The sequence below is a fragment of the Nicotiana sylvestris genome, chromosome 3 (assembly GCF_000393655.2).
Source record: "Nicotiana sylvestris chromosome 3, ASM39365v2, whole genome shotgun sequence".
In the NCBI taxonomy this organism is placed as follows: Eukaryota; Viridiplantae; Streptophyta; class Magnoliopsida; order Solanales; family Solanaceae; genus Nicotiana; species Nicotiana sylvestris.
In genome coordinates this window covers 151,735,119-151,879,297 of record NC_091059.1, presented here as the reverse complement: position 1 = coordinate 151,879,297, position 144,179 = coordinate 151,735,119, and the positions used below count along the sequence as shown (strand labels likewise).

General features: G+C 38.2%; 8 protein-coding genes across 10 annotated transcripts; 3 read left to right on the top strand and 5 right to left on the bottom strand.

Moving 5' to 3' along the window:
• The first annotated feature begins 15,711 nt into the window (after positions 1-15,711).
• On the top strand, positions 15,712-22,507 carry LOC138888184 (uncharacterized). Its single transcript, XM_070170001.1, has 3 exons — positions 15,712-15,883; positions 16,251-16,714; positions 22,418-22,507. The coding sequence occupies exons 1-3, from the start codon at positions 15,712-15,714 to the stop codon at positions 22,505-22,507; spliced, it is 726 nt and encodes a 241-aa protein (XP_070026102.1).
• Positions 22,508-60,963: 38,456 nt separating this feature from the next.
• LOC104220743 (uncharacterized) lies at positions 60,964-66,603 on the top strand. The gene is made up of 6 exons (XM_009771676.2): positions 60,964-61,094; positions 61,234-61,887; positions 62,470-64,022; positions 64,902-65,081; positions 65,204-65,381; positions 65,506-66,603. Exons 2-6 carry the CDS (start codon positions 61,257-61,259, stop codon positions 66,447-66,449), a joined length of 3,486 nt encoding a protein of 1,161 aa, XP_009769978.1. The 5' UTR covers positions 60,964-61,094; positions 61,234-61,256; the 3' UTR covers positions 66,450-66,603.
• A 574-nt stretch (positions 66,604-67,177) lies between these two features.
• On the bottom strand, positions 67,178-67,657 carry LOC138888183 (uncharacterized). The gene has a single exon (XM_070170000.1). It carries the CDS (start codon positions 67,655-67,657, stop codon positions 67,178-67,180), a length of 480 nt encoding a protein of 159 aa, XP_070026101.1.
• Positions 67,658-75,537: 7,880 nt separating this feature from the next.
• On the top strand, positions 75,538-78,154 carry LOC104220736 (peroxidase 5-like). Its single transcript, XM_009771669.2, has 4 exons — positions 75,538-75,964; positions 76,923-77,114; positions 77,207-77,369; positions 77,581-78,154. The coding sequence occupies exons 1-4, from the start codon at positions 75,743-75,745 to the stop codon at positions 77,991-77,993; spliced, it is 990 nt and encodes a 329-aa protein (XP_009769971.1). The 5' UTR covers positions 75,538-75,742; the 3' UTR covers positions 77,994-78,154.
• Positions 78,155-78,357: 203 nt separating this feature from the next.
• LOC104220730 (nascent polypeptide-associated complex subunit alpha-like protein 2) lies at positions 78,358-80,150 on the bottom strand. The gene is made up of 3 exons (XM_009771657.2): positions 79,879-80,150; positions 78,974-79,092; positions 78,358-78,874 (listed from the first exon to the last, which is right to left on the bottom strand). The coding sequence occupies exons 1-3, from the start codon at positions 80,030-80,032 to the stop codon at positions 78,524-78,526; spliced, it is 624 nt and encodes a 207-aa protein (XP_009769959.1). The 5' UTR covers positions 80,033-80,150; the 3' UTR covers positions 78,358-78,523.
• Positions 80,151-89,013: 8,863 nt separating this feature from the next.
• Positions 89,014-90,817, bottom strand: LOC104220725 (uncharacterized). The gene is made up of 3 exons (XM_009771645.2): positions 90,626-90,817; positions 90,125-90,280; positions 89,014-89,732 (listed from the first exon to the last, which is right to left on the bottom strand). Exons 1-3 carry the CDS (start codon positions 90,765-90,767, stop codon positions 89,257-89,259), a joined length of 774 nt encoding a protein of 257 aa, XP_009769947.1. The 5' UTR covers positions 90,768-90,817; the 3' UTR covers positions 89,014-89,256.
• Positions 90,818-96,466: 5,649 nt separating this feature from the next.
• Positions 96,467-100,035, bottom strand: LOC104220718 (uncharacterized). Of its 2 annotated transcripts, none has more exons than XM_070168608.1 (2): positions 99,728-100,035; positions 96,467-96,766 (listed from the first exon to the last, which is right to left on the bottom strand). In XM_070168608.1, exons 1-2 carry the CDS (start codon positions 99,918-99,920, stop codon positions 96,705-96,707), a joined length of 255 nt encoding a protein of 84 aa, XP_070024709.1. In that variant the 5' UTR covers positions 99,921-100,035; the 3' UTR covers positions 96,467-96,704. The 2 variants fall into 2 exon arrangements, with proteins under 2 accessions (XP_070024709.1, XP_009769938.1); XM_009771636.2 differs by lacking the exon at positions 96,467-96,766 and adding an exon at positions 99,264-99,378 and having other exon boundaries at positions 99,728-100,012.
• A 1,408-nt stretch (positions 100,036-101,443) lies between these two features.
• On the bottom strand, positions 101,444-102,596 carry LOC104220704 (RPM1 interacting protein 13). Of its 2 annotated transcripts, XM_009771630.2 has the most exons (4): positions 102,490-102,596; positions 102,185-102,364; positions 101,969-102,055; positions 101,444-101,879 (listed from the first exon to the last, which is right to left on the bottom strand). In XM_009771630.2, the coding sequence occupies exons 1-4, from the start codon at positions 102,490-102,492 to the stop codon at positions 101,748-101,750; spliced, it is 402 nt and encodes a 133-aa protein (XP_009769932.1). In that variant the 5' UTR covers positions 102,493-102,596; the 3' UTR covers positions 101,444-101,747. The 2 variants fall into 2 exon arrangements, with proteins under 2 accessions (XP_009769932.1, XP_009769925.1); XM_009771623.2 differs by having other exon boundaries at positions 102,185-102,593.
• Positions 102,597-144,179: the final 41,583 nt, after the last annotated feature.

The window sequence follows — 144,179 nt, the reverse complement described above, 5'->3', positions numbered from 1 at the left end:
GGGCGTAACCCCACGAGAAATGAAAAGATAAACGATCAAGGCTACAGTAGTCGGGGGCTCATGAGCAAAAATAGTTTCGACAGGCCACTCGGGGACAGGGAGGCACCAAGGTTGTCGGAATACAACTTCAATGTCGATGCTACCAGCATCGTATCTGCCATCGGGCACATCAAAGATATAAATTGGCCTTAACCATTGCAATCTGACCCTAACCAGAGAGACCCTAACATAATGTGTAAGTATCATGGCACTCATGGCCATATAACCGAGGACTGTCGATAGTTAAGAGAAGAGGTGGCCCGGCTATTCAATAACGGGCATCTCCAAGAATTTTTGAGTGATCGAGCCAAAAATCACTTTAGGAATAGGGACTCCAACAAATAGACTGAATAAGAGGAACCTCAGCACGTCATTAACATGATCATTGGTGGAGTCGATATCCCTAAGGGACTAATGCTAAAGCGCACTAAGTGTCCATCACAAGAGAAAAACGAAACCGAGATTATATCTCGAATGGAAACATTTCGTTCAACGATGACGATGCTGAAGGCATCATGCAACCGTATAATGATTCCATGGTAATATCTGTACTTATAAATAAATCCTGAGTTAAGCGTATGTTGATTGATCCAATTAGCTTGGCAAATATCATCAGATCGAGGGGTGTAGAGCAGTTAGGTCTATAAGACCAAATAGTGCCGACAGTCCAAGTTTTAAACAGATTCAACATGGCATGTGAAACTACTAAAGGGGATATAACTTTACAGGTGAACACCACCGGGACCATCCAGGAAATAAAATTCTATGTGATCGAGGGGGATATGAGATATAATGCTCTATTCGGAAGATCATGGATTCATAACATGAGGGCAGTACCCTCGACACTATACTAGGCACTGAAGTTCCCCACACCGGGAGGAATCAAGATAGTTTACGAAGAGCAGCCGGCCCCAAAAGAAATGTTCGTGATCGATGAGGTGATCCCGATGTTTGCACTCTCGACATCAAAGAACATGGAGCCGGTTAGGAAAGAAGAAACTAAATAGCAATCACCGATACTGGCCTCGGCCGAACCGGAGAAGCAAGAAATAGGCGAGTATGTTAATTACAGAGTCCCTAGGTCGTTCATCACCATTGATGATTCTGATGCCACCAAATCAATGGTCGAGGAGCTTGAGCAAGTCATATTGATCGAGCACTTGCTCGATCGGAAGGTATACCTGGGCACAGGATTAACTCCCGAGCTCCGAAAAAAACTCATTAAATTCCATATAGCTAACATAGATTATGTCGCTTGGTCCCATTTTGATATGACAGTGATCCCGCCGAAAATAACCACTCATAAGCTGAGCTTGGATCCGAAGTTCCACCCGGTTAAAAAGAAGAAGAGGCCTCAGTTCGAATTCAAGCACATATTCATCAAAGATGAGGTATCCAAACTCCTTAAAATAGGTTCCATTAGGGAAGTTAAGTACCTAGACTAGCTAGCTAACGTAGTGGTAGTGCCTAAAGTTAAGAATGTGCATAGATTACAAAGACTTGAACAAGGAGTGCCCTATGGACTCTTTTCCTTCGCATAACATCGATTGCATGATCGATGTGATGGCTGGGCACGAGATACTTAGCTTTCTCGATTCCTATTCCGGTACAACCAAATCCGAATAGACCAGGGCGATCAAGAAAAAACTTCCTTTATCACTAAATTCGACACCTATTGTTATAACATAATGTCGTTCGGACTAAAGAACGTCGGTGCCACTTATCAACGCCTAGTAAATTGGATGTTCAAGGAACAAATAGGAAAATCATTAGTTAAGTCCCTACAAGCCTGCGAGCAGAGGACCATTTGAAATATTTGTAGGAAACCTTTGACATACTGAAGAGATATAATATGAAGCTGAATATGGAGAAATGCGCATGGGGACGGATCCGAGAAATTCCTTGGATTCATGGTGTCCAACCAAGGGATTGAGATCAATCCTGATAAAATTAAAGCTATAGAAGACATCACCGTGGTGGACAGTGTCAAGGTATTTCAGAGGCAAACCAGGCGCATAGCCGCCCTAGGCAGGTTCAAATCGAGGTATTCTGATAAAAGCCATCGGTTCTTCTCATTATTAAAAAAGAAGAATAACTTTTCTTGGACCTCGTAATGCCAGCAAGATTTGGAAGAACTCAAATGGTACCTTTCGAGTCCACCCTTACTCCACACTCCGAAGGCGGGTGAATATTTGTACCTGTACTTGGTGGTATCAGAGGTAGCAGTAAGTGGAGTCCTAGTCCAGGAAGAGGAAGGTACACAATTTCTTATTTACTATGTTAGTAGAACTATAGGTGAGGCCGAAACAAGGTACCCTTACCTGGAAAAATTGGCGCTCGCTTTCTTAAGCACCTCCAGAAAGTTAAAATCATATTTTCAATGCCACCACGTATGTGTCGTAACTTCTAACCTACTATGGAACATAATGCACAAACCCGAGCTCTTAGGCCGGTTGGCCAAATGGGCCCTAGAGATTAGCGGGTGTAATATCAAATATTGACCCTGAACCTCCATCAAATCACAAATTTTGGCAGGCTTTGTGGCCGACTTTACATTGGCCTTAACACTCAGAGTCAAATAAGAAATTGTTGTTAACCTTAGGGACTTCCTCGGAAATCTGGACCCTCTTTATGGACGGTGCCTCAAACACAAAGGGGTCCGAACTCAGCATCGTGTTGAAGTCGCTTATAGGTAACGTAGTTAGACAGCCTATTAGAGCTGTGAAATTGTCTAACAACGTGGCCAAGTATGAGGCCGTGATTACAGGTCTCGAATAGGCTAAGAGCCTTGGGGCCGAGGTGGTCAAAGCTAAGTTCAACTCCCTCCTTATGGTAAATCAAGTCAATGGGACGTTCAAAGTAAAGGAGGAACGAACGCGAAGGTATTTAGATAAATTGTAGGTAATGCTACATCAATTCAAGGAGTGGACCCTACATCATGTACCCCGAGATCAAAATAACGAGGCTAATGCTTTGGCTAATTTGGAGTCATCGGTTGATGATGATCTTTAGCTCAGGAACAGTCGTACAGCTCATAAAATCAGTAGTGGAAGAAGGCCATGCCAAAATAAACTCAACAAGTTTCACTTGGTATTGGAGAAACAAACACATAGAATATTTGAAGACTAGGAATTTGCCCTCGGATCCTAAAGAATCGAGGGCTCTATGCACGAAGGCGACCAGGTTTAGCCTGTCCGAATGGACTCTATTTAGAAGAAAATTTGACGGCCCGCTCCCCATATGCTTGGGGCCGGGAGATACCAAGTTTGTTCTTAGAGAAGTTCACGTAGGCATATGCGGAAGCCATTCGGGGGCAGAATCTTTGGTTCGAAAGATAATCAGGGCCGACTATTACTGGATTGACATAGAGAAATATGCAAAGGACTTTGTACAAAGACACGCACCGATGATCCATCAACCCGGAAAGTTACTCCATTCGGTCTTGTCCCTATGGCCGTTCATGAAATGGGGAATGGACATCGTCGGTCCCCTGCCGTGGGCACCTAGTAAGGCTCAATTCATACTGTTTATGATCGATTATTTCTCTAAATGTGTTGAAGATCAAGTGTTCGAGAAATTCCGGGAAAAAGAAGTCATTGACTTCATTTGGGACCACATAAATGTCGGTTCGAGATACCGGCGGAGATGGTGAGTGATAATGGGAAGAAATTCATCGGCAGCAAGGTAAACAAGTTTTTCGAAGTCCACAAGATTAAAAATATACTCTTCACACCCTATCACCCTAGTGGGAATGGACAAGCGGAATCTATAAACAAGACCATACTCCAAAACTTGAAAAAGAGGTTTACCGATGCGAAAGGGAAGTGGAAGGAAATTTTGTCGAAGTCTTGTGGGCGTACCGTATGAAATTTAGTACGGGGGCCACCGCATTTTCATTGGTCTACAGTGTCGAAACATTAATACCGGTCGAAGTGGGAGAACCGCCCAAGTTTCGATATGCAACCGAAAAATCAAATGGTGGGGCCATGAGTACGAACTTGGAACTATTGGATGAAAGACGAGAGTCCGCCCTAGTCCGGTTGGCCGCCCAGAAACAACAGATAGAAAGATATTACAACTAAATAGCCAACCTTCGACACTTCAAGATCGGGGACTTGGTGTTAAGAAAAGCAACGCTGCATACGTGAAACCCGAACGAGGGAAAGTTGGGACTAAATTGGGAAGGACCAAATCGAGTCGTCGGAATTACCGGCAAGGGTTCGTACAAACTTGAAGTAGGAAATGGTGAACCGCTATTGAACAACTGGAATGTGATGCACTTAAAGCGATACTACTGGTAAGGTTCAATCTCATTTACTTTTTTATAATGTTATGAATCTGGCTAAGACTTGCAAGCAACATCTAAAGGAGAATGTGACTATTAGGTCTAAAAGCACGCGTTGCATTCTTTTTCCCTTGAACCGATTTTGTCCCAATTGGATTTTCCAGCAAGGTTTTTAATGAGGCAACAGTAAATCGTGCTAACTTAGGTTCAAAAATTGACTTTAAATCAGAGTCAATGGGCACATCAACAATATTAGAGACCTCCCAAGATCGACCTTGAATACTGGCGACTATCACCTTCGGGTTAAGGTTCTTAACAAGGAATGAAGGAAACTTTGTACTTGAACAGCTTAGGCTCAGTGGTTAGGATTTATTTCAAGGGTCTAACGGTCAAATAAATTGTGCCCGTATAGGCTACCTTAGCAATAATACAAGCTTTTACATGCTTACAATCATGTACTTTACACACAGAAATAAAAGAAAGTTTCCACCTTGCTATTACACATTTTTTGTCTTTTCAAACATAGAGCTAAGAGTCATCCCTATTCGGGTATTATCGAGTCTAAGGTCCATCCCTATTTGGGGACTATCGAGTCTAAAGGCCATCTCTATTCGGGGACTATCGATCCCAAGAGGCCATCCCTATTCGGGAACTATCGAGCCCAAGGGCCACCCCTACTCGGGAACTGTCGTCCGAAATAAGTTCGGCCAAACCAGGCTACCAAATCCCGGAGGCACAAAACCTATTAGGTAGTGCTTATACACGAAAGACTATAGCCACCCCACAAAACTACTTGGAGACGTTTGAAGCTCGTAATAAGAACATAAGGCCTTTATAAAAATTCAAAACCTGCTAAAAGGTTACCCTCAGAAAAAGCATCGTCTCAAATCATTTAAGCATCTTGGAAAACCTTTCGGTCACTCTAAGTTTTCAAAGCCTCAAGCAAATAAAGTTGCATCGAAGTCAGGGTCTATTCGGACCTCCAAAAAACAAATGACTTATTACTGCATTTGTTTCTATGTTAAGGCATTAGAAATATTTACAAAAGTAGAAATTATGAAAAGATGCGCAAAAAAAAAGTAGAGACTTGAAAATTGCCAAAAAGGGAAATTTTATATATTCCAGAATGTATTTACAAAGACCCAACAAAAACAACCTCAAAATAAACAAAAACTGTACAATACAAAAACCAAAAAAAGTTCTAAGGCATTCATGCCTGATTTTCGTCGGGGCCTGATTTGTTGCGAGAACCGTCGAAGCCTTCGGATCCCTCGGAATCGAAGACATATACAGCTTCAGGCTCGGTAGCCTCAAGATTTATTGCGTCCTCGATCTCTTCCAATAGGTCGAAGACTCAGGCATGAATTTCTTTGAGGGTCTCCCTTCGAGACAGTCACTTCACATATTCGGCATTGGTATTCAGGCGGGCCTCGACTGCTTCGACATCGGCCTTGTATTGGGCCACCATCTCCTCGGCATCGACAGAGGTTGTCTCTAGCTTGGAGTTTGTTGCTTCAAGCTCTTTACTGAGGGTGTGCCATTCTGCGACAACCGAGCTCAGTTGTGCTCAGAGATTATCATTTAGCTGAGCTCATTTGTCAGTTTTCTCCTTCGCCACCCAAAGTTCGACCTCTACCGAAGACATCTTTGCTTGTGTGGTTTCCTTATCTAAAGCCAGCTGATCCATCTTGCTCTTCCACCCATCGGCCATGGCCTGGATCTTGTTCATCTCCTTTCGGAATTGGTCGAACTTTTGTTCATCTCCTTTCGGAGTTGGTCGAACTTTTGTCGTTAGCCACTATGACTAGTTCCTCATTTCTAAATTCAAATACCTTACCTTTTTAACCAAGTTGTCATGCTCCCGCCTCAGGACCGATGCTTTCTTCTAGTACCTATCTAGCTTGTCCTGAAGGTCCTTAATGACCCCGTCTTGTTGCTCGGTGAGGAGCTTGTACATATCCATTTTCTTAGCCTGCTCCTTGAGCTCAAGCTCGAGCTGGTTGACCTCGACACGGTACCGGAGGAAGCTTTCATGATGAAGTACTGAGGCCTGCAAAATAATAAATCATGAGAAATATCAAAATCTAAGTAAAATTTAAAAAAAAATGTAATGATTCCTTACCCGATTCAGTGCCTACTGCTCCTTATTGAAAAGACATGGCATGTCTACCTTATTCATTTTTGCCTGGTCCTCTTCGATCACCAGGCATCAAAGGTAGCTAGCTACTCCCACGGGAGCAGATAGAACTCGGGCATCCTCTAGGACAGTAAGGATAATCGATCTCTTGCGACCGGGGTCCACACTCAGAGCGGGAAACTGATTAATCAGTTTTGGGCTCGAACTCGACCCACCAGCATCCGAATATGTATCCTTCTTCGGGACCTTAAGGTCGCCCAGCCAAGAGAAATCTTCCAAACTAGACGAGTCCATGCCATCAAAGAAAGAATGAAGGGGATCTTCTATGCCATGAACCCCTTCATTAGATGTCTCTTTCCTTGCTTGGGCCTACTCAAGCATGGACTCGGTGTAGGAGGGAATCCCTATAATTTCTATTACCCTGGGCACTTCTTTTAGAGCAGAGCCGGTGTCCCGGGGGAAGGAGGGGTCACACCCCCGATCTCTATATCGACCTCTCGAATCTGAAAAGAGATCGGTCTCACGATCCTCCCCCTCGGCTGTGAGCACGTGATTTTTGCCTCACACGAACCACTCCTAAAAATTCAAAATCAAATAAATCTTTCTTTTTGTGTGCAATTTTATGAATTTTCGTGATATTTTCTGTAATTGTTTGCATTTGTGTGTGCATGTTCGTTGGTTAAATTAATGAAAAATACAAAAAATATGTTGCATATGAATTTAGGATTTAATTTGACATTCTTTTTAATTAATCAATAATTAGGTGTTTTTGCAAAAGTAAAAAAATTAAATATATATATATATATATATTCTTTGCATTTTAGTAATTAATGTCGAATTTTATGTTTTCTTTTAATTTGGGGTTTAGTTATTTTGTGATAATTACTACTTAGATTTAATTAATATTTTTAAGATAAGTTGGTCAAAATTAAATTTGGGTTTGTATTTTATTAGGAAGAAAATTGAAAACAAAATAAAAGAGAATGAAATAGGAGTTGGACCAGTTTTAATTAAATTCCCAGGCCCAAAACCAGTCCAAACCCGGTCCACCACCAGCTTAGCCAACGATGTCGTTTCAGAGCTGATAAGTCTCAATCGTCGATCTCATTAGATCGAACGGTTCAGTCCATCTCCAGCATCGACTAAACGATGTCATTTCATGTTTGTTGATCTGAACCGTTCGTTTCATTCGATCGAACGGTCCAGTATTTTCCTCACTAACCGACCCAATCCCCTAACCGGCCAAAACGACCCTATTTTACATAAGTGAACTAATCCACGTCGTTGATCTCAATTGATCCAACGATTTGGATTCAATTCCACAACATGTATATATATGTGTAACACACACCCCCCCCCCTAAAGCCCCTACCCAATCTCCTCCGTCTCTTCAAAGACGGCCTAAATCCAAACCATAGCAGCAACAGCCCCTCTCCACCGCTCTAAACCCGGCGGCGCCGGTTCCAATGACCTCATTCTTCACAGCACGGAGCCCTCTCAACCTCCCCATTCCAAATATCCAAACACCTTTCTTCGAATCATAGCCAAGCGCCTCGAATCTTCAATCAAAGTTCAATAAAAAAAACCTAGCTTACCCAATCAACCCCAAAAAATCACACCCCTAAACCACCAGGCTTCCCATGTCCCAAATCCCATGATAGTTTTCCTCGAATCACCGTAGAGCCTTTTGAATTTCAGATCGAAAAGTTGAACCTTGAGTCCCCAAAAACACTGCTTAGTAAAGATTTCGAGATTTTTAGGTTGAAATAGGTTGTAATCGTGTGTTTTCAATCGAACAAAAACATACGATTAGAGCTCGTCTCAACCAAAAGAGTAGGAAGATCTTTTGAGCGGAATAAATGGTTCGATTCTGGTAAGTGTTTCGGTGTTTTTCAATGTTTTCTTTTATGTATCTTCCTCCTCATCCCTTTCCCACAGGCTGAAATTCACGGTCTTATCATTTTCTTGTCCTTTTATTATATGAAGTTTCAGTCTGTTTGTGTCTTAATTTGCTGAGAACAACAAATGTGAACATTGCATGTCCAATTACTGCTTAGTTAAACACGATAATTTGTTTGCAATTTCTGTTTGAATTTTGGTTTACATGATTCTATAAATGTGTGTATGTTTGACTCAGGTTCAGTTCATTTTCAAAATCTCTACATCTCTTTTGGATCTATTTTGAAACCTTAACATGTAAATAGTCCTCATAAGGGTAATGTGGTTAGTTGGAGTTAATTAAGAAACAAAGGGATTGGTAGTGGACATGACAGTTTGTCAACACCTTTAGAGGTTTAATTAAAAATTGAAAAGAAGGATCAGTAGTGGAAAGTAACATCATTTAAGTACCTTTAGAGGTGAGAATTCAGAGAAGAACATAGGGTAGGTTTAAAAAATTGAAGATGACAGTAAGGCTGACACCCTTTTAAAAAACCTTTAGAGGTGGGGAAATCAGAAACAACATGGGATAATAATAAAAGTTTAAAGGGGCGCACATGGGAGGGAATAAACAGGCTGAAAAGTGAAAAAATTTGAATAAAAAGGGTTTAACATTGGGCTTTAAAGGGAACAGACCTAAGAGAAGAGTGGGGAGGAGAGGAGGAGATTAGGAAGAAAACATTCTGAGAGAGATACCAACCTAAGAGAAGGCAGACAGAAAGAGAGCTGAAGAGATAGAGTCCAGAAAAATACAAAAAAAAAGCTAGATATCCTCTGCTATTCCATTGCTTCAGTAATTCATGATTCGTTTAAGTTCTGCAAATAATAGTGTTCAGTAAAGGGATTTGAATTGGTTTTATATTAGTTTTTTGGAAGGTTTTTTTTTTTATCAAGCTGTGTTGTAGACCATTGTTCCATTGGATTTTGAATCAATTTTCTGGTTTCGTTTACAAAATATGGGTTGTGTTGTTGCTGCTTTTGCTACGGATTACTGCTTCCTCATCTCTTTTGTTTCTCCTTACTCCAGGTACACTGTAGAAACTTGTCATGGAATTGAGTATTTACTAGCATGTATGAAGATTTAGAAGTTCAAGTCGAAATTTGAATAAGACATCTTAAATTTCTTATGTAGTTACTGTTAATCTTTACCATTATGTACGATTAGGTGTTTCATTTCGTTTGGTATAATTTCTGGTTTGTGTCGAGTACTGGTTCATTTTGTTTGCTTAGATTCAATGTATAATTTCAGAATACTGGGTGTTACAATATTTTTTGGACTCTAGTTGCATGAATGGACTGTTTAAAACATGTTGTAAGGATAGATTGTTTGAGTATATTGATTGGTTTTTCTTTAACCTAAAATTAGGAGTTGCTACGGTGAAGCACTGTCTATTATACAGTTAGGATTTGTACTGTGATAATTAATCAGAAGTTACCATCTAGATGGTCTGTATGAGCATGAATTCTTCAGGCTTGCTTGTGATTTTAGTTGTTTGTTGGCAAATAAAAATGTAAGTGTCAATATTTTCCTCGATTCGGGATTCTAACCGGTGACTTGGGACACCATAAATTATCCCAAGTGGCGAATCTGAATTTAATGTAAATAATCCCGCTTCGATTGTCCTTTAATTGGAAATACTCCACTTATACCCCTTCTCGGGGGTGTAGTAAAAAAGGAGGTGTGACAGTTCTGGCGACTCTGCTGGGGAAAGAACCCCGAATTTCTGGTTCAGGGTTCAAGAATTTGAGCTTAGAATAATTATTATATTTGGCTTTATTTATTATCTGGTTTATTCACATGTTTGGGCTTAATGTGCTAAATGTTGCTTTTTACCGCTTTGATATTATCTGAACTGTATATATAAACTGTTACGAAACCCTTCTTCTTTCTGAGTCTTCTGAATTTATGGTGCACACGTGCGCGTGGCCCACTTTTATGTTAGAAGTCATACCAAGTAGAACGAGGTTGGGCCAAGTAACTAGGCCGGGTAGACTTTCGTGCTCCCGGTACGTTGCCCCCACTTTGGCTCAAGATGTCCGCTTGGGTAAGCCAGGTCTAGAACAGTATACCCCAGGTTTTACACTTAGAATAACTCAGCTTCATGCCGGATCCCTAGTAGGAACGTTTGTTTGCATCACGTGCATTTGACTTCGGAGACTCAACACAGGGGTTGGGTCTGTCTAGGACATGTGTACCCGAAATGAAAAGACCATCTTGATGCATCTTACTTGCTACTTGTGCATTCATTTGTTTCGGATTTGCGTGTTGACCAGCTTATAGGAAAAAGTTAGAAAAGAAAAATCAATGTGAGAACCGAGAAAGAAATTGGAAATTTTCAAAAAATAATTTCCAAAATATTTTGAAATTCTGTCGAAATTTTAAAAAGAAAAGGAAATGTTGTAAAATAGTTTTATTATTACGAACTACGTAAGTTTGATTCTCGCCGGATGTGAGATACGTAGGCAACCCACATCGGGCCCCACTATTTTTAAAAAAAATATAAAAAAAAATAGATAATAAATAATTAAAAATGTGGGTACATAAATGTCATTGTGTTGTCATAAGTAAGGCGATGTCATTCTTGTCCAAAATATGCCAAATGTCCCCAAAAGGGCGCCGGAAGGCTGTTTTTGCAAGAACAACCGTCTTTGGTCGTTTTCTTCTTTTTCAAAAAAAAAAAATTGTCGGTTAGCAAACACAGCCTTTAAACATTCTTCATCGAAGTGTTTTTTATATATATGAATTTTTTAGAAATATTAATGATTTTTTTCAAAATGAGTCTTGATTTTGGGTTTTTAAAATTAACATCGCTCCAGGTACAAAATGAGCACCATCCAAAACCCATCATTCACAGATGCAGATGAGTTTCTCTTTCAGCTTCAGATGTGGTGGCATGAGTTAGGAGGAGATGGTCAGAAATGGGTCATTAAGTATTTGGGAGCTCTCACAGATATTATGAAAGTTAAACCGCGCAATGATTTGATTACGGCACTAGTGACTTTTTGTGACCCTGTTCACAATGTCTTTTGCTTCTCTGATTTCGAGCTTACTCCCACATTAGAAGAAATAGCTGGATATTCCAGTTTTGATGGAGATTTGAGAAACCAGAATCTTATATTCCCAAAGGCTCCTTCTGTACACCGATTTTTTGGTCTTCTGAATATCAGTAATCAAATCAGAAAAAACAACGTTGTCAAAGGGTGTTGTTCTTTCAACTTCCTATATTCAAGGTTCGGAAAGCCGGATGGGTTTGAAATTCATGAAAAAGGTCTTACTAACAAACAAAACAAGGACACCTGGCAGTTTCACCATCGTTTCGCTTTCATGGTGGCCTTTCTAGGAATCATGGTCTTCCCAAACAAAGAGCGGACGATTGATATTTGCATAGTTAGAGTCGTACAAGTCCTCACCACCAAAGAGCATCACACTCTTGCCCCGATCATTCTCTCAGACATTTATCGGGCATTGACTTTATGTAAGTCCGGGGCAAAATTCTTCGAAGGGTGCAATATTTTGTTGCAAATGTGGTTGACTGAACATCTCCGACATCACCCCAAATTCATGCGATATGGTCCAAGCGAGGACAATTTCATTGAAAGTTATGAATAAATAATAAAAGATTATAAATCTCCAGAAGGGGTGGAAGCCTAGGTATCCCATTTAAGATCTTTAATAGAAAATCAAATCGAGTGGGCTTTGGGATGGCTCCTGGTAAAAGAGGTGATACGCATGTCAACCTTAAAGAGTTATTTGATGTTGTTGGGTTTAAGAAGTGTCCAGCCGTACGTGCCACAGAGAGTTCTAAGACAGCTAGGGAGATACCAAATGGTGCCTGATGATGAAGATTTGAGTGTGCAAGTGATTGAGCTACACCCTGAAGCCACACTCCCTGAGGCTTTAATCCAGCGGATTTGGAATGGTTGTCGATACTTGAAAGATGATACCCAAGTTCCAGATCCTACGAAGGATGAGATAGATCCACGATATGCTAGATGGTTTGAGAAAAAATCTCGTGTGGATGATGTATCAGAACCCGATCCCAGAAGGCCCATAAAAAGGCCGCATGTTCAAGCCTTTGAGGATAAAATCCAAGAACGGCTGGCTTGGGGTGAAAAAGAAAAGGGGTACAAAGCGACTATTCATGCCTTAGAAAAAAGCCAGAGGAACCTCAATTTTGAGAAAGACTTACAAGCACAGGAAGCAGAAGGTGAAAAGAAGATTCTGATTTGCGAGAATAAAACTCTCCATGCGCAGCTTCAACAGATGAAGAAAGCCTCTGAAGCACTAGTAAGAAGTTGGAAAGATCAGAGAATCATTGCCAATCTGATAGAAAAAATGCAAGATTATGACTCCATCTTGACAAAGACTGAAAAGGCGTTAGACAAAGCTAAAGAAAAAACCATACAGTTAAATGAGGAGGCCAGATCTAGTAAGGAATGCCAAGTAATGAGATTTGAAGAAGAAATAGCTCAATTCGAGAGAGAGAAGGACCATTGGATGCATTCAGAAGCTCAACTCCATGCACAGTTGGAAGAAATGAGAAGGTATAATAGAGAACATCAACATGCAGATATTGACAAGGAGAGAGCACAGGCAAGAATCGATCAGGCGAGACTTCGGGCTCAATTGGAATCGGATTTAGATCGTGAGGGCCGCATAAGAGACATAGCCACCACTCGTCAATAGCAGTTACAAAACCAAGACCAGAATCTCCAGGACTTTAGAGCACAAATCCATGATTTGGCTGTTTACACCTCTCAAAGTTATGTGAACTGTCAAGGGATGGATTATGAGAGGTTTTTAGAGCATGCACCTACTTTTGCCCATCATCTTGTAATGGAATTAGAGAGGATGTACCGTACACTAGGGGGTCAGCCGGGTCAAGCCCCACCGTGAGCAGATGTTCCAGTGATTGAAAGCAAAAGATTGTGGAGTGAAGCATAGTCATAGTTGTTGCAACTTTTCATATAATAGTCATGTTTTAGCTTGAGTCCATGTTGAGTCTTTTAAACCATTTTCTTAAAGTGTTGTCCAAATGTAATGTCATTTCTGTCATTGTACTGTTTTGTTTGTTAAAATAAATAAAATAATAATTGTTTCCGCCAGAACTACGTACGATCTGATTCATGGGGGGACATGATACGTAGGCAATCTCTATAGGATTCGACCACCACTAAAAGGAAAAAGGGAAATAAAGAAGGATAGAATAAAGGAAGCTTAAAAGAAGGGGCACAATTATGAAAGTCCAGAATGACACACACAACCGAAGCAAATGCATGATAGAAAATAGTTAATTGCCTAGGTGTATTGCATCCCAACGTGTGATAGCATATGTGTTAAATTCTAAAAAAACTAACAAGTTTGTTGTTTTCCAGAGAATTCAAGCAGTTAGTTTATCTAGAGGATACTAGCACATTATCATTACCAACCCAGATCAAAAGGACCAATACCAAAAATCATGTCTATCCCGGACGTCAACACTAATGTTGAGGTGGAGGAGTTAGACGTCAATAAAATGAAGGAAGAGATGCTCAAACTTAAGCAACAGATGGCCGAAATATACCAGGCCTGGTCCAAAGGGCAATCACTGTCGTCTTACCCAACTAACCCAGCTTTTACCCCACCATTAGCTCAGTCTCAGGATCATCCCGCCACCGATCCAGGTTTTCCCATTTATCAACACTACCATGGCACTACTTCTCATATTCCACAAGCTCCACCACCAAAATAAATTCCATACCCTCATCCGCCAGTCACCCCTGTATTTGTGGCATCTCCGCCAGCTGCGCTCTATAGATCCTCGAGTGAACCGGTGTTCCAAGCTCAGGACAACCAGTACTACCCCCCGGATCCCACCTTCAAAGCTCCCGAAACCTACCCCTATGATCCACTTTCTGATCTCCCGAGAGAAGCCGAGAGACCAGCCAAAGATCCCGAACATGAAGAGATGTTTAGAAAAATGAAAAGCATTGAACAATCCTTCAGGGATATGAGAGGGCTAGGAGGTCAGGTAAGTGTAGCTTACAAAGACCTGTGTTTATTCCCAAATGTACAACTACCGGCAGGGTTCAAAATGCCCAAATTCGACTTGTACAACGGACACGGTGATTCAGTGGCTCATTTGAGAGGTTTTTGCAGTAAGATGAGAGGAGACGGAGGAAAAGATGAACTGCTAATGGCTTATTTTAGTCAAAGTTTGAGCGGATCAGCATTGGAATGGTACACCCGCCAAGATCACGGAAGATGGTACACATAGGATGATTTGGCACAAGCATTCGCTTGTCACTTCCAGTATAATCTTGAGATCATTCCAGACCGACTGTCCTTGACTAAACTAGAGAAGAAGCATAGTCAAAGCTTTAGAGAATACGGTTTTCGATGGAGGGAGCAAGCAGCAAGGGTACATCCCCCAATGAAAGAGAGCGAGATGGTTGATTACTTTTTGCAGGCTTTGGAGCCGATTTACTTTGGTCATTTGGTGTCCGCAATTGGCAAGTCTTTTAATGAGGCTGTAAAAATGGGAGGCATGGTCGAGGAGGGGCTTAAGTCCAACAAGATCATGAGTTATTCAGCAATCAAGACAACCACCCAGGCCATTCAAAATGGCACTGGGGTGTACTTGGAAAAAAGAAGAAAGAAGATGTTGCGACAGTTGAGTCCGGAGCCTGGTTCAGATCTAGAAGCCCATCACCCTACTATAACCAGGCCCGACCCTACCACCAAAATTACCCCCACACTCTATATAGCCCTCCACAGCACTACTACCCACCGCCAGATCCCCATTTTTCCGTTCATCATGCACAAACCTATACATAAACCCCGGCACACACACAATGGTGTGCGCTGCCTCCACAAAATCCATACCCAGCTTCACAAAACACATATCCACCCCCAAGAGCCTACAGAAATCCCCCCAGGACGGGTTTCCGACCAAACCAAGCCTTCAAGAATGAGAGGTTACAGAAGCAGAAGACTTTCACTCCACTGAGGGAATCATATACCAGTCTTTTCCACAGGTTGAGGCAGTTGGGCATGCTGAATCCAATTGAGCCTAAAATGCCAAATCCCCCTCCTAGAAATCTTGACCACTCGGTGAGTTGTAAGTACTGTTCAGGGGCCCCGGGGCATGATATAGAGAAGTGTTGGAAACTGAAAACAGCTGTGCAAGAGCTTATTGATACTCATAGGATCGAGGTTCAGGCCCCAGAAGCACCAAATATCAATCAGAATCCACTGCCAGCTCATCATGAGACCCGTATGATTGAGTTGATACACAAAGGAGGGGAGCCCAGGAATCCCTCGCAGACGGTAATGATGATCCGTTCCAGCGAAACTAGCTCAAAGGAAGAGGTAACTAGTGGGAAATCAGTGGTCCAGTTAAAAGGGGTAGACAATAAGCCAGCTGTGGTAGCCGAGAAAGGGTCGTCAAGCATTGTTGTAGTGAAACCAGAGAAAGCTAAAGTAGTAGTGACAGGGGTTGCAAGTAAACCTGTTGTGGTCGTGAAGGGTGCTCGCACAGAGCCTGTTATTATAAAACCAGTAACTCAGCTTCCAGGATCAATAGCAAGGCTGTTCCTTGGAATTATGAACGGGTAACAGTGATTTACAAAGGGAAAGAAATCAAAAAAGAAGTTTGTGAAGCACAAGGTTTGACTCGCTCAAGAAGGTGTTTCACTCCCCGAGGAGTTAAGAAGAGCTAAAGATAATCCAACGCCGGTAAAGAAAGCTGTAACTAAAGAAGAGGCAGAGGAATTTTTGAGGAAAATAAAAAGTGCATGACTATTCTGTTGTAGAGCAGTTGAGGAAAACGCCCGCTCAGATCTCATTGCTCTCATTGCTAATCCATTCAGATGAGCACCGTCAGTCGTTGATGAAAATCTTGACTGAGGCCCATATCCCCGACAAGATCTCGGTAAACCATCTGGAAAAGATAGCCAGCAAGATTTTTGAAATAAACGGAGTCACTTTTTCCGATGATGAATTGCCCGTAGAGGGTACTGAGCATAGCAAAGCCCTTTACCTTACAGTAAAATGTGAGGATTCCGTGGTTATTCGGGTATTGATTGACAATGGTTCAAGTGCGAACATTTGTCCTCTCTCCACTCTAAGCAAACTTAAAGTAGAAGATGAGGGGATCCATAAGAACAGTATCTGTGTACGGGGATTTGACGGCGGGGGCAAAGACTCCGTCGGGGACATAATGTTGGAGCTGACTATAGGTCCAATAGAATTCACAATAGAATTCCAAGTGCTAGATATAGCTGTTTCCTACAATTTGCTATTAGGGCGACCGTGGATTCACGCCGCTAAAGCAGTACCATCAACACTCCATCAGATGGTCAAGTTTGAATGGGACAGACATGAAATAGTTGTGCACGGCAAAGATAATTTGTGCGCTCATAGCAACACCATTGTGCCATTCATTGAAGTGGAAGATGACAAGGGACCATGGGTCTACCAAGTTTCTGACGCAATGTCAGTCGAGAAAGTTCCAGAAGGGAAATATATCCCAAATCCGAAGATAACTGCCGCATCAGTCATGGTAGCGTATGAAATGCTGAAGAATGGTTTTGTACCAGGAAAGGGTTTGGGATCAGCTCTGCAAGGCATCATACAGCCCGTGTCTCTTCCTGAAAACATGGGAACATTTGGTCTGGCATTCAACCCCACAGCCGCAGACATAAAAAGAGCCAGGAAATTGAAACAGAGGACATAGGTCCTTCTAAAGTCGGTCCCACGTCTTTCCAGATCATTTGTCAAGTCCGGTATGAGGAGTCGCCCAGTAACAGCAATTCCCAGTTCTGTGATTGATCCTGACAAGGAGTTAATTGAAATATTTGAGAAGTTGTTCGATAGTGTGAACATGGTGGAAATTGGAGAAGGTTCTAGCAACGCGGAAGTGCAATTTGTTGGGCCAAAAACAAAGCTTAATAATTGGAAGGCTACTCCTCTCCTTACTCGGAAGGAGTCTTAGTAGTTTGCTTTGATTTTCCTTTAAGTTTATATGGATTATTCCAGGGTTGTAATCCAGATTTCATTTTTTTTCAGTCTGTTAGATTGTGCAAACCTTGTTATCTTTTATCATTCAATGAAATACAATTTCCCTTTCTTCATCATTCCTGATGGTTTTCCTTTTTGTTTTCTTTTCTTTTCTATACAGTTCTTTTTACGTTGGTTCTAATGACATGGCATGCATAAGGAATCCTCAGCTTAGTCTTAAAAATCAATCTGATTCTGAAATATTAGTTCAAGAAGTAGATTGTGATTATGAATCAGAATACGATGATGAGGATGAAGCCTTCGAAGAGATTAGTAAGGAGTTAATTCACTTCGAAGAAAAACCCAAACCCAACCTGAATGATACGGAAGTCGTCAATTTAGGGGACATAGACAATGTCTGAGAGACTAAAATAAGTGTCCACCTCGAGCCAGAGATCCGGGAAGAGTTAATCAAAGCACTCATTGAGTACAAAGATGTTTTTGCATGGTCATATGACGACATGCCGGGTTTGAGCACTGATTTAATGGTCCACAAATTGCCTACTGATCCAGCATTCCCTCCCGTCAAGCAAAAGTTAAGGAAATTCAAAACTGATATGAGTGTGAAGATTAAAGAAGAAATTACCAAGCAGTTAGATGCAAAGGTTATTCGGGTCACTCGACATCCTGTTTGGTTGGCTAATGTCGTGCCTGTACCGAAAAAGGATGGCAAGATCAGAGTATGCATCGATTACCGCAATATCAACAAAGCAATTCCGAAGGATAACTTCCCACTACCCAATGTCCACATTTTGATCGATAATTGTGCCAAGCGTGAGATAGGATCTTTTGTGGATTGCTATGCCAGGTATCATCAGATTCTAATGGATGAAGAAGATGCAGAAAAGACGGCTTTCATCACGCCATGGGGGACTTATTGCTACAGGGTAATGCCATTTGGTTTGAAGAACGCTGGGGCAACTTACATGAGAGCCATGACTACCGTGTTTCATGATATGATACACAAGGAGATTGAGGTATACGTAGATGATGTGATCATAAAATCAAAGCGTCAGGCCAACCACGTTGGGGATTTGAGGAAATTCTTTCAGAGGCTTCGTAGGTACAACCTCAAACTTAACCCTGCCAAGTGTGCATTTGGTGTTCCATCCGGAAAGCTGTTGGGATTCATAGTCAGCCGGCGAGGCATCGAATTGGACCCATCAAAGATCAAAGCCATACAAGAATTGCCACCTACGAGGAACAAGACTGAAGTGATGAGTCTGTTAGGAAGGTTGAACTACATCAGCAGGTTTATTGCTCAGCTCACGACAACTTGTGAGCCTATTTTCAAGTTGCTGAAAAAGGACACTGCAATCAAGTGGACTGATGAGTGTCAAGAAGCATTCGACGAGATAAAGGGATACTTGTCTAACCCGCCTGTGTTGGTACCATCAGAACCAGGGAGACCTTTGATTCTTTACTTGACTGTCCTGGAAAATTTATTTGGTTGTGTACTAGGGCAGCATGACGTCACTGGCAGGAAAGAACAGGCCATCTACTATCTTAGCAAGAAGTTCATGGCTTATGAGGTTAAGTACACTCACCTGGAAAGGACATGTTGCGCCCTAACTTGGGTGGCACAGAAATTGAAACATTATTTGTCATCCTACACTACTTACCTCATTTCACGCTTGGATTCATTGAAGTATATCTTTCAAAAGCCTATGCCGACAGGAAGACTTGCGAAGTGGCAGATTTTGCTCACAGAGTTTGACATAATCTATGTGACTCGGACTGCGATGAAAGCCCAAGCATTGGCCGATCATTTGGCCGAGAACTCGGTCGATGAAGAGTATGAGTCATTGAGGACTTATTTTCCCGATGAAGAGGTAATGCATATTGATGAGCTAGAACAGGCCGAAAAACCAGGTTGGAAACTTTTCTTTGATGGGGCTGCTAACATGAAAGGAGTGGGAATAAGAGCCGTGCTTATTTCTGAAACAGGGCATCACTATCCTGTTATAGCTCAACTTCATTTTTATTGTACCAACAATATGGCTGAGTACGAAGCATGCATTTTGGGTTTAAGGCTATCTGCAGACATGGGTGTCCAGGAAGTCTTGGTCTTGGGAGACTCGGATCTTCTGGTACACCAAATTCAAGGAGAATGGGAAACACGAGATTTGAAGCTCATACCATGCCGACAATGTTTGCATGATCTTTGTCAACAATTTTGATCAGTGGAGTTTAGGCATATTCCTAGGGTCCATAATGAGGTCGCCGATGCTTCGGCTACCCTAGTTCAATGTTACACCATCCGGACAAAGCATATGTCGATCATTTACACATTCAAGTACGAGATCACCATGCTTATTGCAACATGATTAAAGAAGAACTTGATGGCGAACCATGGTTCCATAATATCAAGGAGTACATCAGAATGGGGATATATCCAATACAAGCCACGGGGGATCAGAAGAGAACAATTCGACGGTTGGCAAGTGGATTCTTTTTAAGTGGAGGAGTTTTGTATAAAAGAACACCAGACCTTGGATTGTTAAGATGCATAGATGCTAGACAAGCTACGGTTGTCATGTCCGAAGTACATTCAGGAGTTTGCGGACCACATATGAGCGGGTATGTGCTGGAAAAGAAAATTCTCCGGGCAGGTTATTATTGGCTCACCATGGAGCGAGATTGTATTAGCTTTGTGCGCAAATGTCATCAGTGCCATATACACGGAGATTTGATTCATTCCCCACCATCGGAGTTGCATACGATGTCGGCGCCATGGCCCTTCGTTGCTTGGGGCATGGATATCATTGGACCAATCGAGCCAGCAGCGTCCAATGGGCGTGGATTCATTCTGGTAGACATTGATTATTTCACCAAGTGGGTTGAGGCCAAAACTTTCAAGTCTGTAACCAAGAAAGCAGTGGTCGATTTTGTTCATTCAAATATCATATGTAAATTTGGAATCCCAAAGGTGATCATCACGGATAATGGTGCGAATCTTAACAGCAATTTGATGAAAGAAGTATGTCAATAATTTAAGATTGCACACCGCAATTCCACCCCATATCGTCCCAAGGTGAATGGAGCAGTTGAGGCAGCCAACAAAAACATAAAGAAGATACTTCGGAAAATGGTAGAAGGTTCCAGGCAATGGCATGAAAAATTACCATTTGCGTTGCTAGGTTATCGCACTACTATCCGTACTTCAGTAGGTGCAACTCCTTATTTGTTGGTATATGGAACTGAAGCAGTGATACCTGCGGAAGTTGAGATCTCGTCCCTTCAGATTGTCGCTGAGGCTGAAATTGATGATAGTGAGTGGGTCAAAACTCGTTTGGAGCAGTTGAGCTTGATTGATGAAAAAAGATTGGCAGCAGTGTGTCATGGCCAGTTATATCAAAAGAGAATGGCAAGAGCATACAACAAAAAGGTACGTCCCCGGAAGTTTGAAGTGGGCCAGCAGGTGCTGAAACGTGTCCTTCCACATCAGGCTGAGGCAAAAGGCAAGTTCGCCCCGAATTGGCAAGTGTCATTCATTGTAACCAGAGTATTGTCCAATGGTGCTTTATGTTTAACAGATACGAAGGAAAATGCATAGACATGGCTATCAATTCTGATGCAGTAAAAAGATATTATGTATGATTTCTTTGTTATAATTGTTGATTGTTTGTATTTGGCATTATTTCGAAGATTGAAATGACGAAGGCAATTTGTTCTGCTATCTAAACATTCTACCCTTTGTTTCCCCTTTTGAGCCTTATTTATTTCTTTCATACCCCTCTTTTGGAATCAATAACAAAAAAGAGAGAAAAAGAAAGAAAAGAAAAAAAAAAAGGAAATGAAAAAGTATAACAACAAGGAAATTCAGGTGTGAACTATGTTTGACCTGATTCCTGTTAAGGATACATAGGCAGCTTTACGGCTCGGTCATAGTAAAATGAAAGTCAAAAGATCCCCAAGCAAGAAACTGGGGCAGAGGTTGTATTTGTAATAAGAAATGTGATTCCAAAAATTGTAATTTTAAACCCATGTTAAATTGTTTTGAACCTTTGATGCCCTTTCTTTCTAACCCCATCCAAAAGCCCATATTACGATCCAAAGAAAGACCTTCTGATTAGTCTTCAAGGGATGCCAAGTCGAGCAAATAGAGGTGATTCATATCGGGGTAACACTCTGGTCCAAGCAAGAAAAGTAATGAAAATGAGAGAGTCTTATCGGTGAAAACCCTCATGGGCACCATAAGGCGACGAAAGCTGAGAGAAATGAAAATGAGAGAGTCTTATCGGTGAAAACCCTCATGGGCACCATCAGGCGACAAGGAATTGAGGAATCAACAAATGAGAGAGGTTTGTCGGTGAAAGCCCTTCAGGGCACTGCAAGTCGAACAAGATCCGTAAAAGTTGGCGGAAAGTAAATTGGGTTGTGGAACATCTTGGAGCACAAAGTAAAACAATTGGAAGAGAGATTGGATAAATAGACTGGGCTGATTAATCCAAATGCATACCATAATCATTGGTGCCAGTGACTCCACTCAGATAAGTTTTTTTTCCTATCTCCAACCATCATCCAACTTTGGATTTTCTTCTTTATTCTTAACTCCCAAAATTATTGCATTTCATTGCTGTTAATTTTTTCAAGTTTAGCCTTGTTTCAACAAATAAGAAGGAATTTCAAAGCTTGCTACCAGTTTCAAAATTGCACAAAGCAAAATGCGGCTAGGACATGCCGGAGATAATATGATGAAAAGTGGTACATGGGGTGTAAGCAAAGGTTAAATCGGTAGAATGGCCCAGGAATGTCGTAAGAGATATACGAGTTCAGATAGAAAGGTCGGAAGTGGAGAACCACATTTGGGAATCCTGCAGTTAAGGATCAGTCAGAAGGTCAAAACAATCCTTCGACCATGTTCATGACAGTCGGAATGAAGCAAAGCCTAGCAAAGAGAAAACCACCCCTAGCGAGAATGCCATAACTAACCACCACGTTTTAAACTGACCAGATTTTCTTTTATTTGAAACAGGGGCAAAGATGGCATTTGTTTCAGGAAGCGCCCTGTAAAGAAGACAAGTACCATGCAGGTTTGATCGCAGAATTCTCAGGACCCTCCTAGAAAATGGTACTTAGATTAAAATTCAAAATCATCATGAGTAGCGGAATTTGGCATAAATGCACCATAGAGGATTATAAGTGGAGCTCCAAAGTTTGTATGTTTGAGATACACTTTGGACATTACCCCATGAGAGCAAAGATTCTGACTTCTCTTCTTTCCCAGTTTAATGATTATGATTTTCTGCTTCCTCAACTTTTTCCCCAAGCAGAAACACCATCTTTTTTCACCTTTTCCCCAATTTAATCGGAAATTCTCAGGACCCTCCTGGAAAATGGGACCTAGTTTAAAATTTAAAACAGTCATGAGTAGTAAAATCTAGCATAAATGTATCTCAAGGAATAAGATGGTTTAATGTTCGCATGTTTAAGATATGATTCAATCAGGAATTTTTAAGACCCTCCTGAATAATGGGACCTAGCTTTGAGATCTCCATTGGATAACAAAATTTAGCATAAGACAGACCTTCAGTAGATATGATTTAGCTTTAAAATTTTTATTTAATTAAGAGTTGTCAGGACCCCCCCTGAATAAGGGGACCTAGCTTTCAAATTCTTAGTAATATTTGGTAATATGATTCAGTTTAACACTCACAGATGCGCCCAACTACCAAACTGGGGCAGAAAATTTTCTTTTGTTTTGTCTATTTTTGTTGAAGTCAGGTGCCCCTCTGAAGAACAGGGAGAATAACATAGATGTAAAGATAAGAGTGTAACCAAGCACTAGCAGTCAGGCGTCCACCTAGAGAACAAGGAACAACAGTTGAAGTATCAGCAATTAGGCGTCCATCTGGAGAACAAGGAACAACAATTGAAGTATCAACAATCAGGCGTCCACCTGGAGAACAAGGAACAACAGTTGAAGTATCAACAATTAGGCGTCCACCTGGAGAACAAGGAACAACAGTTGAAGTATCAGCAATCAGACGACCACCTGGAGAACAAGGAACAACAGTTGAAGTATTAGCGATCAGGCGTCCACCTGGAGAACAAGGAGAAACAGTTCGAGTTTCAGCAATCAGGAGCCCACCTGGAGAACAAGGGAAAACAAATCAAGTTTCAAAGGAAGATTGGCACAAGTATTGGTAATCAGGCGCCCACCTGGAGGAACGAGGGAGAACAAGTCAAAGAAAAGCAATTTCAAGAAGAAGATGGACCAAGTTTCAGAAATCAGGCGTCCACCTAGAGAACAAGGAAAGACGGTTGAAATTTCAACAGTCAGGAGCCCACCTGGAGAACAAAGGAATACATTCGAGTTTCAGCAGTCAGGAGCCCACATGGAAAACAAGGGAATACAATTCGAGTTCAGCAATCAGGAACCTACCTGGAGAGCAAGGGAATACAATTCGAGTTCAGTAATCAGGAACCTACCTGGAGAACAAGAGAATACATTCGAGTTTCAGCAGTCAGGAGCCCACTTGGAAAACAAGGGAATACAATTCAAGTTCAGCGGTCAGGCACCCAAAGGGAGGACGAAGGGAAGAAGCAATTCAAGTTCGAGTAATCAGGAGCTCGCCTATAGAATAGAGGATAGGCAACAATGGTCAAAGTAAGACGTTTAAAGGTTCAGCAATAAGATGCCCACCTGAAGAAAAAGGAAAGCATTTCAAAAGATACCATGCAAGTCAGCCACAAAGGCACAACTGAACAAAATACAAGTCAACAAGGCAACAACAGTCACGAGACCAAGTTTGAAAATAAATCTTTGTAAAGCATAGATTATAGCTTAGTCTAGCTTCTTTATTTTTGTCATGGTGTAATGAGGAGGTCAGTGAGCAGTATCAGTACCAGCAGTAATAGTGAAACCACAGCTTCATGGTAGTCCCAGCTACCGAAACTTCCTGAACTACATTGACCTGATTCCTTTATAGCCAAGGATATGTAGGAAACTTTTGAAGCAGAGGTTCGGCCAAATTCCTTCAAAAAAATGCTTCCCACAGAGTATTCAAACGGGCAAAAATCGCTCGTATCCGCTCACTTTATCTTTGCACGAAAACTCTTCATGTTTCCGGGCAAAGAGAGGCAGTTGTGAGCACGTGATTTTTGCCTCACACGAACCACTCCTAAGAATTCAAAATCAAATAAATCTTTCTTTTTGTGTGCAATTTTGTGAATTTTCGTGATATTTTCTGTAATTGTTTGCATTTGTGTGTGCATGTTCGTTGGTTAAATTAATGAAAAATACAAAAAATATGTTGCATGTGCATTTAGGATTTAATTTGACATTCTTTTTAATTAATCAATAATTAGGTGTTTTTGCAAAAGTAAAAAAATTCAAAAAAAATAATATATATTCTTTGCATTTTAGTAATTAATGTCGAATTTTATGTTTTCTTTTAATTTGGGGTTTAGTTATTTTGTGATAATTACTACTTAGAGATAATTAATATTTTTAAGATAAGTTGGTCAAAATTAAATTTGGGTTTGTATTTTATTAGGAAGAAAATTCAAAAGAAAATAAAAGAAAATGAAATAGGAGTTGGACCAGTTTTAATTAAATTCCCAGGCCCAAAACCATTCCAAACCCGGTCCACCACCAGCTTAGCCAACGACGTCGTTTCAGAGCTGATAAGTCCCAACCGTCGATCTCATTAGATCGAACGGTTCAGTCCATCTCCAACATCGACTAAACGACGTTGTTTCATGTTTGTTGATCTGAACCATTCGTTTCATTCGATCGAACGGTCCAGTATTTTCCTCACTAACCGACCCAATCCCCCAACCGGCCAAAATGACCCCGTTTTACATAAGTGAAATGATCCACGCTGTTGATATCAATTGATCCAACGGTTTGGATTCAATTCCACAACCTGTATATATATGTGTAACACACCCCGCCCCCTAAAGCCCCTACCCAATCTCCTCCGTCTCTTCAAAGACGGCCTAAATCCAAACCCTAGCAGCAGTAGCCTCTCTCCACCGCCCTAAACCCGGCGGCGCCGGTTCCAATGACCTCATTCTTCACAGCACGGAGCCCCCTCAACCTCCCCATTCCAAATATCCAAACACCTCTCTTCGAATCATAGCCAAGTGCCTCGAATCTTCAATCGAAATTCAGTCAAAACCCCTAGCTTACCCAATCAACCCCAAAAAATCACACCCCTGAACCACCAGCTTAGTAAGATTGCGAGATTTTTAGGTTGAAATAGGTTGTAATCGTGTGTTTTCAATCGAACAAAAACATACGATTAGAGCTCGTCTCAACCAAAAGAGTAGGAAGATCTTTTGAGCGGAATAAAGGGTTCGATTCTGGTAAGTGTTTCGGTGTTTTTCAATGTTTTCTTTTATGTATCTTCCTCCTCATCCCTTTCCCACAGGCTGAAATTCACGGTCTTATCATTTTCTTGTCCTTTTATTATATGAAATTTCAGTCTGTTTGTGTCTTAATTTATTGAGAACAACAAATGTGAACATTGCATGTCAAATTACTGCTTAATTAAACACGATAATTTGTTTGCAATTTCTGTTTGAATTTTGGTTTACATTATTCTATAAATGTGTGTATGTTTGACTCAGGTTCAGTTCATTTTCAAAATCTCTACATCTCTTTTGGATCTATTTTGAAACCTTAACATGTAAATAGTCCTCATAAGGGTAATGTGGTTAGTTGGAGTTAATTAAGATACAAAGGGATTGGTAGTGGACATGACAGTTTTTCAACACCTTTAGAGGTTTAATTAAAAATTGAAAAGAAGGATCAGTAGTGGAAAGTAACAGCCTTTAAGTACCTTTAGAGGTGGGAATTCAGAGAAGAACAAAGGGTAGGTTTAAAAAATTGAAGATGGCAGTAAGCCTGACACCCTTTTAAAAAACCTTTAGATGTGGGGAAATCAGAAACAACATGGGCTAATAATAAAAGTTTAAAGGGGCGCACATGGGAGGGAATAAACAGATTGAAAAGTGAAAAAAAATTGAATAAAAAGGGTTTAACATTAGGCTTTAAAGGGAACAGACCTAAGAGGAGTGCGGAGGAGAGGAGGAGATTAGGAAGAAAACTTTCTGAGAGAGATACCAACCTAAGAGAAGGGAGACAGAAAGAGAGCCGAAGAGATAGAGTCCAGAAAAATACAAAAAAAAAAGCTAGATATCCTCTGCTATTCCATTGCTTAGTAATTCTTGATTCGTTTAAGTTCTGCAAACAATAGTGTTAAATAAAGGGATTTGAATTGGTTTTATATTAGTTTTTTGAAAGGTTTTTTTTTATCAAGCTGTGTTGAAGACCATTGTTCCATTGGATTTTGAATCGATTTTTTGGTTTCGTTTACTGAATCTGGGTTGTGTTGTTGCTGCTTTTGCTACGGATTAATGCTTCCTCATCTCTTTTGTTTCTCCTTACTCCAGGTACACTGTCAAAACTTGTCATGGAATTGAGTATTTACTAGCATGTATGAAGATTTAGAAGTTCAAGTCGAAATTTGAATAAGACATCTTAAATTTCTTATGTAGTTACTGTTAATCTTTACCATTATGTACGATTAGGTGTTTCATTTCGTTTGGTATAATTTCTGATTTGTGTCTAGTGCTGGTTCATTTAGTTTGCTTAGATTCAATGTATAATTTCAGAATACTGGGTGTTACAATATTGTTTGGACTCTAGTTGCATGAATAAACTGTTTAAAACATGCTGTAAGGATAGATTGTTTGAGTATATTGATTGGTTTTTCTTTAACCTAAAATTAGGAGTTGCTACGGTGAAGCACTGTCTATTATACAGTTAGGATTTGTACTGTGATAATTAATCAGAAGTTACCATCTAGATGGTCTATATGAGCATGAATTCTTCAGGCTTGCTTGTGATTTTAGTTGTTTGTTGGAAAATAAAAATGTAAGTGCGATCCCACCTGATTTTAAGGTTAAGGTTCATGGGAAAATATGCAAAAATTGATTTTGAATTTGATAAGTGAAGGACTGGTTGAATCAGAAATCATGTAGGTGTCTAATTATATAAAAAATCAGAATTTCCTCTTGTTGAATCGGTTTCAATACTTCTAGCTTGGTATACAAAATTGAGTTTGCTCTGGGTGGAGTGATGGTTATTTCATAAAACAAATGGTGTGCATATCAGCTAAAGTTTCTCCCAACTTTACACGTAAACCATTTTGCAAGTTTTAAACACATACAATTGGTCTCAAGCATAGGAAGAGAACAAACAACTTATGAATATGGTGATCAAGCTTTAGGCACATAATTAAATCAAGGGTACTGTTTTCGCGGTGTGGTTGTGAGATTTAATTTCAAATTAGTTTTAATTATCTCCTTAATTCTTTGGAAATTGTGGCGCGTCATTTAGCGAATTCCCATGGCCCTCGTATTAATGTAGATATAAAAATAATAAGTATTCGTAGAGAAACCTTTAGGGCCGTTTAAAATATTATCGTGATTGTGGACATGTCCGCGTGACACGGTTATGATTTCTTTAAAAAAAATCAGAGTATACGTTCGCGTAACTTCGGCTAAACTTTCATAATAATAGAGCATCTTTAATCGTGGACAAAATAATTATATAGTATCCTTAAGTCATAAATCGGTTAAATTTTTCTAATCATTCTTGTGAATAGACCATAAACTATAATAAATTTTCTTTATAAGATTATAGTAAGTTTCTTTTACATAAAGAAAAGGTTTTTTTTTTTATTCTCTGAATAAACGTTTATAATTTTTAACTGCCTAGCCATGAAAGTTGGAAATTTCTAAGTGTTAATTTGGTAGGAATATTTTATTTTTAAAAAAAAAGGGAGAAGAAAGATTATGTGCTAGAGAAAGATTATGTGCTTAAGATATATAATTCATAAAGTATTTTAGGCAGCTTGTTTGGAGTTTTGTTTTAATATCAAAAGACTATAAAGTTTCATTTTTTTGTTTTGCTCAGTTTTCTATATTAGCAAAATTTGTTGCTTTGCGTGGTAATATTTTTGTTTTCTGTTAACATAGTTCTTAAGAATGCAAGTAGTTAATTTTTTGAAATTTCAATCCTAAAACGCGAGAATAGGAAAGCTCACTGTTGATCCATGAAAATCTTGCTTTCACATATTTACATCAAAATCAAATTGATAGTATGCTTTTAGGTATGATCTTAATAAATTAATCATCGTGATTGTATACATGTTCGCGTAACATAATTACGATTTTCAAAATAATAAATTAAGGTACGCGTCCGCGCGACTTTGACTAAGTTTTTTTTTTAAAAAAAAACTAAGTGTTGTGAATTGTGTACACGTACGCGTGACATGACTCTTGACACACCAAACCACGCAAAAATACGTATGCGTTAATCGATAATTCTTTAAGTACGAGTAAATCACGTAATTTAAAGCCGTAAAGGTAAAATGCATGTAGTTTCTAAACACGTAATAAAAAAAATTTAAGCCAAGTATCAATTGTTAAGCGACCGTGCTAGAACCACGGAATTCGGGAGTGCCCAATACCTTCTCCCGGGTTAACAGAACTCCTTACCTGGATTTCTGGCTCGCGGACTGTAATACAGAGTCAATATTTTCCTCGATTCGGGATTCTAACCGGTGACTTGGGACACCATAAATTATCCCAAGTGGAGACTCTGAATTTAATGTAAATAATCCCGCTTCGATTGTCCTTTAATTGGAAAAACTCCACTTATACCCCTTCTCAGGGGGTGGAGTAAAAAAAAGAGGTGTGATATCGGCTACCTCCTGCTCCCTGGGAGGGATCGATCCATGGGCGATAAAAATATCGTCTTTTTTCGGCTCATCCTTGAGCCGTAGAAGCGAATCAGAGTCTAGCACCCGGGAGCCGGTGCTCTTCCTGGGCTTGCGAGCCACCCTCTTCTTTAGTTTCACCTCAGGACCTGGGGAGCCCGAAGGTTTTCTTTTCCTTTTATTCTTTTCTCTGCGGCAGCCCCAGGCTGTCCTGTAAAAGAGGGATCAACGGACAAGTCTTTGTCCCCTTCCAAAGGCCTAAGCTTGGTAGTCTTAGGTAAACCTATAAAGGAAAGAAGAAATGTCAGTATGATGTGAACTAAAGACACGATAATAGCTATTTGAAGTAGAACCTTACCATGATAACGGGCCTCCCGTTGGACCTTCGAAAGCTTGCGCCATGAGCGTTCAAAGTATGAAATCTGTTTGCAGATGTCTTCGATCCACTCCTTAAGCCGGGGGACCGCATTTGGAACTCGGGCAACAACTGCTCGACCACAAACACGAATGATGAGAAAGAGAATGAGGAAAAATTGACATTTAAGGAAGGGCTGCACTTACAAGATGCATTCTACTTTTTGGGGAATGATATGAACTCGGGAGGGATCAGATCTTCGGTCTTCACCCGAATGAAGTGCCCTGCCAGCCTCGGTCGCGATCTTCATTGATTCTCGACAAAGGGGCCTTGCTGGCCCGGTGAGTGAGCTTGACCAGTCCCGCTCAAAACTTTTGGGGACTATATAGACGAAGTTGATGGTCGATGGTGAATTATTGGGACTCGATGTTATTTGCAAAATAGCGGAGGAGGATTACTATCCTCCAAAGAGACAGGTGGATTTGCCCAAGGCACACCTCATATCTCTTGTATAAATCCAAAATAATTGGGCCTATCGGGCCCAGTGTGAAGGGATAAGTGTAAACACTTAAATACCTCTCCACGTGGGTAGTAATAGCATCCTCAGGCCTGGGGACTACATCTTTTCCTTCCAAGTTACAGTCTTTTCGAACTGTGGGAAGGACATCTTCAGTAATGGAGCATATATACCTTGATGCTCCTTCACCCCGGTCCTGTTTGGATGAGGGTTTCTCAACCTTGAAGTCGTTCGCAATAGAACAGCCCTCGGGAATAAACATTTTCAAGGGGGCTCGGGAGCCGGTTCGACGGCTGTCGACTCCGTGGCAGCCGCCTCGAGGACAACTATTTCGGGATCAACTGCCTCATTACCAGCGACCGATTGGGAAGATGAAGAGGCAGCTTGTTGGGGAACTAATTTGGAAGTTTTAGCAATTGTTGCCTGGTAAAATTTGAAGATTTGAAGAAGAAGTATAAGGTTTGGAAATAACAAGTTTGAAGGATGAACGACAGGATTTGAAGAATTTAAGAAGATCTGGGCAAGAACCTAAGAACAATTATGAAGATCAAAAGATGAAGGTTTGAAAGAAGTTGATGATAGCTAGGAAGTTCAAAGGTAAAAGCCTGATCGGAAAGTAGAAAAAAACAAAGGATGAAAGCTTTTATAGGGAGGTATGCAATGCTTCACATTCGGAGGCAACCAGTTGATGGTTGACATGTGTTCGAAGTCATAACGACGCGACTGATGGGATGTTTTGGCTTCTTTATCATAACATACAGAAGAAGGAACCGGAGAACATCTATCATTTCTCATTGTTTTGGCAAATCTACTCTCTAAGAAACGAGGGGACTATTTGTATATGGGTAAAACCAAATCTAATGAACATCCTGATTTTTCCGATGAGGCAAATGAAGTGAGGACGTAATTACAAGGGATCAGTCAAAGCCAGAAGCCTCTCGTATCAAGGCCTGAACAAAACACCTGCCCTCGGAGCCATTGAGACCACGCCCCCCAGATCCGGTTCGAGTTCTAAGACCTCGAGAAGTATTATCAAACGGTCGCGCATGATTAATAAAGGGTCGTGATATCCGTGTCCAACCGGATATCACGGCGTGAATCTCGGGTCGTATCGACAGCAGATCAGTGATTAGCGAAAAGGAAGATTTTTACCTTTCTTGGAATGTATTTAGGGTAAAACTCCCCTACTATATAATGGGGAAGCAGATTATTGAATAGACACACTATAACATGCATATCAAGGCAATATACATCTGTTTTCTCTACTTCTAAGGGTTATTCAAAGTTCTCAATTTTGTTCATAGTTCTTTATAAGTGTTTGGCTCCGAACCAAAGGCAGGCTAATTGTTAGGCTCACAACCGAGCCCGGACTCAATATTACTACTAGTTTGGCCATTTACTCTATATTTAATCTACTCATCTAATGCTATTAATTACTTATATTAAATTAGTCTACATATCCTTAAACTCCGTATAAATTTAATTGTTACCCATTTTTTAGGATAAACAACGTTAAAACTTGATTTGTATACCTACGCAAGTTGTTGAATTCTGTGATATAAAAGATGGTTATAGTGTAATACAAAGGTGGACGGAACCCGATATTGATTTCTAATTTAAATGTCACCTCTAATTTTGGGGCGGCCAATGATTCAGCTGCATATTCTATCGTAGGAGTGTACATAGATCGGGTTGGTTCGGATTTTTCAATTATCAAACCAAGCCAATGGTATCAGATTTTTAAATATATAAACCAAATCAAATCAATAAATTAGGGGGTTTTCAATCTCAGTTTTTCTCGGATTTTTTATTTTTTTTCAGGTTGTCGGGTTTTTCTCCGGTAAAGTTTTCATAGCACAAAATATGTAACTTGTTCTCCAAATATTATTTTAGCCCTAGTAGTATACAATTATATAATGTATTTTCCAAAAAAATAATAAAATAAATATTTAATAACAAAGACAATAAAATCGCATAAAGAAAATATACTAATTAATAGGCCATAATAAAAATTAACATAATCTAAAAATACTTTATAGATCATGCTTAAACAAGTATAGCTAATAAGTACTATTAACTACACAACTAAGCGCTAAAGAAAAAGATAAACTAGGTTATGCATTTTCACTATAAACCCATGCAAAACTAAAAAAAATAGATATCCAACACTATTGTCATTAATTCCTAGTGTTGAATTGAATTTCCTTTATTAGCATTAGTATTGATTTGAGCTTTATTTGACTTACTACCTTTATGTGCTATAAAATTTATTGGACCATTCAAGAATGTTAAGTCCAAACTTTAATTAATATGTTTAAAAATAAAACTGTCAATAAGTTTAAGAAATATTTATAAATTATAATACAATAAATATTTATATGTATAAAATATTTTTAAAAATCGTATAAATATAATTTCGGGTTGGTTTGGTTTCGATTTGACCTTTTTTTTTATTAAACAGTCTTTTTATTTCATCAAAAAAATATCTTTACAAAGCCAGGTTGATGCTGACCATCAACCTCCTAATTACAATTACAGAAATAAACTATACTAATTACACTTCTAAGCAAATTTTGAGTCATCATTTTGGCCTACGGGTAATGATTCAAGCTTTGCAATGTTGGCTGCCATTTGCTCTTTGATCTCCCTTGTATGTGCATGTGTATTGCAATTTTCCTACATATCACATCAGCCTCATATCTTCCTTTGTTGAATCTGATGGAATTTCTTTCATGTCAGATACAGTATACTACCATGGCAAAAGCTGAAGTAGTAATTGCTGCCATCCTAGCTTTTCTCTTAGCTAGAGTGCTCACCCATTCTATCTCAGTCTGCTAGCTGCCTATTACCCTGTTATGGCCCAGCCAGTTTAGTATTCTTTTCCATACTATGTTAGTACAGAAGCACTCAAAGAATAGGTGACTAAATATTTCAATGCTCCTTGCACAGAAAGCTCAATCCAATGGTACTTGGATTCCAAACTTCTGTAGTCCATCCACAGTAGCTAACCTTTGATGGATTGTCAGCCATACGTGAAACTTGAATCTTGGATGGATCTGTGAGTGCATATGTATACTCTTCCAGCCAACCTTTGGGAGTTGAGGTAGCAATTGAGTATATGCTTTTTGTATTTGAAATCTGCCCTGAATCTCCATAGTTGTTAGCTTTGCATTAAGGCTGGTTTGCAGTGTGTTCATCTGCATCAAAACTTGTTTTGCATCTATAATCTTCCTGACCACCCAAGCAGTTGTTTTAGGTATAGCCTTAGTGTCAATATCTCTCTGTTTTATGTAGTAACAATGTGCTCATTTGATCCATAGTGTATCCTTTTTCTTTGCCAATGCCCATAGTTGCTTCGGGATTGCTGCCTTGTTCCATAATCTCATGTTGATGATGTTTAAGCCCCCAACAGCTTTTGGTTGGCATACCTTGTCCCATGCTATCAGTACTTTCCTTGATGTAGTACTTGTACCAGTCCATAGGTATATTCTACAGATAGTCTCAATCAATTTCATGATTTTCTTGGGCAATATAAAGATTTGAGCCCAATAAGTCTGCATACTAAAGATCACAGACTATAAGCGGTACTCTTCCTGAATATGATAACATTTTTGCTGACTAGTAACTGACTCTTTCTGTGATCTTCTCCACCAATGTAAACATCGTTGTACGTTCAATTTCTTGGCAGACAAAGTTATTCCTAAGTATTTGAAAGGTATGGATCCCTTTGTATACCCCGTCAGTCTTTTCACTGAGTCTTTAAGATCCTGATGAACACCAGTAATGTATATAGAGCTTTTGTCTGCATTTGCCTGAAGGCCAAATGCATTAGAAAACCTTTGAAAAGTTTCCTGCATTTTGGTCAATGAATTTATATCTGCCCTGCAAAACATGAGTAAGGCGTCAGCAAAACAAATGTGAGTCACTCATAGCTTTTTGTATCTTGGGTGATATTTGAACTTCTTTATCAATGGTAGTTGATTCATATCTCATTGTAAGTATTCCATTGTAATGACAAAGAGGTAGGGAGACATGGGAACTCCTTGACTGATTCCTCTCTTAGCTTGATATGGTTTGGTAAGGCCTCCATTTAGCACCAATGAGTATGATACTGTAGTAACACATTCCATAACCTAGTGGATAAATTTTTGAAGGAATCCAAGGTCTGCTAGCATGCATCTGAGGAACTGCCAATCCAAGGAATCATATGCCTTCCTAATATCCACTTTCAGCACACATCTAGGGGATATGCCTTTTCTATTATAACCCTTGAATAGTTCATGGCTAAATAGGATATTGTCAATAATGTTCCTTATTTCAAAGAATGCTGATTGTGATTTCCCAATAATCACCTCTTTCACTTTCTTGATTCTTTTGGTCAGTATCTTGGCAACAATCTTGTACAGTGTAGTGCAACATGTTATTGGCCTATAATCTTTCACCCGAGTGGGAGATGGAATTTTAGGGATCAATGTAATAGTAGTACAATTCCATGCTGGCATCATTTTCTCTGTATGAAAAAAATATGCCACTGCCTCATAGATATCTTGTTTCACAGTCTCCCATTGCTTAGTGAAGAATTCTATAGAGAATCCATCCACTCCATGAGCTTTGTCGTTTGGCATGTCCCTAATAGATGCATCAATCTCTTCATGCGTTATGTCCATGATCAGCTCCTATTGGTGTTATAAGGTGAAGTAATTTCCTGCTTTTATGACACTTGTGTTTGGGCATGGCATCAATCCATTTGCCTTCCCCATTAGCTTTGTAAAGAAGGCAAGAAATTCTTTTTCCACAGCTTTTCGCTCATTTATATTCATTCACATTTCATTGTATACAGATGTGATTGCATTTTTGTTGGCCCTCATTTTCAGTTGTGCATAGAAGTATTTTGAGTTTGAGTCTCCATAGTCAATCCAGGTTGCTCTAGATTTCTGCCTCAAGATTCTTTATTCTATTATGCTCAATTTCTCCAATTCACTAATACTTTGTTTCTCTTGCTCAATCAGCATTTGATCAAAGGGATTAATGACAAGTGCTGCTTGGACACAGTCTAAATTGTGCCTTGCTTGATTCAACTTTTGTTCATAGCCTGCCATGGATATGTTCAAACCCTTAGCTTCATCTTTTATTCTTTTGAGCTTCTGCCATATAAGTGTCATAGGATCCCTCATTTCCTGCTGCTGCCAAAATCTATTCACTATAGGTGAGAAATCTTGATGATCCATTGTCACCATGTATAGCTTGAATGGCTTGGGATAAGCAGCTCTCCTCTTTCATAATTGAATCACAACTGGGGAATGATCAGATACTCCAAGGTCCAAAAAATCTTCTTCTAGGTGCCCATATATCCGAGTCTAGCCGAAGTTTCCAAATTCCCAATCAATTTTGCTATACACTCTACTAATTGCTTGATGTTTATTACACCAGGTAAAAAAACATCCCTTTATCCTAAGTGGAGTCAGTTGCATGCTGTCATACAATGCTTGAAGTTCTGCACCTCCCCAGATGTAACTGGTTGCCCTATTCTATCATCAGTGCTCAACACATTATTGAAGTCTCCACTAATGAGCCATGGTGTTTGTATCTGACTTCTTAGCAGCTGCATTTTGTGCCATAGAACTTCCCTTTCCTGCATTTTATTCCTAGCATAGACTGCTGTCAATAGAATCTAAAAATTTATTCCTGGATCCTCCACAGAGCAGTGGATGAATTGCTCATGTATTGAGTATCTTGACTATTAGGTGTGTTCTCTATATTAGCCATATACTACTATTAACATCTTGGGTATAATTGCAGCAATAAACCCAATCTCTTGCAACCCTGTTCAATATATTTTTTGCATTTCTTTCTTTTACTCTAGTTTCTAAACATCCAAGGATGTCTATTTTATTCTTGTGCTCCTTCTGTTTATAGGGCTTATTCAACCTTCTAATGTTCCAAGTACATACAATCATGGGGGTTTGAGTACAGGATCAATCCTAGTCTCTGATGGTTGAGAAGTACTTGGCACACACTCTGTCAGAATCTTGAATCTATTTGTATTGGTGCCCTCTTTATTTCGAGACTGTTGTTCTAATTCAACACTCTATCTATGTTGAATCCTACATTCACCATTTCTTCTGAGCAATTATGTTGGAGAGTCCACAACAACTGATTTTTGTTTGTCATTTCCAGCTCCTTCTTGCTGATCTCCCTTTCTTTTATTATCTTCTACATCACCTTGCTCTATTTGTTCTTTTGGCTTCCATTCCTGGACTATCTTTTTTTTTCTTGCTCTATTCCATCTTTTTGGTGCATTAAATTCTGCCTCCTCATTGTTCTGCTTCTTGTTCCTCCAGCACTCAAAGTTGTCATGGCCAAAATGATTGCAATCACTGCAGAACTTTGGTTTCCACTCGTAAATAATTTGTTGTTGAATAGTTCCTGACGGAGTATCAATTTCTATACTCTCCGGCATTATTTTTGTGATATCAACCTTTACTAAGACTCTTGCATATGAGATTTTGTTGAGATCAGCTGTGTATCTATCTGTGTACATAGGGGATCCAATAGCACTAGCTACTTTACAAAGTGCATTTGCAGTCTAATACCCAACATGCAAGCTTGGGAAATTTACCCACAAAGGAATGGTGGTAATGCATTTAGGATCAAAATGAAAATCTCTTTCATAGTTTTGCAAAATAAGTGGCTTATTGTGGTACGAGTATGGACCTGTTTGCATCACTAGATCTATGTCCTCAATTGTTGAGAATCTACACACATAGTATCCATCACTATGATACAGTATTTGTGGCTTCGAAACAAAATCCCAAACTGGTGTAATGAAAGACTTCATAGATTTCTCATATGGAGAATCACCTAGGACATAGCCAATTAAGGCAATAGCCCAGTAGTCATTAATTTTTGAACATCTTCTTCAATAACTTGAACTACAATCTTACCATCTAAAGGACTAGGAGGCACATAATCCAGTCGCATGCCCATTTGAGAACTGCGATTTTGTTGCCTTAGATCTTTTGCATGTTGATTCAGTATATTTTCTCCTTGAACTGTTGGTGCTTGTTGATCTAGGGTTGGGTAAGGTTGCACAGATGATCCTGCCTCTGAGAACTATAATCTTCGAGGTATTGTTGGTATTTGACTCTAGCCCTTCTGAACCTCCTTCTCCGCAATTAGATCTACACTGTTCCATTGAGTTTCACTATTACATTCCTTCTCAGAATTGCTTTTACCTTCCTCTCGAATTGGTTGAAATCGAGCTGGAAGAAAGCTACCAAATGTTAACGGAGTAAATGTTTGTTGTCCTTGGTCGCCGGAGTTACATTTGAGCTTGCCATTGTCGGTTGTTTCCGCCGTCTTTCCATCACCGGTGCAAGTTAGCCCACCTTGGCTAAACGTGCGCCGAGAGAGAAGTCATGCGGAATTCCCTTTGCCTTGAGCACATTTAACTTTTTTTAGTTAAAATCAAACAAACCAATTATGGTCGGGTTTTTTTATCCAACACCAAACCAAATCAAACCAAACTATAATAGGATTTTATTCCTATTTAACTCGGATTATCGATTTGGTGTGGTTTATCGATTTTCTTTATACACCCCTAGTCTATCTGACTATTTCACATTCCCAAAACAAAATTTGAGTTCTTTCATTTTCCTTTCCTACATCTCCTTTTTTACGCTCTTTCATTAAGGAGGAAGCAATAATCTTCTAAATGTATAGAGACCTAATTCCATTAGATACATTTCTAAGCTCTAAAGGATTATTTTGGACGCATGCAATTTAGAATCCTAAGTATGATATTCTTACATTTTTTTAAGTCTCCATATTAGAGTTTCTGTGTCTGGGCCACTGTAGGGCAGAAAGCTCATGATTAAAGAGTAATGTTATGTCATTGGAACTTTGTGTATCAATCTCTCCCTCTGGTTTTTTGTTGACATTATGTGCAACAGCACATTTATTTTGAAGGGCGTCCCTATAATTTAAACAGGGTGTGGACCTCGCAGGCCACCAGCCTGATGTTCAAATCTCATGGCATCACATGTATATATCCTAAATTCCACAGAATATAACGCGATTATTATACAGAAAAATCATTTTAAATGTTTTTGCAATCTTGTGTATGATACATTTGCCCCTTCAGTATTACATATACTTCAATTATGAAAATGATAAAATTTGAAGTTATCAGAATTACATATCAAAAGTATTAAGTAAATGTTCTAAATGGAACTAAAAAGTCTAAGAAATTTAGTCAAACCATTGTACTCTGATCTAAACATCAGGGTTCTTTGTATTGTTTCTAGACATTCTTTATCGTAAGGAATGAAGAACAAATTATTAAGAGTTATAGTGAGATGAATATGTTCTCCTCACCCGATAACTTCGATTCGAGACTTGGGAATGAAAACGTCCTAGCAGAGAACGCTTCTTCTGATCTTACACAACGAGAATCCAAATTAATCAGGACCTTAATGTGGCTACTAAACATCAAATGGAAAACCAAAAAATTAAGAAAATAAAGAAACTAATCCGAAAAATTAGATATTGAAGTTATGGTTTAACAAATTCAATTCTATCTTGTAACACTTAAATGCATTGTTTAATCTCACCAGAAGCCTTTCATTACTAGCTATTTATTGCCCACTATATACCAAGAAATTAAAAGGGAAATCAAGAATATCCTTATTGAGTTATATATGTACGCCCAACACGCTTGTGGCTTTGCGAGTATCTAGTTAGTTGCAGATACATCTTCAGGCCATAGCTAAACTATGAATGGTTCAGAGTACTAATCTTTGACACCAAAAGCTCAGACCAATCCCGGACATTCCCACTGTCCAACACATGGATGATTTGTCGCGATCGGACCCAAAACCGAAATTACTGCTACTAATCAATTTCCAATTAGGGTGAAATTAAATGATGTCCAGAAATGATAATTTGCCACAATGGTTCACTGCATCTAGGTTTGCATATTTCTAACTTTATTAGGAAACATTTTTCCCATGCTAAGATATCTAACCGTAAGTGCTTGATTTCATCGTTTTACTGAACTTGATCAAGCACTTTGCTCCTTTTTCTTATTTATCGACGATTTTTATTATTTAATTCGAAAAAGTTGCTAAATTCAAAAGTCATTTAACATTTTAGGAATACATATTGTGCGAATCAATACCTAGTTTTGTTTATTCAACAGAAGTCGGAAATCCTAGCCTAAGATGTGCGGTGTACCCCTTTTGAAACTTCACAAATCCAGATCAAGTGGAGAGTAGACTTAATTAATCCAGATTTGACTTGCTCATACAATAACGTACACACTTGATATTCTATAATTAACGGGAGAACTGCACGTACTTCCATTTAAATTTCAGCCTGTAGCGCGCTTGTATAAACATTACACAAACATGAAACGTGCATCACTCAGTTTTCTGCAACAAATCTACAAAATAATTTATAAATGCTCAATTATTTTCCTTATGCATGCAGCAAAAAAGATGTTCTTTTGTTTTACTGGACCTTAGCTTGAATCCGATTCAACAATTCTTCCTTCAGTTCTTTGAACATAAAAAAACTAAACCTGATTACTTGTTTTTTACCCTATCAATATATAGTTTAACCTGCTATAATAAGTTGATTACCAATTAATGTTTATCATAAAATTTATATGGTCATCTTATAGGACTTGAATTCTTACAAAATAAGCAAAGACAAGATTAATGCACCTCAAGTGATTAGATAGTGAGAAGAATTTGAACCAACTGAAAATTTAAGGCAGTGCGCAAAGACTTATCGTCAAGGTGTTCATCTAATTAATGAGAAGTTTATCTATATTGATTTTGATTTTTCAAGGATATTAGTCATACTTGGGTACATTCATGCATTTAATTTCAAGTGGAACCTTAGCCCAAATTAAACCTCTATTCAAATAACCATTTTTTTTTAATCCAAATAACTATCTTAGCGTAAGCGATGACTTAGAGAGGAGACTATATATTCTCTGTACTTTTGCGCCTATGGGACCGCATATTCTTGTCTAGTTTCGTAATAAATTAAAAAAAATATCAAGTCAGTCACATTTTGCGTAGTATTTAAATGGGACAAGGCAAACTACATATAAATAAAGCTTGGTTATTTTATTCAATCGAATAATTGCTAGAAAGATGAGGTATGTTGGTGTCTAACCAAACACAAGGAAAGAATATTTCAATGTAAAGTGTGAAGAATGTGAACATTAAAGAAAAAAATAATATGGGAACAACCGGAATAGCTCAAAATGTTAAACAGTAAACTTTTTAAAAATTTATGCGTAAACGACGTGAGACATGTGGTCTAACATAAGGGAGTTGTTTAACCAAAAAATAGAATTTCAGTCAAAACTAGAATTTAGAAGAACACGGATTACTGATAATCAAAAGAATATGCAAAAGAAAGTAATTTGGGGCAATTAGAGTGTAATCAGGAGAAAAAACAAGTAAATCAAAGTATATTCCGATAATGTCTCTTGTCCCTACAATTGATCAGATACCTCCCTTTTATAGGTATCTTGAAGATATGCGTTTTCCCCAAATCATAATGAGACTATTATGAATAATTAAAGACATTGAATGCTATGTTACATAATCATTATAATCAATACAAATTCTCTAACGTATCCAGTATTTATTGCCTGTCAAATTCTGTATTTGCGCTCTTTACTATGGTCAGATCCATTCCTTTTGATTCTTGGATATAAATGACTTAAACAGGTATGGTCACCCGTGCCTCTTCCTTTGTCCTTGCTCGTTTCTATTGCTGCTCGTGCCTCTTGACTAATTGTAATTCTTTGACTATTTGACCAGTCCACGTGTCTCGACACGTCATCTTTATATAAATGTAATTTTTCTCAATACAGATAGTCCCCCCACTTTCCATTTATTCATTAGTTGAATATTTGGGAAGTGGATTTCATTAAAACAAAAAAATTTCTCACCATTAATGCTATGACAAAATTGACGCTTCAATTGTCACTTCCATTTAATACTCCGTACGCGTATTAATTTTTCATTGGTTCTGCAGTTTTGCAGCCTCTTTCAAGGTTTTTACGATTCCACTATTTACGAATTGCTAGTTATTATAATTGTGATCCTTCCTTCACTGCACTTTTACCTTTGGCGGTCGATTATCAATACAAATATAACTTCTTCCTTTGTCTTTTACCTCATAAAGTTTTATTGAACACTTAATTTCTCAATTCTCTATTTACTTCTTCTTTACATCATTCCTCTTCGCTATATCTTCACCAAACCCTCACTCTCGAGAAGTCTCCATTATTGATTCTTTCCCCAATGCTCCTGTTAGGCATAGAAGGGGAAGTAAGCTTCGTAGCTTAGGATCTACTCGAGGTGGTTCGTCTATGCCTTCTTCTAGTTCTGGTCCTTCTTCCAGAACCAGAGGTTCCCTTTCTCACAAATCTTCTTCTAGGAGTAAAGAACCTTCTGAACCATTACGCGAGCTTTTAGTAGAAGAGATAGTCCCTACAGAATTATCTTTTTACCACGATAGGGAATCTCTTAGAAACCAGATTGTCGCTTTAGATCGTGTCGATACTTACCCCACTCAAATTACAGAAGCTTTGACCCATGTGGTTCGTAAGGACTGTCATTGGAGTAACGATTTTCCCATTATTATCCCTAATCCGAATCAGAGAATAACTTCTTATTTAACTGGGTTTTCTTTTGTTTACACATACCCTTTTACTTTAGGGTTCAGACCAGCGATTGACCCAGTCATTCTCGAATTTTGTCATTTCTTCAACGTCTGTTTGGGCCAAATTGGTCCGATCATATGGAGGGCTGTTGCCTGTTTAAGGCATTTAACCACTAAAGCCGAAGTTCATTTTACTTTCCCCCACTTGATTCATCTTTACTCACCTAAGCTTTTTCGCAATGGTTTTTTTACACTAGTAGCCAGGAGTAAGAGGGTTTTGGTGAGTCCCGAAGATGACAAAGACCGCGGCTGGTATGCCCGATTTGTTGTTGCCCCCACCGTTGGTTTAGTGGGTGAGGATAATGTTCCCTTCCCTGAGAAGTGGAATTTTGCACGTAAGTCTTTTAACCTTCTCGTACCTTTTTTTCCTTCAAGTTTGCCAACTTCTCTAATTTTGCTTTTGTTGTTTTTTTTTTAGCTATCATGGGAGTTGTGGGGGATGTTCCCAACTTCCGTGGTTGGGTAGATAAATTGCTGAAGATCGCACCGATGGACGGTAGGTCTTGGAAATACTTTCTAACCGTTTTGGTTGGAGGGTAAAGACTCATGGTAAGAATTTATATTTTGTGTCTTTCGTGTCTATATTCTCTTTTATTGCTCTAATTTCTATCCTTCTGTTTGTCACGATTTGCTATTCGATGAGTTACTACTGAAGCAGTTGTGGCTTCTCGTGTTTCCTCGGGAACCCGTACTCCTTCAGGAACCCGTATCTCTGTAGAAAGAGCCCGAAAAATAGTTTTAGGTTCTTCTTCTGCAAAAAGGAAAGCTGCAGAAGAGGAAGACTCTGAAGAAGAGGGAGATGAGGGCTCCCTGGTGACAAGGCCTCGAGTTAGGAGATGCATCGTCTCTGATGACGAAGTTGAAGTGTCGGTTTCTCTTACCGAACCTGTTGAAACTCTAATAACAATTCCTGACGATGACGTCACTCCCCACGATACTCGTGTGTCTATTGACCATCTTTTCATCAGTGGATTTGGCCGTGAAGATGTAGGACCTGTTTTAGACGAAGTACCCCTATCTTCTTTCCCAACTCCTGTGCTGTTGGTTCCTTCCTTACCGGCCCCAACTATTTCTATTCCTTTTTCTACTACTTTCACCTCTTCTCCGGCTCCTCCTTTGACTATTCCCCCTCCTATCGTTCATCATACAGAAGCGGGCTCTTCAAGTAGAAGTGCCGCTATGAGGCGGATAACTATTGAAGTTCCTGATGAGAGCAGCCTTTTGAGAAAGTCAGGTCAGGCAGATGCATGGTTGGAGCCTTTAATCGGCCCAATTGAAAAAGCCAAGTTGGAGAGTCATAGTTCCCTGACTTTAATGAATGATATCGTACATGCTACTTTGAAGGTACTTCCCTTCTCTTCCTTTTTTGCTTTATAATTCGACTATCTTTGAGGATTCTTACTTCCTTTTCCCCTTTTCAGGCCGACCTTATTGGCACAGAAATGATGAAAAGAATCGCCCCCTTGGAGAAGATAGCACGTGACTCTCAGTCGGAAGAAATCAATTGGAAGGAGCAATTTGAGAGTGCACAGATTAATATAGAAGACTTACAAGAGAGCAAGAGTACCTTAGAGCAGCGAGTGCGGGCTTTAACTTCAGAATTGGTGGTTGCAAAAGCTTCTTCAAGCCAAGCAGAAAAAGATAAAGAACGTCTCGAGTCCTCCTTCTCAGAGAAACTATCTAAAGCTAGTGAAGATATCAGAGAGTTAAAAGCTCTTTTGGACCAAAAGGAATTTTACGTTGGGGAGCTCGTGCAAAACTTGACTCAAGCACAAGAGGACCTCAGAATCTCTGCTAATAAGGTGCGTGCTTTAGAATGCTCCCATGCCTCTCTTCAAGCTTCCCACAACTCCGCCTTGGCTGAAAATAAAGAGCTAAAGAATGAGATCGCTGCTTGGGAAAAGGATTATGAGATCCTTGAAGAAAAATGTGTTGTCGAGACAAGTTGGGCATTTTTGAATTCTCGTCGTGATACCCTACTTGAAGCTGGTCAAGAAAACTTCAACCTGGAGTTGGAGTTAGTTAAGATCAACGAAACCATTGAAAAAGCTCAGCAAACTCAGGACTTCCTTTCTCCTGTGGCTGAAGCTCTCGTGAATGTTGAAGCTGATATGGGTATCCCAATTCTTTCAAGCCCAATCGAATATGTTGCTACCAACCAAATTGAAACCGCATCTATTGATATAGCTACCCAAATTGAACCCACTGTTGCCGATGCTCCTGCTTCGGTTCCTCAAACTTCTCACTGGCTGGTTTTGAACATTCTAGTGATTTTGCTTTTGTTTTGAAAAACTATAATCAGACCCTTAACTTTATTTGAGGGTTGATTTTTGAAGTCGTAAGTCCCCAAGTCTTTTATGGGGCAATCTATATAAACAATCTCGTAGTTTTATGACTAAGTTTGTCCTTAGTCTTAGATTTTTACATATTAAGAAGTTCTTCGTGTTATTATTATAAATTTCCGTTTTCTTTATTCTTGCCTTAATTTTTAAGGACTTACAGAATAATTTGCATTTTTATTCTTCAAAAATGCTTCTGTTATCCTCATGACTAATTAATTTGAATATGAGTTTTATAAAAGAGGGCCCTTTTATATTTCGACACTTAATGAAGTAGACGTCTCAACTTCATAATGGTGTTAACATACGATAAAAGAAATAGGAACACACATGTTTCTTTAAAATAACTTTGACAAGTTGTTATTGAAACTTATAATACTTTACATGTATTTGAAGTACATCTATAACTTTCTCGTAACTATTTTTCTTGTAACAGATTTTTACAAAAGAGGAGTAATAGGTACGGGGTTTTTCCTTATAACCCGTTTTAGTATATGGCCTTTTTCTCTTTAGCCTCAGCTCGTGGCTCCATCTCGTAACTTTTACTCTGCACTTGACTCTTTTAGACTTGATTTTCCCTCAATCCTCTTTGCCTTCTTTATACACATGTCTATGTATATTATGTAGTCCCCCAAGTGTTTGAGTGTTGAAGTATGAAGCCTCGAGCACTTGATAGTTCCTCTCATTTGGCCATTTTCCTGAAAAGGAAAAACATAAGGGACTCGGAGGTGCGATTATAGATGAAGACTGCATACCCCGTATTTATTTCTATCAGAATAATTGTAACTCTAGGCCAGGAATTTTAGGTTACTCTGTGTGCCTTACAGGTCGTGACTCATCATTTAGTACGGGATAGTTTTTTGCCTATCATCTAAAATCGTTAGTAAAATTTTAACAATTCAAAAATGAAATATAAAATGGTTATACCTGACAGTGGGTTTCCCTTAGAAATAGTATCTCTTCAAATGAACAGCATTCCAATGTGAAGGTAGTACCCTGCAATCCATCGTTTCCAGTTCATACGCTCTTTTTCCTGCAACATCACGAACTCTGTTAGGTCATTCCCATGTTGGACTTAATTTTCATGCGTTAGCTGCTTTTGTAGATTGAAAAACATTTTTAAGCACGAAGTCCCAAATTTTGAAGAACCTGAGGCGTGCTTTTCTATTGTAGTATCGTTCTATGACCTGCTTTTGTGCTGCCATTCTTATTAGTGCAGCTTCTCTCCTTGCTTCGAGTAAATCTAGATTGACCCGCATCTCCTCGTCATTAGATTCTTATGTCGCCTGCGTGAATGGGGTACTTGGTTCTCCTATCTCGACTGGAATTAAAGCTTCAGTTCCATAAACCAATGAAAACGATGTTTCTCCCGTACTAGTTTTTGCCGTTGTACGATATGCCCATAAAACACCAGGTAGCACTTCTGGGCAATTCCCGTTTGACTCTTCTAATCGTTTCTTTAAATTATTGATAATGACTTTATTTGTTGATTCTGCTTGCCCATTACCCACCAGATGATAAGGCATAGACGTTATCATTTTAATTTGCCAACTTTGAAGGAATTTCGTGATCTGAGCTCCTATAAATTGAGGGTCGTTATCACATACGATCTCCTTTGGTACGCCGAATCGACATATGATATTCCGCCAAATAAAATCTCTGACTTCCTTTTCTCACATCTGTTTGAATGCACCCGCCTCTACCTATTTAGTAAAATAATCAGTGAGAACAAGCAAAAACTTTACATGTCCTTTTGCTTGTGGTAATAGACCACAATATCCATTCCCCATTTCATAAATGGCCATGGCGCAATGACCGAACGTAATAATTCCGCAGGTCTATGCATATTGTTACCGTACCTTTGGCATTTATCACATTTGGCCACGAAACGTTCTGCCTCTTCTTCCATTTTAGGCCAGTAATAACCTACCCTAATTAAGTTTTTTACCAATGATCTTCCACCTGTGTGATTCCCGCAATGTCCCTCGTGTATTTCTCTCATTACATACTCTATTTGCGAAGGTCCAAGGCATCTTGCTAAGGGACAACCGAACATTTTACGATATAGATTGCCTTGTTTTAAGCAGTACCGAGCAGCCTTTCTTCGAAACGCATAAGCCTTTTTCTTGTCATCAGGGATGGTTCCATACTGCAAAAAGCAATAATTTCGTTCCTCCAATCCTATGTTAAGTTATTAAAATTTACCTCATTCACATCAGAATCAAGAACTAAATGAAATAAATGTATCATTGAGGCATTTGCATCATTTGCCACGTCGGCGGCAGATGCGAGATTAGCTAGGGAGTCTGCTTCAAGATTTTCGTCCCTGGGTATTTATCTAACTTTTCAATTTTGAAATTGTTTTATCAATTCCCGTACCTTTTCCAAGTACTGTTGCATCCTTGCTTCCCTGACTGTATAAGTCCCTAGCATCTGATTAACTACGAGTTATGAATCACTCTTGATTATAATCTGATTTATGCCAAGTTCTCGTGCCAGTTCTAAACCTGCAATCATAGCCTCATATTCTGCCTCATTGTTAGTTATGGAATGACATTTGATAGCTTGCTGAATGGTTTCACCCATAGGTGGTACCAATACGACTCCTAAACCTACGAGCCATCAGTGAATAAAGTCCAAGTTCCTGGGTTAGCTCCATTGAACACCTGCAATTCTTTTTCTGCTTCTAACTGCATTCCCTGGCTAAAATCAGCCATGAAATTAGCTAATACTTGCGATTTTATAGCAGTTCTAGGTTGGTATGCAAATTTCGTATTCACTTAACTCTATTGCCCACTTAGCTAACCTACCTGATAACTCATGCTTATGTAATATGTTACGTAAAGGGAAGACAGTTACTACAACGATAGGATGACATTGAAAGTAAGGTCTTAGCTTTCTAGATGCCAGCATTAACGCAAGTGCAAGATTTTCTAACTGAGGATACCTTGTCTCCGCATCTAACAAAGATTACTTATGTAATAGATAGGGGATTGTTTACCTTGTTCTTCTTGGATCAAAACAGCGCTTACCGCCACTTCCAAAACAACAAGGTAAATGAGTAGTTTTTTCCCAGCCTTTGGTTTTGCCAGCAAAGGTGGATTTGATAAGTACGTTTTCAAATTCCTAAGTGTCTGTTGACATTCCTCATTCCATTTAAAATGATCTTACTTCTTAAGGGCTGAGAAGAATTTAAAACACTTCTCTGATGATCTAGAAATTAATCTTCCCAAGGTTGTAATTCTTCCTGTTAATCTTTGAACTTCTTTCTTGTTTGAAAGTATGTCAAGAATTTCCTCAATGGCTTTAATCTGTGTAGGATTCACTTCAATACCACGGTTAGAAACAAGAAAACCCAAAAACGTACCTGAAGCAACGCCAAATGCATATTTTTCGGGATTTAGTTTCATATTAAATTTGCGCAAAATCGAAAATGTGTCAGATAAATGTGATATGTGATCTTTTGAATACTGAGTTTTAACAAGCATATCATCTATATATACCTTCATGGTCTTTCCTAAATGCTCTTGATACATTTTGGTAACTAACCTCTGATACGTTGCACCTGCATTCTTTAGACCATAGGGCATTACTTTATAACAGTAAGTCCCCCTGTCTGTTATGAATGAAGTTTTTTCTTCATCTCCCGGATCCATTTTAATCTGATTATAACTTGAATATGCATCTAAAAAACTTAACAGCTCGTGACATGCAGTTGCATCAATCAATTGATCTATATGTGGTAGTGGAAAAGAATCTTTAGGGCAGACTTTGTTAAGATCTGTGTAATCTACATAAACCCGCCACTTACCGTTCTTCTTTGGAACCACAACAGTGTTAGCTAACCAGTTAGGATACTTTACCTCTCGAATGGAACCAATTTTTAGCAATTTTTGGACTTCTTCTTGAATCACCTGATTCTTGAAAGCTCCTTGCTTTCTTTTCTTTTGCTTCACAGGGGGTATGATGGATCTTCATTTAGTTTATGAGTCATCACCTCTGGTGGTATTCCTGTCATGTCAGAGTGGGACCAAGCAAAGCAGTCCATGTTAGTTTTCAAAAATTCAATTAACTTACCTTTCATTCCTTGGTCAAGATTGGCTCCTACATAGACTTTTTTATCAGGCCATTGAGCAAATAACACAACAGGCTCTAATTCCTCTATCGTTGTTTTGATATTTTCATTCTCTTCTGGTTCTTGAAGGGTATCAGGCCTTGAGTCTACATCTGTTTTCCCTTGTTCAGTCGAGGTTTGTGTTGTGAAGTCTTCAACTGCCTTCTGTGATTGCTATTTACCTTCACTTCTCATGCTTGTGTTTGCAACGGAGTTCATAGCCCTGGATATATGTTGATCTCTACGAATTTGACAGATTCCCCATGGCGATGGAAATTTAATAACTTGATGCAAGGTCGAAGGAACAACATCCATTTCGTGGATCCAGGGTCTCCCAAGAATCATGTTGTAAGCCATCTCCATGTCTACTACCTGGAACTTTGTATCTTTGACGACCCCTTCAGCAAATGTGGTAAGCATTACCTCTCCTTTCGTGACAACACTGGAATTATCAAATCCAGATAGAGTATGCGCCTTTGGTATTACTCTATCTTCAACTTGCATCTCACGTAATACTCTTAGCAAAATAATGTTGACGGAACTACCTGGATCAATCAAAACTCGTTTCACATTAGTATCATGTACAATTAAAGGTATTATCAGTGCATCGTTATGAGGGGTTAATACGCCATCTGCATCTGCATCATTGAATGTAATACTGTCTTCCTCTAAAATATGCCGCACCCGTTTTCCTTGGGTAATTGTTACTCTGGAAATTTTGTTAGTTGCAGTATATGATATACCATTGACGTCTTCACCCCCACTTATAACGTTAACAGTTCTTTTGGGAGAAGGTGATTTTGGAGGCTCCTACCTGTTCTTCATGTAAGCCTGCTTGCCTTTCTCACTGAACAACTCAGTAAGATATCCTTGTTTTAATAAATGATCAACTTCACTTTGTAAGAATCTGCAATCTGTTGTTTTATGCCAGTGGTCATTATGAAACTCGCACCAATGGTCAGGGTTGCGCCTGTTTGGATTCGATCTCATTTCCTTTGGCCACCGAACCTTATCTTCCATGCTTCTCAAAACAGCCACGAGCTCAGAGGTGCTGACATTGAAGTTATAACCACTGAATCTTGCTTTTTAATTTCTATCATCATCTCGTGACTCTCTGTTGTTTCGCTCGTTCCTGAATTTTGATGAAGAACCTAATTCTCTGTTTCTTGATCTATGATCGTACCTTTGATTATCCTGCTTTGACCGTGAGTCTTTTCCTGAAGGTCCTATATAAGGCTCGTACCTATTTTTACCGGACCTTTTTTTGGTCTCTGCCCGTCTCGAACTTATCTTTTCTTCTTTTTGGAATTGCGGAACAGTATCTTCCTCAATCCTCAACTTCGTGCTATACCTGTTATAAACATCATTCCACGTTGTAGCTGGGAATTCTCGAAGGTTTTCCTTAAGTCTCCTCGTAGCTTCCGAACTCTTTTCATTCAAATTACTTGTGAAAGCTATCGCTGCCCAGTTGTCAGGTACGCGTGGCAATGTCATTCTTTCACGTTGAAATCTGTCCACGAATTCTCTAAGCAGTTCAGAGTCCCCTTGCTTGATTTTAAAAATATCCTCCATTTTTTTCTCTACTTTTTGAGCTCCCGAGTGTGCTTTGATGAAAGAATCTGCAAGCTCAGCAAAAGAATTTATAAAATTTTCGGGTAAAAGAGAATACCATGTTAGCGCTCCTTTGGTGAGTGTTTCACCAAATTTTTTGACTAAAACTGATTCAATCTCCTGCTTAGTCAAATCATTGCCTTTTACACCCATTGTGAACGCAGTCACGTGATCTCGTGGGTCTGTTGTTCCATCATACTTTGAAATATCAGGCATTTTGAACTTTTTTGGTATTGGGAGTGGAGCAGCACTTGGCTTTCAGGGTTGTTGCGAATATCTATCCATATCTACCCTTTTGATTATGGGCGGCACCCCGGGTATCTGCTCTATGCGCTCACTTTGCTCATTGAGCTGTTTCTGCAAGGTTACTACTAAATTTTATAAATCAGAATTAATTACATTACCTGGTTCTTTCTCCTGTGATTTACTGGGAGTTCCACCGCTACCTGAATTAACAAGCCTAGAACGAGGGTTTTCCACAGTGTTATTATTTGGAGTAGGTGTGGGTGTTGCAACAGGTAACTGGTTAACAAGTGCCTCAACAGCTTTGTTGACCTGAGCAGCAATTAATTTCTGCAACGCTTCATCAATGGCTTCAACATTTTCAAATTGAGCATACTCGTTTATTTGAGACCTATTAGGAGAACCCTCACGAGATTGTCGTGGAGAGTCTTGCGGAGTAGGAACTTGAATGTTAATATTCTATGGACCTCCCTGACTTTGTTGGTTCTCTTGGTTTCCTTGGGTGTTGTCATTGTTATTCGACATAATTGATGCAACAAGGAAGGTTAAATGAAAAGAAAATAGATTATCAAATTCCCGGTAACGGAACCATTTGTTTAACCAAAAAATAGAATTTCAGTCAAAGCTAGAATTTAGAAGAACACGGGTTACTGATAATCAAAAGAATATGCAAAAGAAAGTAATTTGGGGCAATTAGAGTGTAATCAGGAGAAAAAATAAGTAAATTAAAGTATATTCCGATAATGTCTTTTGTCCCTACAATTGATCAGATACCTCCCTTTTATAGGTATCTTGAAGATATGCGTTTTCCCCAAATCATAATGAGGCTATTATGAATAATTAAAGACATTGAATGCTACGTTACATAATCATTATAATCAATACAAATTCTCTAACGTATCCAGTATTTAATGTCTGTCAAATTCTGTATCTGCGCTCTTTACTATGGTCAGATCTATTCCTTTTGATTCTTGGATATAAATGGCTTAAACAGGTATGGCCACCCGTGCCTCTTCCTTTGTCCTTGCCCGTTTCTATTACTGCTCGTGCCTCTTGACTAATTGTAATTCTTTGACTATTTGACCAGTCCACGTGTCTCGACACGTCATCTTTATATAAATATAATTTTTCTCAATACAGTGGCCTCCCTGTAATTTTGCCAACTGGGAACCAAGCAAGCCCTGCTATAAAAAGTTCTGGAGTTCGACTGAAGTAGCCTCAGCTTTTGGGAATTTAGATATTGAATACAACTAGAATTATAATGTAGATCTAGCACTATGAAATACACTAACACTATATAGTATAGTAAACAGTCATGATTATTACACGATAATATTGAAATTCTTCAGTTTGTCTTAACATTTAGTAGAAGTAAATCTAGTAAATTAATTTTAGACATATATGGTTTAATTATTTTCTCTACCATTAGACAAGGGTAAAATCAATGTCATTAATTTGTCACCTCTGATAATTGCCAATTTACATTTGCAGTAATGTGACGATATTACATAAAAATTAACTTCTAATGCATTTCTGTTATGCATTTGACGTTGCCACACTTTTTTAAAGAAGAATTATATAAAGTATGACTAAACGTCTTAAACTCACTAAGTCTTAAACTCACTAAGTGTACATATCCATCAAACAGTAAACCACATCCATCAACTAAGACATAAAAACAAAATATCAACAATAAAATAATTTCAAATGAGCAAAACTTTCGGTACAAATGAAGCCTCAAGCGGAAACTGTGGTAAAGTTAATTGGTCGAATCAAATGTTATTACAACTTCGCGGTGGTAAAAGATTAACACAGTAGAATAAAGTAGTCAATAGTATGGTTATTCTTGCATGGAAAAAAAAAAAAAAGGTAATTGTCATTTTTGCGGAATATGTATTTTGTTTGTAAGCACATCTTCTCTCCCTCCCACTATATGTGTCGCTTTATCTTTTCAGGTTATCCTAAAATATTGACACTCTTCTTGTTCCATTAAACTAGTGTTAGAACCCGCGCGATGCGCGGATAATTTAACGGAATATTAATCTTAAAAAATTATAATCTAATATATCATATTATTTTAATGAATATTATTTACTATTTTATTATTTAATATAGTGTACATAAATATAATAAAATCTGTACAAAATCAAAGGATACAAAGCATTATAGTAATTGTATGGGTCAAAATCTGACCACACGTGTATTAGTGCCAAAAGGAATGGTAAGAGGTCGACTAAGTTGTGGTCATACCCACATGGTGTAATAACAACGGGCACCTCGGCCACTGCCGAGATCGAGCCGTCTCAAAGCTTGTATGGCAAATTAAATGTCGTGATACTTGAGGGAGGCGACATGAAGTACAATCAAGGGATGAAGGCGTTCTAATGAAGGACCGTTGGACAAAAGAAATATTGATAATATATATAAGAGGTAAGAAGACAGGAGGGGGAAGGGGGAGGGCTTCTCTCCTAGAGAAGGAGGAGATAGAGAAAATCAAGACACTACTAGAAATTCGGCAAAAATCGACCAAGAAAAACTGACCAACTTTGGTCAGTCAAAACCGACCAAAGTTGGTCGGTTTTTTAAAATTTTTTAATTTTTTAATTTTTTTTTTTTTACGAAACCGACCAACTTTGGTCGGTTTTCTTTGGCGCAAAAATGCGGAAAACTATTTTTGAGTCCCGCGAAATTTATTTTTCAAGAAATCGATCAACTTTGGTCGGTTTTGCAATTAAAATAAATAAAAATTAATATTAAAAAAACCGACCAACTTTGGTCGGTAAATTCGACCGGTCATTTTAAAAAACCGACCAACTTTGGTCAGTAATTTTATTTTTTAATAACCCGACCAACTTTGGTCGGTTATTTTCGTGCGAAAATACAATTAAAGAGTATAAATAAAAAATAAGAAAATCTTAAAACAAAATGAACCAATGGTTTAGTGGTAGAATAGTATCCTGCCACAGTACACAACCCGATTCGATTCCCAGATAGTGAATCTTTTGATTACATAATTAAAATACTGACTAACTTTGGTTGGTTTTTTTTTTTGCGACCAACTTTGGTCCTTTTACCTTTGCAACCAACCTTGGTCGGTAATTAGCGACCAACCTTGGTCGATATACTAAAACGACCACCAAAATAGCGACCAAACACGTTTGGACGCGTTTTGATCGATAATTTGCTAAAATCGACCAACATTGATCGATTTTTGTGGTCGCTAATTACCGAATTTCTAGTAGAGAGAAAAGGCTTAGATAGCAAATATAAATATCTGTAATCGTGATTATTGAATCAAGGAAGATGGATCTCATTATTGCTAATGACATTCCGTTTTTTCCGCCTTTGTCACCGCATTACGGGATAGTATGTCAAAAATGTAAGCTTTTCGTCTGTATATGATATCTTATATGATACCATCAAATTTATAAACTTGATTATTTCTTATTCTCTTATATGACGTGCTTAGATCCAGAGTTAATTATCTTTGGCTAAGATTTATCCTATATTTTCTTCATTAATTGGTTTAACTAAAAGTGTAATACTTTTTGGTCAAACAATTTGGCATCGTCTGTGGGGATTTCTTAGCCAAATTTTTAGTTTCCTCTAGATCTAGAACCAGTTACGTATCACTTCCAAGCATTTACAGCCTCACCATCTTGGTATAAATACCAATTCGAAAAAATAGTAGATAAGATTTTGAGAATACCGGACCAATCTAGGTCAGATCTCTACATAAAATAGAAATTGTGTCCGATGTCTATGCAAAACCCACGCCTCATATGTAGCGATGGGTTTGGCACGTCATATGTGCGTCTAAAGTAGGATCACGGTTACTATATACTTAGCATGACCGCAATCCTATCTGACGTATCCACCTTATGTACCGGCCTGTACTTCCACCTCTTAGGAATGGACGATAACCCACTGTGTGATTCTTTGAAATAACGGGCATATCCTGCCTTATTTTCATACCCACACACACTGCGTGATTTATGAACAAAGTATGACATGTTTCCCTTACTGGTTGCGCATATCGGAGGGGATCAGGCTAAGACTCGGTCTCAATATCCCAACGGACAAGGTAAGTCCAACCCCCGAGAAGCCTAGACACGAATAACGACGAAGCCGAACATGGCTGCCAAATCTGAAATCGTCATTCAAGCACAAGGTGAAGCGAGCGACCCTACAACGTCGTTCTCCCTTTCACCGATTTACCAGGCCAAGGTAACAGGCAATTTTATTTGGGCTTACTTATCACGCTCTCTTGTTGGTTCAGAACAGGAATACAAGCATTCTCACAAGTACGCGGACAAGGAACGAACGCCAACAAAACACACCAGGAAAATATTTTGTACCACACCATCTTGCAAGCAATGACAGAGCGAAGCCTTCTAAGGCGCGTCGTACTACAAATAACGAAAACGGCTCATAACGAGCGGACAATTTTAAGAAATAATCTTCGGAACCAGGGACTCGGAAATGGGCCTATGAAACGTACAGTATTCTCCAAGGAAAGCAAAATTAAGCAAACCGGGACTCACCCCAACGCACGGTGTTCTCCAATGAAAGCAAAAATAAGCAAATTGGGACTCGCCCATGAAACGCACAGTATTCTCCAATAAAAGCAATACAACGGGTTGCAATTTTGACCTCGCTCGAATTAACACCCTATTGCTATCGACCATCGCCAAACAAAAGGAAAGTTCGACCTCACTCGAATTTACAACGGGTTACACTTTCGACCTCGCTCGAATTAACACTTTATGGCCATCGGCCATCGCCAAATGAGAGGAGAGTTCGACCTCGCTCGAATATACAACGGGTTACAATTTCGACCTCACTCAAATTAACACCCTAAAGCTATCGGTCATCGCCAAATGAAAGGAAAGTTCTACCTCGCTCGAATTTACAACAGGTTAAATTTCGACCTCGCTCGAATTAACACCCTACGATTATCAGCCATCGCCAAATGAGAGGAGAGTTCGAACTCGCTCGAATTTATATCGGGTTACAATTTCAACCTTGCTCGAATTAACACCCTACAGACATTGGCCATCGCCAAACGAAAGGAAAGTTCGACCTTGCTTGAATTTACAATGAGTTACAATTTCGACCTCGCTCGAATTAACACCTTACGTCCATCGACAAATGAAAAGAAAGTTCAACCCTGTTTGAACACATAAGTCAAGATTGACTTCGCTCAAGTTGGTAAGTCAATTCGACCTCATTCGAATATACAAATAAAGGTTGATTCCGCCCAAGTTGGCGAATCAGAAGACAATCTCATCTGAACTTGCAGTTCGGAAGTGACTTCATTCGAACTCACATAACGAAAATTCAACTTTGCTCAGATCAAACAAACTAGATCCGTCCTCATTCGAATTCTCAATTAAAGGATCATGGACTCGTTACGAAGAAATCCGAAGATCTTCTCCCCAATAAAAAAACAAAGAAATGGGAGAGAAGGAACAATAAAGTCAAAAGATACACTAGGGCGGAGCAACTATTTTATTCAAATGTACGTGCGCAACAACCGCACCTTACAAAAGGCCAAAACATGCCCTCAAGAAAAAGATGAAAATAAACAACAAAAGAAAAAAAAACTAAAACTAAGCACAAAAGTAGCAACAAAGTTTCACTCGGCGTCATCCTCACCGTTGTTCTCCCCAACGTCATCATCATTAGAAGGAAGCCCATCCTTAACATCAACGCCCTCACCAGCTTCCGGTGTCGCATGGTCGTAACCGCAGGCAATACGAGCTTTACGTGCCTTCGCCCGAGCATCTTTAAAGGCTGCCTCTGGAACACTTCCCGCTTCCCACAAACCCTTGTATATATCATGTTGGGCCTCAGCATGGACCCATAGCTCATACAGGCGGTGGGGAACAGTGGTCGAAGTAGACTCTTGAGGGGGAGCCTTCTCAGATTCAAGAGTCGCAACTCGATCTCCCAAGATCGAAGCATCTCGATCAAGTTCACCAATTCGCTCCTCGAGCTGTGCCTCCCTCAGCGTAGTCGTCGCCCTCTCAGACTCCTACTCGGACTTGAGGACGTGGATAGTATCTTCTAGTATCGTCGCCCTTGCTAAAGCCAACACTAGAGCACCCTCAGCTCTTTCCAACACGACCACTTTCTTTTCCAGCTCGGCCACCTTCTACGCCTATTCTGCACCAAGAGCGTCGACTCTAGCAGCATTTTGCTCAAGCTCAGATTTTAAAGACAGCACATTCGCCTGAAGGTCCTCGCACTCCGCGGCAACCCTTTTGCCCACCTCAAGTTCCTCGTCCTTGGCATGAAGTAGCTCCTTGAGCTCACTGCATCTGTGTATGGAACGCATCAGTTCCTCATCTCTTTTCTCCAACTTCTCCCTGGCAGACTGGGTACTAGCGCCCGCTCTAAGCTGCTCGTGCATCTCATGGAACCTGTTGTGACACCGCCGATACTTCTCGGCCATCTACAGGAAAATCTCGACTTGCGTCTCAGCCCTACGAGCACTCTCGATCTCCAACATGTAAGTCTTAAAAAAACAAAAAACAAAAAGAGGAAAGAAAGGAGTTAGTAAAGGCAAAGGTCACAACACATAGAAAACAAAAGGGATCTCAACCTTAGGCCCATTGCGGCCACACCGCATGACAACTCGGAGTCGCTGACATCCTGAAGAGCTCCGCTTTCAGCAGCAGAGCATAGAAGATCGAATTGTGGCACCAAATCCATAGTACCTGCAGCAGGTTGAAATCTGGCGGAATTTCAAGTATGCGGGAAGGGCCTTCCGCTCTAACCTCAGTCCTGGTAAAGCCCTCCTCGAACATCCTTATGTCCTCAGGGTCAATGTCGGAGTCGGATTCATAATCCTCAGCCATGAAGCCCTTCCCTATCTCATTGGCCGAAGAGGGGGCGTGGTTCTACCGAGATGTCGAAGGGCCGACCCAAACAACAACGACAACCTCGGAACTCCACCTCCCCGCCACATTAGCCCCTTGAACGCTCGCAACGGGTGTCGACTCCATGCCCGGGTTAGAACCACCGCCGATTTTGGGTACCGCCGAGGTAAGGTCGCCCCTCAAAGATGTTTCGGCTGGAGAAGCCTCTTCCAACACTACCCTTCGTCTCTTCGATGGGGCCTCTCTACTACCAATGCAGGAAGATTCGCCCGTTGAACGGACTGCGGGAACCAGAGTCTCTGTTTGAGGAGTAACCTCCAAGAACACGACTTTGGCCACGGGTGCAGGTCGGGCAGTAGCTCTTGGTGCAGGCCGGGCAGCAGCCCTCGCCGTAGGCCAGGCAAAGGGCACCGGTTGACGGAATGCAAGCGGAGGAGCCCTCGTCCTTCTCACTCCTCTCCGACCTGTCAATAAGGAGGAATTCGATCATATAACGACAAAGTTGAAGAAACTACGAAACAAAGAACAAAGCAAAACCGCGACGAGCCAACTCACCAGTAAGAGGCTTGCGCCCAAACTTCTCATGGAAAGGCGCCCACTCATGAATCCCCATCGTGTGGGGAGAATTGCGCTCACCCATTCGCGAATATCGTCAACCAACGGGGGAGGTAGTCTTTCGACTGCAAAAAACAAAGGCAAATCCTCAGTGGTCGTGAATAGGAGACGACCGAGGACCATCTCAAGAAAAATTGCATAAACAGAAAAACTCATGAGTGAAGTTCGACGTCTAAAGAAACCCTGCTGGGTTCGACATAATATGCCCTGTTTGGACATAGAAATAGCTCTCCCAAAAGCGGCGGTTGGCCTTATCGTCCATGTTTACCACCAAATTCTTGGTCCCTCGATGACGCATATGGATCATCGTACCTTGAAGAAAATGTGGGGCGAAGAGGTGGAGTATGTGTCTTTGGGAGATTCCTCGGCCAGCCAACTCTGAGTACTTGATGAGCATGAGAAAGAGCTTGTATGCGTACGAAGAGAGTTGGGCAGGGCACACTTCATAGTAACGGCATAAATCCACTACCAAGTAAGTAAGGGGAAGCGTGTACCCAATAACAAAGGGATACGCGTAAAACGCATAGTAGCCTGGGCGGCTCAAATGCACTATATCCTTATCTGCCGGCACCATTTCAATATGATCAGGAATCCCCCATTTGGATTTAAATGCCTTGATCGCCTCAGCATCCATCGTGGAAGGAATGGGCTTCGGTTCATCTCTGGCGGGGCTGTTGAAATCAGTCCTCGTCTTCCTACTGGCAGGGGGGAGGGAACCACCTCATCCACCGACGGAAATCCCTATCTTCCACCACTTCCACTCCCTCTTCTAGTAGGGATGTGTCATTCCTCGGCACCAGAGCACCCACAACTCTATCAAAATGGGAAGAAGAACTAGTCATTTGTTTTCTTTGATCAAAATAAATGAAGATGATGAAAGAAAAAGACAACGGTCACAGCAAATCCTAGCAGAAGCAGAAATATGAGAGATCAAAGAAAGAGGAAAAGACTTTTGAAGCTCTCTTAATCAATTGAAAGACGTAACATTCAAATGAGAGGCTCCCCCCTATTTATAAGAATAGAATGCCCTGAGCGGGAAAACCAAATGTCGCCAAGAAAATGGAAGGGCACGGAAAACGACACAATACCTAGGAAACGTGCACCATAATAACACATAGGGGATATTGATGACATCCTGAACTGACGTGACGGTCTAATTTTGAACTGACATAACAGTCCTACGCAATTCTCGAAGTGTCACGTCGCCACCTCGCCATGAGGTTCTCGGCCCCCGCATAAAGCATTCAGATTTCTCCCAACTTTTGAATCAACAGAGTGTGCCCATCGAGCTCGTCAAGAGGCGACCCCAATGGGCGGAGGGACTAATTGTATGGGTCAAAATCTGACCACATGTGTATTAGTGCCAAAAGGAATGGTAAGAGGTCGATTAAGCCATGGTCGTACCCACAGGGTGTAATAACAACAAGCACCTCGGCCACTGCCGAGATCGAGCCGTCTCAAAGCTTGTATGGCAAAGTAAATGTTGTGATACTTGAGAGAGGCGACGTGAAATACAATCAAGGGATGAAGGCATTCTGGTTAAGGACCGTTGGACAAAAGGGATACTGATAATATATATAGGAAGTAAGAAGACAGGAAGGGAGGGGGGCTTCTCTCCTAGAGAAGGGGGAGATAGAGAAAATCAAGAAAAGGCTTAGATAGCAAATATAAATTTTTGTAATCGTGATTATTGAATCAAGGAAGATGGATCTCATTATTGCTAATGGCATTCCGTCTTTTCCGCCTTTATCACCACATTACGGGATAGTATGCCAAAAATGTAAGCTTTTCGTCTGTATATGATATCTTATATGATACCATCAAATTTATAAATATGATTATTTCTTATTCTCTTATCTAACGTGCTTGGATCCAGAATTAATTATCCTTGGCTAAGATTTATACTATATTTTCTTCATTAGTTGGTTTAACTAAAAGTTTAATACTTTTTGGTCAAACAGTAATCAAAGAAATTATTCATTCCTTGTTTATTCTTTACTAAATTATCAAGTACTTAGTACTATACATTTACTAATGTGATTTTTTATTAATTTGTCAATTGGCTTAATATTTTGATACTATTTCTCTTCTAGTAGAGCATATGTATTTTTTTTTATTCTGAAAATATATATTTTTACACTTATGTTATACTGTTTAAAATTCTTTAATTATCTAAATTTATCAATAATTTTTTTGAGTGTTATTTATTTATATTTTGTTTATTAATTAATTCAAAATATAAATATTATAAAATTATTTTTATCCACCTCTTTACATACATTCTTTTCTACTATAATATTTGATTAGTTTTCTCATTTTATATTTTACTGAAAATTTAAATAATATAATTTCTTTTACTAATTTATAATTTTGAATTCATCAAAAGTATAAAGAGATAAGCCTTTTATTATTTTTATAAAAAAACGTATTAATATTTTAATAATTAATAAAATGTGTTTTGAATATAATATATTATCTTATGTATAATATTCTAATAGTTTCTTTATATTTTTGTATTTTCATTATAAAATTATGAGTTCTATTTATTAACTAAATTCTCCTACATGAGAAATTTAATTAGTATTTTTATTTTTACGATATCATTTGATTTTTTTTTTTAGTATTCTTCATTTATGACTATTTGTTTATTGTGATTTTACTTATGTGTATATGTACAACTTTTCCCATAAATAATTCTAATTACTTTTATAATTCTTGCACACATACAGACACATTATATATATATATATTCCTTGGTTATCTAATTGTATTATCCAATACTTAATATTGTTAAATTGACATATGAATTATTAATAAATTATCAATTTAGTATAATAACTACTCTCATACACACACACTCTCTCTACTACTACTACAACATTAGGAAGAAATTACTCTCCAATTTGAATTGTCAGTTTTTTATTTTTGTTATTTTTATTTTTTTTAGTGTGAAATAATTTTAAAACTCTAATTTGAATGAGTAGAATATTTTTTTGTATTTTTATTTTTTATTGATAATTATAAGATATTTATATTTATTAATTCAAGTAGTGTAACCAATTAATTTAAAATTTAAAATTCAAAAAAATAAAGTAGTTAGAAAAGTAATTTATTTTGTTTTAATAATGCCATTTGACTTTTTGTGGTTAAGACACTTGTGTTAATGTAGTGTTTTTGCTTCTCCTATTCTATATAGGAAGAATATAGATAGATTTACTATTTTATTAAATACTTATATAAAATTTAGAAGATAGGGTAAAACGTGTCAAGTTACATGAATTTTGGCATCTTCGCCGGGTGAAAGAAGAGAAGTTTAGGGCAACATGGTAATTTACAAAAATAAAACGAAATCAAAGAGAAGAGATAGAATACAGAAACGGAATAATCCAAAATTCCAGCACTGTTAGCTTTGGGAGGAGTAAAGAGCAAGACCGAGAGAAAAGACTCTCCGCTGCCTCTCTCACTCTCCTTCTGCCTCTTACTTTTACTGGGTATGTTCTCTTTTCTCTTTAATTAATCCTTGATTTTTCGATGTGTGAATAATTTTTTTCGTGTTTTTTGATATTGTTGTTTGTTTTTTAGAATTGTTAGACTAATTAAAGTTTTTTCTGGGTTTTGAATTTTGATCAGTGGATTGAAGTATTGTTTTTGAGATGATGGGTTTAGGGTCTTTGGGTAATGGAGGATCTTCATCCTCCTTCTCCAATTTATCACCTTTAGCCCCTCCTTTTACTGTTGATCGCTCCAATTCCAAGCCCACTTCAAACCCACTGTTGAATTCCTCATTTGGACAGTCTTGGCAATATGCTGCTGCTGATCCTTCACCATCTGGATACAATTTTTTCTCAAAGCATGAAATTGTAGCTCCTGATTCTGTGCCCACAACTTGCTTGCCTGAATTTTCCCCTTCTGATTCTGTTATTAACCCACCCAACAGTAACAACCTTTGGTCAACTTCAAACCCTACTGCTAATACTTCGACTGACCCGTATTCTTCGTTTGGCTGTGAGGGATATTATGCCCCTTATGTGCCTAATTCAGTAGTGACCAATGACACCCCCTCGGCGCCATTCAATGATCCTTCGTTCGATGTCTTGCCTAATTCTGGTGGTAATATTCCTGTTAATGTATCCTCTCAAGTTGATTATACCCAGAGCTTGTCTGGTTTGGAATACCCGGTACCCCATTGGAAATCTGTTTGGAGTCAAATGACTGATGGAAAGCAAGATGAGAGGAAAGTTAATGCTAGTGCTTCATTTGGTTACAGGAATTGCATTTCTCAAGGTAATTTCCTTTTGTTTCTTATCTGTACTCTCATTGTTCCACATTGCAATGTAATTCCTTATATGATTTAACAATGATGTGAATGTACAACCGAGGTGTATGAATTCGTCGTACATCTGTGTGAATTTGCTTTCTGAGTAGTTGGCTACTGTGATGATTGAACTTATGTGTATCCAACTTTTGTTTTATTTGCAATTAGGAAGTCAAAATTTACTTTTATGGGTTTAGCCCTATAACGTTTTATCCTTGTTGGCGATCAATAACTTCTTATTTGCTTTTCAGTACCGTAGTACTGTTGTACTTTTTCTTTTTGTAAAAGAAATCTAATGTTATTGATGAGTATTATGCTATTCCTGACTTGATAATTTTCCCTGATTATCAACTCCATTTCAACTCGTTATGTCAATGACAAAATATTCATATGGTGGAGTTAAACTCGTTATGTACTTCTACGTGTCTGATTTATGTGATTTACTAGTTCAAAATTGGAGCTTAAAAGAATCATCTATCATTTGTTCCATTGTCTGAACCCGTTGTGCTGATGCAATCAGATAGAAGCTTTTAATGTCTGTCATTTTGTAGGTAATTCATTTGAAGGTGTGAACATAGCTGGAGAAGATACTCGTGCTCTCTCTGGAAATTTTACTGATGGAATGTACATTGGGCCCCCAAGTATGGGACATATGGATGACAAATCATATCTTGCTCAAGAACCAGTCTACCCATCTTTTAACTCAAAAACAGCTTGTACTGGTTCAATTCCTTCTGCATCTTGCCAAGCGGGACTTTCTTTAGGATCATCTAACAACTACCTGAACTATGAAAACCCTTTTACTCCACATGAGAAATTCTTCCAACCCCTTGATTCTTTTCTCCGTGATACTACATCCACATCAAAATCTTCTCCAGTAGTGGTTATCAGACCAGCACCTTCTGCACCTTCTGGAAGCCGTTTCTTGGCACAGAAGACAGACTTGAACAGAACTGTTGATATTTGCAAAACTGGAGCTAGTAAGAGCGAGAAATCAGATGTCTATGACCTCTTAAAAGGTGAGGAAACTCGCCTACCAATAGGTTTTCCGGTCAAAGGGTTTTCCTCGGAAACAAGCCCGCTGAACTTTGGTAAGGATCTCAAGGATAGTATTGTTTTTGCATCGTCATCAATTAGCAATCTGCATCCTTGTGGTAGCAATACCGTAGAGATTACAGTTAAAGAAAGATCTGGATCTCAAGCTCCTTACGGTAGTGCACCACCTGTGACTTTTACTGAGAAATGTTCAGATGCTTTAGATCTTCATAACTCAAATGAAGATTCACCCTGCTGGAAAGGTGCTCCTGCTTTTCGTATTTCTCTCTGCGACTCTGTTGAAGCTCCAAGTCCATGCCACTTCAAAAGCAAACTAGAATGCTCTGATTTTGGTCAAAGCAATTCTTTGTTCCCTCCAGCGGAACATTCAGGGAGAACTGACGATCTACATAAACATAACGTATGTGCAGCAGGAATTGGTCTGTCAGTTCCTTCACAAGGCACTGGAACTAATAACTACATTACAGAAGAACACAGGAACAATGATGTCACAAAAGAAACATTTGAGCATATGAATCTGTCCAGCGGCAGTAGGGTACTTAAGTTTTCTGAAGACCTGAACAAGCCTAGCAAAGGATATGATCTACCTCAGTACTCTGAAAATGATTCTCAACTACAACCGCACCTTACTGTTGATGAACACAAATATGGACCCACAAATCATAGTTTGACGGAGGGTTTTATTTATTCTGGTCTGAACCTCAATGACGCATTAGAAGGTGGAGTAGTTGCACTTGATGCTGCAGAGAATGTTTTACGTTCACCAGCTTCTCAAGAAGATGCCAAGCAGGCCCAACCATATCAAATGGGGTCAAGTCCAAAATTGGATGTTCAAACACTTGTTCGTGCAATTCATAACCTTTCGGAGCTGCTTAAAACTCAATGTTTAACTAACGAATGTCTACTGGAGGAACAAGACCATGACGCCCTTAAGCATGCAATTACTAATCTTGGTGCATGTACCTCTAAGAAGATTGAAACAAAAGAAACAGTGTTTTCCCAGCATGACACTTTTGAAAAGTCTGGAGAATCTTGCCACTCTTATATGGTATGCCTTCTCAAACTAGCCAGTCTTGTTTTCTGGTGTGATCAATGTGTTCAAATTGTGGAAGCAGATGCAGTATTACCTTATTGGTTTGGAATTCAGACCTAAATTCTATTGTGGTCCTGGACCACCTCTTCTCTGCATTGTGGACAATTTGATATATAGTGGATTCCAAAGATCTAATGGTCCAGATATAATGGACCATAGAAGAGGAGCTAGCAGATGCTCTTTGTCTATGTGGCAATTATTGTATTAACAATGTTTACATAATTTGACTTATTTTGTTTGTTAATCAACCTACTTTACCATGTAAGTGTGCTTGAAATGGATATGCTTCCCTTGCTTGCTTTACTCTATAAGCCTAATAGAGGAAATAATCATAAAGTTGAGATGTGTAACAATGTTATTGTTGCTGTTATTTTAGTACTATTTTAATCTTTGTCGTCTCATTCTTCATATATACTTCAGAATGGATGTCTTATGTCCAAAAAATTTACAGTTGTTAAATAAGATAATATCAATCATTAATGTACCTTTTGGCCATTGACTGGGTCAGTCCAGTTTTTGTTTGACCTTTGAATATTTTTATTATCATGCATGTCTGTTTTGTGTGCAAGAATATGAAACTAAGTTTTAATATTCCTTTTTCTTATCGACTTAATAGGCTTGTTTTTGTCAGCTTGAGACTTTTGATTGTGTTCCTTTGGCCATTGACTGGGTCAGTCCTGTTTATCTTATGAACTTTGGGTATTTTCATGATTGTCATTCTGTTTTGTGTGTGAGCGTATGGATCTAAGTTTTAAGTTCTCCTTTTGCATATCAACTTGATAGGCCGTGTTTGTTAGCATAATTTTTGTAGATAACAGGAATTATCTCATTCAGGGCACTGGGACAGGCCATTCCCAGTTTATGGAAGAAGTTGCTTGGGATGCTTGTGGACTTGGTTATCCGCCTATGCATGAAGATAAGAGCAAGCATGATGGTAAGAAAGTTGTGAGTTCATCCCTTCTAACTCCTTCTGCGGATGAATTATGGGATTCAAAGGAAGAACAAGTAGCCCAGGTATGCTCTATGTGTACTTCGTGAAATTGCTATTTAAATTTTAGTCTTGAAACAAGTATTGAAAATGAATTTTTTAGGGAGTTGTATCCTTTTAGTGGCATGCTAATATGGCAGTCTTGCAGGCTATAAAGAAAGTCCTCAATGAGAACTTTCTCTGTGATGAAGCAATGCCGCCCCTAGCCCTTCTTTTCAAAAATCTATGGCTTGAAGCTGAAGCAAAATTATGTTCCCTAAGCTATAAATCTCGTTTTGACCGTATGAAGATTGAAATGGAGAAGCATAAAGTGAGCCAAGGAAAAGGTAAAAGTTGTTTGTTTTGATACCTGTGCTCCGACTCTGTTACAGTTGTGGTCTGTATTCTGTTTCAGTCATTTTAGTAGATGTGACTGCTGCGACTAAGATTTGTGCTTCAAATTTTCTTCAGACTTAAACCTCAATTCCTCAGTGGTACCTGAAGCTGGAAATGACTTAGCGCCAAAGACTTCCACCCAGAGTCCGTCTACTTCAAGCAAACGTGTCCATATTGACGATTCTGAGGATTCTGTAATGGAGAGATTCAATATCTTAAATAAAAGGGAAGAGGAATTGAGTTCATCATTCATGAAAGAGGAAAATGATTCTGCTGTGGTTGCTGGTGGTGCTGGGGATTCTGTTCCGATGAGACTAAATATCTTGAGGCAACAGGGAAACAACATCAGTTCATCTTTCTTGGAAGAGAATAAAGATCAGGATGTGGTTGCAAATGATGCTGAGGATTCTGTTATGGCGAGACTCAATATCCTAAGACAACGAGGAGACGACTTGAAATCATCTTTTGTGGAAGAGAAAAAAGATCAGGATGTGGTTGCCAATGATGATGAGGATTCTGTTTTGGCAAGACTCAATATTCTAAGACAGAGAGGAGACAACTTAAATTCATCTTTCATGGAAGAGAAAAAGTATCCAGATATGGTCGCCAATGATGCTGAAGATTCTGTTATGGCGAGGTTCAATGTATTAACACACCGGGGAGACAACCTGAATTTACCGTCTATGGAGGTTAAAAAAGATTCGGATATGGTTGCTGCTGGTTCTGCAGGTATGGAGAAGCTTGGGTTGTCAAAAGGAGAAGTATCAGAAGATCAGAGAGCAAATCTGGTCATAGAACCTTACTTTTACTATCACAATGTGAATATGAGCGAAGGTAAATTTGGGTCTTATGTGGATGATTCTGGATATGACTCCATGAAACAATTTCTTCTCTCCGTTGCGGATGATCCAGTTGTCCATTCGAATTGGAAGGCCAGACCAGGAAATCCACACTCTTCTGCATTGTATGATAATTCTTCTTCGGATTGGGAGCATGTAGCGAAGGATGAGTTTGTGTGACAGAGCTGATGAAATGATGGTTCAAAGATACTTTGATGTTATGTTTAATTAACGCATGAAAACACTGTATATATTGTAAAGTGAACTTGGTGGAACTACTTATGCTTGTGTCTATTTTCTGATACTGCAATATGCGTGTTTGGTTGTGCACAAAGATCAATTTCTGGCTTAGTTATGTAGTCATTTGTCACGTCCTTAGTTGTTAACTAAGTATACGTACGACACTTGATAACTCGTTCACGATCTTGCACAACTTGCTCATGTTCTTGCTATGTCAAGTCAGCCTTACTACACTCAAGATCGCTAAGAGAATGGGAAGAAAGAACACAAGAGAATTGTTAAAGGAAGCTTTGTATTAGAGAGAACTTGAATTATTTGCTTGATGAATTATAAATGAATGACCCCCTTTATATACTAGTCTCCTAGGGGCTAGTGTGTAAATATTAATTATTACACAAGTCCTTGATATTTACAAAATAAGGGTTTTTTCTAGAATTCTCTACAAGCCTAGAAAATTCCAAGGACTTTCCTAGCAAATCCATAAGTATCTAGGTTCTTCCTAAGGAAATGTCCATATCTCTCTAGAATCTTTTCACAAATGCTAGCCTTCTTCTTATGTAAGCTTTCACATGGCATTAATATATGCCAAATGGCGCCTATCTGACATGATGACATGACGGGTCATCACATTCTCCCCCACCTAATATTGCGACGATCGCGGCGCAATGCTACTGCATAAACTCTCGGATCTTATCTTTGAATTGCCACAAATCTTCATACCGTTCCCACGTGGCCTCCTCAGGTGATTGCCCTTTCCAATGGACGAGGAACATAGCAGTGGCTTTTTGCCCTTGTTTTCGCCTGGCCTGGTAATCTATGATAGCCTCAATATCCCGATCATGTGAGGCGGTGATAGTCATTGGCGCCCGACTTGATTGGCCCCTACTCGGATCATCCTTATCTTCATGATATGGCTTAAGCATGCTAGCATGGAAGACAGGGTAGATCTTGAGATACGATGGCATGTCAAGCTTGTATGAGATCTTGCCTACCTTGGCGACGATCTTAAATGGACCCTCATACTTGCGAATCAGATTCTGATGCATGCCCCGTAGTGCATTGAACTGTCTTGGGTTAAACTTCACCATGATCATGTCCCCAACTCTATAGTATGTGGGACGCTGCTTACGGTCCGCAAACTTCTTCATCTTCTTAGTTGCCTAATCCAAGTAGGACTTAGCAGTATCGAGCTGCTCCTCCCATCCTTTGGCCATATGATAAGCCCCTAAACTCTTTCCCTCGAACGCGGCTGGTAAGGAATGTGGAGTTTGTGGTTGTTGGCCTGTGGCTAGTTCAAATGGTGTCTGTCCCGTGGACTCACTCCGCTGCAAGTTCTAAGAGAATTAGGCGATGTCTATGAGCCTTGCCCAATCTTTCTGATGCGCGCTTACATAATGCCTCAAGTAGCATTCTAGTAAGGCATTGACTCGTTCCGTTTGTCCATCCGTCTATGGGTGGAAACTAGTAGAAAAGTGTAGCTCCGTACCAAGTATGTCAAACAACTCTCTCCAAAAGTTTCCAGTAAAGCGGGGGTCTCGATCACTGATTATATGCCTTGGTAAGCCCCAATACTTCACCACGTTCTTAAAGAACAGCTTGGCAGCTTCCTTGGCTGTGCAACCTGGTGAGGCGGGCATGAAGGTGGCATATTTGAAAAATCTATCCACGACCACCATAATAGTACCATAACCGTCAGACTTCGGTAGACAAGTAATAAAGTTCATAGTTACGCTCTCCCATGGACGCTCTGCAACTGGTAGTGGCTCCAAAAGTCCTCCGAGTTGTTGTTGTTCAACCTTGTCCTGTTGACAGACAAGACAAGTCTCCACATAGCACTCTATGTCATCACGCATGTGTGGCCAATAGTAGACTGACTCAACCAGGGCCCTAGTGCGACGTTGACCTGGATGACCAGCCCATATTGTGTCATGACTCTCCCTTATGATCCGTCGTCTAGTGTCTCCAAATTTAGGCACGTAGACCGCCGACCTGTGGTAAGTAGTAGGCCGTCTTCTATCCAAAACCGTCTCGTCTTGCCTTTGTTGGCTAACTCGATAAGCTGTTTGGCTGCAAGATCATGCTGCATGCCTTCTTTTATAGCCTCCCTAATGTCCCATCTCGCTGAAGTAATTGCAGCAAGCTCGGCTTTCCAGCTCAAGGCATCGGCTACAACATTACCTTTTCCCGGCTTATACTCCAGCGCATAATCAAACTCGGCCAAGAAATCCTGCCACCTAGCCTGCTTTGGTGTGAGCTTCTTCTTTGTCTGAAAGTAGCTAGTAGCCACATTATCAGTCTTGACCACGAACCTCGACCCGAGCAGATAATGTCTCCATGTACGAAGGCAATGCACAATGGCAGTCATTTCCTTCTCTTGTACCGTGTAACGCCGCTCCGTCTCATTTAACTTGCGGCTCTCAAATGCTATGGGATGCTTATCCTGTATCAGATACCCCCAATGGCGAAGTCTGAGGCATCTGTGTGCACCTCAAATGTCTTGGCAAAGTCAGGTAATGCCAAGACTGGCTCCTCTGTTACAGCTGTCTTAAGGCATTCAAATGCCTTTTGACAAAGCTCTGTCCAAACCCATGGCTTGTTCTTCTTTAACAACTCAGTCAATGGTGCGGCCTTTGCTGAGTATCCACTGATGAACCGACGATAGTAGTTAATAAGGCCAAGGAAGGATCTCAACTCAGTTACATTTATAGGTGCCTCCCACTCCTGGATAGCACGTACCTTAGCCTCGTCCATGCGTAGCTCTCCATTGCTAATGATATGGCCCAAGAAGTGCACATTTGATTGTGCGAACTCACATTTCTCCCTCTTGATGTATAGCTCGTTCTCTCGCAAGACTTGGAAAACCTTCCTTAAGTTCTCCATGTGCTCCTCCAAGGTGTTGTTGTAGATAACTATGTCGTCTAGGTAAACTACCATGAACTGATCAAGGTAGGGATGGAAGATCTTGTTCATAAGGGTGCAAAATGTGGTCGGTGCATTGGTTAAGCCGAAAGGCATCACCAACCATTCAAAGGCTCCATATCTCGTCACACATGATGTCTTTGGCTCATCCCCTTCTGCAATGCAAACCTGGTAGTAGCCCTTTCGAAGATCCACCTTGGTAAAGTACTTGGCTTGCCCAAGTCTATCAAACAAGTCAGCAATGAGCGGGATCGGGTGCTTATTCTTCACGGTGACCTTATTAAGTGCTCAGTAGTCTATGCACAAACGCAACGATCCATCCTTCTTCTTCTAGAACAATACTGGTGCGCCAAAAGGTGCCTTTGACAGACGAATGTGACCAGCATCTAGCAGCTCCTTCAATTGTTTCCTGAGCTCTTCTAGCTCGACAGGTGTCATACGATATGGGGCAAATGCGGGTGGCTTAGCCCCTGGCTCCAACTCAATCTTGTGATCTACCTCTCGCCTGGGCGGCAAGTGCTTAGGCAACTCCTCGGGCACACAACTTCTCTATGCAAAGCGGCACTGTCTCTTGAAAATTTTTGTCTTCCTCTAGACTTGCAATGGTTGCCACGAACGTCGGCTCCCCCTTCTTGATCCCCTTGACAACCTGCATAGCTGAGAGTTGTGCTTGGATCTGTCTGTATGGCATAGTCATTGTAGGTACCATGCAAGCTCCTTCTCGCTCCATAACCAAGAGACGTTGGAGGTAGGGGTCGATTAAAGTATGACAATGTCTAAAGAACTCTTGCTCCAGTATGATGTCAAAGATATCCATAGCGGTTACGGTAAGGTTTGGCATACCTTTCCAAGTTCCCAATTTGACACCAACTCCATTAGCTACCCCACGAGCATTCTATATCTTGGCATTCACGGTCTTGACGCGAGAGTTGGTTGGAGCAAGCTTCAATTCCAGTCTCTTTGCGGCAGCCTCAGTCACGAAATTATGAGTTGCTCCAATATCCACCATTGCATGAGCGGGCTTGTTGTTGATGGTGAGATCCACGTACTGATTGCCATTCTCGGTAGGTTGGATAGCTTGCTTCGTGACAGCACCACATAATCCGATCATACCCAACTGTGCGGTTCCCGGACTCTCTCCTTGTGGCTGCTCCTTCCGCTCACGTACTATGGCACTGAGGCTCTTGAGGTCAGGACAATTCCTGAAGCCATGTGGCCCTCCGCATATATAGCATCCCTTCTTCTCGACCTGCGCCTTCTTCTCGGCGTAGCCCCGACGACCACTCGACTTTTTGAAATCTTGAGTCTTGGAGTATTGTTGTTGTATCTCTTTGACTTTGCCACGGTCTCCCCCACCTTTGACATTGTAACCTTTGACTCCTTGCCATTGCCTTTGTCGTGCTTGTCCTGCCTTAAATCCATCAATGATTCGGCCTCCACTATGGCTTGGTCTATATCAGTGACTTGTCGGCGTTGCAACTCCTGCTTAACCCAATTTTGCAACCCATCAATGAAGTGTAACAACAAGTCATCATTGGTCAGGTTGGGGATTTGAAGCATAAGGGAAGTGAACTCTTTGACATAGTTACGTATGCTTCCTATTTGCTTCAATTCCCTAAGCTTGCGCCTTGCCTCGTACAAGACATTGTTTAGAAAGAACTGTCGCTTGAACTCCGTTTTGAACTGATGCCTTGCCTTGTCACCACAACATTGCTGGTTGCCTCGGTCACGCCAGCATTGACATACTCCTCGAGTGACTCTATCTTTGCCTTTATAGCATCGATAGTACTCAAAGCCTCCATGAGTCTGCACTCTAAGGCAGTGATGGTTTGCTTTAGTTCCATCTCAGTCTGTGTACGTCCCTCCAAGTCATTTCGGATACTCTTAATCTCTTCAAGAGTGTGCCCCTCAAGAACGTTAAGGGTGCCTTCCACCTTCCCCAAGCGTTGGCCAAAGATCTCCACGGCATCCATCCCCGCGTTCATTTTCATCACCCACTCTTTACCGAGCGAGACATCCTCTGGAAGGACCTCCACTTCATCCTCGCTCGCCTCAGTGGCAGATGGTTCTTGGGATGTAAGCCCTTCGTTTGACACAACCTCAGGTGGCACCTCCTGGCTCTTGTTGGTGGCATTCCTCTTTTTGCTACAGCCGCTCTTGCCAGCAGCATCCTGGATGACGTTGTCTTGGGTGTTGGCAACGTTAATTTCTCCGTCGTTCGCCATTCCCTTAGTTGAAACCTTCGCTCTGATACCACGTTGTCACGTCCTTAGTTATTAACTAAGTACACGTGCGGCACTTGACAACTCGCTCACGATCTTGCACAACTTGCTCACGTTCTTGCTATGTCAAATCAGCCTTGCTACACTCAAGATCGCTAAGAGAATGGAAGAAAGAACACAAGAGAATTGTTAAAGGAAGCTTTGTATTAGAGAGAACTTGAATTGTTTGCTTGATGAATTACAAATGAATGACCCCCTTTATATACTAGTCTCCTAGGGGCTAGTGTGTAAATATTAATTATTACACAAGTCCTTGATATTTACAAGATAAGGGCTTTTTCTAGAATTCTCTACAAGCCTAGAAGATTCCAAGGACTTTCCTAGCAAATCCATAAGGACCTAGGTTCTTCCTAAGGAAATGTCCATACCTCTATAGAATCTTCTCACAAATGCTAGCCTTCTTTTTATGTAAGCTTCCACATGGCATTAATATATGCTAAATGACATCTATGTGGCATGATGACATAGATGCAACTTACTATATCTTGGTAAAGCATTAGTTGCAACTTTATTAGAACAACTTTGTTTGGTGAAAAAGGGACGACTTTGTTATCATGTACGGTCAAATAATCAATTACTATTATGCCTCTGATTATGAGGACTTTGATTTTCGGGTGATACATTCAAGTTTCAAAAGAAATCACGGTTCGCTAAGTAGCCGACCTGACTCGATAGTTATAATAAGGATAAGCAGGGATTAACTCTCAGTTTCTATTTTCTACACTATTAACAAACAAAAAAGAAAGTCAAAGAAATTAAAGCAAAGTCAAAAAAAAAAAAAAAAAAAAAAAGGATTTTCAACACATAGATCACAAATTTGAAAAGAAAAACTGTAATAAACTCAGATTTCACCACCTCAAATGCTGCAAAATTCAAGTATTAGCAAAGCCAAACATTAGACTGAAATAAAACAGACTGAGAGAATTTCTAAGGAGATAGAAACCTTTAACTGAAATTCTGTAATAGCTTTGCATGTGACAATTCTTTCCTTAGATCATCAATTAGGAAGTAAAGAAGGACGATGTAGTGAACTATTGTCATAAAAATAGAAGAGAAAAGAGATTGATCTACCATTACTACTGATCACTCAAAAAGAAGACAAATCGTATGGTTGAATAATGACTAGTACAATTTCCTTTTCTTTGTTTCCCACCCGATATTCCGGTACCTGCATTGGGGCTCGATTAAATTCATATTTGCGCCGGAAAATCCAACGTTGGGCTAAAGCAGACTAGTACAGTGATTTTCTTTTCATGATAGAAAATTAATAGTGCTTCTTTAAGAAATTTTTTTCTCAAACAATACTCTTTCCGTCGCAAGTTGATTTCAATATTGTATAATAAAGTTATATTTTTTCGAAGTTTTCTTTACTACGAACTATTACCAACCAATTGTCTTTGAATTGATTAATCATCTATTAAGCTATAAAAAACCTGTATTTTAAAGTGCAAAATGTGTACAAGTTTTCGTAGAGATGTTGAGTTGTACTCCTGTAGTATTTTACTCTTCAATTGAACTTAAAACTTTGAGACTTATTGTCTATTCTAGATATATTGGCACTGTACGTATTGTAATATTTATTGCAATATTCAGCTGGCATGGCCGTACGTATACACAGGGTCCTTTTCTTTGTTTCCCTTTTGCTGCACAACACTTACTCCTTATATTGGAGAATATTTTCTTGTAAAAGGAAATAAAAGAAAAACATTTCTTATTTTTTACAAACTTTAGCTTTCAGTTAATATGAGCATTTTTCAATATATACACGCCTTTTGAAATAAATTTTAATTTGTCTAAGCTTCACAGTTGGATATTGCCTCTTAGGGGCTGAGGGCTAGCTCTGTTACTGAGCTCATCGCCTTCCACAGTTGAGGTGTGCATGATTTAAATCCATTAGTAGGTAGCATTCTCTTCCCCCCCCCCCCACCCCCACCCAACCAGGGACGGATCTATTAAGGCCCGAGGGGGTGGTACGCCACCCGCAAGCTTCGGTAGAAATTATATGTATATATGTATTTATATGCCCGATTTCGGTTAAATAAAAGGGTTGCCACTCGGAGCAACAAAAGTCACTAAGGTGCCAGTGGTAGAAGATCACCATGCCATCCTTAAGGCGAGGGATCGAACTGGCCTTGTGACAATTTTGTGATATTTTGGCTTTCTTGCTTCAGATAGACAACAATTTGACTACAATTACGAAAGTAACCTAAACTACACTTCACTGTTTCCTTTCTTTGTTTAATTTTAATTTGAGTTAATAAGGATTCCTTCATATTTATTAGTCGGAGTATCACGGTAGTTCATGATCGTTATTATCAATTTATATTATATTCTCTTAGAATTAATATAAATATTAGGAAAATTACCATAAAAGGTACTATAATTATGTTACATAGTTTAAATAAGAAAATTATTTATATAAGCTTATTGGAACTTAAAGTTTAGGACTTTCTACTCAAATAAAAAAAAGATTTAATAACTATACTTTTAGTTAATCTTAAAGTTCTAAATATTAAAAAAAATTGATGATAATTTTATCAATATAAAATTTATTTTAAAGGATAAAAAATTCCACCAACATTTTATATATATATATATATATATATAATTCTTCTCCCGAGAATCTTCTCTCCATTAGAACGAAACCCCTTATTGCGTCAAGCTGTCATAATTAGTACATTTTTTTTTGTTTAATCAATTTGTCCGTATAAATTGAAAGACAAATAATTCGAGCAAAAGCACATAACTAATCAAACAGACTAAATATTTACTCTATTTGGACCATATAAATATACTATATTTAGACTGTATAAATAAGAATATGTATATGTTCAAAGTAATTTGGCACCCGCAACATCTAAATCCTAGATCCGCCTCTGCACCCAACCCAACCCACCCCTGATGTAATTTAAAAAAAAAAAAAAAAAAAAAGACTTTGCCTTAGGGTAGCTCTTATGACCTATTCTTGTCTCTTGATTATTAAGTTCGGAAAGAATGACATGCTAATTGACAGATCAAAGAAGGGTATTTAGCTGTGTCGTGAAAAAATGGCAAAAACAATTCGGTTCGGTGATAAAATGATAACGAAATAATAGTAGGGAGGTTAACATACAAAGATTAAATAATATGCATATAATAATTTGTATGTAAATTTTCTCCCTAGTGTCCGATTGCTTGTACGTATTAGAAATATGCTATACAGCTTTTAAGATTGCTTTTACAAACAGTAACCCTTGATAAGGACACCTCACATTATGTGGAAGCTGTCCTAATTGAATTAATCATCTTGCATTGCATGTCATTTATACGATAGAAACCGCAGATAGTTATGCAGTTGTGATATTACTTTGTTTGAAATTTTATTTCAATAAACCATCAATGCCGCGCCAACCTAAACTTAGTCAATAGATCTTGCTAAAATCTACAAAAATCTCCCAAGTCACGGATCCAATAAGATCACAATTACACTTCGTAAAACCATTCCACTCGTTTTCTGTCTTCGGCAAGTCTTTGTTGTTTACGTAACTCAATGATTAAATAATATTTGATGAAAGAAAGAACTAAAAGAAAATACCCACTTGAAGAAATAATCCATCAATTAGCAACAATCTATAGCTAAATCAATGTCTAACCACTACTCTTTGTTTTTGCATGCAAAAAAGTCAACAAAAATGGACTAGATGAGTCAAGCTTGTTTTATTCATATATAAACCCTAAAGACATTGTAGTTAAAATATATATACATGCAATCATAGTCAATCATCTAACCAAATCCAGTTGTCCTTATCCTTCCAAAACATGAGGCATCTTTGCTCACGAATACAAGGTTACAGCTTACTGCCTTCTCACCATGCACTAAAATATATAGTAGATTTTACCAGCGAGATTAATTATAGTGTATTAGTAAGATAAGTTAACATCAAGTCCAGTTGATATCAACGTGTTGTCCCTATATATTGACATCGTGGTTGAAGCTTCTCAAGCTCAGTAGGAAAAAAAAGTTTGTACTCTACAAGGTATTAATTAAGGAAAATGAGTGCAAGAATGTTAATGAACGGTGTGTGGGCAGCACTAATACTCTTGGTTCTATGTGAGTGCATGATGTTAGAAGCACAACTTCAAGTGGGATTTTATAGTAGTTCATGTAGTATGGCTGAGTTTATAGTGAAACAAGAAGTTGCAAAGGCGTTCATTAAAGATATAGGAGTGGCTGCTGGCCTTGTTCGTATGCATTTCCATGATTGTTTCGTTAGGGTAAGTCAGTTTTTCAGCAGCCTCTCCTGTATTAGAAGTGTGTGTGACCTCTCATTATGCTTTTAGTTTAGATAGTTATAATGTTCTTATGGTATCAAAGCACGCTTTTTTTTAATATATTATGTCCTCTACACACCTCTTTACATGCATGCCTGAATCTTTTATTCATAAACTAAACATGTAAAAATTCTATTTGATAATAATTGGCAAACCTCTACCTGCTCTCTGCAACCATACTAGTATGTGATCATCTCATCATGAAGTTTAAATTATAAAATGAGATTACTAATCACACAGTTCTTATCATAAATGCATTATGCAAGGGCGGTCTTTCCCTAAAGCAAGTAAAGCAACTGCTTTAGGTCCCGTATTTGTGGGGCCCCATTTTTTGTTACACCTAATAGGTTATATATAAGAAAAAAAGTGTAAAGTAAAAATAAAACAATATGTGAGAAGTTGCATAAAAAAGGAAAACAATTTGACATAATGATTGAATGTTTAGAATTGAAAGTGTTAAAGGGAAATAGTACAAGTAGAAGATAATAGTTTAATCGATATACTCAATCTAATAAAAAGGCTTGATTCTTTTCAAATGCTTATATTGCTTATAGAATAATATTAACAATTTGTGTGTCTGTTGCTTCAGCGGAAAGACATTTTTCAAAATTAAAATTGATAAAATCTTACCAATGATCAATAATGCCGCAAGAGAAATTAAATGAATTAGCAATATTGTCAATTGAGAAAGACTTAGGTGGAGAAATTGATTATAAAATAATTATTAATAACTTTGCATCTAAAAAAACTAGAAAAATAAATTTCAAATAAAAAAATATTGAAAAAATAAATAAAATTAAGGCCCCTTATCAAAGTTTGGCGTAAGGTAAGACATTATACATCCAGCATATTGACTATTAACGCTGTACTTGGTTAACTTTTCGTTCTGGCATTATAATAGGGTTGTGATGGATCAGTGCTTATCGACTCAACTCCATCAAACACAGCAGAAAAGGACTCACCAGCAAATAATCCGAGCCTTCGAGGTTTTGAAGTCATTGACAGCGCAAAGGCGAGGTTGGAATCTGTGTGTCAAGGAGTTGTTTCTTGTGCTGATATAGTCGCTTTTGCAGCTAGGGATAGTGTAGAGATCGTAAGTACTAAAGCTAATCGCGCAAATTAGCTTTTATTAAACATACATTACCAAGGTGTATTTAATTACTTGCACACTTGAAATTCCTGCAGACTAGAGGATTTGGCTATGCCGTTCCAGCTGGTAGAAGAGATGGCAGAATCTCATTAGCTTCTGAGACAAGAAATTTACCGTCTCCTGCATTCAACGTTGACCAGCTCACCCAAAACTTCAAAAATATGGGACTCACCCAAGAAGAAATGGTAACCCTCTCTGGTAAGTAGCAGTGTAGTATAAAATATCTTTTATACTGTTAATGTATATAAACTCGGGCGGGGAGCTTTGGCGTAACTGGTAAAGCTACTGCCATGTGGCTAGAAAGTCACAGGTTCGAACTGTGAAAACAGCCTCTTACAAAAATGCGGCGTACAATAAGAATTTGAAATTTCTAATCCATAAGAAGAATCTTGGAATCTTTGATTTCTAGGAGCACACACGATTGGTCGGTCTCATTGTGGGTCCTTCAGCAGCAGGCTATACAGCTTCAACTCAACAACAAGCCAAGATCCTAGTCTAGATCCTGGCTATGCAGCCCAGTTGAAGCAGCAATGTCCACAAGGCAGCACGGATACAAGTTTGGGGGTGCCAATGAACCCTGCAAGCCCAGCTATCACTGACGTAGGTTACTACACCGATATTCTGGCTAACAGGGGCTTGTTTACCTCCGATCAAACTCTTCTCACAAATCCAGCTACAGTTATCCAAGTAATACAAAATGCTAGGAGTTCATTACTCTGGAAAAGTAAATTTGCTTTTGCAATGGTGAAGATGGGCCAAATTGGTATTTTGACGAGCACTGCTGGTGAGATCCGAGCTAATTGTAGAGTCATCAATAGCTGAACAAATGATAAAAATCTATGTATCATAAGCGGGGACTGCTCCTTTCAACTGGAGCTTTCACACCGCTGTATCTTCTTCAACATGTTCTATTCCCCTATTGGTTATTATAGTCCTGTGAGAAGCATTTTCCAGGAAATAGATCATGTTTTGCTTTGCTGCCCTATTACTTCACATTATCTTACTTCCAGCACCATTTCCCGGGGAGACTTAAACAGAATTGCATGCATTAAATTCTTATCAACCAAAAGAATGAAATTGCAAACTACCTATATCAATATTAACACATTTATTACCTTTTAATCTTAAGCCACAGAGCTGCTCAGGCAAAATGGAAATGCTAGATAATAACTTCGCACAACCAAAATAAAAAGAAAGCCCTTCATTTCTTGATATAGGCCAATGAGGTTCTACATCGGACTACCTCTCAATAGGTGATTCGCCAATTAACAAGGGCAACAAAAATAGAATGAGAGAGTGACTTTCAAAATTCATCATCAAGCACAAATTGAAAGGTGAATTTATAAGCATACTCAAGTGGTAAGCTCCATAATAGCACTGACTATGTCTCCATTGTGGCACTTCAGAGCCTTGACTGCCTTGCTCCTGGACACTCCTGCTTGTGTCATAACCAAATCAATGTCCCGAGGTTCAACACCAGTCTCATCGACCTCTTCTTCTTCCTCATCTGCCTCAGCAGCAGCAGTAGAGGGGGACACATCTGACTTGGCCATCACAGATCCCATGTCTGGCAACCTAAACTGCTGAGCTGCCTGTGTCTGCAACTGCGAGCTCAAATCCTCAATCTTAGCCTCTCCAAATATGACATAAGTCTCAGAATTTGGGCTTTTGAAGACGTCTGGTTTTGAGATGAAGAATAAAACCTGTAGTATTGTAATTGAACTAATAAGCATAAATCCACATTCTAAAAAGAATATCTAATTGAATACAGATGAAATGAAGAATGAAACAAGGTAATTTACATTTTTGGTCCTCTTGATAGTGACCCTGCTAACCCCTGTAACAGGTTTCATGCCAAGCTTCAACATGGCTTTCCGACTCTTCTTCTCACTCCTGCTCTGCTTAGAACTCTCACTACCTCCTGCATCAGTTTCCATTCAGATTCTTCCAGAAAATGTATTAACAAATATCATACTGTGTGGCCTGATTATCTCAAGCGCGATATAATAATGTAAGAACGTTAAACAGACCGTCTGCAATTTTATGGTAAAGCAAAAGAGAAGAAAATGATAAAATAAGCACAGGAAGATAAGTATCAAATTCAGAAACACCATACTGGTCAGGACTGCGCACCAGGAAACACATTGCATAAGGGATAACTAACACTTAATCTATTGATGTCAGTTCTAATAGGGGCGGAAAATCAGACAGAAATGCACAGCATAACTTCATACAATGATCAAAAGGCTGGCAACAAGAACAACAGCCAGTACAAATTACAAAATATGCAAAGCATAAATGAATCCTACGCCAACAACTAGAATAATTAGTAAGAGGTTTAACTATTCTAGCGTTAGAAATGCATGGTCGAATGGTCACTGGTCAGATAACTAATGTTGCATTCATTTCTCCTGCTAACAAACTTTCAAAAACAGCGGCATTAAGCAATTAAATAGTTGCAACTATCAAAACAAACACCAAAAAGTTTCTATCTAGTATTAAATTATCCATTAAGAGTTCAACTTGAACTGAATTAGTTAAGGTGCTGTAAAATAAGCTCATCCAAAAAATACTCTGAGCCTTAAACTATTAAATATGATATCTAGAAGGAATACAATCGCAGTATATATTTCACAAAATGTCAAAACCAGCATTCGTAGAGAAGCAGTATGAAACCATAAAAAGGATGAGGTAAGGCAAGGAATACCTAGGGCTCCATCTTCCTTGTCATCGTCATCGTCGTCGTCAGAATCATCGGCGCCATCGTCGTGGTCGTCTTCTTCCTTCACGTCCTCCACTATTGGCTCATCCTCCTTAAGCTTCTTCTCGGCTTCGATTTCTTCGATGACGGGACCAGGCATGGTTGCAGTCGTAGGATGGTTTTGTCGAAAGGAAGAGGTTCTCAGTGCTTTGAGGATAGGATTCGCAAGCAGAAAATGGTGGGGTTTTATCCTAGGGTTCCTCTCTATGGACTTTGCCTAACTAAAGCCCAATTCTATCAGCCCACTTATACCTTTATCTTTTGGCAAATTAGCACCTATATCCATTTATAGGTAGCTCATTACATCAATTAATAAAATACTACTAATATTAGCCAAATTAGTCAATTAGTTATTTGTAGCAAAAAAATATCAAATTTTTACTTTGTTTTGAGTGGGTGTTATTAGAATAGATTGGGCACAACTTACGGAGCTTGAATCTCAATTTTAGGATGATTTGATGAAGTTTTGAGGTGGTTTGAATTTAAAATTCGGTAAAAACTAAACATGAAAAAAATGATATATGTATCACACTATGTATCATTTGTGTATCACATATGTATCATATTTGTATCTATTGTGTATCACATGTATATCCATATATACCTGTGTGTGAGATACATGTGTCGCAAAAAACTTTTTTGAACTCGATTTAATTACAAATTTTGATACAAAACCAGTCCAAATCACCTCCAATCTTCCTCAAATTTTGTATATTGACTTATTTATATATTTTCAATGAATTTCAATTATATTCATTGAAAAAGATCCTTTTTTGTTTAGATTTTTGGAATATTGTATATATTTTTTGTATTTCATCACCTTATTTGCTATCTCATCCATAAAATTTTCTTTCCGTCTTGTATCTAGTGTTGCTAATCACGCTTAAAAATATGGAAGGTGATTTTTGCATGTGACTTTTTGAGAGAAGAACCCTATTATTTAGTTTTTCAATTTTTGTCGGCTAGTTTTGGTAAGTTTATGATTAATGGCTAGAGGTTAGTTAGTTGAGATTTATTTGGGACATTTGTGTAAGTTTCCCTTATCTTTTCTCTTTTAATCACACCGCATAAGAAAGAGGAAACTACACAAGATGCCTACGTCGGCCATTTATATTACCCGTTTCTACTCATTCCTAAAATAATTACATAAACTGCCTAAAACGATCAAAATAAATTACCCGCCTACTCACAACCCATCCCTTAAGCCACGAGACCCATTTACAGATATTTAATGGGTTATTTAATTCTCTTGTCCGCTTGTTTGTTATTAAATTTCAAGGATCCATAGTTAAATCCTTATATAACCACCAGCTGCCACATAATTTTTCTTGACCCTTATCCCTTTTCGTTTGCTAGCTAACTTTTTAATTTATTTACATGTAGGTTAGGTCGTTCACTCATCAACTTGTAACTAAACATATCCCAAGGTTGTTTCATTTGTTACACTCATGTAATGCCATATATCTCAAATTTAGCTATATTATATTCTTAAATTAAAATTAGCCCAAAACAATTATAAAAATTTGTGGGGCAGACAAGTCAAATTTCAATGAAGTATCAAGACAAAAGTAACATTAGGGAGTATACTCTTACAATTAGGTCCTTTTAGAATTTTTTTAATTTTTTTATTGACAACGAAAATTATTTCAATTTAATAATTGAATTAGAAAAATCTTTTTTAAACTCTTTGCATACAATTGTATACCATGTTGGTATAGCTATATACTATACTGAAATCATATGTTAGTTGGAATATTTTTTGGATGTATTAGCTACATTTAATTGGTACATATTTGATTTTTTACTTAGTAATAGTAGAACAGTATATTATCTTGATTTTTTTTAAAATTTTTCTTTATGCATGTGTATTACTTAATCATTTTGGTTTTTCTTTATGTGTTTGTTTTATATAATATTATTATATATAGTACAATATCTTGAAATACATTTATATATTAATATGTGGTACATTATTATTTTTATTTTTCTCTTTATGCATATGTATTATGTAATAGTAGTATAGTCATACATAGTTGCCTGGAATTAACCAGTAGAACGGTATACCCTATTAGTATAGTTATATGCCATATCGGTATCATATGGTAGTTTGAATATTTTTTGGTTGTTTTAGTTGTATTTTTAAGTGAAGTCTATTCTGAAATTATTTATATGAACATGTTTTGTTGTGTTGGATTTCTTGTGCCGATGAATATAGATTATGTATTTTATGTAATAGGTTTTATATTTATATATTGTTGGAACGACACCGTACAACTATATACCCTATTAGTATAACTATATACTATAGTGGTGTCATATGCTAGTTGAATCATTTTTTGGTTGTGTTAGCTGCATTTAATTGGTACACTATTTGGTTTTCTTTTAATAATAGTAATATAGTACAATATCTTGAAATACTTTATTATAATGAAATGTGGTACACAATTTTTTATTTTTCTCTTTATGCATGTGTGTTATGTAATAGTAGTATAGTAATATAGTTGTCGAGAATTAACCAGTAAAACTGTATACCATGTTGGTATAGTTATATGCCATATTTGGATCATATGGTAGTTCGAACATTTTTTTGGTTGTTTTGGCTGCATTTTTAAGTGAATTCTATTCTGAAATTATTTATATCAACGTGATTTGCAGTACTGGAACTTTTTTGTGCTGGTGGATATAGATTATGTGTATTATGTAATAGTTTTTATAGTTATAGGCAATTGTTGGAACGACCCATACAACTATATACCCTGTTAATATATGGAACGAGCAAGTTGCTTTGAGAATATTTAGCTTGCAATGCGAGCATGTAATTTTCTCATACTTTTATTGTATCCTTTAATGTTTTGGTATAGTAGTATAGTCATAGATAGTTGTAGCAATATTCTAGAGCAATCATATACTCTATTGGTATACATGTATACCATATTGGTATCATATGGTACTAGAAGTCTTTTTTGCTACTTAATTTTTATTGCATTTTTCAATATTTTATTATCATTTCTATTCTAACTAGTATATATGGAGATTTAGTGGCCGTAGATTATGTTTTCTTGCTCCATAATTGGTTGGTGTTACTGCTAATGGTAGAGTATGTACTGATATTTGTAGGGAAGGAGATCAAGGTTTGCATGACAATCACATGAAATTAGAAAAGGAACAAGAAATAAAGAAAAAAAAGGAGTCAAATTTGATTGTGAAACAAGTTATGGTAAAAATAACTATAATATGATTTGGGCAAAAATAAATGAATAAAAAAGAAAAAAGAAAAAAATAGGAAGAAAATGAGAAAAAAGAAAAGGAGAAAAGAAAGAAAAAAAGGAAAAAAGAAAAGAAGCATAGAAATAAAAAAGAATTGGAGAATAAAGAAAAAATTCTCCACAAAAACTACTATGGATAGGAAATATAATTATTTTATGGGTAGACAAGAATAAATAGTTTTGTTTTTGTGGATAGCTGTGTCAAAATCCCCCTAAGAAAATGAGTAGTAATATGAAGTTATAGTCTCTCTTTTTATCTTTCGGGTAAAAGACATACTCAAGGTGAAAATGCTTCAAATGACTGTGAATAAAGACAAAGTTTTGCAACTAATTGGTGTTAAAATTGGGGGGGAAATCTCCTTTAGCTCGCTGAAAATCTCATTGAATATTACTAGGTTGCTGAAAATGTTACATATATATGTGACTAAACACTTTTGAGGATACGATCTCCTATAACCAATTATAATTCGAATAAAGGAAAATGACTCTATAAAGATCCTTGGGGTTTTATTGACCAGTCTCTGTATTTTGTTATTGATCTCTTGTGAAAGTTGTCATATAACTAAAAAGAACAATTTCAGTGGATAATTGTATAAGGTCAAAATCATATGCTCCCAATTTTGTAGGCTCGAAAGGTTGTATCCGGAACAAGTTTAATATAAATCCGGATCGTGACAAATAATGATTAAAGAAAAATAATGTATTTTTCATGAAAAAAGCATAAAGATGATCCCACATAATTTGCTCTATTCTTAAAGTGAATGTGGTAGCGCAACATAATAAGTTTAAATGAAGACAAGTGGTTGACAAACGAACGTAGGTGTGCCAAAGACCAAAATAATAATCATCATTATGGTAATTGTAAAAAGGAGAACAATAAGGGTCCTCAAAATAGTCTTCAAAATGTGAAGGCAATGTTTACCATCAAATTGGCAAGGAAAAATAATAAAGCACGTCGCGATAATTATGCTCCATTCATTGAAGAGAATGTGACTTGTGATAAGCATTGATAATGCAGACCATTCCTGAAGGTGAATGTGGTAATATGTGAAAAGTAATGAATAAAGACGTGCAATGCATGATCGAACGAATGCCACACAACTCACCTCTAAGAGAGGTTTTTGCATGAAATAAAGAGAATACATCTTATTGTGTGGCTACATGCATTGCATATAGCTGTGGTACCCCAAATAATATGTTATTGGTTGCGTAGTTGCGGTACCCCAAATAATATTTTTTCAGGCCTTATAAAAAGTTATTAAAAGCAAAATTAAAGTAAGAAATGATTTTGCTTATGATAATTTTGACCATAACAATTATGCAAAATACATAAGTTTCCACCTGAACTATGTACCAAATTCCTATTACACACTTTTTGCGAGCGAAAATCACTTTACACACCTATTCTTTTCAAAGTGTGTCAAAGACACACCACTTTTTTCTTTACTAATTTTTTCAGAATATGTGTAAAGCCACGCACCAATAAGGTCGTGACACATGTTATTAAATTTTTTTAAAAATAAAATACTTAAAATTTACAATTATACCCCTTAGAAATATTCTATCTCTTTCTCTTTTTCAAAGCATCCCCTCAAACAGAAAAAGAAAAAACTAGAGCACGCCACCTTCAGATTCAACAATTTAGGAGCCCAAAATAACTTTTTTAGATCAAGTAGCTCATTTTACAATAATCAAAGATATCGTTTCACTCCAAAACCATCAAATAACCCATTTATAATTCATTTGAAGACCCACTAAAATCTCACAAAGACTACTCGACAATAAAAATAGGAGAAAACTATGGAAAAAAAATCAAGATAAAAAATTCACAAATTCATGAATTTCACATTACAATTCATCGTGAAAATTTGATTGGAGACTCGACATAACCTTTGATATGCGGTTGTTCATGGTGGCGTTGGATAAAGAGAAGATGGGTAGAGAATGAAAAATAAAATCCATATACTCTATTGGTGTGTGCCGAGAAGAAGGCAATGAGGCTCTGTAATTCAATTTCTGAAAGTTGGGAACAGAGACAATGTGGGAAAAAAGAAAAAAAATTGAATCTGAAAACAAACTAGAAAAAAGACTGAATGGGAAAAACCAGAAAGCTAAAAATGAAAATACTAGGGATCTATGAAAGAAATAATTCAATTGTTTTTAATGATTTGAACGAATTTCAAATTGTATGGGAATTGATAAATGGCCATAGTTTTTCAAGAGAAGAAAATGGTGTGAGATGAGGAAGAAAACCGGTTGGATTGGTTGGTTGGGGGGTTTCATAGAGGAATAAAATAATGTTAAAAAGAAAGAAAACAAATTAAAATTTGACATTTGTCAGCTAACTAAGGATTGTAAACGCACTTATATTTTTTTTGTTAAGCACGCGCGTGCCACGTTGCAAAAGAAGTGTGTCTTAGACACATTTTAGAAATGTTGAGTGAGTAAAGTAATTTTCGTCCGTAAAAAACGTGTAACAGGTTGGTTCATAGTTCATGTGATAACTTATATATTTTGCCTAACAATTATTATGATATGATTTTCTCCGTAAATGAGATATTCACCATATGGATAGTGTGACAAAAGATCTTGTAGTACGGAATCAATTAAAAGCTCCGAAAGAGCTAATTTATTAATACCTGGATAAGTGAAATTGTTCATGACATTGATATTGTAGTAAGTCTCAAAAGAAACTTTCTGAATTCTAAATATATTAGTCAAAGTGATTGGCATTTTGAGATTATAAATGAAAGGAAGATAGATTATCTTCATATTACTATAATCATACCGAATAAACACGAAAGATTACTCGACTTTTCTTCTATTTGTACTACACAAGTATAAGTATGGTGATGGAATCACATGCCACAAGTAAACTAGAAGTTTACTGAAACAAATATTAGTTGACATGACCGGTTGACTATCTCGATTCAATTATGATGCGAAAATTAATTGATAATTCACATTGGCATATATTGAAGAAATGGAGATTCTTCAAGAATTTTCTTGTACTGCTTAATCTCATGATATACCAATTAAGGTTGGTTTAAATTCTGGAACGAATAAAAGGTGATATATATGGGCTCAATCACTTGCCATGTGTACCGTTTACTATTATATGATTTTAATAGATGAATCTATTGTATGGTCACATGTGCATTTGTTGTCAACTTGCAATTTGGCTTTTGCAAAGTTGCTTGCTCAAGTTATTAGAGCATAGTTCCAGAATGTAAATTATGATGATTTATCTTGATAATGTTAATTTAAATCCAAGTTGATTTAGCAAAAATTGTATGCCTCCAATTATAGCTAAATTATTGGTTATGAGAACAAAACTACCCAAAAATAATTTGGTATGAGATGTATTATTTAATATACAACAGCACTTGTACGCATCTAGCCAACAAGTTATGATAAATTCTCCCTATCACAATTGGTTCAGGGTGAGTAACCAAATAATTTTCATCTAAAAATATGGATGTGATATATAATTGTTCTACCACAATGTACAAAGATGGATACCCAAATAAGGCTAGAGATATGTGTTGGTGATCCCAATAATAGGGGCAGAAAATGGGTAGCTGAAAAAGTAATACATGAAATAAATTATTATAAGTACACCTAGATCCTCGTACAAGAAAATATGAACTTGAAGTTCAAGTAATAATTCATCTCTAATGCTCAAAATAGAATAAATCTTATGATGTATTGAGTCTATGGCACGCATAAAGCGTAATAAACCAACGGTTCCAAAGATAAAATTCCTTGAAGAAGGAGAGGAGCAAATGATAAAGATGGTCATAATAAGGAGACAAGTGCTTTAAAAGAGCACTACGACATAACACTTTATAAGACCTCATGGGAGAGGCTCAGGTACCTGAAAATAATGAGATAAATAGATATCATTAAGTTATGGCTTTATTGGGTAATGATGGAGCCGATATAAAATGATCGTCGACGATATTGTTAATATAATGTAGGGCTCAATATTATTAATATTGATGAGGATCTTGAGCTCAAATCTGTCCTGAAATTTGAATAGATACATGTTGACCAGATGAAAAAATGCGCAATGAAAATTGACTTCACCTGAAAAATGTGAAGTTGGACGGATAGTCCCAACACCTGAAAGTATAAAGCCAGTGACTGTATAAATGTGTTCTTGTGTGGAAAAAAGTCAAGTCGATAGACATAAAGACGACTTGTGTCACAAGAAGATTTGTAAATATCATGGCATTGATTATACAGAGACATATTCTCCTATGGTGGATGTAGTCATTTCAGGTTTTAATCTGGCAATACATGAAAAACTTGATATGCGTATAATGGAAATCATTGAAGGATTTAAATTGTTCTGAAGAATATTAAGGTTTTCAAGAAATTTATTAAATAAAGCGTCAACAAATCCTTATGTGGATTAGAACAATCATAACGTACATGATTTATTTTTGTGTCTATTGCAATTGGTGCACTAATGTATCTTGCTAGGACCATGAGTATAACAATATACTAGTGAGATATAATTGTATTCCTATAAGAAGATATTGGAATACTAGGAGTCATTGATATAAGTTTGTTTATTCTAACAAATATTGTCAAGGTTTTGTTGGTTATGCAAATGCAGGCATTTTCTGAAGTTCGTTCTTCAAATAATCTATTTGTTTGTGAGGGTACTACCGTATTATTATTTCACAAGGCAGTCAATTGTTGATACTTATTCAAGTCATGTCAATATACTAACAATTGATAAAGCAAGTCACACAATACACAACCGATGTGTGACTTTTCTTTGAAAAGAAGACTTCAATAATATTGAAGACAATGCTGCTTACTTATCTCAATTGGAAGAAGAATATATATTGAAGGCGACAAAATAAATCACAATTCACCAAAGTTGTTTTCAGACATGATCTTCGGCAGATTGGTGATGTAGATGTTCAACAAATTTATTTAATTAATACTTTAGTGGATATGTTCAATGAATCATTACCAACCTCGTATGCGGGATTGGAATACGTCCTTTCCGAAAAGTAAAGACATTTCCAAAAAATAAAGCGATGCTTTTATCATGGGGGAGGGGGGAAGGCAAATATGCTTTGTACTCTTTTTCTCTTAGCTACGATTTTATCTCACTGGGTTTTTCTAGCAAGGGTTTTTAATGAGGCATCAAGCAATGCGTATTACATGATATGTGTACTCTTTTTCCTTCACTAGGATTTTTTACCATAGGATTTTTTCCTAGTAAGGTTTTAACGAGGCACATTATCTATGGACATCCAAGGGGGAGTTACAAAAATTATGGTGGATGTCCATAACCACCAAATGAGTAATGATCACTACTCTTCTCCATTATCTCCATAACTCCAACTACTCTAATACTTATGGAATTATGATTGTAACTCCATAATCCCCCATGATCTTCCTCCATGATCTCAAATGCTTAATGATAAGTACAACGACATATTTATGGTATTCTTTGGTAACACTCTATGTAATAGAGTACTATAAATAGAGGAAGAGAAGTGATATTGTATATGCTTGAAAACACACTTAGAAAACACTTGATGAAATAAGAAAGTTCTCTCTTCCTCTCTACTTTTGTCTATTTTAGTGTTTCATATTGTTACTTTGAGCTTAGTTTCATAACATGTTAGTCTTTTTCTTTTCTTTTTTATGCAAAAGGATACTTTACATTACACTTTGAATTGGTAGAAAATAGGGCGTTTTCTGTAGCGCCCGGTACATAAACTAACTACAGTGCCCAATCACATACTAAAACTACAAGTCTAGATTTACAAATATACTGAGTTCCCCGTTTTGTTTGCCTCCAAAATCTTCAAAACATATAAGGGGGAGCTAAAAAAGGTTCACTAGTATTAGTAGTACTGTTAGCATCATGCATCCGAGCTCCAATTTTTTGTCAGGAACACCATATTTTGCTAGAAGAAGGGTTAGTCAATTAATTACAATCATCCACAAAAGTTTAATTCCCCCACCACTTACAATTGTGAATAGTCTCCTATGCACGCGAAATCGGGTTGGGTGAAGAGAACCCCTTCTAGGCAGATGCGTCTGGCATAGGTGTGTCTCCCGCCTCAGCTGGCGGGATAGAAACAGCAGCCGCAGTAATAACAGGCGCAAGAGAAGCAAGAGCTGGATAAACAGCCGAATTAGGGGTATCAGCAGTAGCAGCAGCATTAGGTGCAACAAAAACAGGAGGAACATCAACAGTAGAAACAGCAGGTGCGAGAGTAGGTGGAGAAAAGGTGGAGTCATCAGTATCTACAGTGGTGGCATCCAACACAGTCATCTGATCAGCAACAACATCCTCAACTACCTGAGCTGGGGCATCATTGGTGGGAGCGGGAGTCGGGCCAGGCTCATGGGATGCAGACAGACGTGCTCTAACCTCGGCTAGCTTGGCGAGAATCTCTGTACCATCAGTGCCCATAGCCTTGAATACAACTTCAGTTACTAGCAAGGTATGCCTCCACTTCATCTCAAAGTTAGTCAATCGCTCTTCTATGGATGACTCTACGAGTTAGAAATGCATGCTCGAGTGGTCAGTTAATTAAAGTAGCATTATTTTCTCCTTCTAACAAGCTTTTGAAAACAGCAACATTAACCATTTAAATTGTCACAACTGCCAAACACAAACACCAAATAATTTCTACGTATTACATTATCTACAAAGGGGTCTTGCAAGGTTTTAGCTGTGCAGCAGCAAAATAGCTCAACTAATAAAATACTCTAAGCCTTGACATAGCACATTATCCCTAAAAGGAATGCCATCGCAATAGATATTTCACAAAATGCCAAGTTCACTAAGACCATATCTAAACCAGCAATATTAAACAATGCAAAAAATTATTTAAGGAAAAAAAAAGAAGATAAACTTAAAAAGGGTTAGGGAAGGCAAAGATTACCTTGAGTGGGAGTCGGGCCAGGCTCATGGAACGCGGACAAACCACCTGGAAACTGAGCTAGAATCTCTGTAATATTTATGCCCTTATCCTTGGCTTTTGTTTCAATTACTAGCCATATCTGTTTATGCATCCTCTCAATATTAGCCAATCGCTCCTCTGGGAGTTAAAAATGCATGCTCGAGTGGTCAGTTAACTGAAGTAGCAGTGGCATTAAGCATTTAAACTGTTAAAACTACCAAAACAAACACCAAAATAGTTTCTATAATTTGCTTTGTCCACAAAGGGTTGAACTTGCAAGTTGGGTAAGTAGCAGCAAAATAGCTCATCCAATCAAAAACTCTGACCCTTGAAATACCACATGTGATCTTTAAAAAAAAAAAAAAGCAGTCACAATCGATATTTCACAAAATGTCAGGTTCACTAGCACACCGTATTTAAATTAGCATTCTTAGACAATGTACGAAATACAAAAATTGAATAGCAAGAAACAGAACGAAATACCTAGGGCGCAAGCGTTTTTGTCATCGTCGTCGGTGTCACCGTCGTCGGCGTCATCAGAATCGTCATCATCGGCGTCAGAATCATAGTCGTCTTCAGACATTGACTCATCCTCCTGAAGCTTCTTCACGATGAGACCGGGCATGGCTGTTTTTGTACGGGGGATTTGTAGAATATAGTAGTAGGGGTTCTCAGTGCGTTGAGAAGAAATTTACTTTACCAAATGGTGGGCCTTTTTACCTTCGGGTTCCTCTCTATGGACCTGCCTAACTAGAGCCCAATTCCATCAGCCCACTTATTCCTTGTCTTTTTTTAATGAGAAATTTTCATAAAGCACTATCTTTTCGTGGTAAGTAGTTATCTATAGATACCATTTGCTATATTACGGATTGTAGATACGTTTTCTATTATTATAAGATGTATTAGATGTATTTAAGCAATTGTATTCATGAATACAATAGCAAAAATAGGCATAAATCAGGGAAGTCCAACTAATCAGTTGTTGTATTCGACTGTATTCATGGCGTGAAACATGAGATTACAGCTGGACAGATTATTGTATTCGGTTGTATTCACGACATGAAAACAGGGGATTATACTGTTTTTAAACGGAAAGTGAATCAGTTAACATAATAGACTCCTAATATAATCAACAAACTCAATTATAACACACAAATTTTGTATTTCCAGTTATAGAAAAGATTCTCAACCGAAGAATACCCCAAAAATATAGCAATCTTCAGAGAAATTATATAATACATCTGAATACATAAATTATATTAATTAAAAAAAACATATGAATACATTCATGACATATATCGAGACAGTGAATACAATGAAATATATAGAATACAATGGGATACATTGAAATACATGGAAAAAAAGACAGTGAATACAATGAAATACATGAAATACAACGAGATACATTGAATTACAATGAAAAAAAGACAATGAATACAATGAAATACATGAAAATACAGCGTGATACATTGAAAATACATTAAAATTTATCAACAGAAAATCAAGTTACTCAGCCCCAAACTCCGTCGTCTTTGTTCAAGAACAAACCCTAATTTCCGGCGAATCCATCGCCGAGCAAAAACCCTGAATCTCACTGTTTTCACGCATTACCATTGTAGCAGAATTTGCATATTTGTTTGTGGTTTAATTACCGGCAGTGTAATTAATAACCTCTAAACTCAAACTGGATGCAAAATTCGGTTCGAAAATCCTTTACCAAATTGCCATGAACGAGTTATAATCATCACTGGTGACTCAAATATAGATAAGAAAATAGGGATAAGCTATAATAACAGTGAAGAATTTGAGGAGGTAGTGGAAGTTTCTAGAGCACAAGAAGATTTGATTCAAGTTTACGAAAGGGTATTGCAGGTTGAAGGAAATGAAGGTGGGGCAGTTGAGTGCAGATTGCTCGCAATTAAAAGTCAAATTGAAAATCACCGTTTGTGACTAATGGTAGGTGATGTGGGTGAGAGAAATTTTGAGATTGAGCATCGTATTTTCAAAGAATGAGGGAAGAGAATGACATGTATCAAAATGGAGAGAGAAAGAAAATAGTGTAACTGAATAACGTATTTAGTGGCTTAGGGGTAGGAGGTAACCAAAATTAGATATTTTGCTATAAACATTTAAATGTATCTATAGAATATAATTTTTTAAAATGGTATTTATTTAAAATAAATAAGATGTTAACCTTTGCAATAGGAGGTAAAAATTCCATCTTTAATAGAAGATTAAATAAAAAAATAATATTGTCAATCTTATGTGCCTTTTATAATTTATAGTGTTGTACTGTTGTTATACGCCTATAATTAAATGTGACATTTAGATGTATTTGAATGTTATAGACAAAAAGTGCCCAAAAACTCAATTGTTTAAATTGGTTTGTTATAGAAGATATAATAAGATTATTTAATTTTAAATTCTCAAATGAGATTCATATTTCATTAATAAAATATTTCTAAAAGCTAAAACAATATTAGTAAGGTGGAATGTGAAAAAAATGACAGAAATCAAAAAGTCTCCAACGTTATCTGTTTATTTTTTATGTTCCAAGTTAACAAGAGTTTTTGATATTTGGAAATTACAATAAGTTAGTCTCTACTAAAATATAATTAATATATTACTTTTTCATTATGATGAAATAATAGATAAATATATAGATATCTAAGTGAGGTTGTTATAGATAGGTAATTTTATAAAGAATATCGTTGCAATAATAGATGTTAACCGCAAAATACTGTTATAGAAGAGTAAATATAACATATACTAATAATCAATTTCAACGAAAACTTACCTGTTACAGTAATATGCTTTTATGAAGAGTAGATGTTATAGAAAGATATTATATAATGAATGCCAAAGTTCTTTTTCATCTTTCCGGTATAAGACATGGAGCAGTCTTAGAAATGTTTTAAATGACACTCTGAATAAAGACAAACGTGTATAATTAAATGGTGTATGAAGTAAGATTTTCTTTACTTTTTCTCCTTTAGCTTACTAAAAGTCTTAAAGAATATTACTAGGTTGCTTGCTGTAAATCCTACACTAAAATATGTGATTGAAGTTTTCCATGGACTACCTTGCTAAATATAGTTATTGAAATGTAGTCTCTTTCTGTTTTGAGTATAAAATAGGGAGGAGTTATCTCACCTTATTAAAGGTTGCTTGTTAGGTGACTGTGACATGGATAATGCAACAGTAAAAAGATAACAAAAAGAATAACTATGTACCTTATTTGAGTATGAAGGAGAAAGAATAGGAGGAAGAGGCAAACAAGAGTTTTTGCCTGTAGTTAGTCCAAGATGGTGATCCTTCCTCTTATCTAGAATCCAACAAGCATTCAACTATAATGCTGGAACTTATGCGCCCTTATTTCCAAATTCCAACTATCAAAAAGAGACCCTCAACTAAAGGTTTGCTTCTTTCTTTTGAATTAAGTTTTTCAGTTTTCCTCTTTCCTTTTTCTGGTGGCAACTCATATAATGCATTCATCACTAAACAGTATAAAAAACCATATTTAAACTTTTTCTTCACATTTCTATATTCTATTGTTGTGGGGGGGAAGGAGGGGGTAGAAAGGAGGGTTAAATAAAACTAAATAAGAGGAAACGCAAGCTCACTAATCACCAGCCGAGATGGTAAAAACCAAATTGCTCGCCAGGTTAGTGGGTGATGCAATAATATTTTTGCACATCTTGTAAGGTTATGGTACATGGCAGCTATTACACAGATCAGTTACTCAAAACAACTTTATTAGCCTGCTTACCTTTCTTCTAGTTTTATCAGAGAATAGTGCAATTTCTTTTATAATCAAGTGAATCATGCTGTTAAACTGGAAATGAGCCCCAAAATCTACTCTACCCAGAGAGTCGCGAGAGCAAAACTGACTACTAGAACAATGAAAATGCCATTCACAAGTTATGAATTCCAAAGTTCTCTCCTCCAGGAATATAAGGTCTCTCATCTCTGGGCATGTGATGTACCTCTGGGAATATTAACATCTCATAAGGCTTTCCGGCTGCATTAATAAGCCTAGTAGTGTGCCTAAAATGCACATCTTCATCAATCATGCCATGCACAAGTAACAGCTTCCCTTTAATCTTGTGTACATACATAATGCATTACAGCCATCATACCTGTCCCACGATGTGATGGACATGAGAAACAACACATTTGAATACCTCAGGAAACCTCAATGTTATAACTGAGAGATATCCACCATAGCTCCATCCATATAACCCAATGTGGCCTTGTTCTGAAACCCTTGCTTATTTAAAAAAACCAGCTCCAATACTTAAAAAAGTATTTTTCAGCATCCAATCAAGAAAGAATCACTTCGGACAATTAGATTAAGCTTCCCCTTGTCTCTCTGCTTTAGCTAATAATGAAGTAAATCCATGAAAGCATCTGTAGTCTTTTCTTCTCGGTGCAAAAGGATAATTTATACTAAACACTTACCATTGGTACAAAATGGAGGCATTACCTGAAGGGCCTAAATACATACCAATATTACAAGCCAAAGATTTTCTAATACCCCGTTTGATAGCGTCCAAAATCTTCAAAATATACAAGGAGGGGATAACAAAAGGTTTACTATAGTAGTAGTAGAAGTACTATTAGCATCATACATCCAAATACAATTTTTTGACAGCAAGTTAACAACACCATTTTGGTTAGAAGAAGGGTTAGTTTGTAACTAATTACAATCATTCACAAAAATTTAATCCCCCACCCCACCACTTAGACTTGTGTATTAGCCCCAATGTGCGCAAAAAAAAAGGTAGGGTCAAGAGAACTCCCGCTAGGCAGCTGCTTCTGGCATAGGTGTGTCTCCAACCTTAATTGGCGGGATCTCTGACGTTATGGTGGCTATCTCAGCTCGGGCATCATTGGTGGATGCGAGAGTCAGGCCAGGCTCAAGGGACACGGACAGACCCACTGGATGCCGGGCTTTTTCTGTAATATCAACACCACTAGCCTTGGCAATTGCTTCTAGCATTTGCATGATCTGCTGGATCTTATCATCCATCATCATTCTAAAATCAGCTACCTCCATCCTAAATTTAGCCAACTCCATCTTAATGTTAGCTAATTGCTCCACAATGGTGGCTACCTCAGCTGGTGCATCAGTGGTGGTTGAGAGAGTCGGGCCAGGCTCAAGGGACGCAAACGGACCCACTGTATGCTGGGTTATTTCTGTAATATCAATGCCGTTGGCCTTGGCAATAGCTTCTAGTATTTGCGTGATCTGCTGGATCTTATCAGTTATCATTATTCTAAAATTGGCTGACTCCATCCTAAGACTAGTCAACTCTGTCACACCTCCTTTTTGCGCGCCCGCCCCGAAGGGTTAAATGCGCGAGGGAGTTTTTCCAATTTAAGTGACAATATTCGAAATGGGATTATTTATTTAGTTCAGAGTCGCCACTTGGGAAAGGTTTGACTTTTGGTGTCCCAAGTCACCGGTTTATCTTGAATCCCAAATCGAGGAAATTTCGACCTTTCCAAATGAAGTCTGCGAACCAGAAATTCTAAGTAAGGAATTCTGTTGACCCGAGGGAAGGTGTTAGGCACCCTCGAATCCCGTGGTTCTAGCACGGTCGCTTAAATTGTTATAATGGCTAAATATCTGATTTAAATACATGTTGTGACTTATGTGCTTTTATTAAGTTTAAACCGCTTTTATTATTATCATTTATTTTTATAGAATTGCAACGTCGTGAAAATGCATCTCGAACCACGTCACAATCAATGCACCCGTAGTTGTTAACACATTTCGACTCCGTTGAGATTTGAATTTGGGTCACATAAATGCGCACCCGAATTTAAGAATGTAATTTAATTAAGTCGCGCCTAAAGAGTCTAACGCGTTACTATTTTTTTTTAGAAGGCCATGAGATTCACTAAACGGCCTAGCCCGAATTCTAAATATTATGATTAGTTGTTGAGGGCCCCGCGATTTGCATTTTTTATTTGGCGAGGCTCGTCTTATTATTTACGAGAGATATCCTAAAGTGGCTACATTTTCTATTATGTTTGTCTCTAAAAAAAAGAAAAAGGTACGTGCTAATTTACTTAACCAAATCCGGATTTCCTGTCAATCATTTGATTCATTTGGTGAATTGTTTGCAAGATGAAAAATGCAGTATTTCGTGGACCCTGTCTTTGATTTTAATGAAAATGACATACAGGCTGGTGAAACGCTACATACTCCGAACATTTCTTGAGTTGAATTTAGCTAAACTTACTTAGACAAGATTAAAGGGATTAACTACTAGGCATTGTTACTAATGGGATTTGAATGTGATCTTATGTACTACCTAACGAGACACAGCAAAAGGACTAAAATAAAACAAGGCAGCATAGCATAAGTTTGGAGTATCTATACCCCGTATTAACAAAACAACTACAAACTAAAACATGAAGGACTAAGCTCAGATGAGTGTTAGTTAACATACATTTTCGTACTGTTGAATTGTAAACTAACCACTACACAGGCCCATTAATATACCACAAATATTACACAAATAACTTTGAACTTCTTCAACCCTTTTTCATTTCATGCTTTCAAACTGTTTCGGTTACACCAATATGGGGACTTGAAATGTGTACCTGGAAATACTGAAAATGCAAAGGAGAAGGAGAGGAAGGTAGGGAAATCAGCAGCAGCAAGAAACAGAACTAGCAGTAGCAGCAGGACAGAAATGCAGCAGCAACAGTAAACAGAATAGCAGCAGCAATCAGAACAGCACAACAGAAAGGATTCTATTGCGAGGTGGAACTAGAGTTGAAGAAGAAACAGCCAAATGAAACAGCACACAGTGTGATGGCAACAATACTCCAGACAATCCAATTCCGGGATATACCAAATGCAACAAAACACTAACAATAATCTCGATTGAAACTTAGAAGAAGCAACACTGCCTAACGTATTGACAACAGATGAACTTCAGACAAACAAGACCAAGTTTCTGATTTCCTAATCTGTTTTATCTCTTTCTTGCTCTCTTTCTATTTCTGTCAACTCTCTCTTTTTCTTTTCTATCCTCACAGTGTATGTATTTCTCTTCTCTAAATCTTCAGGGTTCTCTAACCTCTCATCCTCAGACCTCCTTTATCTCTGTATGTCCTCCCTTTTATAAGCCCTCACATTACTCCTTTTAACAGCCTGTTTAGAATGTCACCATACCCCTCCCATGTGCCTTCCATTTTCAGATTCCAATTGGCTAATTAAGTAGAACAAAACCCATGATATTCCCTGGCAGACTCACTTTAAGTAATGTTTATTATTTTTGAGGTTAAAGTAGAGTATGGGCAGCAGAATGTATCTGACAGCATATGCTGTCAAATTATTTAAAACTTAACAAAACCTTTATGCAGGCCACAGGTTGTGCACAAAGCACATGAGGTGCACCAATGCACATGCTGTGCACAAGTGCACATGCCCTCCAATTCAGAACTTAAACCAAACATCCCTTTTACATTACTGATCCAAATCAACAGCTATAAGTAAACAAAACTGGTTCTTAATTGATTCAACAAATGCTTAGCAGAAGTAAGTCGATTTGTTATTGTTCGGACAGCTGAAACTAATTGACGACATATGTCGACTCGACTATATTAATCATAACACATACAATCGTAGCCAAAAATCAGACATTCAAAAGTATAGGACACATGACTCGACTTATACTGATTAAACAGAACTGTACTTCGAGGAATCAGTTAATCAGTACAAATTTGAAATTCAAACTAATTGTACAACAAATACATATGCCTTATCAGAATAGGAAGGGGGGATTCAGACAAATACAGAGGTTCAGGTAACGTGGACAAACAAAAGCTGATAAAATTAAAACAAATATGAACAGACTTTTAAAACAAATCACACGGACTAAAACAAATAAAGGAAAGAAAGCAAACTCACCTTAAAACTCGAAAAATCAAAAGTTTGAGCTCGGATTTGGACAGACCTTTCTTAAGGCTGAACGGACTTTAATCGAAGTATTTCTCAGATGAGAAACACTTCGATTAAGGTCCATTAGACCTTAATCCTTCGGTTTGAACAAAACAACGGACCAGTGACGAGGAACCCTAAAGTTCGAAAACCAGATCCGGGATTCATGCTTCCCTGGTCAGATTCGGACCAAACCAAGTATGGTTTGGTCACGAGGGGGTCTGGGGAGTGTCTGGTATGAATTTAAGGCAGATCGGTGTAGATTAGGTTCCGACTCGAATCTTCAAATGAAGATTCGAGAAGGTGGGATAGGATTCGAGGTGTGTGGTTGGTAGATTTGGGTTCAGGATGGCATGGGGGTTCTATGGTGTTAGGGGCAAGGTCACCGGCGTCCATGCCGCCGGTTTTCATGGTGAAGAGTACAGGGGCGGCTCTAGGGTTTGGGGGTTCTGGTGAAGACGACGAGGCTGGGGTTCGGATAGGGGGGCAGGGTAAGATTATGGGCTTATATAGTTAGTGGGTAGGCGGATCTCAACCGTTAGATCAATCAAGATCTACGGTCTGGATCTGATGGCTTAAGTGGAACGGTGTCGTTTCGAGGGTAAAGGGTTTGGGTTGGTCCGGGTGGAAACGGGTCGGGTTCTGTTCGTGGGTATGAGAAATGTGATCTTGGTCGTTGATCAATCTGAGATCAACGGCCCAGATCAACCTGTATCAATACGACGTCGTTTGGACTCTCTGGGCATCAGCTGGACTGGACCGGGCAGGCCTGGTTTGGGTATTGTTTGTTTGGGCCAATTTTAATAAATTGGCCCAATCCGGAAGAAGAAGGGACCTTTTCTTATTTTTATTTCTTTTCCTTATTTATTTTAAAACAAAACTAAGCCAAAAATCAAATTAAAATTAAATACACACTCAATACAATTATTTGCACACACACTAAAATATTTCAAAACAGGTAAAATCAAACAAATCAAAATCACGGACGAAGATGCCTATTTATGATTTTCTATTTAACGACCGGATTACGGTTCGAATTATGCATGACACACACATTTTGTATTTTGTTTTAAATAAATAAATAAATAAGAAAAAATAAAAATGGGCAAAAGTCACAAATAAATCAACAAAGTGCCGCACAGAAATCCGAAAATTGTACAGCAGGGCCAATTATTATTATTTTTTATTTCTTTTGGAGCGATTGTCGTGCGAAACAAAAATCACGTGCTCACAAACTCCTTCCTACAATTAGCCAATAACTCCTCTATGGTTGAATCTGCGAGTTAAAAAATGCATGCTCGGGTGGTCAGTTAATTAAAGTAGCATCTGTTTCAACATCTAACAAGCTTTTCAAAACAGCAGTATTAAGCATTTAAATTGTTAAAACTACCAAAACAAACACGAAATATAGTTACTTTATCCATAAAGGATTAAACTACTTATATAGCCAGCAAAATAACTCATCCAATAAAAATTCTTGAGTTTTGAAATATATTTCACGAAATGTCAGGTTCACCAACAAACCATATTTAAACCAGCATTTTTAGAAAATGCATGAAAGATATAAATTGAATAATAAGAAACAGAATGAAACCCTAAATAGGACGAGTGAAGGCAAAGAATACCATGGGCGCCATCTTCCTTCCCGTCGTCATCGTCATCGTCGTCGTCAGAATCCTCGGTGTCATCATCGTCGTCATTTTGATCGTCGTCAGAGTCGTGGTCGTCATCAGAATCGTCGTCATCGTCAGAATCTTCGGCATCATCATCCACTACCGGCTCATCCTCCTGAAGCTTCTTCAGGATGAGACCGGGCATGGCTGCTTTAGTTGGTAAATTTGTCGAATGGAAGGGGTTTTCACTTCTCAGTATAAAGGAAATTTACTTTACCAAGTTGGGGTTTTACACTAGGTTTCCTCTCTATATGGACTACCCCTGCCGAAGCAGAGCCCATTTCATCAGCCCACTTACACGGTAAAAACGGGAGAAATTCAAAAATAGTCAGCTTTACAAATAGTCGTTCAAAAATAGCCACAATTTCAAAAGTAATCGAAATTTAGCCACTTTCATGTAAAGATAAATCTAAACGAAAACACTGTTCAAAATCCGAAAAAAAATACTCCAGTATAATATACTGAAACTCCAGTATACCAGTATAATATACTAGAGTTCCAGTATAATATACCGGTCCAGCATAATATACGGGAACTTTCCGCGTGTTGGAGTTCCAGCATAATATGTTGGAAATTCATACACAGGTGCACCGATCTCCAGTATATTATGCTGGAACTTTCCGTGTTGCAGCAAAATAGTGGCTATTTTTCAATGACTTTGCAAACGCTAACTATTTTTTAATGATCAGTGCGGAAACTGGCTAAACCATGCTATTTTTCCGGTAAAAACTTATTTGCACTGGGCAATTATGCCAAATAGGCATGTGTTTGTAAATAGACTCATCTCACTTAATTATGGTTAGTTAATATATGTCTTCACATATTAAAATCACTTTGCCATAATAAATTGGTAGAGTTTGGCGTAAACCCATGATGAATGTAATGAATAAAGTCCAAGTTCCTCTCTTTTGAGTAAAAAAGATACATATTCCAGACGAAAACGTTTCAAATGACACTGTAAATAAAGATTAAAGATAAACGTGTATAATTAAATGGTTGAAGTAAGGTTTTCTTTTATTTTTCTCCTATAGCTCACTGAAAATCTAAAAGAATATTACTAGAATTCATATGTGATTAGAGGTTTTCACGTGGCTACTTATAATCACTGAAATGTAGTAACAGAGAGAAGAGACTGTTTCATGGAGTCATATCTAGAACCATCCACATAAGACCAAAAGTTACCTTCGCTCACATTAACACTGTGACAATAAATGTAAGGTTCTATGACCACATTGGCTCTTTGATCTTCTGATATTTCTCCCTTTAACAATCCAAGTTTCACCATGCCTGCAAAACCAGCAGCAACCATATGTGGATCTTTTTCCACCTCCATAAAAGGTGAAGTCACAACTACAATGCTGGAACTTATCCACCCCATTTCCAGCTACCACAGAGACTTAAATGGAACATCTAAATCAAATTATCAACCATAGAAGAAATTATGCAAACAGAACTTCAGAGTTCAGAAGAAAATTCAGTGCATAAAGTTAAAGCAAGAGGGGTGCAAAAAAGGAAGTGGAAACTAAAAGGAAATGAAGCAAATGAAAATAACAACAACATCAATATAACAATGCCAGCACCAATCCCCATCCGGGACATCAGCTTTAAATGGTTCAAAGAAATTAATACAACATGAGACAGTTGAGTCTTATTGTACTCGCAAAGATTCAGGAGTTATCTGTAACATTGTAACACAGAAATATGAGGCCTTGGCTTCAAAACGTTTTCATATACTAATATACTACAGGTTCATCCCAGAAAATAACTACTTACATCAGCAAAATATCTACAAAAATCCAGCATAATTTTGAGAGACACTTGAATACAGATATCATATTCAACTGAACCTCAGATCATAACTAGGTAGTTAACTATACGACAGTTAAAGACACTCTTTTCCAACAAAGAAGAGCCTTGCCTTTGCACAAAAATTATAACTCTACTAAAGACATGGTAGAAAATGTAGAATGCTTTAATACATCAGCAACTTTCTAGTGGCCTTCCTCTGATTCTTCCAAGCCTCATTTTCCATGGCATGACAATGGGCTGAAACCCCAGTCCAGTATTTGCAAGGAGCAGCCACATCACAGACATAGCAATAGCACTGCATCAATACCCAAAGCCACAAAACATGATTAATCTACCACATAAAAATTTGGACACAATTTTTTTTTTAAAAGAAACAAATATTACCAGTTCACAGTGATTCTCATGAGGTGTTTTGTCAAACGGATGTTTCACACAAACATGCCTTGAATGCGGGTAATCTCTACATGCCACCTATTCATCATCAAGATCAATTTCTTATTAAATTGCAGATTAGCCATTTAACAGTAAAAGGTTTATACAAGGACAAAAACTTTCTATAATGGTCGACCCGTTTTGCAAAATACTAGAAATTAACTATACCTGGCCTTTTTCAGCGACAATCGAGAGGTCAAAAGCATCAAGATTCTTAGAAACAGAGAGCTTTGAAATATCGACGGGGTCATAAGGATCAAAATCAAGGATAAAGCAATCCTCTTTCTCTTCTAATTCCTTCAATTGCTCTCTTTTTTTGAGGCAAGATACAGGTCTCAATGGCGTTCCCTGCTCAGAAGGGGGTGAAGTAGATAAATCAATTATCAATGGGGTAATACAATCCGAATTTCCGAGTTTTTTGACCATTTTTTCAGAATGTAAAGTAAATGCTGATAGAGGATAAAACTTTCTACCATCAAACCCTAGAACAACGAGAGCGTTTCTGTACACTGATGCGGAAGTGGTCGTTCAAATTTCGAATTATGGGGAAGAGGAGTAGCCGTTCTGTGACATTTCAATTCTCCCCACAGTGGGCTTTGTATAGGCTAAACGTTAAACAAGGGGCTACTGGGCCTGGTTCCAATCCTATACTAATATCCGGAGCTCGCGCTAGAAACTATTTATATTCAATAGTCGAAAAAGTGTATAAAATTTATATAATTTTTATGTATAACATATATAATTTATATATATACAAAAAATATATTTTTTGGCTATTATTTTGAGAGCGGTTATACAATATTATTTTCCCAAAAATAAAAAATAGCTAGATTTACAACTGGTAATTGAAAAATACCACAATTTCAAAAAAAATCAAAAATTAGCCATTTTTTTTATGTAAAGATAAAATTTGAACAAAAACACTCTTAAAATTTTAAAAATATTCCAGCATAATATGATGCAGATCGAATTTTTTACATATGAGTTTCTAGCATAATGTACTGGAGTTCCAATATAATATGTGGGAAGTTTATATGCAGGAGCTCCATAATGGAACTTTTCATGTGCTGGAGTCCCAACATAATATGTTGGAAGTTTATACGCAGGAGCTCCATGATCCAGCATAATATGCTGGAAAAACAATGGCTATTTTTTAATGACTTTACAAATGCTGGCTATTCTTCGATTATCAGTCTGAAACTGGCTAGCACGTGTTATTTTCACCTGAATATCTTCTGACATGCATATGCTAAAACATTTTAATTTAAACATTGATTATTAATACTCTTTTTATCCCATGTAATTATTTTATGTCACAATTTAGGTAATATTTGGAGTTGTAAAGTGGGAATATGTTACACAACGTAATCCATTCAAAGGTTTATATAAGTTAACCCTTGAGAAGTTATTGTCTTGGTAGTATGATGAAATGAAAATATAGGGTGTGTTTGGTACGAAGTAAAATATTTTTCTGGAAAATATTTTCATAGAAAATGAGTAGTTTTATCACTTATTTTTCCTTGTTTGGTTGGTTAGTGAAAAATATTTTCCGAAAATATTTTTTACTGTTTGGTTAGAAATTAGAAAATACTTTCTTAGGAAAATATGTTTTTGTTCTATTCTCCTCATTCCCTCCCCCTCCCCCAAGTCTCTAAAAATTCACACAAATCCAAAGGAACTAATGTGTTGCTTTACTTTTTTATGCAAAAATAAAGTTGAAATTTGTGCTCCATAACTAAAAAGAAAATACTCATTTTTTGGTTGAAAAAGAAAATACTCTTTCTACAACATGAAAATAAAGTAATCATTTTATTGAAATAAAAAAAAAAATTCTACATTATGAAAAGAAAATACTCATTGTTTGTTGAAATGAAAAAAAATACTTTTTTTACATCATGAAAAGAAAATATTTTTGTTAAAATGAAAAAAATACTTTTTCTACATGAAAAGAAAATATTTTTTTGGTTAAAATGAAAAAAATATTTTTTTATATCATGGAAAAAAAATACTAATTTGTTGAAATTAAAAAAAAATACCTATAACATGAAAAGAAAGTATTATTAATAATATTTTTATTTAGGGTGGGGCAGGGTTAGGGTGGGGTGAGGTTGGGTGTGGGCAGGGGCGTACGCAGAAGTTTTTGTAAGCGGTGCCGAAATTTAGAGAGACGTACAAACGAAGAGATTACTTTAATGAAATCACACTTTAAAAAAACACAATTCAAATATAGTAGTATAGTTCTCCCCCACAAACTTTTATTTTTATAAAATGTACTCATAATAGACTCAGTACAAATATTACCCAAAAAAAACTATATAAGGCAGCAAAAATTTACTCAATAGCTCATTATCCATTCGAATCCATAGGACACTGCTTCTTTCAATAAATTTTCAGAAGAATACTAAAAAATATTACGAATAAAGTTGTTTTCACCGTGGGGAGTTGAACGCGTGACCACAAGCATAAACTGGATTACTTCGCCAACGGGCCAACGTAATTGTTAATATCAAGTTGTGCCATTTATTATTTTTAGACTATATTTCCTTTTGCAGATTATTTACATATATATTAATAAATAAAACTTTCCGGCCAAGCGGTATCGGATGACACCGCTTGGCTCAACGTGCCTCCGCCCCTGAATGGAGTGGGGTGGGGTTGGGTGGGTGGGTGTGGGGTGATGGGGTGGGTTGGCGGGGATGGAAAATAAGGTGGGGAAGGTTGAGAAGGAGTTTTGAAAAATATTTTCCCTTTTCTTAATAGGGAAAATATTTTCCTCCGATTGGGGAAAAATGAGTTCATGAGGAAAATATTTTCCAAAACCTTTAGATTAATCAAACATGAAAAAATTAGAAAATATTTTCCGAAAAATATTTTCCTTCACACCAAACACACCCATAATTTCTTCACATTTTCTCACTACTCACGTTCCTATTCAGAAATTCTTAAAGTGATAATGTGGTGATGTTATCTATGTAATTTTGGTTAATTCCATAAATTTGGTGCTGATTTGGAAGCGTAAACTAGACCAAGTTTGATAAATTCTGACCGAGTTAGTGCGACAAAGCTGATTAACTTTGATTAGTTCTTTAGTTTTATTTGCTTATTCGTTAGCGTAAAGAAAAAATCGTTTTGGCCACACCGTTTTTGGCCGGATTGACCCAAATAGGATCATTTAGGTATTTGTACCCCTAATTAGGGTTTCAGACATATTTCTATATCGATAATACCCTTTCAGTTAATTTTGAATATTCTCTCCCACCATTTAATATTTGTCTTCTCAATGCATGGAAGACCTCAAAGGTTCAAACCTATTTCGCATATTTTTTTTTTTACGTATTTCCAGTTTTTTTGTAGTATATACCCATATAATTCGAAATAATTCATCTATATACATGTATTTGATTGTGCAATTTGTATATTTTTACTATTTGATTGTGTATTTCGTACATTTTTTTAGTATAATAAGGTCTTTAAAGCCCTACTATTTAAACAAACCTACACTACAACATTATGTATATATAGCTACAAATTCTTAGCTACATGTATGAAAATCATGGCTAATAACTAACAATAGACACAAAAAGTAAAATTCTTTGGCTATTTACAATTTCATAAAAATATTTAGCTACAAAATAAAATTGGCAAAGCTAATTTATTATTTTGCTATATTTGCTAACTATCGTGGCAATAATTACACAAATAGCTACAAATTTTTTGCTACAATAAAATTTCATAGCTAATCGTATTTTTTTTGCCACGCACCTGAAGTTACTGTAGTAATAGCAGTTATATAGCCACAAAAACTTACTTCTGACAAAGTGTTATAGTTAAATAGATATTTTTGCCTCAAGTAATAAAAGCATGTGGTAATAACTGGATTAATAGATATAAATTTATTGTTACAACGATATTTTGTAGCTAATTGTGAGTTTTTGCCACACGTCTGAAATTACTATAGCAATATTAATTTTTTAGCCACAAAATATTACTAGAGACAAAGTGTTGTAGTTGAATAGGTATTTTTGCTTCAATTATGAAAATTTATGACAAAAACTAACTTAATAGCTACAAAGTTATTGTGATATAATAAAATGTTGTAGCTAAATATAAACTCTTATCACGTGGTTGAAGTTATTGCAACTATAACATGTAAGCCACAATAATGATTTGAAATAAATATTGAATATAAAAACTATTTTAAAAATCAAGTTATAAGAAACTGAGAACATCGTTGGCCTAATAGCTACAATTATTTGTTATGATAGATTGATATAACTGCGACAATCAAGATAGCTAATGAACTTCCGTAGTTAGATATAATTTTTGTCATGCGCTTGAAGTTACCATATCAATATTATTTACCACAATAAATTAATTAAAAAAAGTTCATAGCTAAAAAACATTTGCTTTGATTATAAAATTAATATAAGAGTTTGTCCAAAAATCAGAGAATTTTTATGAAAATAAATTTTAAATATAAAAAGATAGATTTTTCCTACAATGTAGAAAAGTTAGTAAGTGCATATAATTAAATTTTTTATTAATTCTCGAATAACAAAGATTAAATGAAAAAAATAGATTATGCGTACACTTACTTATGGCATCAATACGTAACTTCTTGACTTGTTAAGCTCATACTTTATTCAATGTATATTAGGTCTTTTATTATTTTAAATAAGAATTTAGCATAATTTATTATATTTAAGCACTTATTTTAAAATTAGTACTCACATAGAAGACTTTAATATGGTACTTAATTATTTTAAATAATACTTAAAGCAACTTCATATATCTAAGCATTTATTTTTGAAATAAGTACTAATATTCATTTTATAGTTTCAAAAACTAAGTTTTCCGATTATATAAACTTAATATTATAACATGATTAATATTTCAGTCCATAACAAAAATAACTATATTGCAATTCTTATAAAATAAATATTACTCATAGGTTTGAATTATACTTATAAAGAACGAATTGAATATATCTAATTCATGTGTAAGTGACTAATTATATAGAATTTATACAACTATAAGCTCGTATCCATTACATTGTATATAGAATCAAGATGACAAAAAAGGCATATAAATTTGGTCCTTTACTAATCTAATAATTTATTAATTATCATAAAACTCATTATCTATCGAAACAATTGAGAGTTTAATATGGTTCTCATACTATATCATGTTTCATCTCTTTTGTGACTATAAAGTTTTATTTTAAAAATAAGAATTTAATATGTTTGATATTAAAGTATATGACTCAATTAACTATTATATTATATTTTATATTAAGTAAATTATTACTTTTAAATTTTAATTTAACTTAACTAACTCTGTGATCTACTTAGTTAATTTTACGTATTTAATTATCTCACATTTAAACAAATATGTTCTTGTATGTAATTATATTGATAACTAATTATATTCAATATAAATAACCATAAAAGCTAGTGATGTTGTAATCCATTACAATTTTAATGACTTAATATATATATATATTAGATATCAAAAATTAACAATTTAGTACAATTTAAATACGAGCATATGACAAAAATAACTATATCATAATGCAATATCAAAAAGTATTACTACATGTGAGTTATAGTTATACTTTAAATAACTATGCAACTATAGTCATCACTAAACTAGTATATATAATAAGTAGATATTGATAATGACCATAAATTACGTTTACTATAGTTTCACTAGTCAATTGACACCAATCGTTATATTTTGGGATATAATTAGCAATTTAATTATGAAATATAAATAATAAGTAGATATTGATACTAGTTAATTACATTGTTGCGCTTTATATATAGTTACATTGAACGTCTATATATATATATATAATAAGTAGATATTGTTAGCGACCATAAATTACGTTTACTATGGTTCCACTAGTCAATCGACACCAATCGTTATATTTTAGGATATAATTAGCAATTTAATTATGAAATATAAATAATAAGTAGATATTGATACTAGTTAATTACATTGTTGCGCTTTATATATAGTTACATTGAATGTCTATATATATGTGTATAGTAGCCAACATATAATTTCATACATTAAGGTCATGCGTATATTGATAGCGACCATATAATTACGTTTACTATGGTTCCACTAGTCAATTGACACCCAATCATTATATTTTGGATATAATTAGCAATTTAACTATGAAATATAAATAATAAGTAGATATTGATGCTAGTTAATTACATATTGCGCTTTATATATAGTTACATTGAACGTCTATATATATAATAAGTAGATATTGATAGCAACCATAAATTACGTTTACTGTGGTTCCACTAGTCAATTGACACCAATCGCTATATTTTAGGATTTAATTAGCAATTTAATTATGAAATATAAATAATAAGTAGATATTGACACTAGTTAATTACATTGTTGCACTTTATATATAGTTACATTGAACGTTTATATATATGTGTATAGTAGCCAACATATAATTTCATTCATTAAGGTCATGCGTATATTGATAGTGACCATATAATTACGTTTACTATGGTTCCACTAGTCAATTGGCGCCAATCGTTATATTTTGGGATATAATTAGCAATTTAATTATGAAATATAAACAATAAATAAATATGGATTCATATTTTCTTGCACCACCGAATTTTCTTGGTTTGAATCCATTTTTAGATACGGTAAAGTGTCCGCTTGACTTGGTTTGATATGAAGGAAGTATAATAGATCGTATACCGTATTTATTTTTAAGAAAGGAAAAAAATACAATAATTTATATACACACTAAATAGTATAATTTGTATAAACATAAAATACACATAAATACAAATATAATACACAAGACTCTTTAGCTCCCAACATTTAATTTTCGCATATTTCAAGCCTTGGAATTTAATTTTTTATTTTAGAGGGAAAAATATAGGCTAATTAGTTAGGGGGTCTTGGATGTCTTTTCACTGGTGTGACCAAAGTTGGGTCACACCAGTTGGACCGTTTAGCATCACCCTAGCGTAAATTTAACCAAGTTTGCCAATTTTCTAAACTAATTGTCATACCTGTTTTTTAGGCTTAAGGCATACATTAAGAGCTTGCTTATAAATATTTGCTGTAAATGCTTCTTCTTTTCCCCCATCATTACTGATATAAAATCAGTCTAGTTTGAGTTGTCTCATTTTCAAAATTTTGGACAATGAGTTATTTAATTTCCTGAAATTTTAAAAGCTTCCGCACTTCCCCTCGCCTTTATAAACTAGGAATATTGATATCCCCGAGGAAATCAGCCTCAGCACGAAGATTCCTTCAGTGATACCCGCAACGAGGGGGATGAGGCCATGCCGGCTCATGGTGGGAAATATCCACGATATATTCGAGAGAAAACTCTTGATGATGCTGAAGACGAGCACGTTGTTGAAACAGTAAGGATCCCGAGGGAGTAGCAAAAGGCCATTATGGGCCACCTCTCACGACATGATCAGGTTATGACGGAGTTGAGGTACGCGTTGTCGGATGCTTCTAACAACGCGAATGGGTGATGTCCCGCTCCTCCCGGTGCTCCCGCAAATCAAACAACATAGAGGGTCGATAACAACACCCCGAGGGGTGAAGTCATCTTTGATCGGGCAGGGGGACACAATAGCAGATTCGGTAACAACAATGAGAATGATCCCTTTAAAACCGAACTCATGTACGAGGGAAATAAATGCCCGACTGGATTAGATTCCGGGCGCACTACCGGTATTGAAAGGACCTGACTCAAAAAAGTACACCCAATTGTCATTCAAACCAAGAGCGACACCAGAGTTGATCCCGAAGCGGTTCAAAATGCTAGACACGCCGAAGTATGATGGGACTTCAGATCCTCAGGAGCATATTACCACCTATACAATGACGGTGAAGGGAAATGATTTGGCTTCGCATGAGATTGAATTAGTCTTACTGAAGAAATTTGGGGAGAGCCCCACAAAGAGGGCCCTGACATGGTATTCGCTTCTGCCCGATTACTCCATAGATTCCTTCGAGATGCTCGCAGATTCTTTCATCAAGGCCCATGTCAGGGCCAGCAAGGTGCAGGCCCAAAAGGCCAACAACTTCAAGATTGCTTAAGAAAAGTTTGAATTGCTGCAGGAGTTTGTGACCGGATTCCAGAAAGAAAGAATGTCGCACCCTGCCATACCATACGAGTGAGTAGCTGAAACATTTGCTAAAGGTTGAATCCGAGATGTTCTGATGCTTCTCGAATATTGAAAGAAAGTTTGCTCGAATTCTAGGCAACAACATGAGCGGATATTCACAACTGTTACGAGTCAAAGATAAAAATTGAAGATGATCAGCTCGATTTTTTGACATTAACCAAGGGCTAGGAAAAGAATAAGGAGAAATCAAAGGATGATTTCGACACATATTGATGGTCTTCAAGGGGTCGATTTTTGCCCTATGAAAGGACCGAAGGACGCGACAGATGTTTTCGGTCGGCGGATAGATTCGCTACCGATAGGAGGGCTGATCATGGTCGTAATAATAGATCGTTGCAAGACAAGAAGATATCGGGCTCCCGAGACTCCTCCTACCCCAGGCTATCTGAGGGAGTGCCGATATTTGCCTGAGGAGGTGGCGACATTGTTGAAAAACGACCATCTTAAAGAATTCTTAAGCAATTGGGCTAAAAATAACTACGACCGCAATTGTGATAACGCGAAACCTTCAAAAGTAGGAGAAAATCCTCCACGTTTGAAGGTTAACATGATTTTTTGGGTAGACGAGATAAATGGTGTGACTTTTTCGGCGGCAAAGAAGACGAAGGTATCAATAACCCCAAAGTAAGAGAATAAGGGAAGTCGCTGAGGATGAAATTACTTTCACGGAGAAAGACGCAGATGGAATATTGCTGCTGCACAACGATGCCTTGGTAATCTCTTTAAATGTCTTAGATTTTAAAATTAAACGTGTTTTGGTGAACCTAGGAAGTTCGACCAATATTATCTAGTGGAGAGTGTTAGAACAAGCCAAGCTGGCTGGAAGTATCATTTCGGCCACAAAACTCCTCACTGGGTTCAATCTAGCAAGCATGACAACCCGAGGAGATATCCTGCGACCCATGAATGCTGAGGGGGTAATGAAGACGACCCTTTTCGATGTAGTAGACAGTTTTATGGGCTACAATATTATCCTGGGGAGAACATGGTTGCATGAGATGAAGGCCGTACCTTCAACATATCATCAATTGTTGAAGTTCCCAACTCACAAGGGAATTACACAAATAAGAGGAGATCAACCGGTGGCAAGGGGGATAAATGCAATATCGGTTTTCGGTAGCAAAAGGAAGGAGCATGCATCATATCAATTACAGGAATCGATGACTGCTCCCGAGCCAAGAGAAGTCAACCAGTGGGAGGAGTCATCAGAATCCTATCAGGTGCCAAGATATTTCTAGGTACCAGACGTCATACCTCCTTTTTACCCCTGAGGGGTATATAAAGGAGTTTTTCCAATTAAAGTGACATTATTCGAAATGAGATTATTTTATTTATTTTTTAGAGTCGCCACTTGGGATAGTTTATTTGGTGTCCCACATCACCGATTTATTTTAAATCCCAAATTGAGGGAAAATCGACTTTATTTAAAATTCTGCGAAACTAGAAATTCTAGATAAGGAATCTGTTAACTCGGGAGAAGGTGTTAGGCATTCCCGGATTCCATGGTTCAAGCACGGTCGCTTAACTATTAATAATTGGCCTAATTATCTGATTTACTATACGTTTTAAACCTATTGTGCATTTTAACTTTATAACCGCTTTTAACTATTTATGGCATTATTCTGGAATAAGTTACGATTGTCATACACTTGTTTGTTTAATACACATTGCGAATCGTGTCACAAAAACCATACCCACGATCTACAACATGTTTAATTTATTAACGTTATTAGAAGTTGTGGCCGAGTCACATAAATGTACCCCCGAATTTGAAAATTATGTATCACAACTACGTCATGGGAATCGTACCCGTAGCTGTGATAATTTTATTATAAACGCGCCTAAAGAAAACTACGAATGTTCAAAGTATTTTCTACACTAGTTATGAATGTTCAAAGTATTTTTCACACTAGTTTTGGTATTAATGTGAGGGCCATAGATTATAGGATTCATTTGTGGATGACACGCCTCAATTTATTTTAAAGAATTGTACTCAACTAAAACAAACTACGGATGTTCATGTTTAAAACTAATTTGAAATTTAATATAAAGCTATTAATTGTAAGTATGCATGGAAGATAAGACAAACCTTTAATTATTTGAAAAGAAATGGGCCAGCGGCAGGCCCAATACATTATCTAAGAAACATCTTTAAGAGAAAACGGGGCTGGTGAGAACTGGGCTCGAAATTAAGCCCAAAAATGAGGACCAAAGGGCAAATGAACTTGTTTGACTTGGAAGCTTCAATTAGGCCAATACCAGGCCCAGTTTTTCAAAGACAAAACTTATTTTTATTAGGTTAACAGGAGAACTTAATGGATGAAAATTATTGAAGATGATTGGGCTCGAAATTGAGTCCAAAAGGGAAAGTGAGCAACAAACAGAACGCCCTAGGTCGAAACTTGATCAGGCTGCTTCGTCTGGGTCAACGTCGGGCCCAATTAAGACTCCTCTTTCTCTGAATCACATGTGACCCAAGGTATTAAAATTCCAGCAAAAATCAGAGGTTAACTATCCGTGTCATAAGTCTAATATTAACACTATTAGTAATAACCAGAAGAGATTAAATATTACTTATCCATAAATCCCCTTAAACTTAAATTCAGAGTACAACAGGACAAACAATATGCTAATAAAAGAAACGATTATGGCAAATGGCATTAACACCTAGTTCAGTTTTTCACATTACACAATTTTTGACTTTATACAGGCATAACACGCCTCAATATGAATATCTACTGCATATCACTAGACTTACTAGATCAATACAACAAAAGACTCACTTCCTGAACCCATTCATGCATTATCCTAGACCTAAACAAGCAATCATGCTAATAACATTGAACTTCGAAATCATTTAACTGAGGTACTCAACCGTTCAAACACATATATACAATACACAGTGAACAATTTTTTTTAGCAAAGTCCCAATAAATTACAACTGTTAGGCATTTTAAACTGTTAGATCACACACGGATCAACTAAACTAACTCAAAACTTTAAATACCTAAACATTGTGAATATACTATAGAATAGAACATCAGTGTCAGTAGTACTTAATCAAAACTAAAAAGAAATTACAAAACCAAAAATAGAAGACATTAAACAAAAGAAGAAGATTTGAAGTTCTATTCCAGGCCAACATGTTACAACTTCATTTTTGTCATTTCTAGGTCCATGAAGATACCTGGATACAACAAAGAACAAAATGAGAAAATCTCTGAGAAGCAACAGAAATCAGCAAGGAAACTTCAAAAGAATCAGCAACATACAATAGCAAACTACACAGCTCCAAAGCTTAAACCATAATTTAACTTAGAGCACCAGAAATCCTAGGAAATTTGCTTGAACCTTTTTTTAAAAAACCAGAAAATTTGATCAACTCTTAATAAAACAGTAGAGCTGAACCTTTTGAAATGTTTTTTAGGGCCTGAAAATCTGATCAGTGTGTAGAAGTAACTTTTCTTTATATAGGGCATACTAAATGGCATCAAAAATGGAATATTCTAACCTAAATTCTGAAATGTCAGAGTAGTACAACATCCTTGACAGTTGTATGTCCTTTTTCCCCACCCAATTTCAACATTTTTTTGCTAAGAATGGGGCAGTTGTCCAAAATACTAGAACCTTCTGATATTTACCCTATGTAAAATCCAGTTTTACCCTTCCATTTATTAGATATTTTAGTCCTAACCAGTCTTGACCTGAATTCTGATTTCAATGACATTTGTGGAACCTCCTAGAACAATCTAGAAGATTCCAACATTAGGGTTCCTAGGCTTGTTTCAATGTCCTTTTAATTCTGAAATTAATCTTAAACTTTAGGGCATCTAGGTTTAATTCAAACAAATTACTCCTAATTAATAGGTCCACCTAGTTAACCTTAAATAAAACTGAGTTTAACAAACAACACATCCAAACAGTAAATAACAAAAACTAAATAAAAAATGCAAAGGAATCCTAGAAATTAACCTAATTAGTTTGCAATTAAACAGATTACCTAAGGCTAAGGTCTCCTAATGACTAGTCAGAGATTGGCCAAATAAATTGAACTCCGAAACTATTCTAATCAATTTAAACTAAAAATTGAATATCAAATAAACGAATATAGGAGAGAAACAAAACACAAAAGGAAAACAGAACAGTTAATTGATCAAAACCTAAAAATTAAACCTAACTACACTAAACTTATGCAAATTGAAATGAAACTTCAAATGATGAAATTTAGCATGCTTTAATCAACTTAATAAATAGATGCAAGCGAATAAATTGAACAGTCATGAAAAAAGAAAAGAGAAAACCTAGAGTTGTGATTTCCTCAGACATGCGGCTAAAAGAAAGAAAGAAGATGAAGGAGATAAACAAAAAGAAGGAAGAAAAAGAATGGAAAAGGGATTACCAAAATCTACTTCGAATTTGAATCCACCAAGAACTTCGGACAGGCTTAAACGGGATAAAACAAACTTGGACGACCATTAATTAACTTTTCTCAAGAAGAATAGTCGACTGATGGAAGTCTTGGGTTCAAATAACCCAGAAATTGATCGGAAATCGAAAAGGGAAAAAATTAGGGTTTGGATTTCAGATCCAAGATTCGAGCGGTTTGAGAATGATTTGAGGGAAATAGTTTGGGGATTTGGTAAGGGGAGGGAAAGGTGGTTATAGGGTGTTAATTTGGTGGAGTTTGGAGAAGCTCCGTCGCCGTAAGGTGATTTCCGGGCGACGGAGAGAGGCGAAGCCGGCGTGGTATAAGGGGGCGGCTAGGGTTTGGCCGGTTTAGAGTGTATAAAGACGAATGAGAGAGGGGTCTATTAGGGGGGGGGGGTCTCTGATTTCAGACAGTCTTATACAAAAAGAGAGACCAGTTCCCAACCGTTAGATTCGTGAGGATCAACGGCTAGGATTAAGGAAGGGTCAATACAAGGTCGTTTTGGTAAGGGTGTTGGACCGGGTATATTTGGGTATTGAGTCTGAGTTTGGACAGATTTGGGTACAAAATTTGGCCCAATTTCAAGACCAAATTAAACCTTTTCCAATTTCTTTTTCTCTTTCTTTTCTTTTTCCTTTCTTTAATTAATTAAAATCCTAAATTAAATCCTTAAATTAATCTAATTTACAAAATTAAGATAATTATATAATTATAATATTTACAAAAATTAGTTGATCCTAATTTAAAGAAGATAAAATTACTAATTTAGCATTAGAGGCTAAAAATGTAAAATGAATGATATTTTTTGTGATTTTCATTTTAATAAAGCAATCAATTAACTAATTAATCCTAAAATATGAACACAAAATTTAAATGCAATGCATGATATTTTTGACATTTTAGGGGCTTTTTTCATGATTTAAACGTGCACAAAAATGCAAACAATTAATAAAATCCTATAAAAATCCTATAAAATTGCAAATAATTGGGAAAAAATTGATTTCTTTAAGTTTGTAGAAGTATTTTTAATAGGGAAAAAATCACATGCTCACAGCTGCCCCTCTTTACTCGAAAACACGAAGAGTTTTCGGGAAAAGATAAAATGAGTAATTACGAGCGATTTTTGCCCGTTTGAAACTCCATGGGAAGTTTTTTTTGGAAAAAGTCTGACCGAACCTTGCTTCAGAGATTGCCTACATATCATTGGCTATAAAGGAATCAGGTTAGTGTAGTTCTGAAAGTTTTGGTAGTTGGGGACTACTGAGAAACTATGATTTCACTGCTGTTGCTGTTGCTGCTGTTTCTGCTTGCTGAGCTCCTTATTACACCAAAATGAAAAATGAAAGCTAAACTAGCTAAGCCTATCAACTACGAGTTACAAGATTCCTATCTATAAACCTTCTAAAGCTTGATCTTGAGTCTTGACTGGTTCTTCTTGCAGACTCTAATGTGAATCTTGATGCTCATTAGCTGCAACCACCGGTTCATTCTTCTTCAGCTTTTCGGATCAAGGCGGGATATTCAAAGCTTGTGACATCAATCATATCTTGAGCAGTCCGCGTCTTTTCTCCGCTTCTATACTTAGAGTTCAACTTCTTTTCTTGTTTTTCTTTCCATTTATTTGAATTGAGACTTCTTCTTTAGGTCATCTCAAACCTCGTGCCTTATGGTAAAAACCTGTTCATGCACCAAAACAAAAAAACGAACGAAATTTTTCTGCTCCAATTTTTACTAGGAAAATTTCGTGAGTTATTGCAACAAAATACAAGCTATTTCTTTATTGAAAGCAATAAGATCAGGATTGTATATCCTTGAGAGAAAGAGATTAGGGAGTGAAGACTTTATATCTAAAATAAAATCAAATGGGGATCGAAGGCCTTAAGTTGGAAATATTGTCAGGTTATGCTAGCATCAACTAGGGAGTGAGACCCTATACTGGAAAAGACTACCAGGTTATGCTGGTAGAGCCATCGGGTTATGCCAGAAAAGTCCTCGGGTTATGCTGGGAGAGTCATCGGGTTATGCTGGAAAGGTCCTCAGATTATACCGGTAAAGTCCTCGGGTTAAGCCGGAAAGGTCCTCGGGTTATGCCCGTAAAGTCATAGGGTTATACCGGAAAGATCCTTGGGTTATGCTGGGAAAGACATCGGGTTATGCCAAAAAGGTCCTCGGGTTATGCCGGAAAGGTCCTCGGGTTATGCCGGGATCAACTAGGGAGTGAGACCCTATATTGGAAAAGACTACCAGGTTATACTGGCAGCGACTAGGGAATGAAACCTTATGTTGGAAAAATGTAGCTACAGATTGGAGACCCTATGCTACCATGGTTTTGAATTTTCCTTATTTTTTTATATTATATTTCACTTTTCATTTTATTTAGGAGAATTAATGAAGAGTTTGAAAGGGATTTTCCTTTTTTGGGTTAACTTTTGCTGTAGGACCGTTTTGGTCTCTGCGTACCTTGCTTTTATTGCACCTGCTTCTTGCGAGGTCCTTTTGGATTGCACCTATTTTCCTATTTTCAAATCAAAGAACAATTTATCAGTTTGAAATGGTGGTTGGTTTTGTGGCCTTGATTGTTTCAATTACTTGATCTTGGCCCAGCTCTTTCAATAAAATCTCCATTGCTCACTGGCTCGCTGGCTCTTTGGAAATTGGTTTCATTTCTAAACCCGTGGATCTTGACTTTCCCAAAGTTCTACATGATGATTGACCCGTGTGAGGCTTGGCTCTTTTTCCATCTTATTTTGCTTTTATGGACACTTGACTTTGATTTTCTTTATTTTCAAGAGTTTTTGATTCTGGAGCATCGACCATCATGGCCAGTTGAGGTCAACTTGATGCACCTGCTGAGGCTGGGTGCTTTTCTTGAATTTTAGTTTTCGTCAAACAAAACCCTGTAAAACCAATCTTGCCATCTTTTCTTTGTATTAGTTTCGGAGGAGAATTAAACCGAAAGGGATTCAAAAAAAAGTAAACAATGGACATGATAATGAATTTAAACAAGAAGTGTCCTTTTCGGGAAAAGGAAAGAAGGACTTATCTGGAGTGCATGCAGACTTCAATAGACATGACATGCTTCTTGGACTCGATACCCGATCTGTGTTAACCATCCAACTCTTATAAACCCATCATAACCCACATCTCAAAATCGAGAAACCTTGTCAGGACTCTATCAATGCCGATGGTTATAAGGGATCCTTTTTTCGATCAGTGGCGCCCTTTGCAGGTTTTCACCAACTGAACTCTCTTATTTCTCTTCTCACCGTCGCCTTATAGTGCTCTTTGTGAGTTTTCACTAACAAGACTCTCTCATTTTAAATTTCTCTGCTTACCATTGCCTTACGGTGCCCGTGTGGGTTTTCATCAATAAGACTCTCTCATTTTATTTCTCTCATTTAATTGTATCAGATCCAAGTAACCAACATCCTCCCATTTTGAACATCTTTACCAATTGATCAGAAGGACTTTGAACAGGATTTAGGTAAAAAAGTTTGGATTGAATTACAACTTTGGAACCTTTCAGGCGAACCGTCACTGAACCATTATAAATTCTGCCCCAGTTTCAACTTTTGGGGAAATGTGGATTTTTGTTTTGGTGTGACTGAACCCCAGAGAAAGGCTGCCTACATATCCTTTCGGAATCAAGTCGAACGTAGTTCAGGAAATTTTGTTTTTGTTTTTGATTTTCTTTTTCTTTTTGTTGTTTTGTTTTGTCTTTTCTTCATTTTCTACAACATTTTAGGGTTCCAAAGAGGGTAGTCAAGGAAAGGTAACCGACTCAAAGGGTTTGCAAAGGGTTAACAGTGTTTGGGTAGCGAGAATGAAAGCCTTCATCATCCCAATAAGAGAATATTTGTACCGCAGAAGGGTTAAACATAATACCTTTTGACTGCGTTTGCATTGACAGCTGTTTCAGAGTCATTTCCTTTAATCTCTCCCAAGTACAATGCCTCTTTTGGCAATAATTTTCTTATAATGTACGGTCCCTTCCAGTTTGGAGTGAACTTTCCTTTTTCTTCCTTGTGATGCGGGAGAATACGTCTTAAAATGAGTTGCCCCACTTCAAAGTTCCTAGGCCGCACTTTCTTGTTGTAGGCATGGGCTATTCTTTGTTGATACAACTGCCCGTGGAAAACTGTGGCCATCCGTTTTTCATCAATCAGGGTTAACTTTTCTAGGCGGGTCTTGACCCATTCATTGTCCTCGATCTCAGTTTCAACAATGATTCGAAGAGATGGAATTTCAACTTTTGCGGGTATTATGGCTTCAATGCCATAAACTAATAAATAGGATATTGCCCCAACTGATGTGCGCACAGTGGTGCGATATCCCAACAATGCAAAAGAAAACTTTTCCTGCCATTGTCTAGAACTTTGAATCATTTTCCTAAGAATCTTCTTGATATTTTTATTTGTTGCCTCAACAACACCATTAGCTTTGGGCCGATAAGGGGTAGAATTCTGATGCGTGATCTTAAATTTTTTGCATATCTCCCTCATCAAATGACTGTTCAGATTTGTAGCATTATCCGTAATGATAGTTGTAGGAATACCAAAATGACAGATAATGTTGGAATGCACGAAGTCCACCACTGCTTTCTTGGTGATGACTTTGAGAGTGACTGCTTCAACCCACTTTATGAAGTAGTCAATGGCAACTAAGATGAATCTATGCCCACTGAAGCTTTTGGCTCGATTGGCCCAATAACATCCATACCCCAAGCAACGAATGGCCACGGTGCTGATATAAGATGCAATTTTGAAGGCGGTGCATGAATCAGGTCACCATGTACTTGACACTGATGATCCTTTCAAACAAAACTGAAGCAATCCTTTCCCATGGTCATCCAGTAATAACCTGCCCGAAGGATTTTCTTTTGCAAGGACGTATCTATTCATATGGGGCCCACACACTCCTGCGTGTACTTCATTCATGATTCTTCCAGCCTCTTGGGCATCCACACATCTTAAAAGGTTCAGATTTGGAGTTCTTTTATACAAGACTTCTCCGCTCAAGAAGAAACTACTGGCGAGCCTTCTAATGGTTCTCTTTTGGTCTCCATTGGCTTGCTCGGGATATTCCTTTATTTTCAAAAATCTTTTGATATCATGATACCATGGTTGAACATCTAGTTCCATCTCGACTGTATTGCAATAACCATGTCTTTCTCAAATTTGGATTTCTAGCGGGTCAATGTGGACATTGCCTGGATACGGAAACATCGAGACCAAAGTAGCTAGTGCATCAGCTAACTCATTATGAAGCCGAGGAATGTACCTGAACTCGACAGATTTGAACCGCTTGCTAAGATATTCCACATGTTGCCTATATGGAATAAGCTTGATATCTCGAGTTTTCCATGCACCTTGAGCTTGTCGAATAATCAAGTCAGAATCTCCCATGATTAACAATTCTTCCACATCCATGTCAATTGCCATATTCATACCCATAATGCAGGCTTCATACTCAGCAGTGTTGTTTGTACAAAAGAAATGAAGCCGGGTTGCGGTCGGATAGTGCTGACCAGCTGGCGAAATTAAAATTGCCCCAATCCCGACACCTTTTGCATTCACAGCTCCGTCGAAGAACATTTTCCAAGCATTGGTGTCTTCTGGAATCATCTCAACTAAATTTACTTCCTCATCTGGAAAGTAGGTACTCAAAGGCTGATATTCATTATCAACAGGATTTTCAGCTAGGTGATCCGCCAAGGCTTGAGCTTTTATTGCCGTGCGGGTGACATAGACTATGTCAAACTCTATGAGCAGGATTTGCCATTTCGCTAACCTTCCTGTGGGCATCGACTTTTGGAATATGTACTTCAATGGATCCAATCTGGTTATGAGGTAGGTGGTATAAGCCAATAAGTAATGCCTAAGCTTCTGAATGACCCAAGTTAGGGCGCAACAAGTTCTTTCCAACAAAGTGTACTTGGCTTCATAACTAGTGAACTTCTTGATCAAATAGTATATGGCTTGTTCTTTCTTCCCAGTCACATCATGTTGCCCGAGAACACATCCAAAAAAATTCTCCAACACTGTCAAATATAAGAACAAAGGCCTTCCAGGCTCGGGTGGAACCAACACTGGCAGATTCGACAGATATTTTTTGATTTTGTCGAAAGCTTCCTGACACTCATCTGTCCATCTAATCACCGCATTTTTCTTCAACAACTTAAAGATGGGCTCACACGTGGAAGTCAATTGAGCAATGAATCTGCTGATGTAATTCAACCTCCCCAATAGACTCATAACCTCTTTCTTAGTTGTCGGAGGTGGCAAATCCCGAATAGACTTTATCTTTATTAGGTCTAACTCGATGCCTCTCCGACTGACTAAAAACACCAAAAGTTTCCCAGATAGTACTCCAAATACACATTTAGCTGGATTTAACTTCAAGTCATACTTGCGCAGACGCTTAAAGAACTTTCTCAGATCCCGTACATTGCCGTCCTGCGTTCTTGATTTAATGATCACATCATCCACATACACCTCAATTTCTTGGTGCATCATGTCATGAAAAATGGTGGTCATAGCTCTCATGTAAGTTGCCCCGGTGTTCTTCAAACCGAACAACATGACCCTATAACAATAAGTACCCTAAGGTGTGGTGAAGGTCATCTTTTCTGCGTCTTTTTCATCCATCAGAACCCGATGATACCCAGCATAACAATCCACGAAAGACTGTATCTCATGTTTGGCACAATTGTCAACAAGGATGTGGATGTTTGGTAATGGAAAGTTGTCCTTGGAGCTTTCTTTGTTCAAATACTGATAATCAATACACACTCGGGTTTTCCCATCTTTCTTTGGCATTGGGACCATATTAGCCAACCATGTGGTGTATCGGACCACTCAGATCACACCCGCTTTCAACTGTTTGGTGACTTCTTCTTTAATCGTGTCACTTATATCCATTTTAAGCTTTCTCTACTTTTGTTGGACAGAGGGATAACCGGGGTAAGTTGGCAATTTGTGCACCACTAAATCAACACTCACTCCTGGCATATCATCATTGGACCAGGCAAACATGTCTTTGAATTCGAACAAAAGTTGGACCAATGCATCCCTAGTTCTTTCATTAGCGTGAATGCTTATCATGGTTTCCTGGACCTCTTCTGAACTACCCAATTTAACCGGCTCAGTTTCATTTAAGATTGTCTTAGGCTTATTATCAAATTGTTCCAGTTCTCGGTTTATTTCCCTAAAAGCCTCATCTTCATCATATTCTGGTTCTTGATTTATTATTTCACAGTTAGATAGCGTGTTAGGATCTGGGCATGAAGTCCGCAAGCATGTCATGTTATTTAAGTCCGCATTATTAGAATTGAAAAGAGAGATAAGAAAAATAACAAGAATAAGAAAGAATAAAGAGAGAGATTCATAGACAATGAAATATTGATTTCATTTCATTGAATTTGAAGATAGAAGGGTTTACATCTAAATTTAAAAGACAATAAACTAAAAACATTCGAGTTACACACTAAAATAACTCTAAATGCAGAAAAGATGGCAAGACTGAACTACCGGGATTCCCGCCTGACTGGGAACAAAGTAGCCTTCCAATTTTGAAGTTTGGCATTTGGCCCCATATACTGCACCTCAGCAGTGATTGAGTCTTTACCCGGCTAGACCATGTGATCCTCATATAACATTTGCCTCATTACCCCACAAATATCCTCAATTTCGTCGGTCGTGAAGGCTTCATCTTCTTCCTCTATGTATCTTGGCTTAACAAACTTTCTCGCGTGATGCGGGATCGGCTAAGGTAGAACCCACTCATCGTTCTTACGTTTATTAGCCCATTTTATGTCGGCTTTTGTAGCTTGGAAACCGACGCCAAAGAATTCTCATTAGCAGTCAAAGTGATAGGCTTTGTAATGCCTTGCAAATATACCTCGAGCCCTTTCCCGGGCTTGTAGCCATGTTTGATCATTTCACTGGCGACCATGATTGACACGTTTGACAAGAAGGGTTAAGGACACGGGGTTCCTTCCTCACACTGGTCTGTGACCACGATCTCAAAAGCTTGGTAGACTATGTGCTCACTACCTTCCCTAGCCTCCAAACATGGGACGAACGGGTCCCTGTAGATTGATTGCTCATTTTCTCCATGGACCACGATTTCTTGGTTTTCATGTTCAAACTTAACCATTTAGTGGAGAGTAAAGGGTACGACCCCAGCCGTATGGATCCAAGGCCTTCCTAGGAGAAAATTGTAGGAGGTGTTCATGTCCAAAACCTGAAATGTCACTTCAAAATCCACCGGGCCGATGGTTAAGATTAAATCAATCTCCCATATCGTATCCCTTTTGACGATGTCAAATGCACATACGCAAACATTGTTGGGCCTAATCCTTCAATCCTAATTTCCATTGGGTCGAGAGAAGGCAGATGTCAACCCCAGATCCACCATCCAAAATAACTCTTTTCACGTAGTATCCTTCACACTTAACAGTCAAATAAAGAGCTTTGTTGTGGGCAGCTCCTTCTGGAGGCAAATCATTTTGGCTGAATGAAATCCGGTTGACTTCAAAAAATCATTCCGCCATTCTTTCCAATTGTTCAACCATGGTCTCGACCGGAGCATATGCTTCATTAAGCGTCTTCAACAACACTTTCTGATGCTCATTCGAACTTATCAGTAGAGACAAAAGTGAGACCTGAGAGGGGGACTTCCTGAGTTGATCAATCACAGCGCAGTCTGAGGTTTTCATCTTTCGGAAGAATCCCTCTGCCTCTTCAGCACTGACCGGCTTTTTAAGCGGAAAACGCTTTTGTTTGGTCTCGTCCAATTCTTCCAAATTGAGGTACTTTCTAGATGGGTTTGTTTCATTCACCTCCCCTATGATTTCCTTTCCCTTGTACATTACCACTGTTTTATTGTAGTTTGAAGGGACGACAGTGGGGTCTTTCATGAGATTCTATGGTGCGCGGCTGATAATCACGGGCTCAGTCAGCCTGGGTGAAATTATCAGCCCCCGCACCACATAAGTCCCCTTAGGTACGTACATCTTTGGTACATTCAGTGTAACCTTGTTTTACTCAAACCTTTTGAGGGACTCAACATAAACTATTCTTTTCTGGGGGCCTTGGGAAAATAGAGAAAGACATCTTTAGAAGGTAGTGCCCCTGTCTTGGCTTCCACAACCTTTTCTATGCTTTGAGGAGTGGATTTGCTCTTCTTCTCATCCTTAGTTTGTTTTGCTGCCGCTTTGGGCTTCTTTTTAACATCAGCAATAGCAATGATAACCTTCAAAGCAGGGTCGAACTCTTTGTCCTCACAAATCATCCTAATAACTGGCCCGTTGTTGTAAGCTGACAATGGGTTATTGGTTACATTGGGGACCTTTTCATCTCTCAGCACTACCCATTTTTGTTCTATTAGGTTTTTAACCGCTCTTTTGAGGGTCCAACAATCCTCAGTGTCGTGCCCTTCTACCCCTAAATGATAAACACATTGGGTACTCTGGATTTTTCCTATTTGGAGGTACGTGCTGCAACAAACCCATTTGGACCAACTTTAGAAAGAGGCTAGAATATGATTCACCAATGGGTGTGAAGATGGTCTTTCTAGGTGGCTCATGGGCACATGCGTTATATTGAAAATTATTCTGTGGGGGACGAGGATTATATGGAGCTTGGTGAGGAGGGTTATTTCTGGGAGGTGGAGCTCGGTTCTGGTTATACTGTTGTTGTGTTTGAGCGTATGGGTGTGCATTCATTACCGCATAAGGCTGAGAAGTCATGGCATACGCCGCATCTTGGTGAAGGTAATAATGTTGTGGAGTGCTTGAAGAGGAACCAAAGTAACCTCGGGGTTGACGGGGGTTTCTCAGACTTGAGGCCATCATTGCCACTTCTTCTTTCTTTTTTCAGTTTGCTACAGCCCCTGACCCGCTCTGGATTGCTTGAGAGGTGGCTCTTATAGACGATTGGCTTAGGATGCAACCCGCTTTCAAACCATTCTCCACCATTTCCCCAATTTTCATGGCTTCTGTAAATGACTTGCCCATAGCAGACATCATGTTCTGGAAGTAGTCAGCCTCTTGGGCTTGCAAGAAGACACTAATCATCTCGTTCTCATCCATTGGGGATTACACCCTGGCAGCTTGTTCACGCCACTTAATGAAGCTCTCTGAAGACTTCTTTTTGAAATTGGATAAAGAGTTTCGATTTGGAGCTCTGTCCACATTGTACTGGAACTGTCTGACAAAGTCTCGGGCCAAGTCATCCCATATGTGCTAGCAGAAGATGTCTTGATCCATATACCATTCGGATGCAATTCCAGCTAAACTCTCCCCGAAGTAAGCCATCAAGAGTTCTTTTTTCCCGCCCGCTCCTCTTAAATGATTGCAATACCTTTTCAGGTGGGTTATGGGGTCCCCTTGTCTATCATACTTTTCAAACTTGGGAGTCTTGAAACCGATGGGTAGATGAACATGCGGGAACATGCACAAATCAACATAGGAGACACTCTTCTGGTCACTCAGGCCTTGTATGTTCTTGAGACTTTGTTCTATGTTTTTCATTTTTCGAGTGATCTCTTCTTACTCGGGATTCTTTTTAGTTTTCTCTTGTCCCGCGGTAAACTCATACTGAGGTTGTTGAGTGTAGGAATTTGGGGTGACATGAGCCATGTTCGATTGAAATGGTGGTATCTGGAAAGTAAAGGATGACGGCTCAAAACTTGGCCTGAGCAATATTGGATATGCCGTGGTCGAGGTTGGTGGTGCGGTGAATATGTTAGAAGCCACTCCCGAAATTATTGCCTGGGGGCGAACCTTAGAAGGCATTCCGGCGAAATGGGATGACATGGTTGGGTATTTGAATGGGGTGTTCGGGTAATTTATAGGGATGTTGGAGGTTCCACTTGTTCTGGGAATCAGCTCAGAAAAACTAGATAGTGCACTAGGCTGCTCTCTACCGTTAGACCAAGCATCCAACATTTCTAACATACGGAGGCACAGTGCCCTATTCTCTTTAGCAGTTGTGAGCACGTGATTTTTGCCCTATATGAGAATTACTCCCAAAAATTCAAAATAAAACAATTTTCCTTTGTGTGCAATGTTTGAATTTTCGTGGCACTTTTGGATAATTATTTATATTTTGTCTGTGCATATTTATTTGTTAAATTAATAAAAATATAAAAAATATGTCACATTTGCATTTAATATGTAATTCTACAATTAGGAGTAATTAAGTTTGTTTTACAAAATGAAAATTACAAAAATATGCATCGTTTGCATTTTTAGCATTCAATGTCAAATTGTGCAATTTTGTTTTAATTGGTGTTTAATTTTGTATGATAAATGTTGTTAGAAATTAGTTAGTATTTTTGATAAGTTAATTTAGTTTATAACTTAATTTAGAATTTTAATTTTATTAAATTAGAAAGTAAAAGAAAAAGAGAGCAAAAAAATAATGGAAAAATCGGAATTGGGCCTCTACCCAAACTAAATAACCCCTTATCGAACCCAAAGACCCACCGAGTCGACCCGACCCGGTCCGCCCCATAACCCCAAATGAACTAACCCCTCCTATCTTCATTTTATTTTTCCTAACCCTAAAACTAAACCCATCCGCCCCCGCTCTCTTTCTCTCTTCACCCTCACCATGAACAACTCCTCCAAACTCCAAAACACACATCCATGGCTGCCTTCAAACCCACGACGTCGACCACTACTGTTGATGTCTTCTTTATTTCTTTGAAGAAGACAAAAACTTAACCAAAAAACCCATCTGCTTCTTCTCCTTCACGTATAGAAAAACCAAATGGACCTCTCATCTTCTTCCTAATCAAACTCAACCAAAAAACCCTTAAACCTCCTCCCGTCTCCACCAGCAACCTCCCGCCACAACGAGCCCGTCTCCCTCACCTCACGTCACTGACCGTTGACCACCAGCCCACAGACGAACCAGTCCGATGCCTAAACAACAACAGCCTACACTCCGTTGCCTAGCATCTCCACCAAACGACCCGCTGCCCCTTCCAGTCAAACAACCCCGTCATCGTCACGTCCAAACCACCATGGCAGCCCTCCCCACTATCACTCCGCCATGAACGACCACATCTCGTCGTCGCTCCATCGCCGCCACCAGTTGAGCAGCGTCGCTAAACAACCCCCACGCCACCAGTCACACCGAGCTCCGCCCCTTGCTGCGTCATTTTTTTTCTTTTTCTGTCTTCTCACACCAACGACCACTCTCATCACTCACACGCCAGTGACCATCGATTGGTCGAATTCAAGTTCGAGTTCGAGTTGCCATTAAGTTGAAGTCAGTTGATCGAGTATTTCGATTAAACGGAGCGAGCCGATTTGCCACTGATTTGAGGTTCAGTTGAGTTTCGATTTGAGTTCGTTGTTCTTCATTTCCGGTTAGTTGGTTTAAGTTTCATTTTTGTCCGTAATTTGTTTTATATTTTCGGATCTGAAATTAGATATGTTCGATATTAATTTCATGTTTATCATTTTTTTATCTTTCTTCAGTTTGTTTCATTCATTTTTCTTGTTTATTTTTTAGGTAGAAATTGATTAGTTTAATTATAATGTTGTTAAATTTAAGTTGAAGATTCAATTAATTATTTTTCAGTTTGTTTTTATTAATTTAAAGGGATTTAGTTTTAATATAGAGTGTTAGTTTAATCGCTTGAATTCGTTCTTTGTTGTTTAATTTAGACTTAATTCGTGTTCATTTTTTGTTTGAAGTTCGTTTTAATCCAGTGATTTAATGTGAGTTTATGTTTTGGTTTGTAAATTTTTGATTTAGTTTGAATCATACATCTTTGTTGTAATATTGTTGGATTTAATTTGAAGATTAATTGATTATTTGAGTTTAGTGATTTGAATCTGTTCATTTATTTTGTTTAAGTTTAAGTTGAATTTGAGCTCGATGATTTAAATATATTTGTTTGTTATTGTTGTTAAAAAAATATTGTTCAGTCAAAATAATTCCAGTTTTCTTTGTTGTTCATCATATAGTTTGAGTTTGTTCATAAAATTTGATTAAGAATTGGTTATGGCTACTATATTTTGGTTAGAATTGATTAGGTGAATTGGTTATAGCTGATGGGTAGATTGGTAAATTACAGTATTTTCAGGGTTAAAATGGTAATTTCAGTAAGGTCAGAGGGGTATTTTGGAATTAAAATTCTTAACAATTATTTATTTTGAGTGCTCTGTCCAATAAGATTAAATAATATTTTAATAATATTAAAATAGTACATGGTGGGGGACAAGACATAATGTAGTGGGGAATAATAATTGTTTAATGTAGGCATGAGGGACAAGATATAATGGGGGGATAATGTATTTGTTTAATGTAGTGGGGGACAAAACATTAGGTAGTGGGATTAAAAGGGGGATGAGTGGAAGATAGTGAGTTTTAATTTTAAAAAATGCTGAAAGATGGTAATAAATAGAGGGGACTTGGACAGAATAAAAGGGGAAGAGAGCTGAAGATTGAAGAGAGAGAAAAATTCCGAAAATATTAAAACTTCCAAAAATACAAATAAAAACATTGTGGAAATTAAAAGAGTGAGTAATATACACCTGATATACAATCTAAATATTCTGATATACGGATTCAGAAATTAAGGGTTGAACATTAGCTAGTCTTTCAAATCTGAAAAGATTCTCTTGGCTTCTGTCCGTTGATTGTTGTTGGTGTTTCTGGATTTTTATCTTGATTTTTAAAATCCGTCACTGGTTTCTCGTTGCTGGTTGTTGCTAGTTACTGGGTGTCGCTGTTGTTGTATGCTACTGAATTTCTGATGATCTCCCTTTTCTTTTGCTTCCAATATCAGGTACACAACTGACACGCTGGTTACTGTAAACTGACACATGAAGCATGAATACGAAAATAAAGAGTTGAAGTTCTAAATTTATTTTAATTATAAATTATATTTGTATATATAAATTATTTAAGCTTACTCTAATCAGAATCATGTAGCTATTTTTTATATATAGTGGAACATCTGACGATAGCTTAACGGACGAACTATCTATATATTGCCTAAAAATAAATAAATGGTGTAGTAACTCTGTCTAGTTAATTCGTTATTGTTGGATGATTACCATGTCTCAAAAAGCACGTTAGTTCATCAAACGAATAGACCATTTCGGAACTTATAGGAATATTGTTTAGTTAAATACTATTGGTTAATTTCAGCATGTAAATGGTCTAGGATTAAAATTAGATTGCTAAGTTTTTTTTTTAATTTGACAAACTGTGAACATGCCTAGTATAATGTAACTAGGTATGTGAATAAGATGACCCAGGTCTAGTTTTATGCCATACACGTTGGGCCTGGGCCCGCATTGGCAACGGACTGTCCTGATTGCGTCATTTTCAGATTTTATGAATCATATTCGAAACCCAACTATAACAACTCAAGCATGTAAATAAATTAAGATCTTTTCTCTTTCATTTTGTAGAGACAAATTTAATAGAGAAAAATGTAGGCATTTTAGGATTGTCCTTTTAAAATAAATGAGATGAGCCTCGCCCAATAAAACGCACAAATTGCGGGGCCCTCAATAAATGTTTAATTGAATACTTAGATTTCGAGATGGGCCGTTTAGCAAATTTCACGGCCTTCTCCAAAGTAATAAAGTGTTAGATTCTTTAGGCACGATTTTAATAATACTACATCCCTAAACTCGGGTGCGCATTTATGTGACCGAAATCCAAATCTCAACGGAGTCAAAACGTGTCAACAACCATGGGTGCATTGATTGCGATGTGGTTCGAAACGCATTTTCACGACGTTGTAATTCTAAAAATAATAATAATAATAAAAGCGGTAAAAGAGTTTAAAGTTTGCAGATAAGTTCATAATTGTATAAAATCAGATAATCAAGCTGAATATGACAGTTGAGCGACCGTGCTAGAACCACGGAACTCGGGAATGCCTAACACCTTCTCCCGGGTTAACAGAATTCCTTATCCGGATTTCTGGTGCGCAGACTGTTAAACAGAGTCATTCTTTTCCTCGATTCGGGATTAAAATTGGTGACTTGGGACACCCTAAATCTCCCAAGTGGCGACTCTGAAATAAATAAACAAATCCCGTTTCGATTGTCCTTTAATTGAAAAAAACTCCCTTCTGCATCCCTTCGCGGGCGGCACGGGCGAAAAAGGAGGTGTGACAGCTCTGACGACTCTGCTGGGGATCGAACCCAGAATCTCTGGTCTAGGATTCAAGAATTCGAGCTTAGAATAATTGTTATTATTTGGCTTTATTTATTATTTGATTTTATTACATGTTTTGGCCTAAATGTGCAAAATGTTGCTTTTACCGCTTTGATATTATCTGAACTGTATATAAACTCTGCCAAAACCCTTCTCTTCTCATCTTCGGGGATGTGCTCGCTGGCCGAGACTCTCTATTCTGTTAGTGTCATATCCTAAAATAAGAAAGAGGCCGGACAAGTTACAAAGCCGGACGATCTCGCGGGTCCCCGTTACGTAGCCCCCTCCTCGACTCGAGTTGTCCACTGGGGTACACAGTCTAGAACAAATACCCAGGTTATGAACCTAGAATAACTCAGCTTCATGCCGGATCCCTAGTAGGAACGCTTATCTGCATCATGTTGCATTTGACTTAAGGGACTCAACACAGGGGTTGGGTCCGTCTAGGACTAGCAACCTGAAATGAAAAGACCATCCTGCTGCATCCTGTTTGCTTTATGCATTTATTTGCTTCAGACTTGCATGCTGACCGGCTTCGAAAAATCAGGAATATTAGAAACTTGTGGGAAAAAAAGAGCGAAGTAACAGTGTACAGAATTAATTGCCTATTTTAGAAAGAGAAAAAAAAAAACAATACCCAAATATTGTCGAAATTCTGCCGAAAATCTTGAAAAAATGAAGAAAAGAAAAATGTTTTAATTTATTTCACTAAAAAAAAAAGTCTTTTTATTTTAAGTTTGGAAGAATAGGTTAGTCATTTTTGGTGAAACGAAAAAGAAAAAAAATCTTCACTTTGTCTTGTTTTTAAAATAAAAAAAAAGAAAAGAAAAATAGTTTGTATTGCCATGAAAAATGAAAATGAAAAAGAGTCTTGTTTTTAAAATGGGGTTTTTTATTTATTTATTTGTTTATGAAAATGCCAAAAATAAAAATAAAAAGAATCGTGCGTTGAACGTGGTTTTATTATTTGTTGCAAATATATATATATATATATATAAATCCAAAAAGTATTTTTCTTTATTTCCTTTCTAGAAAAGTTTTTTTAAACCCCCAATTTTCAAAAAAAAAAAAAATCCAAAAATATTTTCCACTATTGATTTCTTTAGAAAGTCTTTTTAATTGTTTTTTAAAAAAAATAAAAATAAAAATATTTTCTTTTAATTTCTTCCAAAAAATCCAAAAAAATATTTTCATTCTTCTTTCAAAATTGAAAAGAAAATTCAAAATTCAAAAATATTTTTAGAAGCATTTCTTTCATAAATTGAAAGTAAAATTCCAAAAATATTTTCTTTCTTCTTTAGAAGTTTTTCTTTCGAAATTCAAAAAAAAAAAAATTAAATTTTTTTTCTTTAGAAATCCTTCTTTGCAAAAATGCTCCCTTTCTTCTTTATAAGTCTTTCCTTCAAAAAATAAAATAAAATAAAATAAAATGAAAAAAGTTAGTTCATTTACTTTATTAATGATCGCCCGAACTACGCCGGTTTGATTCGCCCGAAAAAAAAGTGAGATACGTAGGCAACCCTCATCGGGTCCAACTTCCCATTTTGCAAAAACGACCAAAAAAATGACAAAATGTTGCCACTTTTATAAAAGAGTCAGGCGATGCCATTTTGCAAAAATAGCCGAACATTCTCTAAAGGGGCGCCGGAAGGCTGACTTTGCATAAACAGCCACCTTTGGTCATTCTTTTACTTTTCGGCTGGTTAAATCCCTACAACCTTAAAATCTTCATCCCTGAAGAGTCAAAAGGCCGTATTTGGAGAATTAGTCTTTCTTTTCCTCAAAAATTAGGGAAAAATGGGAAATTTAGTTTATGAGTCAAATAAAGATTTTGCTTTTTGTCTAAATCACCTTAATAAATGTGCAGAATGAGCACGAGTAGGAATTCATATGGGGCCATTATAAACGGGATCCCTTTGGGCTTACGCATGTGGTGGAACGACTTGGAAGAATCAGGGCAAGATACAGTCAAGATGTACTTAGGAAACTTAGTTGGGTTACTGGACATTGATCCGCGACGGGACATTATAAGGGCGTTAATTTCATTCTGGGACCCAGCACAATGTATTTCATTTCTCAGACTTTGAGCTCACACCGATGCTGGAAGAACTGGCAGGGTACATCGGGGGTCCCAAGGTCCCTATGAGAGAGCAGTATCTTATTGCACCAAGGACCGTGACCATACACAGGTTTTTAGACACCGTGAAGATCCATAGAGTTATACACAACCCAGATTTATCAGAAGGTTTTTGTAGTTTGGCATTCCTGTACGACAGATACGGTCATTTTGGAGGGTTCAACAATTCCGAGGGAAAGATCTGCAGCGGGAAAAACCAGCTGAAATGGGAAAGACATAGGTGTATTGCTTTCATGGTAGTCTTTCTGGGCCTTCTGGTATTCCCGAGAAAAGACGCGAAAATTAACATACAAGTCGCTGGGGTCGTCAGCACTTTGCTCAAGCAAGACAACAGCACTCTGGCACCAATGATAATAGCAGACATCTTCCGCGCTCTCACTGTTTGCAAAACCGGAGGAGGTTTCTTTGAGGGTTGCAATGTACTACTGCAAATGTGTATGATAGAACACCTATGTCATCGCCCTCAGTTATTGAAATATGAGTCGTCACAAAAGACTTGTATAGAAGAGTTTTCCACAAGGGTCGACGGGTTCAGCCTGCCAGAAGGGGTCGCTGAATGGGTCACTCTGTTGCGTTCCGTCTCAGCAAACCATATAGAATGGGCATTTGGGTGGCTACCCATAGATGAAATCATACACATGTCAGCCGCCAAATCTCATTTGTTGTTGATGGGTCTCCAAAGTATCCAGCCCTATGTGCCATACGAGTGTTGAGACAGTTGGGGAGATACCAAATAGTCCCAAAGGAAGAGGATCTCAGTGGCCAGGTGGTCAAAATCGGCCCTGGTGGGCAGTTCCCTGAAGTAGTCGTTCGGAGAATCTGGAATGAATGTCAAACCCTGAAAGTAGATACTCGTGTACAAGACCGGGCCAAAGGCGAAGTGTCGCCAAAATACCTTACATGGTACAGAAGAGAGCTTGAGCACCAGAGACCAACTAAGAGAGCTCACGTCCAAGACTTTGTAGAATCATCGCAAGCACAATGGGGTTGGCTAGCAAAAGAGAAAGAATATCGGGTCGAGATTGGCAAGTTAAAACAGCAAATTGAGGGGCTGAAATACCAAAGCAGCTTGCAAATTGATGCTTATACAGGAGAGAAAAGCAAGTTGACTCAAGAGAACAAGGCCCTGAGAGCCCGAATCTGTCAAGACAGAAAGAATGCTGGTGACCAACAAAAAAGTCGGTCCAATGAGAGGTTGATAGCAGAGTTGAGGAGTCAGGTCAGCAAAAGCCGAGAGGATTTGGAGAGATCCGAGGCTTGCATAGAGAGAATGCGGGTCAGATGGGCAAAAGGTACAATGGCACGGAAAAAGCATCTACAACAAGTCATAAGGGATTATGAAATGAGCATTGGACTATTAAGAGAAACAAACTCCACTCTTCAGGAGCGGGTCTTTAAACAAGCCCGAGATGCCCAAGCAGAGAGAAGGCGCTGTTATGATGTGATGGCCAGAATGGAAAAACAAATGGAGAGGTTCCAGGATCGACTCTCCGACAATGCTCAAGCACTGGGACTAAAAATTCGGCGAATAGAGCAACTATTCAGGGAAAGGGACAACATTCGAGGTAGGATTGACGAGATTGAGCACTACATCTACATGAGATGCTTAGCATGTGAGCAAATGCCTCGTGATACCCTACTTGCCTCCGTCATGGGCTACGTCCACCGGATCATGAATGAGTTGAAAAGATTACAAAGGGGTCTTACACCAAAGCCAGCGGAAAGGCCAAACGATGCCTCGCAGGCACCAAAATTCAAGGCTTTAATGTATCCCTAGTTCAAGCCTGCACTTGTTTGTTTTTCAGAGTCTGTTGTCTACCCCTATGTTCTCTTCAAACATTGTTAATAGTATAGAGTCCGTATTTCATTTGTTTTCTTTCAAATAACAGTTTGTAATAGCATATTTGGGTAATAGAATGTAAAATTGGGTCTTTATTTTACTCAAGCACGAACTACGTCTGGTCTGATTCGTGCGGGGTCACGATACGTAGGCAATCTCTATAGGATTTGACCTTAATTAAAAAAAGGAAAAAGAGAGAGAGAAGAAGAAAAGAGAGGTCCCCGAAACACTCGAAAGAGGCATAAATAAAATAAGCCGGGATGATGCATGCGGTCAGAGCAAAAGCATGTTAGAAATGGTTAATTGCCTAAGAACATTGCATCACCCAAAGTGCAATTACAATATCTGTTAAGACTCTAACACTGACAAGTTTGTTGTTTTTCCAATCTATATCAGTTAGTTTGTTAAAACGTACTGGCACTGTACCATTATCAAACAAGATCAAAAGGGCCCATACCAGAAAGCATGACTGGCTCAGACAACCGTGTTGAGTCGGAAAAGACGGCAAATCAGATGCTGAAGGAGGCCATGGGAAAAATGGAAAAGATGAGGCTGGAAATGAATGAAATGCAGATAGCCTTAGCTAGAGCCCAAAAGGGGTGTAAACACGTGATTTTTGCTTCACGAAAGTTACTCCAAAAAAAGAAAGGAAAATAAAAAATATATGTCTTGTCATTGAGTGATTTGTATTTAATTTAAAATTGTGTATTAATTGTTGTAGGTGTTAACCAATATATGTGTAATTTTATTTTTAATTTTTGCAATTTATTTAGGAGTTTTAGTTTAAATTTTGTTAATCAAAGAGGGGAAAAGGTTGTGGGAAAATCAGATTGGGCCCCAAAGTGGGGCCCAAAACCAGCACATAGATCCAGTTCAGACCAGGCCTGCCCAAGCATGGACCCAAACGACGTCGTATCAGCGTCCCTGTTGGAGCCGTTGATCTGATTCAAACGAACGGTCTTGATCAGGCTGCTCATTTACCCTCAACGATGCCGTTTCAGGCAAGTTGATCTGAGCCGTCCAACCCCTTTGATCCAACGGATCCAGGCCTTCCCCTAGACCCATCAAAATTTGACCCGATCCAGTCCCCCACCCGGTCGCACCCACCACACACCTAAACGACGTCGTTCTTCCCAAGTGAATAGATCCTGGCCATAGATCTCACTTGATCCAATGGCCAGGATCTAAACCCTCAATGCATATATAAACCTAACCCTTTTACCCCGCCCCCCTACCCAAGCCCCACCCCGTTCCTTCGTCTCTCTCAGAAAGGACCCCAAACCCCCGAAACCTTAGCAGCCGCCCTGGTTCCCCTTTCAACATAAATCCGGCGGCCAGGATGCCGGTGGCTACCATAGTTACACCACGGGACCTACGAGCCACCCTGAACACAAATCCCTAACCACTTAACTTCGAATCACCCCCAGGGTGCTCGAATCTTCGATCAAAGATTCGAGCCAAAACCTTAAGTCACCGGATGAGTCCCAAATTTACCCTAGTCACTCCCCTAACATCCCTCAGGCCCTAATCAGCTTTGGTTCCGGTCAAATACAAGCGGAACTTTTCAAATCCCAAATCTGAGTTCAAGAACCCTAAAAACAAGGCCTGTTTCGTTTTGAGGTAAGTTTCCGATGTAATCGTCTTTTCTTTCCTTTTGTCTAGGTGTTATGCATATGTTCATGGATTTGTTTTAGATTTTTGACTATTTTTCTGTCCATCTTCAAGACCCTTTTGTTTGGTCGATTTCTTTTCTTAAGTGTTAATTGTGTGTTATAAGATGTCTATTCGCTTCGATTGACGTTGTCGACTAGTTAAGTTTTGTGAATTCCTTGTTAAATGACCCGAGTTTTGAAATAAAATTGGTGCCCTGTTTATTCAATGTTGTTAGTCGATTAATTGTCACGTATAATAGTTCGTATAGTCTACCTGAGTAACGTCGTCACATAATTAAGTGTCGTAAAGTTCCATTATTACCCGAGAAATGCCTGAATCACTCAGTTTGTTCTGTTTTGAGTTTAGTTGATTAGCGACTAATTAGTATACGTTATAACTTGCAAAGTCGACTCGACACATGTTGTCGTTTTTTTCACAGTATTAAAATGGTGAACGACCTAACTCTTACTGGTTGATTTAGTTGAAGGATTATGTTGGACTGATTATAGGTCTGTTTGTTAGCTGTGGGAGGGGTTCGAATTAGTTCTCAAATGGGTAACAACCGGCAGATACAATAGAATGAAAGGGTGGGGCAAGGCAGTAATGATCAAGGGTCTTTTGGGTAATCTTGGTTGGGCAAAGACTGATTAAATATTCAGGATTAATGGGATATCAATTGTTTAATCAGAAATACTATTAATCTATTGTTAGCGGGGACAAAACATAAGAGTATGGGAGTTTAATACTTAACTGAACACATGACTCTTGAATAGAGCAATAGGCCAGGCGTGGGGAACAAAATGACTTGCATCAAGAAGATGCTTAGGCATGGGGAATGAAGGGGATGTGCAGACTTTAGGCTGGGAATTCTAGGCAGACCTGAGGGGGTTCTCTTTTAGGTTATAAATAGAGCTATTTTTAGCTAAGAAAGGGCTGGACATTTTCTAGTTTTCAGAGAAAGAAAGAAACAAAAGAAAATTTCAGAATATTGTAACCAAACACTGTCTGAAAACTGCATAAGAGTTCAAGTTGGTCAAGCTGTCTTGGCCAATTATTGTTCATTTGCCGAACTGTTTGTGATTGTTGAACTGCTGGTGCTGTTACATTGAATACTCTGGTTTTTCTGCTGGTTCACTATTTTGTTTATGGGATTGTTTGTTTGTTGCTCGACCCCCTGTGAGCTTCATCCTTGTGGCTAGTTGTTGCTGCTGTGTTGTTGCAGTTTATCTGTTGCTGCTGTGTTGTTGCTGCTTATCTGTTGTTGCTGTGTTTGTTGCATACTACTCAGCTGATCATTCTCCTTCTTCTTTTGCTTTGCTATACCAGGTACACGATTAATACACTGTCAATGTAACTTGAAAGTTGAGCATGAATACAAAAGAGAAGAGTTGAAGATGTTTATTTCATACATAGACTGTTACATTAAACATCATGTAATGTATAATAGTTTACATTCTTATTTGGATGCTGGAGGTAGTCCCTCATGCCTAGTAAATATCAATGTATGGTAATTGAATGTTAGATTGTGTATATAGGCTAGTAGATAAAAGGATTCACAGCGCAGTAGGTTGATCTTAGACTTTGGCTAATTGTGTTAGCATATTCTTTAATGCATGTCAAGTATGGAAGCTATCCCTTGATAGTTAAATTCATTTCCCTTCAATAAACTGCTTCATTATAATGGGAAAACCATTGCCTTTAGAATAAATAATACAAGCCTGCCTTTCTCAACCTCACGAAGGTTGGGCCCAAGTCGAACGAACCAAGTAGGCTTCCGTCGGAAAGGCGGTGGCCCAGGCCCTGCTGATACTGTGGGGGCTAAGTTTGGGCCTATAATATCTGGTATGCGGCCTGTGTATGCGGCCATGATTCTGATTTTGTAAAAGCATTCTGAATCCTGCTATAAATAACCTGCAAGCATGTAATTAACTAGGACTATCTCTACTTTCAATTAGTAGAGACAAACGCGACAAGAAACGTAGTTGCTATAGGATATCCTTTTAAAATAAAGATGAGATGAGCCTCGACAAATAAAAACGCACAAGCTGCGGGGCCCTCGTTAAATGTATATATCAAAGCATTCAGTTCCCAGGGCGGGTCGTTTAGCAAATCTCACGACCCTCCCAGAATAATAACGTGATAGTCTCTTTAAGCGCGTATTTAATAATGTTATCTCCTTAAACTCGGGTGCACATTTATGTGACCCAAATCCAAATCTCAGCGGAATCGAAATGTGTCTCTAATCACGGGTACATTGATTGTGGCGTGGTCTGAGATGCATTTCCATGACGTTGCAAATTCCGTTTAATAATGAATGAGACGAGCCTCGACAAACAAAAATGCACAAGCTGCGGGGCCCTCTAAATGTATATACTAAAATACTTGGAATTAGAGGACAAGCCGTTTAGCGAATTTTACAGCCTTCCCCAAAAATAACAAGACGCTATTTGCTTTAGGCGCGCCTTTAATAATTTATTTTCCTTAACTCGGGTGCACATTTATGTGACCCAAATCCAAATCTCAACCGAGTCGAGGTATGTCAAACAACTACGGGTGCATTGATGTAACGTCGTTCGAGATATGTTTCCACGATGTTGCAATTCTCGTAAAATAATAACAAGAATTAAGAAAGCGGTAAAAAGATAAAATTTTGCACATAAGTTCATATTTGTATAAAATCAGATAACCAAGCCGAATATAACAGTTGAGCGACCGTGCTAGAACCACGGAACTCGGGAATGCCTAACACCTTCTCCCGGGTTAACAGAATTCCTTATCCAGATTTTTGGTACGCAGACTGTAATATGGAGTCATTCTTTTCCTCAACTCGGGATAAAAATTGGTGACTTGGGACACCCTAAATCTCCCAAGTGGCGACTCTGAAATAAATAAATAAATTCCGTTTCGATTGTCCTTTGATTGGGAAAAACTCCTTTGTTCCCTCGCGGGGCGGAAAAAGGAGGTGTGACAGCTCTGGCGACTCCACTGGGGATTTAACCCAGAATCTCTAGTTCAGGGTTAGAAATTCGAGCTTAGATGAATTGTTATATTTGGTTTTTATCTGATTTTGTTACATGATACATGCCTAATGTGCTAAATGATGCTTTTACCGCTTTGATATTATTTGAACTGTATATAAACTGTGCCGAAACCTTTCTCTTCTTACCTCCAGGGAGAAGCTCGCTGGTCGAGGCTCCCTATTCTGTTAGCGTCAATACCCGAAATAAGAAAGAGGATGGATAAGTTACGAAGTCGGACGGCCTTTTGGTTCCCGGTAAGTTTCCCCCTCCTCGACTCGAGTTGTCTGCTCGGGTACACAGTCTAGAACATATACCCAGGTTATAAACCTAGTATAACAAAACCTCATGCCGGATCCCTAGTAGGAACGCTTATCTGCATCATGTTGCATTCGACATAGGGGACTCAACACAAGTGTTGAGTCCATCTAGGACAGGCAACCTGAAATGAAAAGATCATCCTGCTGCATCCCGTTTGTTTTGCGCATCTATTTGCTTCGGATCTGTATGCTGACCGGTTTCCGAAAAATTTTCAAAAAAAAAAGAAGAGAAGAGAATAGTAGGGTAGGGAGATAATTACTTATTTTTGGAGAAATAAAACTAACGTCCAAGTAATGTCAAAACCTCGTCGGAATTTTTCTTAAAAAAAAAAAAATGAAAAAAAGTAAAATGCATAAATATTTCCTTAGTCTCTTTTCAGAAATAAAAATATATATTTTTTATTATTATTTGTTTCCCCCTATTTCTGATCCGCGAGAACTACGCCGGTTTGATTCTCGCAGGGTGAGATACGTAGGCAACTCTCATCGGGTCCAACCTCCCATTCTGCAAAAAAGAGGAGTCTTGAAAAAAAGAGATCTAGATAATTTTATTTTTTGAGTCTAATAAATTTTTTTTTCTTCATTTGGCATAATCACCCTAATAAATGTGCAGGATGAGCACGATACAAAACGAACCTTTTTCAGTAATGACCAAGATCCCTTTTGAGTTGCGATTATGGTGGAACGACTTAGGCAAAGAGGGGCAAGACAAAGTAAGGAAATATCTGAAAGATCTCCCGGATTTACTAAACGTTCAGCCTCGGGGTGATATTATCAGATCATTGGTTACTTGTTGGGATTCAGCACACAACGTGTTCCATTTTTCGGACTTTGAGCTCACCCCGACATTGGAAGAAATAGCAGGATACATCGGAAGTGATGAAGCTCCTTTAAGGTTCAAATACTTGATTTGCACCTAGGGCTGTCACGGTACACCGGTTTCTGGATTTCCTAAAAATACCTCGAACGTTCCACCATCCAGATCTTGCCAAAGGATTCTGCAGTCTCCACCTCATATATGCTGGATACGGCCACGTGGGCGGATTCAATAAGACGAATTTCAAGCTATGCAGTAGAGGCAACCGACAAAAGTGGGACGAACACAGGCTAGTAGCTTTTATGACAACCTTTCTGGGTCTTATAGTGTTCCTAAGGAAAGACGGAAACATTGATCTAAAAGTAACCGGGGTCGTCAATACTTTGCTTACCCAAGATAAAAGTACTCTGGCGCCTATGATTATAGCTGACATTTTCCGGGCTCTCACTGCTTGTCGAGCCAGGGGCGACTTTTTCGAAGGATGTAACCTACTGTTGCAAATGTGGATGACCGATCATTTATGCCATCGCTCCTCGCTCTTGGGTTATGGTTCGCCCGAGAAAACTTGTATTGGAGAATTTTACACGAGAATCAAAGGGTTCAATTTACCTGAGGGAGTCACATCATGAACCTCATTTCTCCGAACTCTCACTGCCAGCCAAATCCAGTGGACGCTCGGATGGTCGCCTATTGAGGAAATCATATACATGCCGGCAACCAGGCCCCACTTTCTGTTGATGGGACTTAAAAGCATCCAACCCTATGCACCATATCGGGTTTTTAGGCAACTTGGGAGGTATCAAGTGGTGCCGAAAGATGAATATTTGAGTACCCAAGTGATTGAAATCAGTCCGAACGGTCATTTCCCTGAAGAAGAAGTTCGCCAAATCTGGAGTGAGTGCCAACATCTGACAGCAAACACTTGTGTGATTGATACAGCAAATGGAGAAGTTGCCCCGGGGTATCACGCTTGGTTTAGAGGTAGCCTGTCCTACGAAAGACCGGCTAAGAGACCGCATCTCAAAGATTTCGTAGAATCGTCCCAAGGGCAATGAAACTGGTTAGCAAAAGAAAAGGGTTATCAAGCAGAGATCAGTGATTTGAAGCTACAAATTGACAGTCTGAAATTCAATAACAGCGTACAAATCGCGGCGGATCGAAGCGAAAAGAATAGATTGATCCAAGAGAATGAAGAACTTAAGGCCCAAATCCAAAAATTGAGATTGTCTCATGATGAACAGCCCAGAAGTCGATCAGACCAGCAGTTGATAAAGGGTTTGAAAAGAGAAATCACGGAATGGCGAGATGGTTTAGAAGAATCTGAAAAGGTCATGGCAGAGCTCAAGGCACAGTGGGGAACAAGAGTAGATAAGCATCGTCGATACTTGAACCAATTGAAACGTGACCACGAGAAAACTGTTGCCAAAATAAAGAGAGAGATGGCTACACTTGAGTTTAAAGCAGTTAAGCAGGCCGAGGACTTCCAATTGGAGAGTAGATACTATTACGACTTGTTGGCCCAAATGAAAACAGAAGTGCGGCAGCTGAAGAATCAGCATATACAGGATTCTCAGGTATTCAAGACGTCCAGTGATCAGATAAGACGCCTACTCATAGATAAGAAACAAACCAGATATAAGATCAGGGCCATTGCCCACGCCATCATCAGACGGTGTCTACGGTGTGAGAACATGACCAGCGTTACCGTTCTCTCAGCAGTGATGGGTTATGTCAAGCAGACCATGCACGAGTTAGAGCAACTCGAAAGGGATCTCGCACCTAGAACCGCGAAAAGGCCGAGTGATGCCTCGTGGGCCCCTAAGTTGGGAAATTAATCTTCGGACGAGTCCTGTCCATTTGGCTTTGTGCTTTCCCATATGTTGTTTTCTTTTCTTTTAGCCAAGTCAAGTTAAAACTGTGGAGTCTGTACTGTTTCTATTCTTTGTTTGAAGTAATTTGTAATAGCAAGTTTTGATGATGAATTCAATGATCCCAAAAAGAATTTTGTGTGTCTTTACCTTATGGCAGAACTACGCCTGGTCTGATTCGCGCGGGGACGTGATACGTAGGCAATCCCCATAAGATTCGACCACCTTTAATAAAGAAAGAAAAAGGAAAAAATAATAAATACAAGAATAAAATAAAATACAAGGTTTCCCAAAGTGTTTTAAAAGGACAAATGAGCAAGCCGGGATGACGCATGTTGTTTGAAGCAAAGCATGTTAGAAACGGTTAACTGCCTAGGAGCATTGCATCCTCAATGTGTTGTTATCAAATTTGTCAAGCCTTAATGCTAACAAAGTTTGTTGTTTTCTGCATCCAGACAAGTTAGTTGTTAAAGAATTCTGGCAACACACTCTTACCAAACCAGATCCAAAGGACTAGTAGCAACAAGCATGACTACTTCAGAGAATAGTAACGAGGAAGAAAGGCCGATGAGCCAGTTGTTAAAAGAAGCGATGGAAAAGATTGAAAGGATGGGACTAGAGATGAATGCAATGCAGCTAGCTCTAGCCAAAGCACAAAAGAGCCCTGAGCCACTGGGGCACATGCCGGAATACCCTCACTCCGGCCCTTCAACAAGCCTCCCGAATCCCCGTTATCATCAGGAAAGAAGCCCCCATGATTCCCAAGCTCCACCACCCCATCAACCTCTCCCAACACCAAATTTGCCCACTTTTGTGGGACCCACATCAGCCACCCTGCAAAGAATGACCAGTGAGCCATTGTTTCAGGCTCACGATACGCAATACTATCCCCCTGAGCCTACATTCCATGCCCCCGAACCACAGGCCTACAACCCGCACTTGGAGGTACCGGCAGAGATTGAAAAGCCAGTTAAAGCCCCTGAACAGGATGAGGTATTGAGGAAGTTCAAAAGCCTAGAGCAGTCCTTCAGGAACCTGCACGGATTGAGCAACCAAGTCAGCGTGGCTTACAAAGATCTATGCCCTTTCCCGGACGTCCAACTCCCGGCTGGGTTCAAGATGCCTAAGTTTGATTTATATGAAGGGCACGGTGATCCCATGGCACATTTGCGGGGATTCTGTAGCAAAATGAGAGGGGCAGGCGGCAAAGATGAGCTGCTGATAGCTTATTTCGGCCAAAGTCTGAGCGGATCTGCACTAGAATGGTATACCAGGCAGGATTCCAGCAGATGGTACACTTGGGATGATCTGGCGCAGGCTTTCGCGGGTCATTTCCAATACAATCTCGAGATAGTCCCTGACCGTCTCACATTATTAAGGACCGGGAAGAAACCCGAGGAAAGTTTTCGCGAGTTCGGGTTCCGCTGGAGAGAGCAAGCGGCCAGAGTCGATCCTCCCATGAGAGAGGGAGAGATGGTGGACTATTTCTTGCAAACATTGGATCCAACCTACTTTGGTCACTTGGTGACGACGGTTGGAAAATCCTTCAACGAGGTGGTGAAGATAGGGGTCATGATAGAAGAGGGTCTGAGGTCTGACAAAATCCTGAATTACTCAGCACTCAAAGCAACGACCCAGGCTATTCAGAATGGCACGGGAGGTGTGCTGAGAAGAAAGAAAGAAGAAATTTCCACGATCGAGGCAGGCAGTTGGTCCGGGTCTGGCAAGCCACACTACAACCAACCCAGACCTCACAGGCCAAACTACCCATACAACCCACCACATCACTACTATCCACCCCAAGAACCTTATTTCACCGTCCATCAAGCCCAGACATATACCTAACCTCCGGTTCGCCCACAATGGCGTGCGCCAGCTCCCCACAATACATACCCAGCTCCACATAATACCTACCCACCACCACAAAGTACCTACCCTCCACCCAGAGCATACAGGAACCCTCCAGTGACAGGTTTTCGAGGGAGTCAAGCTGCTAAGAATGATAGGCTACAAAAACATAGAGCCTTTACTGAGCTGAGAGAGTCCTATACCGCCGTATTCCACAAATTGAGACGATTGGGTTTGGTGAGTCCTGTCGAACCTAGAGAGCAAAACCCCCCATCCCAAAATGTGAACAGGTTAATAAGCTGTGAGTACTGCTCAGGAATGCTGGGACATGAAACTGAAAAATGTTGGAGACTGAAGCAGGCGATACAAGACCTCATTGATGCTAACAAAATCGAGGTCCAGACGCCGGAGGCACCTAACATCAATTAGAACCCACTGTCAGCGCACCACGAGACTCACATGATCGAGTTGGTATATGAGGGAGGAGAGTTGAGACAGCCCTCACAAACAGTGATGATGATCTAGGCTGCTCCGAAAGAAGGATCAACCAATGGAGGGACGGGGGTACAGTCGCAGGAAGAATGCGTCAAGCCAGTAGTGATATTGGGAAAGAGCCCGTCCGCCATAACAACCAAACCCGAGCCAAACAAGTTGGTAATATCAGGGACTCCACCCACGCCTGCAGTTGTGTTGAAAGGGGTGAATAGGGAACGGGTCACTATAAAGCCTGTAGTCCAGCTGCCGATGATTTATAGCAAGGCTGTGCCTTGGAAATACGAGAAGGCAGTGGTGATGTACAAAGGAAAACAAGTGGAGGAAGTTAGTTGTGAAGCGCAAGGGCTGAC

What these genes read in the sequence shown, in the direction of transcription:
- LOC138888183 (XM_070170000.1), bottom strand. Translation starts at nt 67,657, where the DNA reads ATGAAGAAGTTTGCGGACCGTAAGCAGCGTCCCACATACTATAGAGTT.
- LOC138888184 (XM_070170001.1), top strand. Translation starts at nt 15,712, where the DNA reads ATGATGATCCGTTCCAGCGAAACTAGCTCAAAGGAAGAGGTAACTAGT. An exon ending in AGTAGTGACAGGGGTTGCAA is followed by an intron (nt 15,884 to 16,250) that starts GTAAACCTGTTG and finishes TAATCCATTCAG; the next exon opens with ATGAGCACCGTCAGTCGTTG. An exon ending in GGATTCACGCCGCTAAAGCA is followed by an intron (nt 16,715 to 22,417) that starts GTACCATCAACA and finishes TATTTGAAACAG; the next exon opens with GGGCAAAGATGGCATTTGTT.
- LOC104220718 (XM_070168608.1), bottom strand. Translation starts at nt 99,920, where the DNA reads ATGCCCGGTCTCATCCTGAAGAAGCTTCAGGAGGATGAGCCGGTAGTG. An exon ending in GAAGGAAGATGGCGCCCATG is followed by an intron (nt 96,767 to 99,727) that starts GTATTCTTTGCC and finishes TTGCATTTTCAG; the next exon opens with TATTTCCAGGTACACATTTC.
- LOC104220736 (XM_009771669.2), top strand. Translation starts at nt 75,743, where the DNA reads ATGAGTGCAAGAATGTTAATGAACGGTGTGTGGGCAGCACTAATACTC. An exon ending in TCCATGATTGTTTCGTTAGG is followed by an intron (nt 75,965 to 76,922) that starts GTAAGTCAGTTT and finishes GCATTATAATAG; the next exon opens with GGTTGTGATGGATCAGTGCT. An exon ending in CTAGGGATAGTGTAGAGATC is followed by an intron (nt 77,115 to 77,206) that starts GTAAGTACTAAA and finishes AAATTCCTGCAG; the next exon opens with ACTAGAGGATTTGGCTATGC.
- LOC104220725 (XM_009771645.2), bottom strand. Translation starts at nt 90,767, where the DNA reads ATGCCCGGTCTCATCGTGAAGAAGCTTCAGGAGGATGAGTCAATGTCT. An exon ending in CAAAAACGCTTGCGCCCTAG is followed by an intron (nt 90,281 to 90,625) that starts GTATTTCGTTCT and finishes TTTAACTCCCAG; the next exon opens with AGGAGCGATTGGCTAATATT. An exon ending in TGGCCCGACTCCCACTCAAG is followed by an intron (nt 89,733 to 90,124) that starts GTAATCTTTGCC and finishes TCTAACTCGTAG; the next exon opens with AGTCATCCATAGAAGAGCGA.
- LOC104220743 (XM_009771676.2), top strand. Translation starts at nt 61,257, where the DNA reads ATGATGGGTTTAGGGTCTTTGGGTAATGGAGGATCTTCATCCTCCTTC. An exon ending in AATCTTGCCACTCTTATATG is followed by an intron (nt 64,023 to 64,901) that starts GTATGCCTTCTC and finishes TATCTCATTCAG; the next exon opens with GGCACTGGGACAGGCCATTC. An exon ending in AGGAAGAACAAGTAGCCCAG is followed by an intron (nt 65,082 to 65,203) that starts GTATGCTCTATG and finishes GCAGTCTTGCAG; the next exon opens with GCTATAAAGAAAGTCCTCAA.
- LOC104220730 (XM_009771657.2), bottom strand. Translation starts at nt 80,032, where the DNA reads ATGCCTGGTCCCGTCATCGAAGAAATCGAAGCCGAGAAGAAGCTTAAG. An exon ending in CAAGGAAGATGGAGCCCTAG is followed by an intron (nt 79,093 to 79,878) that starts GTATTCCTTGCC and finishes AAACTGATGCAG; the next exon opens with GAGGTAGTGAGAGTTCTAAG. An exon ending in CTATCAAGAGGACCAAAAAT is followed by an intron (nt 78,875 to 78,973) that starts GTAAATTACCTT and finishes ACAATACTACAG; the next exon opens with GTTTTATTCTTCATCTCAAA.
- LOC104220704 (XM_009771623.2), bottom strand. Translation starts at nt 102,442, where the DNA reads ATGGTCAAAAAACTCGGAAATTCGGATTGTATTACCCCATTGATAATT. An exon ending in TTGTCGCTGAAAAAGGCCAG is followed by an intron (nt 102,056 to 102,184) that starts GTATAGTTAATT and finishes GATGATGAATAG; the next exon opens with GTGGCATGTAGAGATTACCC. An exon ending in ATGAGAATCACTGTGAACTG is followed by an intron (nt 101,880 to 101,968) that starts GTAATATTTGTT and finishes GTATTGATGCAG; the next exon opens with TGCTATTGCTATGTCTGTGA.